Source organism: Eleutherodactylus coqui, chromosome 1 (genome assembly GCF_035609145.1).
Source record: "Eleutherodactylus coqui strain aEleCoq1 chromosome 1, aEleCoq1.hap1, whole genome shotgun sequence".
Taxonomy (NCBI): Eukaryota; Metazoa; Chordata; class Amphibia; order Anura; family Eleutherodactylidae; genus Eleutherodactylus; species Eleutherodactylus coqui.
Window position 1 is genome coordinate 288467337 of NC_089837.1, and position 144179 is coordinate 288611515.

General features: G+C 44.5%; 2 protein-coding genes across 2 annotated transcripts; one reads left to right on the forward strand and one right to left on the reverse strand.

Annotated features, from left to right (window-relative positions):
• The first annotated feature begins 11096 nt into the window (after positions 1–11096).
• On the forward strand, positions 11097–61843 carry LOC136572038 (lysophospholipid acyltransferase 2-like). Its single transcript, XM_066572658.1, has 13 exons — positions 11097–11245; positions 22132–22277; positions 31754–31831; positions 34501–34590; positions 34669–34724; positions 37421–37475; positions 41694–41823; positions 44377–44551; positions 48615–48718; positions 49745–49809; positions 54958–55090; positions 56063–56214; positions 59420–61843. The coding sequence occupies exons 1-13, from the start codon at positions 11180–11182 to the stop codon at positions 59559–59561; spliced, it is 1392 nt and encodes a 463-aa protein (XP_066428755.1). The 5' UTR covers positions 11097–11179; the 3' UTR covers positions 59562–61843.
• Positions 61844–107681: 45838 nt separating this feature from the next.
• ID3 (inhibitor of DNA binding 3) lies at positions 107682–109248 on the reverse strand. Its single transcript, XM_066572678.1, has 3 exons — positions 108800–109248; positions 108590–108663; positions 107682–108256 (listed from the first exon to the last, which is right to left on the reverse strand). The coding sequence occupies exons 1-2, from the start codon at positions 109094–109096 to the stop codon at positions 108607–108609; spliced, it is 354 nt and encodes a 117-aa protein (XP_066428775.1). The 5' UTR covers positions 109097–109248; the 3' UTR covers positions 107682–108256; positions 108590–108606.
• Between the last annotated feature and the right edge of the window lie 34931 nt (positions 109249–144179).

Below are 144179 nucleotides of genomic sequence, written 5' to 3' on the forward strand. Positions count from 1 at the left end.
CTCACCACTGTATTGATTACCGACTGGGGTGCCGCAGCTCCCTGCTGGTAATCACGCTGGCAGCGCTGATCTCAGCACACACTCTGACGTCAGTGTGAAGCCGGGATCCTCCTCCCCTGAGTCCTCTGCTCCTCAGTTCTGCAGGAGAGGACAAGGGAGGAAAGGTTCCAGGGTCACACACTGACGTCAGCGTGCAATGGGGATCAGCACGAGCAGAGGAGAAGCGGCTCTGACTGCAAGGAGGAGATAAGTATATGGGTTGGGGGGAACTATTAGTACTATGGGGTTAACATTACTGTGGGGGGTTAATAATATTACTGAGGGGGGTTAATATTATTACTGTTGGGTTAATATTACTGAGGTGCTTATTTCTACTGAGGGAGTTAATATTTCTGTGGGGTTTATATTACTAAAGGGGTTGTTACTACTGAGGCGGTTAATATTACTGAGTGGTTAATATTACTGAGGGGGTTAATATTACTAAGGGGGTTAATATTTCTGTGTGGTTATTACTACCGTACTGAGGGGGATAATATTATTACTGTGGGGTTAATATTACTGTAGGGGTCGTTATTATTACTGGGGCCACTGTGGTGAGTCGCTAATACTACTGGGGCTACTGTGGGGGTCACTATTACTACTGGGACCACTGTGGAGATTGCTATTACTACTGGGGCCACTGTGGGAGTCGCTAATACTACTGGAGCCACTGTTAGGGTTGCTAATCCCACTGGGGCCACTGTGGAGGTCGCTAATACTACTGAGGCCACTGCAGGGATCACTATTTCTACTGGGGTCACTGTGGGGGTCGCTATTACTACTGGGGCCACTGTGGGGGTCGCTCTTTCTACTGGGGCCACTGTTGGCGTTGCTATTACTACTGAGGCCACTGTGGGGGTTGCTATTACTACTGGGGCCACTGTAGGGGACACTATTACTACTGGGACCACTGTGGAGTGTCACTATTACTACTGAGGCGACTGTGGGGGAAAGTATTACTACTGGGGCCGCTGTCGGAGTCACTAGTACTACTGAGGCCACTGTGGGGGTCCCTGTTACTACTGGGGCCACTGTGGGAGATGCTATTACTAATTGGGCCACAATGGGGTATCCTGTTACTACTGGAGCCACTATGGGAGTCAATATTATTACTGGGGCCACTATGAGAGTCACTATTTTTACTAGGGCCACTATGAGAGTCACTATTTTTACTGTGGACACTATAGGGGACACTATTACTACTGCGACAACTATAGGGGTCACTATTAGGGCTTGTTCACATGGGCGTAATCGTATTTCAGTGGCACAAATATGCTGTGTAGTTGCGCAATAGAAAATTGCTTATGCTTACATACTTGGGCCCACTGAAATGGTGAGCAAATATGCAGTGAATATAGTTTTACTGCGCATTCACTGTCTATTTGCGCGCCCCATTCACTCCAATGGCCTACGGAGGTGCGTAGTACGTAACAAAATAGGTCATGCTGTGTGAATGATCTCATTGAAATCATTGGCTTCTATTCACTGCATATTATGTACGCAAATACGCTTGTGTGAACAGGCCCTTACTATACTGTCTTACAATTACAATCGGCCTGTTGGAGGTAACCATAAGCACGCCTACCCACTTGCGATTTTTTTTCCTTTGCGTTTTGCATTTTTTCTGAAGAGCAATTAGGATAGAATGTTCTTGTCCATTTGCGTTTTTTTTTTGGTCCGTTGCAATTTTTAACATAGGAACTGTCAGTTGCATATGTGTCCTTATTTTTCTCCTAATGCACCCATGAATGTCAATGGAAATTAACGGAAAAGGCGCGAAAAAGCCGCGAAAATTCAGCGAAAACGCGCCAAAAACGCGCGGAAAATGCTGCGTTTTTCACGCACGAAAATCGCAAACACCAGTGGGTAGGCACCCTAAGGCTGATGTGGCCCTTGCTGAAAATGAGTTTGACACCCCTGCTATAGGCCATTAATATATTTACTAAATGTCTCCCCAAGAGTAGCTGATGCCAGGCTGCTCCTCCACATCCTTACTGCAGCCAAATGTCTCATTGCACAATTTAGTAATCTAGTAGATTTGATACCTTTTATAATCGTTTCTCTTACTGAGAACAACCACATTTTTTCTCCTGGCTAAGGCTACATGCACATGAACATGAACTCCATTCTTTTGAACAGAGTGATACACATGAGCAATATTTTCCCTCACAGCAATGAGGTAAAAAATCACCTGTGATGTAAAATATCGCTGCATGTCCTATTTTTTTGCTTTGCCCCGTGTCTCTCGACCTCATATCGCGATTGCACATGTGAATGTAGCCTAACACGGTACCAAAGTTTATTCTTTTCATAAAAGCTGATTTTTGAAATCTCCTCCACATGGTTTGTGTTGTAAATGCTATGGAATTTCTGCAGCGATTCCTGCAGTGGAAATTCCGTAGCATTTCTACCATGTGTGAAGAAATAATGCTTTCTGCCACCATATTCTGTAACTTTTTTATTTTTCCATTGATGGGGCTGTGTGAGGGCTTGATTTTTACATATTACTTCTAGATAATTTTTATTCAAGTTTTTTTAGGAGATGGTGTACCAAAGAAACGCAATTGTGGTACTATTTTTTTCTTACAACGTTCACCGTGTGGAATATATAATAGTATATTTTAAAATGCCACTCCATTGAAATATTTTTTTCATTTGATCTGTAGCCATCCCCACAGTAAATATAAATTAGCTAGTATTACCTTGGTTAGTTATTAGAGATGAGCGAACGTACTCGTCCGAGCTTGATACTCGTTCGAGTATTAGCGTGTTCGAGATGCTCGTTACTCGTGACGAGTACCACGCGATGTTCGAGTTACTTTCACTTTCATCTCTGAGACATTAACGCACTTTTCTGGCCAATAGAAAGACAGGGAAGGCATTACAACTTCCCCCTGCGACGTTCAAGCCCTATACCACCCCCCTGCAGTGAGTGGCTGGCGAGATCAGGTGTCACCCGAGTATAAAAATCGGCCCCTCCCGCGGCTCGGCACAGATTTATCCTGACATAGAGGAGGGAAAGTGCTGTTGGTGCCGGAGCTGCTATAGGGAGAGCGTTAGGAGTATTTTAGGCTTCAAGAACCCCAACGGTCCTTCTTAGGGCCACATCTAACCGTGTGCTGTACTGTGGAGGCTGCTTTTTGCAGTGTTGCACTTTTTTTTTTTTTGTATATCGGCCGTGCAGAGCATTGCGCCCTGCAGTAATTATAAATACTCCAGGGCCAGTAGTGGTGGTGAGGCAGGGACAGAAGACATATATTTAATGAATATAGGCAGTGGGCCTTTCTAAAAACATTTGGAAAAAAAAATCTATTTAGGCTGCCTGTGACTGTCCTCAGTGTACTGGGTCTGTGCTGGGTGTAGTTGTCCTCCTAATTCATACGCAGCCAGCTAAGTGTTACAGCAGGCTTGCGCAAAATTATTTCCTGGCTCTGTGTTGGCTGTTACATCACCGCTGTATTCCTGTCCACAGTGCAACAGTCTGCAGTTATTTTACATACTCCAGGGCCAGTAGCGGTGAGGCAGGAACAGAAGACATATATTTATTGAATATAGGCAGTGGGCCTTTCCAAAAACATTTGGGAAAAAAAATCTATTTGGGCTGCCTGTGACTGTCCTCAGTGTACTGGGTCTGTGCTGGGTGTAGTTGTCCTCCTAATTCATACACAGCCAGCTAAGTGTTACAGCAGGCTTGCGCAAAATTATTTCCTGGCTCTGCTGTGCGTTCGGTAAGCGAAGTGAGCCTCCAACCACAGGTCAATAAGCGGCACATTTAATTACAGCGTTCTGTTTCTGCACTACTGGTAATACACCATGCTGAGGGGTAGGGGTAGGCCTATAGGACGTGGACGCGGGCGAGGACGCGGAGGCCCAAGTCAGGGTGTGGGCACAGGCCGAGCCAGTGCGGTGGCCAGGGGTAGAGGCAGGGCCAGACCGAATAATCCACCAACTGTTTCCCAAAGCGCCCCCTCGCGCCATGCCACCCTGCAGAGGTCAAGGTGCTCTACGGTGTGGCAGTTTTTCACAGAGACGCCTGACGACCGACGAACAGTGGTGTGCAACCTTTGTCGCGCCAAGATCAGCTGGGGAGCCACCACCACCAGCATGCGCAGGCATATGATGGCCAAGCACCCCACAAGGTGGGACGAAGGCCGTTCACCGCCTCCGGTTTGCACCACTGCCTCTCCCCCTGTGCCCCAACCTGCCACTGAGATCCAACCCCCTCTGAGGACACAGGCACTACCATCTCCTGGCCTGCACCCACACCCTCACCTCCGCTGTCCTCGGCCCCATCCAGCAATGTCTCTCAGCGCAGCGTCCAGACGCCGCTAGCGCCACTGTTTGAGCGCAAGTACGCCGCCACGCACCCGCACGCTCAAGCGTTAAACGTGCACATTGCCAAATTGATCAGCCTGGAGATGCTGCCATATAGGCTTGTGGAAACGGAGGCTTTCAAAAGCATGATGGCGGCGGCGGCCCCGCGCTACTCGGTTCCCAGTTGCCACTACTTTTCCCGATGTGCCGTCCCAGCCCTGCACGACCACGTCTCCCGCAACATTGTACGCGCCCTCACCAACGCGGTTACTGCCAAGGTCCACTTAACAACGGACACGTGGACAAGCACAGGCGGGCAGGGCCACTATATCTCCCTGACGGCACATTGGGTGAATTTAGTGGAGGCTGGGACAGAGTCAGAGCCTGGGACCGCTCACGTCCTACCCACCCCCAGAATTGCGGGCCCCAGCTCGGTGGTGGTATCTGCGGCGGTGTATGCTTCCTCCACTAAACCACCCTCCTCCTCCTCCAACGCAACCTCTGTCTCGCAATCAAGATGTGTCAGCAGCAGCAGCACGTCGCCAGCAGTCGGTGTCGCGCGGCGTGGCAGCACAGCGGTGGGCAAGCGTCAGCAGGCCGTGCTGAAACTACTCAGCTTAGGAGATAAGAGGCACACGGCCCACGAACTGCTGCAGGGTCTGACAGAGCAGACCGACCGCTGGCTTGCGCCGCTGAGCCTCCAACCTGGCATGGTCGTGTGTGACAACGGCCGTAACCTGGTGGCGGCTCTGCAGCTCGGCAGCCTCACGCACGTGCCATGCCTGGCCCATGTCTTTAATTTGGTGGTTCAGCGCTTTCTGAAAAGCTACCCACACTTGTCATACCTGCTCGGAAAGGTTGGCAGACATCTGCCAGGTCCTTGGAAACTTTGAGGAGTCTACCCAGATGGTGAGCGGGGATGCTGCAATCATTAGCGTCACCATTCCTCTGCTATGCCTCTTGAGAAGTTCCCTGCAAAGCATAAAGGCAGACACTTTGCGCTCGGAAACGGAGGCGTGGGAAGACAGTATGTCGCTGGATAGTCAGAGCACCCTCATGTCTATATCTCAGCGCGTTGAGGAGGAGGAGGAGGAGGGGGAGGAGCATGAGGAGGAGGGGGAAGAGACAGCTTGGCCCACTGCTGAGGGTACCCATGCTGCTTGCCTGTCATCCTTTCAGCGTGTATGGCCGGAGGAGGAGGAGGATCCTGAAAGTCATCTTCCTAGTGAGGACAGCCATGTATTGCGTACAGGTACCCTGGCACACATGGCTGACTTCATGTTAGGATGCCTTTCTCGTGACCCTCGCGTTACACGCATTCTGGCCACTACGGATTACTGGGTGTACACACTGCTCGACCCACGCTATAAGGAGAACCTTTCCACTCTCATTCCCGAAGAGGAAAGGGGTTAGAGAATGATGCTATACCACAGGGCGCTGGTGGACAAACTGATGGTAAACTTCCCATTCGACAGCGCTAGTGGCAGAAGGCGCAGTTCCGAGGGCCAGGTAGCAGGGGAGGCGCAGAGATCAGGCAGCATGTACAGCGCAGGCAGGGGAACATTCTCCAAGGCCTTTGCCAGCTTTATGGCTCCCCAGCAAGACTGTGTCACCGCTCCCCAGTCAAGGCTGAGTTGGCGGGAGCACTGTAAAAGGATGGTGAGGGAGTACGTAGCCGATCGCACGACCGTTCTCGGTGACGCCTCTGCCCCCTACAACTACTGGGTGTCGAAGCTGGACACGTGGCCTGAACTCGCGCTGTATGCCCTGGAGGTGCTTGCTTGTCCTGCGGCTAGCGTCTTGTCAGAGAGGGTGTTTAGTGCGGCTGGGGGAATCATCACGGATAAGTGCACCCGCCTGTCAACCGACAGTGCCGACAGGCTTACACTCATCAAGATGAACAAAGCCTGGATTTCCCCAGACTTCTCTTCTTCACCAGCGGACAGCAGCAATACCTAAGCAATACGTAGGCTGCACCCGCAGATGGAAGCATCGTTCTCTATCACCATCAAAAACGTGGACCTTTTAGCTTCATCAATCTGTGTATAATATTCCTCCTCCTCCTGCTCCTCCTCCTGAAACCTGACGTAATCAAGCCGAACGGGCAATTTTTCTTAGGCCCACAAGGCTCAGTCATATAATTTTTGTAAACAATTTTTATACGTTTCAATGCTCATTAAAGCGTTGAAACTTGCACCTGAACCAATTTTTATTTTAACTGGGCTGCCTGCAGGCCTAGTTACCAATTAAGCCACATTAACCAATTCACCAATTTTTTGGGGCCCTCGCCTACAGTGTAATCCAATTAATTTTTTGCCCACCTGCATTACAGCTGACGTTACATCAGCTGTGCTGGTCACTGCAATGGGATATATTTATGTACCGCCGGTGGGTTCCAGGGAGCCACCCATGCTGTCGGTCCACACGGAGTTGTAACTACATGTGTCCACTTCTAAAGAAACCCAGTCTGACTGGGGCAGGCAGTGTGGGCCGAAGTCCACCTGCATTTAACATGACATTACCTCAGCTGTGATGGGCAATGCTATGGGATATATTTATGTGCCGCCGGTGGCTTCCTGGCACCCACCCATGCTGTCGGTCCACAGGGACTTCACAATAGGGAGTTGTACCTGCCTGTGTCTATGAATTAAAAAGCTCGGTCAGGTTGGGGCATGCAGTGTGAGCCGAAGTCCACCTGTATTTAATCTGACGTTAGCTCTGCTGTCCAGGGCACTGCAATGGGATACATTTATGTACAGCCGGTGGGTTCCAGGGAGCCACCCATGCTGTGGGTGCACACGGAATTCCCATTGCGGAGTTGTACCTGCCTGTGACTATTTATAAAAAAAACGCGGTCTGACTGGGGCATGCAGACACCTTGACAGAATGAATAGTGTGTGGCACATAGGTTCCCCATTGCTATGCCCACGTGTGCAGCTCCTGATGGCGGTGGCACAGGATTATATTTCTCATTGCTTCTGTACAGCATTGTGGGCTATCGCCCCGCCCCTTTTAAAGAGGGTCGCTGCCTAGCCGTGCCAACCCTCTGCAGTGTGTGCCTGCGGTTCCTCCTCATGGCAGACGCACTTATAAATAGACATGAGGGTGGCGTGGCATGAGTGCAGCTGAAGGCTGCGCAGGGACACTTTGGTGTGTTCTGTGGACACTGGGTCGTGCGGGGGGGGGGGGGGGGGTTGGGCAGCATGTAACCCAGGAGAAGTGGCAGCGGAGTGTCATGCAGGCAGTGATTGTGCTTTGTTGGAGGTAGTGTGGTGCTTAGCTAAGGTATGCATTGCTAATGAGGGCTTTTCAGAAGTAAAAGTTGTTGGGAGGGGGGGGGGGGCACTCTTACCGCTATTGTGGCTTAATAGTGGGACCTGGGAACTTGAGATGCAGCCCAACATGTAGCCCCTCGCCTGCCCTATCCGTTGCTGTGTCGTTCCCATCACTTTCTTGAATTGCCCAGATTTTCACAAATGGAAACCTTAGCGAGCATCGGCGATATACAAAAATGCTCGGGTCGCCCATTGACTTCAATGGGGTTCGTTACTCGAAACGAACCCTCGAGCATCGTGATAATTTCGTCCCGAGTAACGAGCACCCGAGCATTTTGGTGCTCGCTCATCTCTATTAGTTATTCCTTTCTATCTGAAACTATTGGCCTCCGTTTCCTCAGATGGTCATGTGATCTCAATTCTGACCAGCTCAGATTTAAGGTCCTTTTACACAGTACAAGCTGTCAAGCAAACAATGCCCAACAGCTCGTCCCAGTGATGCTCGCTCCTGTGCGGTTACATAAGTGCGAGTATCGTTAGCATCTCTCACAGTACTGCCAGAATGGGGATGGAGCGTTCTCCCCCCGCCGCCCCCTTTCACAGTAAGCAGACAGTCGTTCAGAAGTTACTTACTGCTGTTTACACTGAACTAAACATTGTACAGTTCTCTGCATGCAGAAACTGAACAGCTTAGCGATTCTCGTTCAGTCATTGAGTCACTGCAAGAGTTTACACGGGACGATTATTGTTTAAATTCCCACGGGCGCAGGAATCTGAACGATAATTGCCCCATATAAAAAAGCCATTACTTAGGTTTATGTGTTCAGTTTCTCAGTCTATGTAATGCTATTACATGGACTGTACCACAGGAACTACTCATTGGGTCATACAGAGATTTCTATGACAGTTACTGGTTATGATCACACAGCTCCTGCCACATAGTTATAACAGAGGAGATCACAGCTCATTCTCTTGACTGTATACTTATGGTTTCTAGCTTATTTAGAAGAAAATGATAAATAAACTGTCCACCCAGCAGGCAGAAATGGTATATCCTCTGGCTAAGGGTGCATTCAGACGACCGTATATCGGCTGGGTTTTCACGCCCAGCCGATATACGGCGTCTCTCTCTGCAGGGGGAGGAGGCTGGAAGAGTCGGGAGCAGTGCTCTGAGCTCCCGCCCCCTCTCCACCCCCCTGCACTATTATAAATGAGGAGAGGTGGGACGGGGGCCGAGCTAATTCCCGGAATTTAGCCCCGCCCCCGCCCCACCTCCTCTCATTGCAAATAGTGCAGAGGGGCAAAGAGGGGGAGGGAGCTCAGATCACTGCTCCCGCCTCTTCCAGCCTCCATTCCCTGCAGAGAGAGACGCCGTATATCGGCCGGCGGCCGATATACGGTCGTCTGAATGCACCCTAATGCTGTGCTGATGGCTCATGAGATTAATGTAAAAGTGAAAGCAAAAATCTTACCATCAACATGGCACGTGATAAGCATCAGACAGGCAACTGTACTGCATGGAAGTGACTGCAATATAGAGAAAAGACCTCCAGAGTGTGACAGGACATCAGGTGAGGAGACAAGGATGAAAAAAATGCTTTTTTGACGGAGTGGTCCTTTAAGGCTTCAGATTTTTATGGACGTGGCAATACCAATTATGCTTATTTTTTTATCTGAAAAATGGGGAAAAGGTGTTTCTTTTACTACAGTATTTTATTTTTTTATATATTTAAAAAAAATATATATATATAAAATCTAACAAATTTTTACTCCCCGTAAAGGCCTTGAACTTGAGAGCACTTGACAATACGCTTAAATACTTCTGTATACCAGTATATTATGCATTCCAGTTGTAGTCTATTAGGCCTCTGCAGGAATTTATAGATTGCACTACCTCGCAGTTTTGAGACCTTGCACTAGGCTCCGGGTTGCCATGTGAACCTATCGGCAGTCCATGATCGTGGCATGAGGGCTGCCGATGAAGTATCAGAGAGGCCCCCTATCAGGCTACCTGCTTGGTTGTACGCAGCATCCAAGGAGTTAAGCAGCTATCTCCACTAGCTCCATTTCTGTCGGGTGGTTATTTAGGGGTTAAAAATGGCCAACCTCTTCGAGTGATATTCTGACTTCTTTGCAATTGGCCTTAAGGGGGTTATCTATTGAATGGGTGAAAACTGAAATATCAGTGGGGGTCTGACCACTGGGACCCCCACCAATCCCAAGAACAGGGGACCCGTGTCCCCCCTTATCTCTCACTGCAGGATTGCTTTTTCCTATTTTTGTATGGCTGAAGCGAATAGGCAACTGGTGGCACATATGTGGTTGTGGCTCCATTTATTTCAACGGGGTATCTGAGCATAGCACTTGGCTTTCTTCGTCAGTTCCAAGGAACTAAATGAAGCGCGCAGCTCCATTCAATTTAATGGGGCTGATGAAAATAGCCGAGCATAGCGCTTGGCTATCAGTCTGCGCCCTTGAAATGAATTCAGCCACGGCCGCGCATATGTGACCCGTAGCCTATTTGCTTCAGGGTTAACGAAAATAGGCATAAGCGATCCTCCACTGAGAGATGGGGGTTGACAATAGCAGAATCCTGCTGGCAGGAAGCTCAGGGAGGGCATATTCTACATCGCTGTTGCGCAATATTCCGTCCCGTGTGATAGAGCCCTGAGGGCTTCAATGGCGGGGATGAGAATTATGGTGGCAAAACTGTCATGTGAACTTTATTCTTTGACTCAGCACAACTACGGCGATACCAAACATGTTTTTTTTCGTTATACTACTTTTAAATAATAAAATATCTTTGAAAAAATACTTTGTCGCCAACTTCGGACCACCCTGAATTTTTAGTATTTGGTAGAGATGAGCGAGCATACTCGCTATGGGCAATTGCTCGTGCGAGCATTGCCCTTAGCGAGTACCTGCCCGCTCGAGAGAAAAGGTTCGGGTGCCGGCGCGGGGGAGCGGTGAGTAGCGGCAGTCAGCGGGGGGGGGGGGGGGGGGAGTGGGGGGTAGAGAGAGATCTCCCCTCCGTTCCTCCCCGCTCTCCCCCGCAGCTCCCTGCCCGCTGCTGGCACCCGAACCTTTTGTCTCGAGCGGGCAGGTACTCGCTAAGGGCAATGCTCGCTCATCACTAGTATTTGGTCATTGGGGTTGTTTTCTGTAGGGCGACCTGCGGTTTCTATTAGCACCATTTTTGGGGTAGTCATTTGGTCTGTCAGGCTATGCTGGCACTCCGTAATTGTCCAACATGATTGGCGCAGCAGCGAGCGCGCCCTTATCCTTGCGGTTACATACGGAAATATAACCCAATTTGTGCTAATTTTGTTAACAATGGCAATAGTTCTCCCACAGAAGTTACACCTCGGCCCTGGGTTTACTCCGGGTGTCCTCCCTGCATGAGGCAGGTTCTCCCCCTGTCAGTGTGCTTTTCGGGTGTGGTATGTGGGCGGGTGTGGTAGTAGGTAAAGTGTCAGTGAAGTCAGTGCAGAACGGGTGTGAAGATCATCACTCAGGAAGAGGCTGAGTAGTACAACTGGAGAGGCGACAACATGAAGGAAGCTGGGGCGCCCGTCCATGTCGTGAGGCAAATGCTCCGAGACCTCCCCACAGAACAGGTGTGTGCGCGCTGTCCTCGTCCCGGGCTGCTGGGACGGTGCGGTGACATGTCCGATTGTGACACATGTATGTTGCAGCGGGCTACAGAACAAGTTCTCGGCGGCTTCCATGACACTGCTGCTGATGAATGAATGACTGAGCGGCCGCGGTCACTACGACCCCCGAGTTCTGGGAGTGAGAGGCCGCGGGCGCCTATCTGCAACTACTGGACAGTGACGAGATGCCGCCTCGTACGCAGACTGAACTAGAGAAGCGCGGGAGGCGGCGGCTGCAGACGGGAATGTCCTCTGTGACGTCACCCTGCATTGTAGTGTCGCCCCGCGGGCACCTCTGCCAGACCACTGCGCTGCCTATGTGGCTGACGAGCAAACTTTTCTTCTCTTCCTCCTACAGGCGTGCCCCTTGTTTAGCATGGTGGTGATGCCCTGCGTCTGCATACACCAGATAAGACTCTGTATTGAATTGGAGTGACTGTAATAAAAAGTGACAGATGCTTTCCGTAGACGGCACTTCCTTGTGTGGGAGACTCCCGTAAACTTACAAGGCTGCCTTCTTCCTTCCTGTCACTGCCGAAGGTCCCTAGTGCCCCCTTTACACGGCATGATTCTCGTCTGAACGAGCGAGTGACGTCACCGCACTCTTGCAGAATGTTCAGACAGGCAGATCATCGTTGAGAATCGCTAACTTCTCGTTCAGGGCTGCACACTCCTGTGTTTAGACGTAACAAGTGAGCGAGCCGCCGATGAATTGTATAGAGGCTGAAACTGAGCAACAAACGAGATGTGTACGATGGCCTCGTGTTTAGACGTAACGATTATCACGCACCTTCGTTCTAGCAAATTTTGAGTGACAATCGTTAGATTTAAATGGGCCTTAAAGCTTATTTACATGAGTGTATATCGGACGGCTGTGAAGACGCCAGCCGATATACACGTGTACATAGGCCCTTAAGATGTCCTTTGTGACTGTGTAATGTGCTTTTCTTTACCAAATTTATATAGTTGGAGGGGGGGGGGGGGGCGTTGCAACTTTTTCACACTTTTTTGAAAAAATATTTTTTTTGTTTATTGCTGCAGTCAAAGGCCACTAACACTTTTTTTTGTCATTGGTGATGTAAAAAGTGGGGGTTTTTTTGCAGGATGAGTTGTACTTTTTAATAATACCATTTGTTGATCCATGAGACGTTCTTGAACATTTTGTATTCTGTTTTTTGTAATACGAGATTTTTTTTGTATTTTTTTCATGGCTTGCACTGTGTGGGTTAAATAACTTACTAATTTCTTTCTCTGGGTCATTATGGATGCAACAGTACCACATATATTACTTTTTTTTTGTACATAGTAAATGAGGAAAGGTGGGGTTTTGACTTTTTTATTTTAGTATTTTTTTTATACTTTTTAAACTTTTTATTTTTGTCCCTCTAGGGGACTTAATTATCACCTTATTTTATGAGTTAGTGTATTAGAAAGCATATGAAGCCCAGCCAGAGGCTGAGCCTCACAGGCCACTGTAGCTGGCAGACACAGAGGCTATATTGAAGCCTCTGGGTGCTAAAGCAACCCATTGGGACACTGCAATCACATTGTAGGGGTTTGATAGGTGACAGAGGAAGCCCCCTCCCTATGTCAGTGTGACCACAGGGTGTAAAGGGGTGTAAACACCAGCAATCTGAGTTTTCTTCAGGCCCCAGTGTTAGAGTAAGTGTCCAGGTGTCATCTGACAGTCAAGCACCCGCTGTACCTGACACAGGAGACCCGCTCTGGGCTTCTAATGCAACACCGTGAAAAGATGGCGCTGCCGAATAACACCCCTCAATGGTCGTCATCAAAAGACGTATGGTTGGTGCTGTTATCAGCACTGTCTGTGTACTAATTTATATAGCTGGTGAACTGCATTCACAGCAGGACCGCTGCTTATCAGCATGACAGGTTAGAAGCACTAAGGTTACACATACATAATAAACTTAATTTTAGCTGTAAAGTGATGCCCCTCCCTTTCTAGATGCCTTAGGCATGTGCCCTCAAGTGCCTTGTTATAATTACTGCCCTGTTCATGGGTGATGTGAATACTGGCATTGTCGGCTTCTGCCCCAATAAGGCCGGTCTCACACGGACAGGTCAGATTCCACATGCGGGTTTGACAGCTTCTATAGACTTCAGTGGATTCCACAGAAAAATAGCACATACTGCAATTTAACATTCGCTTGCGGAAATCTGCTCATCTGAGCAGATATGCGAATGGGTACTGGTGTATCTTGACGTCACCGGAAGTTTGGGTGGCAACAAGATGCAGCCAGTTTGACAGGGCGTTCAGGCTCCCAGGAGTGGATTGGCTGCCTTGGCAGCCCCTTCACGCCCCCAGGAGCTGATTGCCAGGAATGGACGGCAAGCGACTGCATAGCGCACACAGTAGCTATGGGGCCAGGCAGACACCCGGATACCGAGCGCACAGTGGGGCGTCCACAGCGCGACAGGGGAAGTGTTCTCTCACTGCACCTTCGGACTGTGGAGCACCAGAGCTGCAGAGTTAGCGGCAGCGGACGGAGCTGTCATCAACCCCAGCACAGCAGCGGGGGAAGGATTCTGTATCTGCAGCGTCGGAGTGTGGAGCACCAGCACTGCAGAGTCAGTGGGAGGGATGGGGGGGCAGTAATGGATCACGGCGCTCAGTATCTACAATGTCGGAGTCTGCAGCACGGAGGGAGGGAGCTAAATGCACTAGGGTCGGCAGATAGGTGAGGACAGTCAGAGCCGGAGCCTGGATGCAAACAACACCTGCGACATGTGGGCAAGCGCCCAAGCTTGTGGGGAAGCGGGGAAGACAATGTATGGAGCCGCCACGCAAAGCACACGTCAGCCGCCAATCGGAAGCTAGGGGTGTGACAGAGGCGTTTCTCCATGCAACCCCTGTCACACCCCTAGCTTCCGGTGGCGTCAAGATACACCAGTACCATGTGAATGTTCTATTCTTTCAATGTGTGCAGAATACAGCGGATCGTCTGCGTGGGTGACGATCACGGATTTTGCAATAGAAATCCGGTCGTGTGCAGCCGGCCTGGCACTCAGTCGTCATGAAGAGAAAAGTGTCTCATAATATCTCATAACAGCAGTTTCCTGTTATATTAGGGCGCCCACCCACTGGCGTTTGCGATTTTCGTGCGTGAAAAATGCAGCGTTTTCCACTCGTTTTTCGTGGCTTTTTCGCACCTTTTCCGTTAATTTCCGTTGACATTCATGGGTGCATTAAGAGAAAAATAAGGACACATATGCAACTGACAGTTCCTATGTTAAAAATTGCAACGGACCGGAAAAAAAAACGCCAGTGGACAGGAAAAAATTCAATACTAATTGCTCTTGAGAAAAAACGCAAAGGAAAAAAAATCGCCAGTGGGTGGGCGCCCTTACACTTACCAAGAGATGGTTATCTGTGACTGGCGCCAAATAAAGTGGCACCACTGTTGCACAAAATAACTTTTTTAATTGTGATATATAAAACTACAGTTTTTTACCGGGTGTTTTTCCCAAGTCAGTGGAGGAAGAGCACCATGTCTGTAGCATTCAAATATGTACGCTCTGCTCAGGAAAAAGCTGGCGCTTTTGTTGGATTTCTTTTTCAGCAATCCAGATTGTAGATCAAAAGGAAAATATGAAACACACTTATTATTTTGTAATAGCATTTTTATGTCCTCAGTTTTCGTTTTGGTTTATGTTGTCAGTATGGCATTTTTTATAGGTGTTTTTTCTATAGAAATAAAACAACAAAAAAAGCTATGTGTGACCAAAAAAATACTACAAAAGGTTTGTAAAAAGTGCCAAAAAAGACAGTCTAAGGCAGTGTTTCTCAACTCCAGTCCTCAGGACCCCCCAACAGGTCATGTTTTCAGGATCTCCTATAGTAAGAACACCTGTGGCAATGTCTGAGGCGCTGACAATAATTACATCACCTGTGCAATACTGAGGAAATCCTGAAAACCTGACCTGTTGGGGGGTCCTGAGGACTGGAGTTGAGAAACACTGGAAGGGCTTATTTAGATGACCGTATATCGGCTCGGTTTTCACGCCGAGCCGATATACGGTGTCCTTGTCTGCAGGGGGGGGGGGGATGGAAGAGCCAGGAGCAGGAACTGTGCTCCCGCCCCTCTCCGCCCCTTGCCACTATTTGCAATACGAGGGGGTGAGACAGGGGCGCAGCTAAGTCCCGACGCTTAGCTCCACCCCGTCCCTCCCATTGCAAATAGTGGCGAAGGGCGGGGAAGGGTCGGGAGCTCAGTTCCTGCTCCTGGCTCTTCCATCCCCCCCTGCAGACAAGGACACCGTATATCAGCTCGATGTGAAAACCGAGCCGATATACGGTCCTCTAAATAAGCCCTAAAGGAAACTCTAGGATATCAGTTTATCCTATTAAAGGGAACCTTTTATGTTCTATAAGTACTATAAACAAGGGGCCACTGAGTCTGTGGGCTTATTCAGCCAGGAGTATATTGTCCGGGTTTTCACACCCGGACAATATATGCTGTCCCTCTCTGCAAGGGAAGGAGTTGTTTTGCGGAAAACTCAGCATGCAGTTACAGCAAACAATTAGAGGTGTGGTGTGATTAGGTGACTGGTCGTAGCACCTGAGGCCCTAGAAGTGGTTTCACCCTAAGGGCGCGGTCACACGAGCGTAGGCGTATTTACGTTCGCACGTCCGCAGCGTATAATCGCCGGAAAGAACGTTTTTCGGCGATCATGACCAGAGCTAGAAAGCGTATTATCGTTTGTTCCTACTTTGCAAACTATCTTTTCGGCCATCGAATATGCGTTGGCACGTATTTCGGTCGCGTATGTTCCGTTTTTTCAGGTTGCCGTTTTTACACGCCGTAAAATCGCCCGTGCGAACGAATACATTCGAAACCAACGCCTCAGATGGTCACGTATATACGATTGGGCGCAAAAACGCGCCGTTTATGCGCTCGTGTGAACGCACCCTTAGTCCATAAAAAGGTTCACAGAGGCTACTTGTGTGTAGTGGACCAGTTTGTCCGCTTATGTAGAGCTTGTTGACCACTAGACATGACTCTGACGCAATCAATGAAATTTCACCAAGTTAACAGAGTTTGAGAGGAGCGCATTATTGGAATGCGAGAAGCTAGATGGTCATATCAACGAATTACCTGGCACCTGGGCCGTTCTGACCAGATTGTTAGGTGGTGTTGGGGCCAGTGGATGTGTGAGAGCATGCACAAAGCTATCCTGGCCTTTGCTGTGGAGTAAAAAGGATGTGAAAAGAACTGGTATGGGGGCGCAACACTCTAAGCTACTAGAAGATGTAGATCAAAGTGTACTCCATAAATATTCCACTACCCTCACTGGGTCTTGCTCCACCCTCCTTTTTCATTTCTTTTACTCACATTTGCTGTGGAGTGACACACTTTCCCCACTGCTGGTGGCCCAACAGGTACTAGAGGCCCCCTTCAAGAGTTCAGTTTACTGCAATAAATGATCTTTTTGCTCTTATATTGTAGTCACTTACTTGTAGCAACTTTACAATCACACATAGAAAGTTTCAATTCTGACAACTCCTTCTAGGGGCTTGATTTTTTAACAATGAGTACAATAAGACATCAGCCTTACACGTTCTTATATATTAGTGAGTTATTACATGTATTCAAGTTATCAGAATCGCTCCAATTGCAATCTGATAATAATCCTGCAAGGCTTTGGTGATTTAATTTCTACTACTGTCCCACAAATCCATTAAAAAACTTAAAGGTGAATTCCCATCTAAGATTTCAATGGCATATCCACAGGAGTCTGATATGTGTGGGTCCCACCTCCAGGATCTGCACCATCTCTAGATTTGGCGTACCACCTGGCTAAATGTTGTCTCCAGGTGTGGTCGGAATCTACAGAAGCAGTCGCAGTGGGCTGTCTTAGGCTGTTTCTGTAACGCCTATAGAAATGAATAGGAGTCATGGAAGCAGCATAGCAGTGCTAGCGACTGAATCACCATGCTTGTTCTTTCATTGCCAGAGAAAAAGGAATGCAAGAAGAATGAAACAGCCAATACAGACATCACCCTTCATCAGATATGAACCTACAATTCCAGCCCTGCGAGGCATCAGTGTTAATGACTGAGCTACTGTGATTAGGAGGCTGGGACAGTGACAGCAGCAGCAGAGAGGACAAGTTTTGGGCAGAAACTGGGACGCGAGATTCCTATTCACCTTCCAGGATCTGTAGGGGAGCCATGTCATTAGCCAATCAGGTACAGGGGCATCACGCCCCTGTCACTCTTGTCTCCACCAGGGCTTCCTGGTGGCATTAAGATACAAGAATACTGATTGATACAGTGTATTCCACGTGCAAAACCTGCGTACGCTGTAACAATGCGTGCATGTGAGAGAGCCCTTACTTGAAAGTGCAGACCGAATTAAAGTGACGCATCAGATTTCTAAAATTTGGCTTGGTGATTAAGGTGCAGACAAGCTTGGTCACCAAGCAGATAAACCAGATCTGCCTTCGGAGCCTCATTCATCCCTATTGTGTCCACTTACAGATACTGTATCTAAGAGTTGTTGTAAAGCTTGTAACCATTGGATACATTGTTTACTGATACGCCCTTACTGTCTGGCAGGTCACACTTGCTGTAATTCATGTGCCGAATGCTCCAAAAATGACTTTATCAGAAACACCAAAGAATCAGCCAGAATTTCTCTCGGTCTGGTTTGCATCTGACACCACGTCCACTGTTTTATTTACATACTGTATGTGCCTGTATGCCTATACTGCACACGTGCCTGATATACTTCAGGGTATACACCTTTTTCAGTCCTATTGAAAAGCACAGCAGTGGATTACTGGATTCAGGGCTTAAACAGACCAGCGTGTTACACAATACTTTCGCTCCTGCACGATTTTGTTGCGCAGGAAACTAGTGTATTTGTGTATAGAGCGTATTTGCGCATGAAACTGTCCGATGTCTTTTTTTTTAATACCATTTAAGCTTCACGCTATTACGCGTGGAGAAAAAAAAAGCAAAGCGATAAGGCTGGACCTATCTTATCTCGTACGTATAACAACTACGTGTGAGAAAGATGAGGCAAGGCCTATTTTTTTCTCACGTGTAATCAATGGTGAAATCAATGGTGTCATTTCAGCGCGTTTTGGTAATGTGTGATTTTTCACGCCTGTAAAACATTGCGTAATGATGGCCACTGTTAAAGCCCATAGGGCCCGCAAAACATGACAAAACGAAGCCATCGATTTCAATGGGTTTGTTTCCACTAGTGTGATTCTCGCACAATATTACTACGTGAGAGAAAAATAGGCCTTACCTTATCTTTCTTGCATGTAGTTGATATATGTGCAAATAAAGATAGGTCCGACCCTATTATTGTGCTATTTTATTTCTGCATGCAATAGCACGTAGTTTAAATGGTTAAAAAAAAGACTTTAGACTGGTTCAAATGCAAATTGACTCCATAGCAGCGTGCGTATTTACGCATGCGCCGTCTGAAGAAGCCCTTAGGCTGGCATCGCACGTACCATTTTTGTGGCAGATTTTCATGCAGTTTATTCAGCCAAAGGCAGAAAAGGTATGTAAATATGAGGGAAGGACTAAGAGTTCTCCTTTCTGTTGAATTCAGTTTTGAGTTTGGTTGAACAAACATTATAAAGAAGTCCGCTCTTTGTGGCAGTTGTTTAGAAAAATGCCAAAGTTCAAGCAGTTTTCAAAGTGCTAACGACCAATTGTCTGGGAGTGTGTGAGTGCTTCACATGCTCCTCCCCCTAATCACATGATGGTGACGTCATCGCAGGTCCTAAAGCATATATAGAACACAGAGCCTGACAGAAGCCGTATGCTCACAGGACCTGTGATGTCACCATCATGTGATTTGTCACATGGTCTCTGACTCTGCCCCTGATCACATGACAGTGACATCATCGCAGGTCCTTCACGTTATTAAAAACCTGCAGACTCCGACAGCTGCCGTGTGCTGACAGGAAACCCCCACGGCCTCAGTCTAACACTAGTCTAGCCTTTATCTAATTGTGACAAGCCACAATGTCACCTCAGCCACCAGCTGAAGTTTGTAAATCTCGTGCAGCAGATATGTAAAAGCTCATAAATCACTGTTTGCAATGTTTTGGAAAATTGCAAATAATGCCAATAGCTTACTATTTGCATGGACATATTTTGATCAACTCCAATCCCTTCCACTATATATTTCACAGTGGTAGAGAACCCCTGTCAGATTGCACAAGATGTACCCCTCAGTTTCTGGAGGTGTATGTCTGACACAGCTTCCATGCTGCACGTCTGCTGGGACTGTCCCCTCTTAGGCCCCCTATGGCGGGATGTATAACGACTATACTGAGCTATATGTGTACCCTCACTTCATCTCCTGCTGGAGCTAGAGCTCCTGTCTATCCCTCCTGGTCCAATATCTCAGCTCAGACAGAGCCTGCTCCAACACTTTATTATGGTAATGAGACAGATTATTCCTAGATATTAGAGACAGAGTGTCGCAATCCTGAGAATAGTGTGGTTGGAGGCCACGGACTCCTTGAGAGGAGGAGCTCAAATACAGCGATCTCAAAACTGAATACTCAAAATTTCACGCTATGTGGGCTGTATGGGTGGAGTTCCAGGATTCCCCCTCTATCACATCTTGGCTGAGGAGTGGAACTGTCTCATGAGAAATAAACCAAGTGGCTTTATACGGAAATTTGGAGAAATCCTTATAAATGAGTAAGGTCTATGATCCCATGGTACTTTCCCCCCTAAAACTTCCCTTTTTTCTCTTTCCTTACTCTTTTCTTTTTCTGTTCTCACTTTCTTTAGCTCTTTTATCTAATCTTATACATTTTAGGTATGATTTTGGATTGAATAAGTATCTGAAAGGGGTTGGGTGGAGCCCGCCAGGGAGTCTTCAGTGGCTGGGGGACCTGACCGGACAGGTGGTCAGTGGACACAGCATAGGAAAGCGGTGAAATGTTTATTGTTTAATCTGACATATACATATACAGGAAAGGGAGACATTTGCCGCAACCGACGGAAGACAACAAATCTAGTAATGTTATATATGACTGCAAAATGTTCTTCTGTTTTGCATGCAGCTTAATTCAATATGATATATTTCAATTCAGTCTGTAATTTCTCTGTGACAATAAATAAATAAAATCCTTTTGAACATAAAATGCATATGCTAATGTAGAGAGAGCGGGATGATCTGTTGTAATGTCATAATTTGCTGCACAGCACATGGGTCACTAAGGTCACTCCCATACTGGCGCTTTTTACCAGATTATCATGGCATTTCAAACGCTGAGCTAATCACGGTACAATGCTGTTATTGATTTCAATGGGGCCTCTCAACCTGCGGTGGAACGCTCTATTTTCGTCCGTTTCCGCATTTTTTTCACAATGATAGGGTGTGTTAAAAAGCACTGTCAAACTTGGTAACTTGCATTCGAAAACGCCAACCAAAATCGTGGTAAACTGTTTGATACTCCAGAATCTTCAGTTCATGGAGAATGCAATTATTTAGAACAGTCAGGAGAGATTATTTTCACCATCTCCATTCCAGTGCTGTTTGAAAAAAAAACATTTTCAGTGCATCATCCTGTACAAAACAAGCCCTCTAACTGCTGTGGCAATAGAAAAATAAAATAATTATAATTTTTAGAATATTACTAAAATGTAAAAAAAAAAGGACATGGCCTTTAAAGGGTTAAAGCAGCCCTCTGGGCCTGGACACTCAATAATGGCTACACCACTGCTTCGACTACCCGATGCACACTGTGCATAGTATGCTACGGTAGTCTAAGGCCTCATGTCCACAGGGAAAGTAAGAATTAAAATCCGCAGCGTTTTTCCCGCACGCGGATCCGCGCCCCATAGGAATGCATTGACCACCCGCAGGTAGATAAATACCCGCGGATGGTAATTAAAAATTTTCTGGAGCATGAAAAAAAATGGCCATGCTCCATTTTAGTGCGGATCATGCATGTGGGAGCTCAGAGCACATAGCTCAACTGATCTCCCGCATCAAAAAGAAAAGACAATTACAGTGCATCCGCACTGCATCCGCAGCCCAAATCCGCGTTACAAATCCGCAGCGGATCTGATTTTCCCTGTGGACATGAGGCCTAAGACTGTGTTCCCCAACTCCAGTCCTCAGGGACCCCCAGCAGGTCGTTTTTTCAGGATTTCCTTAGTATTGCACAGGTGATGTGATTATTGTTGGTGCCTCAGACATTACCACAGGTGTATTCATCATAGGATATCCTGAAAACATGACCTGTTGGTGGTCCCTGAGGACTGGAGTTAGGGACCCCTGCTCTAAGACATTACATGCTGCTCTGACAGGCCAGCACTGCTCATGTGGGCAGCACTGATTAACCAAAGCAGGTGTAGTGCCTTAGGGCTTAAACAGACAAACGTGATACGCAATAGTAAGAATGAAATCAATGGGTTCTATTTGCATTATGCGCATGGGAAAATTGCGGTGTATCATGCTCATCCGTATAAGAGTAATGATGCATACTAATGCATAGTGTGCATTGGTAGTCAGAGAAGCGGTGCAGCCATCGTTGTTTGTCCAGGATCGGGGGCTCACTTTAAGTAACATAATAACATGGTATGCTAGGCTGAAAAAACACAAATGTCCATCCAGTTCAGCCTGTTTCCACCCCCACTCCTTGTTGATCCAGAGGTAGGCATAAAAAACAATGATGCAGAAGCCAATTTACCCCATTTTGGGGGGGAAAATTCTTTCCTGACTCCATAATAGCAGTCAAAATAATCCCTAGATCCACACCTGTTCATCTCTGTTGTACTTAGCAATTCAGCTATATTCTAGATATTTACATGCAATTACAATGTGTTTTTCTTTTTTTAGCGCCTTTTCCTCACTGGGCAACTCTCGGCTCTTATTTTGGCTTTCTTGTTCCGATACTGCCTGCCTCCTTCTCATTGTAGACCAAATGTCAGACACGGCGTTGCCACCTTGTTGGGAATCGGTCTTTCAGTCTACTGCTTTGGTTGGTGAGTTATGAGTATTACACTCCTAAAATGTAAACCCAATGATCCATAGCAGTAAAATGTTATCCAGACATCAAATAACAAATATGCATAAGGTAATGTTAGCACTTATGCCACTCTCACACATGCGCTTTTACCACGATTACTGCGGCATTTTGAACGCCGTAGTAATTGCGGTAGAACGTTCCCATTGATTTCAATTGGGCCTCGCAGACCTGCGCTCAAAGGATTTTTGAATAGTGTCTGCTGTATTTTGCCACGTTTTCACGCTTTTTAATCGCACCCCACAATAATGGAGTGTGTTAAAAACTGCTGTCTTACATAGTAACCTGCTTCCAAAATGGCGGTAAAAACGCAGCAAAATGCCACACTCAATATCAGTGTTTTGCCAACGTTGTGTGTAAGAAGGCCCTTATCATAACCATGTGTAATAGCACATGGCGTGATTATCATTCAGAATCATTCACATTCCTGTGCTCTGGCAGGAGTCTGAATGATAGTCATGCCATGTAAACACATGCAGTGACTGAGCGAGAATGACTCAGCTTCTGCATGCAGAAAACTTAACAACATGGTGTTTGGTGTAAACAGCAGTGGATCACTTCTGAAGGACTGTCTGCTTACAGTGTATGGGGAGAGAGCGCTACCCGACACGCTCCACCTTCCTGCCAGCAGAGCTGTGAGCAATGCTAGCGATACTAGCTCCTGTGTAATAGCACAGGAGCGAGCATTACCGGGGTGAGTTCTCAGGCATCGTTTGCCCGACAGCTCACCCCATGCAAAAGCACCATAAGCCATCTCTACTTATTTGTTAGATGCTCACATAAATTTCCTAGTTATACTACTGCAGAGAGTTGAAATTTCACCTTCTTATTTGATGTCCTGTGCTGCCTTGACGCTATTTCTCCATCAGGTTGAGTTGAAGCCTACAGAAACTTGAACTCCCAACAACATATACTGCACATAATTTCTTAGAGTACCTGCACTTTCACCTTCCGAACACTTCTACTCCGGCGGCACTTATCTACAGCTGCTGAAAGGAGCCATAACCGGCAAACAGAGCAGAAGTGCTCCAAAGGTGAAAGTGCAGGTACTCTTTAACCATGTACTATATACCAGAGATATAACATTTTTGTTTAACAAGACTTTACTTGAGATAGCATCCTCTTCCTCACTTCATATACAGCGTCTGCAAAATATACTGCTAAATATTGATAGCACAAATAGCCTAAAGAACCACAAATGGACTAAAAAAAAGACTGTCATCTAGCCATTCAGGGTTGGTATAATTAGAAATAGGGCACTAATGCCATATTACAGTTTAAGGATGTTATTGAGAGGGGTCACCCACTTAGGAGTAACCTCCCCCACAAGCCACAGTGAAGAGATGCTAACAACAGCCATTTGCACATTTTATAAAAGCATGTGACAGGCTAAGGCCTTAGTCAGACGGGCGTTTTTTCGCGCGATTTGCGCATCGCATGTCGCATGCGCAAATCGCGTGACCGGCGGCGAAAAATCACGGGAAAAATCTGCACCTAGTCGCGTTAATCGTCGCAGCAAAACGCCCGTCTGACCGGAGAAAAATCGCATGAAACTTAGACTGACCGGCGAAAAAAATGATTTTGGTGCGCACATAAAACGCCGAACGCAGATAGGCGCGATCTGCGAATCGTCGTGTCCTATAATTTACCGCATATTCGCATAAAAAGCGGACATGTGACCGATACCATAGCGAACCATTAGTTCTATATATGCGCGAATCGCATGCGCAAATCGCGCGAAAAAACGCCCGTCTGACTAAGGCCTTAAATGAGCTGCCAGATATGCCTCTGCTTGGCAAAATCTGTTTGCTGGGGATCTTCTTTGTGCCCATGTGGTGGTTTTAATGCCCTACTATTTTTGCTCTGTTTTTTATGACCTGGAGCTATTTTTTATATCTTTTTTCCATTTTTTCCGTTTTTTAGTTTTATTGGGGGTAAAAAGCTAAAGCTATTTTTTTAATATATAGTTTAGTTTTAAAATTTGCATATTTACTAAAATAAGGTACAGGAATGGGTTCCTCATTTTGTTTCGGATGTTTTGATATATAGCATATGGCTATGGTTTTGGTTGGCGTCAGTGGTGGATCATTTCTAGAGATGAGCGAGCACCAAAATGCTCGGGTGCTCGTTACTCGAGACGAACTTTTCGCGATGCTCGAGGGTTCGTTTCGAATAACGAACCCCATTGAAGTCAATGGGCGACCCGAGCATTTTTGTATATCGCCGATGCTCGCTAAGGTTTTCATTTGTGAAAATCGGGGCAATTCAAGAAAGTGATGGGAACGACACAGCAACGGATAGGGCAGGCGAGGGGCTACATGTTGGGCTGCATCTCAAGTTCACAGGTCCCACTATTAAGCCACAATAGCGGCAAGAGTGGGCCCCCCCCCCCCCCCCAACAACTTTTACTTCTGAAAAGCCCTCATTAGCAATGCATACCTTAGGTAAGCACCACACTACCTCCAACAAAGCACAATCACTGCCTGCATGACACTCCGCTGCCACTTCTCCTGGGTTACATGCTGCCCAACCCCCCCTGCACGACCCAGTGTCCACAGCGCACACCAAATTGTCCCTGCGCAGCCTTCAGCTGCCCTCATGCCACGCCACCCTCATGTCTATTTATAAGTGCGTCTGCCAGAGGAACCGCAGGCACACACTGCAGAGGGTTGGCACGGCTAGGCAGCGACCCTCTTTAAAAGGGGCGGGGCGATAGCCCACAATGCTGTACAGAAGCAATGAGAAATATAATCCTGTGCCACCGCCATCAGGAGCTGCACACGTGGGCATAGCAATGGGGAACCCATGTGCCACACACTATTCATTCTGTCAAGGTGTCTGCATGCCCCAGTCAGACCGCGGTTTTTTATAAATAGTCACAGGCAGGTACAACTCTGCAATGGGAATTCCGTGTGCACCCACAGCATGGGTGGCTCCCTGGAACCCACCCGCTGTACATAAATGTATCCCATTGCAGTGCCCTGGACAGCAGAGCTAACGTCAGATGAAATGCAGGTGGGCTTCGGCCCACACTGCATGCCCCAGTCAGACTGGGGTTCTTTAGAAGTGGACACATGTAGTTACAACTCCCTGTGGACCCACAGCATGGGTGGGTGCCAGGAAGCCACCGGCGGTACATAAATATATCCCATTGCATTGCCCATCACAGCTGAGGTAATAATGTCATGTTTAATGCAGGTGGGCTTCGGCCCACACTGCATGCCCCAGTCAGACTGGGGTTCTTTAGAAGTGGACACATGTAGTTACAACTCCCTGTGGACCCACAGCATGGGTGGGTGCCAGGAAGCCACCGGCGGTACATAAATATATCCCATTGCATTGCCCATCACAGCTGAGGTAATAATGTCATGTTTAATGCAGGTGGGCTTCGGCCCACACTTCATGCCCCAGTCAGACTGGGGTTCTTTAGAAGTGGACACATGTAGTTACAACTCCCTGTGGACCCACAGCATGGGTGGCTCCCTGGAACCCACCGGCGGTACATAAAAATATCCCATTGCAGTGCCCAACACAGCTGATGTAACGTCAGCTGTAATGCAGGTGGGCAAAAAATTAATTGGATTACACTGTAGGCGAGGGCCCACAAAAATTGGTGTACCAACAGTACTAATGTACCTATGAAAAATTGCCCATGCCCAACCGAGAGGGCAGGTGAAACCCATTAATGGCTTTGGTTAATGTGGCTTAATTGGTAACTAGGCCTGGAGGCAGCCCAGTTAAAATAAAAATTGGTTGAGGTGAAAGTTTCAACGCTTTAATGAGCATTGAAACGTATAAAAATTGTTTAGAAAAATTATATGACTGAGCCTTGTGGGCCTAAGAAAAATTGCACGTTCGGCGTGATTATGTGAGGTTTCAGGAGGAGGAGCAGGAGGAGGAGGATGAATATTATACACAGATTGATGAAGCAAAAAGGTCCCCGTTTTTGATGGTGATAGAGAACGATGCTTCCATCCGCGGGTGCAGCCTACGTATTGCTTAGGTATCGCTGCTGTCCACTGGTGGAGAAGAGAAGTCTGGGGAAATCCAGGCTTTGTTCATCTTGATGAGTGTAAGCCTGTCGGCACTGTCGGTTGACAGGTGGGTACGCTTATCCGTGATGATTCCCCCAGCCACACTAAACACACTCTCTGACAAGACGCTAGCCGCAGGACAAGCAAGCACCTCCAGGGCATACAGCGCGAGTTCAGGCCACGTGTCCAGCTTCAACACCCAGTAGTTGTAGGGGGCAGAGGCGTCACCGAGGACGGTCGTGCAATCGGCTACGTACTCCCTCACCATCCTTTTACAGTGCTCCCGCCAACTCAGCCTTGACTGGGGACCGGTGACACAGTCTTGCTGGTGAGCCATAAAGCTGTCAAAGGCCTTAGAGAGTGTTCCCCTGCCTGCGCTGTACATGCTGCCTGATCTCTGCGCCTCCCCTGCTACCTGGGCCGCGGAAATGCGCCTTCAGCCACTAGCGCTGTCGGATGGGAAGTTTACCATCAGTTTGTCCACCAGCGCCCTGTGGTATAGCATCATTCTCTAACCCCTTTCCTCTTCGGGAATGAGAGTGGAAAGGCTCTCCTTATACCGTGGATCGAGCAGTGTGTACACCCAGTAATCCGTAGTGGCCAGAATGCGTGTAACGCGAGGGTCACGAGAAAGGCATCCTAACATGAAGTCAGCCATGTGTGCCAGGGTACCTGTACGCAACACATGGCTGTCCTTACTAGGAAGATCACTTTCAGGCTCCTCCTCCTCCTCCTCCTCTGGCCATACACGCTGAAAGGATGACAGGCAAGCTGCATCTGTACCCTCAGCAGTGGGCCAAGCTGTCTCTTCCCCCTCCTCCTCATGCTCCTCCCCCTCCTCCTCCTCCTCCTCCTCCTCCTCTGGCCATACACGCTGAAAGGATGACAGGCAAGCAGCATCTGTCCCCTCAGCAGTGGGCCAAGCTGTCTCTTCCCCCTCCTCCTCATGCTCCTCCCCCTCCTCCTCAACGCGCTGAGATATAGACATGAGGTTGCTCTGACTATCCAGCGACATACTGTCTTCCCCCGCCTCCGTTTCTGATTCCAAAGCGTCTGCCTTTATGCTTTGCAGGGAACTTCTCAAGAGGCATAGCAGAGGAATGGTGACGCTAATGATTACAGCATCCCCGCTCACCATCTGGGTAGACTCCTCAAAGTTTCCAAGGACCTGGCAGATGGCTGCCAACCAGGCCCACTCTTCTGTAAATAATTGAGGAGGCTGACTCCCACTGCGCCGCGCAAGTTGGAGTTGGTATTCCACTATAGCTCTACGCTGCTCATAGAGTCTGGCCAACATGTGGAGCGTAGAGTTCCACTGTGTGGGCACGTCGCACAGCAGTCGGTGCACTGGCAGATTAAACCGATGTTGCAGTGTCCGCAGGGTGGCAGCGTGCGTTTGGGATTTGCGGAAATGTGCGCAGAGCTGGCGCACCTTTCCGAGCAGGTATGACAAGTGGGGGTAGCTTTTCAGAAAGCGCTGAACCACCAAATTAAAGACATGGGCCAGGCATGGCACGTGCGTGAGGCTGCCGAGCTGCAGAGCCGCCACCAGGTTACGGCCGTTGTCACACACGACCATGCCCGGTTGGAGGCTCAGCGGCACAAGCCAGCGGTCGGTCTGCTCTGTCAGACCCTGCAGCAGTTCGTGGGCCGTGTGGCTCTTCTCTCCTAAGCTGAGTAGTTTCAGCACGGCCTGCTGACGCTTGCCCACCGCTGTGCTGCCACGCCGCGTGACACCGACTGCTGGCGACGTGCTGCTGCTGCTGACACATCTTGATTGCGAGACAGAGGTTGCGTAGGAGGAGGTGGAGGGTGGTTTAGTGGAGGAAGCATACACCCCCGCAGATACCACCACCGAGCTGGGGCACGCAATTCGGGGGGTGGGTAGGACGTGAGCGGTCCCAGGCTCTGACTCTGTCCCAGCCTCCACTAAATTCACCCAATGTGCCTTCAGGGAGATATAGTGGCCCTGCCCGCCTGTGCTTGTCCACGTGTCTGTTGTTAAGTGGACCTTGGCAGTAACCGCGTTGGTGAGGGCGCGTACAATGTTGCGGGAGACGTGGTCGTGCAGGCCTGGGACGGCACATCGGGAAAAGTAGTGGCGACTGGGAACCGAGTAGCGCGGGGCCGCCGCCATCATGCTTTTGAAAGCCTCCAAACTGTGGCGCTAGCGACGTCTGGACGCTACGCTGAGAGACATTGCTGGATGGGGCCGAGGACAGCGGAGGTGAGGGTGTGGGTGCAGGCCAGGAGACGGTACTGCCTGTGTCCTCAGAGGGGGGTTGGATCTCAGTGGCAGGTTGGGGCACAGGGGGAGAGGCAGTGGTGCAAACCGGAGGCGGTGAACGGGCATCGTCCCACCTTGTGGGGTGCTTGGCCTTCATATGCCTGCGCGTGCTGGTGGTGGTGCCTCCCCAGCTGATCTTGGCGCGACAAAGGTTGCACACCACTGTTCATCGGTCGTCAGGCGTCTCTGTGAAAAACTGCCACACCGTAGAGCACCTTGACCTCTGCAGGGTGGCATGGCGCGAGGGGGCGCTTTGGGAACCAGTTGGTGGATTATTCGGTCTCGCCCTGCCTCTACCCCTGGCCACCGCACTGGCTCGGCCTGTGCCCACACTCTGACTTGGGCCTCCGCGTCCTCGCCCGCGTCCACGTCCTATAGGCCTACCCCTACCCCTCAGCATGGTGTATTAGCAGTAGTGCAGAAACAGAACGCTGTAATTAAATGTGCCGCTTATTGGCCTGTGGTTGGAGGCTGACTTCGTTTACGGAACCCCAGGAAATAATTTGGCGCACGCCTGCTATAACACTTAGCTGGCTGCGTATTTATTTGGAGAACTAATACCCCCAGCAGACACGGACCCAGAACACTGAGCACAGTGACAGGCAGGCCAAATAAATTTTTTTCCAATATTTTTTTGAAAAGGACCACACTGCGTATATTCAATGAATAATATATGTCTTCTGGCCCTGCCTACACAATTCTGTCCCTGGAGTGTGTCACGGAACTGCAGTGTTGCACTGTTATTAACTGCAACAGAGCGGTGATTTCAGAGCCAGGAAATAATTTGGCGCACGCCTGCTGTAACACTTAGCTGGCTGCGTATTTATTTGGAGAACTACTACCCCCAGCAGACACGGACACAGAACACTGAGCACAGTGACAGGCAGGCCAAATAAATTTTTTTCCAATATTTTTTTGAAAAGGACCACTGTGTATATTCAATCAATAATATATGTCTTCTGGCCCTGCCTACACACTTCTGTCCCTGGAGTATTACTGCAGGGCGCAATGCTCTGTACGGCCGATATACCAAAAAAAAAATTAGCAACACTGCTAAAAGCAGCCTCCACACTACTGCACACGGTTAGATGTGGCCCTAAGAAGGACCGTTGGGGTTCTTGAAGCCTACACTAACTCCTAACACTCTCCCTATACCAGCTTCGGCACCAACAGCACTGTCCCTCAGCTATGTCACAACGCATCTGAGGCGAGCCGCGGGAGGGGCCGATTTTTATACTCGGGTGACACCTGATCTCGCCAGCCACTCACTGCAGGGGGGTGGTATAGGGCTTGAACGTCGCAGGGGGAAGTTGTAATGCCTTCCCTGTCTTTCAATTGGCCAGAAAAGCGCGCTAACGTCTCAGAGATGAAAGTGAAAGTAACCCGAACATCGCGTGGTACTCGTTACGAGTAACGAGCATCTCGAACACGCTAATACTCGAACGAGTATCAAGCTCGGACGAGTACGTTCGCTCATCTCTAATCATTTCCTTTTTCATGTATATATTTTTATTTGGTTCTGTAATTTTTTAAACTTATTTTTGTAACTTTTTTTTTTTTTTTACATCTGTGTCTCATGATGTCAGATAAGACCTCTGGGGGTCATTCACATTGTATTCTTTTTTTTATTTCACACTTTGTCACTGTAGCTGGGTAGAGATGAGCGAACGTACTCGGATAAGCACTACTCGTCCGAGTAATGTGCTTTATCCGAGTATCTCTCCGCTCGTCCTGAAAGATTCGGGGCGCTCCGCTGCTGACAGGTGAGTCGCAGCGGGGAGCGGGGCAGAGCGGGCGGGAGAGAAGGAGAGAAAGATCTCCCCTCCGTTCCTCCCCGCTCTCCCCTGCAGCTCACCGCTCCGCAGCGCGTCCCGAATCTTTCAGGACGAGCAGAGAGGTACTCGGATAAAGCACATTACTCGGACGAGTAGTGCTTATCCGAGTACGTTCGCTCATCTCTATAGCTGGGGCATCCATAGGAGTCCCAGTTACAGGGGAAAACATCCCCTGTAGTGGCAGTAGTCACTAACAAAGCTGGTGGTCACCTGATCCCTGGGTCGAATAGTGGAAGTAACACTTCCACTTTCTCTCTGCACTACAAAGACCCCATTGAGTACGATGTAGCCTATAAAGGAGAAGGTAGAAGCAGTTAAAAACAGCTTCTGTCTTCCCCTCCAGGTCCTCGGTTATCACTAACAGCCGGGGACCTGACTTGTTACATTGCAGGGGCAGGAGCTTAAATCCCGTGCAATATTTTTGATATTGGACAGCAATATAGCCTCAAACCAAGCACCATAAATTTACTGTCTTTGGTCTTTAAGAGGTTAAAGTGGTTATCTGTGATGTGACAAACCTTAAATTATTAAAAGGAAATTTTTCTGCCATAATATAAAAGATATACAGTGTATTCCTGATATAGGAAGTAGTCTACAAGTCATATTAATTCCTGGTGCCAGAGGAGCAGCGTCTACCCTCACCTACTGTCTCCTTCCCTCTGGGGTCCTTTAATCATGTTTATTGTACTTGTTCTTTGTCTTATGTAATGTACATAAATCCTGTTCATATATAGAGTTAGGCTGCCTGTCCACAGACGCATTTGCATTGCGTTCCCCACGGTGATAATGGAGTGTACGTTTTCCATAGCAACGCTATGGAAAGCGCCGCCCCCTGTATACGAGCGGAGAATCATGCTGCGAATTGCCGCGATTCTCTGCAGTGAGCCTATCTGTCAGATAGGCTCAACGCGGAGATCCGTCTGCCGGGACCTGCTCCCAGGCGGTGGATACCTGCAACGCCCGTGGACAGGAGGCCTTAGTAGTAAATAATCCTAAACTATAATAAAGATGTTTACTCCAACTAAGCACTATGCTCAACAGGAATGTATGCATGGGGATTCAGTGTGTTTGTAAACACACATTCATGACTGACAAGATGGACTGTGATTGCCTTTTATAGATTATAGTGCAGTGTAACAACTGGACTACTTCGCTGGACTATTTACTCTTTATATTCAATATTATCGTTTTGCTAACTTGTTTAATGTTGTTCTTGCTTAAAAGTGATCAAGCCCATAATAGAAGTGCTAAACCTGATTTTCATCTCTGTACTCTGCAGGCTCACAGTATTTCTAGTAGGAGAGGTTATCCTGTGTTATCTCATGCTTCTTATGATTGATCCTAAAAGAATTCAAATGTAAGTATAAATATGGCTTATATAGAGGAGTTGGTCGATATTTACCTTCTTAAAGGGGTTGTCCAACATAAGAAAAAAATACATTTCCCCATGCTGGAAAATAATAAACAAGTATATAGTAAACTCTCCCACGTCCCCACATCTTCTGCACTGACAACTCTGAGTCTCGCCTGAGACATTTACAGGCAGCTGCACTTTGTGTACGGGATATGACAGAGTACTGTGGCCAATAACAGAGCTCAGTACTCAAACGCTGAGGTCTGGAATTGGCTGCAGCAGCCTGTCATGTCCTGTGCACAAGTTGACTACAGCCTGTAAACTGCTGAGGACAGTACTGCATCACAGGAGATGTGATAAGCCAGGAGCGGTGACTATACATTGTTTATTATTTTCCAGTATGAGGAACCTGATTTTTTTTTTCTTAATTATGTTGGTCAACCCCTTTAAATATCAGTGATGATGATTATTATTCACTAAATTACTATTAAAATTCTTATCATTTTGTTATACCTTTACATATGTGTATACAGGCCAGTGCTGGATATACATGTGCTGACTAAACAATCGCTGTTCACACACAACGACGTGCGAACGAGCAAACCATTATTTTTATGACTGCATAAAATAAAGAACAATTAAGAAGTGAACGAATTCTCGTTTGTCGTTTAATTGTTGGCCGTGTTTGTGCTGAATGGTCATCGCTCAAATTCGCATGATCCAACGATGTAAAAGGCTCATAAGACTCACTAGACTCATCATATTATAAGCTAGTTTTTTACATTCTCCATTTTGAGTCATAAAACCATATTTTTACTTTTCTCTTTTTTCCCTAGCTGTATCTATGCATCAGTTAAAAAATGTTTTTGGTTGTTTTGGGTGAACAGAGTTGAACATAAATGTGAATTCATTCCTCCACACTAATCTCTATCTTGAGGCTGACGTCACACACAGTGTTTTGCATCGTTTTTGCTGTACTTTTTCTTTGCGGCTAACAGTAAGGGTGCTTTTACGCGGGACGACTTGTCAGGTGCAGATGCCCGACAGGACATCCCAGTGATAATCGTACCTGTGCTTTCACACAGGAATGATTATCGCTAGTGAATGGAGGCGGAGCGGGCTGGGGATCATTCACAGTTAGCAAGCAGGTGTTCATAAGTGATCAACTGCCTGTTTACATGGGCCGATTCATCGTTCGATTTTTTGCATACAGCAACTGAACGACAAACGAGAAGCGAAAGATGTCTCTTCGTCATACAGTTGGTGCTTGCATTTATACTGAACAATAATTGTTCACATTCTCTCTGGATCCCGGGATTTCCAACAATTATCAGCCCGTGTAAAAGCACCTGTAGGCTGGTGTCACACGGAGATGAGCCCATTTACGCCGCATATTTGTGCAATGGGTGTTGCATATTTGTGAACATTTGAGTGTTTTACTGTAGTTTTTGTGTGTGCAAAATAGAGCATATTTTATTGCGTTAACAAAATGCGCCAGTAAAATACACTAATGTGAACTAATCCATTGATGCGTATGAAAACGCTGCCTATACACAATGTATTGCATATGGATAGCGCTTCACGCGCAGCCCATACAAGTGTATAGAGCTCACACTGCGTACGTACACAGAGAAATACAGAATACTGAATATCAAAACGCAGTCTCTACACACATGTGCATGGATCAATGAAAGTCCATTGATTTTTATTGACTCCATTTACCATGAATCACGCATCCGTGTAACGCGCGTGTGATATGCGGTGAAAACACGGCCATAGACATAAGCCCTTAGTAAAAGAAATTCTGCCTTTTGTTTTGTTTAGTGGAATAAAACAACCTTGATCTTAGAAAATCACATGACATCAGTGAGGAAGATTAAGCTTAATTACAAGTTTGATACAGTGGCACATACGAAACTCCTACTCAAGTGAAATTATATTTACTTCAGGAGAAAGCTTTAGGCTGGGTTCACACGGGGCGGATTTTCGTCGGAAATCTCGCGGTTTGGCCGCAGCAAAAACCGCGAGATTTCCGCCGGGCTTTGAAGCGGTCCGGCCGCATGCTTTTCCGTTGCGGCCAGCTCTCCCATAGAGGAGAGCGCGGCCGTAACATAAATAAACAAAAATACGAATGTAAACAGACATGCTGCTTCTTTTGAAACCGCGGCTGCGGCGGCCGCAGCCGCGGTTTCAACCGGATTTACCGCAGCGGATTAGCCGTCCTGTGTGGACGAGGTTTCGGGGGAAACCTCGTCCACATGGCTGGCTAATCCCGAGATTAGCGGCCACGGGCGGTTTTGCCGCGGGCGGATCTGCTGCGGCAGAACCGCGGCAAATCCGCCCTGTGTGACCCCTGCCTTAGGGCTCCCACACACTTGCGATAGCTTTTTTTGTTAACGCGATTGTCAATGGGACTTTCCAATGCACCAAAAACGCAGTTGCGTTTTTTTACAATAGAAAGTCCCATTGACAATCGCATTAACAAAAAACGCAATCGCAAGTGTGTGGGAGCCCTTACTATGATAGTAACCATATAACTATTTATTAGCTGTTGCTTCAAAACAATAGGAAGCTGTCTTCTGACTAGATACTGTGCTGTGGGTCCTGGGTACAGGGCTCTGACCGGTGTGTCAATGTGATGTAACAATGTTCCATTTTGCTTTTCTCTCCAGATACACATTGCTGATAACTATGGTTTATCTCACATTCTTTCATATTCGAAGATATGCGAACCCCTTAGTAGATGAGCTGGATTTTACAGTGTAAGCCTTGATCCACTAGGAATTAGTTACCAGCATGTTATATTTGTGAAGAGACTTATTTATATTTCTGTCTTTCAGGGCTCTAATGACACTTACACAAAAAATGAGCCGGTTTGCATTTGAATATCATGATGGTAAGTGAATTCAAAAGATATTGGAATAGTGATGAAATGCTGTTTAGGAATGTATTGTATATGTAGCTCCTATAGCCCACATAAGCTGTATTCATGAACTACAGTATGTAGAATCTGCTGGTTGACCACTGATTGGTAATTCATAGATTGCAATTACAGGCAGATCCAAATTCCCTTAAAGTTGGATGTGATGTCAGCATTTTGCAAGGTCACATTTCCTTGTATACCCAACTATTAGTTCTAAAGGTGGTCCTTCTGTAAAGAAAGATTTAAGGGGGCACCAGACTAACACCACCAAGTGGTAAGAGGGCAGGACGTCTGTGGCAGACACTATGGGGGACAATGGTGGTAAATACTGAAGCAGGTATCCTAATGACAGACTATGAATAGATTGTGTTATGAGAGCATCTATGGCTGGATAAGAGGCATCTAAAGGCTGGTACCATAAAGAGCATCTGAGGCTCGTACTATAGGGGCCATCTTTGGATGGCACTCTTTGAGGGGAAGGGGCATCGTAGACTGGTTAATAGGAGACGTCAGGGGCTTACTCCTAGGAACCCCGGAGTCAATAAGAAAGACAATGGAGAAAACAATAACATGCTGGTTTTCCTTCTGCATCAGATTAGCTTTGGGTGTGTTTTACCTCGTTTATATTATCAAATGCTGGAGGTTATGCAAGGAGTAGGAGCAATTTTGCTATCAAGAGGCTTTTTACATTTGCATTTCCCTAATATGTTAACCTATGTAGTTCCAGAAACAAGTAGGATAACAGTAGACATCAAAGTACAATACATATTTCAATTTTTCTTCAGCATCTTATGACGACCACATACTTTAGACAGCTATCTCCTCACACTCCGCAGTAAATGTGAATGCTTGGATCAGCTGAGTTTTCTCATAAGTAGGGGATGGAAAGAAACAATCAGTTTACATACATCTGACTTGGGTGCAAGCGCCAGGGATTGATCTATCTAACAAAAGCCTGCACACACCTTCCACCCAGGCTGCCAACTGAGCATAGATCACATCCCAACACAGTTCATGCACCCAGAGCTTCTTGTTGCCACAACCCAAGGAGAAGGCCAAAGGAATGGCATGCACACACCCACACTTCTCCCAAGGAATTAGACTTATTGACTTAGCAAACTTATCAAAGCATTTAGACTTAAATGCAATGCTTACAAAAAAGAGAAACAAAAAGTAAAATGATGTATAATAAATCCAAAGCAGTTGTGAAAATAAAATGGAAAAAAAACACAGGAACCTAGATTTACAGCAAATTCTCAATGTTTCTGTGTCCTGAGGATTGATAGAAAATGGCAAATACTTCAGATGCAGGCTGTCCTCATCAAATGTGACACTGTCCCATTGTTCAACATACCGTTTTATACTTTCCATCCTGGACCCCTAGTAAGTACCTGCCCCTTAGTCCATTAAGTTAAGATTGGACAGTGAGGTAATAAGGGAGAAATGCAATGAATATTACTCAGTACATTTTTCTGTACTTCACCCCCAGCTGGTGGGGGGGATGCTGGATTTGGACCAGTAAATGTCCATCTGCTTTCCCTTTTGAAGCTTGATACGTTTGCATCTAGCTTCCTATGGATTCAGACAGCTTTAGGAGACAAATATGTGTGAAGTGTGAAGAGCTTACCAGATAGGACCACGTGAACCTTGTGATGATCAAATCTATACACTTATATACAGTCATTATATAATAGGACATACTTAGTCTTTGTTTCTCACAACAAAAGGGGACAGTCTAGCTGCTCCCATATACATCAGGTAGTCAGTGGACTAGGGGCTTATTTACATGAGGATTTCTTCCATTCAAGAACCCCGCAGGGAAATGGAACACATTGATTTTAATGGTTAATTTTAATAAATACTGAGTTTAATTCACATGAGCATTTTTTTTACAAGAATAGATAGTCCATGTTAAAAAAAATTGCAGTATGTCCTATGGTGGTTGAGAATCATCCATTCAGGTATGTTAAAAAAATGAATTACATTCTCATGGCATGCGACATGCAGAAAAAACAGATGACACTAGCAGTTGAAAAAAAGCAAAATGCATTAAAATCTCACACAAAAAAAAATCTGTCCATTTTTTATGCATCACAATCATATTCTCCCTAGTAAATTAAATCTCACTGAAATTGTCAGAACTCACAAAAAAACTATTTAAGTGCATGGCCAGTTTTATTTCCAGTGGCTTCTTTAGGGACTGAACTAACCATGTCAGTTTCTGTCTTCATCAGGGTTCTGCCAGTTTTATCACAGTAAGGGCTTCGACAGAAGAGTGTGTTACACAATACACTCACTCCTGCGCAATTTTTTGCACAGTGAACGAGTATATTTGCGCACGTGCATGCTTATATACTGAGCACTGCTTGGTAACACAGATGAGGGAATCACCCTGCCCTAATTTAAATGGATAATTAGCTTAATGTGGTGTAAGTGATTGGGGATAAGCGTTTAGCACATACTCACGCCGGCAGATGTGGTGCACGAACACACACAAAAAGAAGTGAGAATGAACCCATTGAAATCAATGGGTTCTATTCTTGGCACAAAAACAAACACACTCGTATGTTTAAGTCCTAATGTCCAGCTTGTACTTCATAGTGAAAAGATGGACTGCGTAATGCGAGTGGTCTACTTACTAGTGTGTTATGTCTTACTTCTCTCTTTAGGTACTGTCCGCAATGTTCAGTCTCTGACTCCCACACAGAGACGCCTAGCTATCAGGTAAGTGTATAAACATTGAGTTTTTCAAGTTACCTAAGTAATCTCGTAGCACATCTTTCCACACTATACGGTTTCAAAGACATGCATACTGATATGTAACAATGCTACCGCACGCAATGTAGCAGAGTTATAGGTCTGTCCACTGCTGTACTGCACACATTATGAGCTTGTAGGACTTGTATGCCTGGTATTTGTTGGGGTAAGCTGGTGTGTTTAGGAAACAAATAGATATTATTATAGGGGTTGTTTGAGTTTTTATTTTATTATTTAGCAAACATATGTGCCAGATGCAGTAAGATAAGAAACACGCTCAGCTCTCTCCCCCCCTACTATGTCCAGCTCCGGCACTCTGGGTCTCCCCATGACATTGTGCTTACAGGTGGCAGCCGCCTGTTTATGGGACGTCACAGGCTGCCATGAGCTCTGTCATTGGCTGCAGCAGCCTGTGATGTCCCGTACACAGGCTGTAAATAAACACTGTGCATGGAGGTCTGAGCAGCAGTGTGGGAGATGCAGGGAGAAGTGAGTATATGCCTGTTTGTTATGTGGGCACAAGACGTTTTTGCAAGAAAAAAGGACTGACAGCCCCTTTAAAAGTATAGAAGTCTTATCAGTCTTACAGTGCTTGCGATTTTCAGATGCCTGTAATTTGACTCAATTTTCAGATCCAACCCAATCCCTTCACCAGTATGTTCCTGTTTACTGCCAAGCTGCCTAACTCGTTTTTCAGGGTTGTCAGGATAGCAGGAAGAACGGGGCATAGTGTGAGGGCCTGGCATCTTGCTGTGGCCACAGCGAGCACACAATAGCTTGTTTCTTCACATCCTCTCTGCAGCTTCATAAACTTGCGTGATGTGAATGTGTACAAATAGTGAGGGGAAACATGGTCCAAATCAATTACTTTGTTTCTTTACAGAGCATGAAGTGATTGTTTCTTTAGTTGCCTTGCTATTTTTGTTGACATTTTAGTTTTTTATCTAAAGTGTAGTTTAAAGTATCCAAAGTTGGAAATGTTTGTTGTATTTTAAAGCCAAATTAGCACTTCAATTCTAGTGAAAAGCGAAGGAGAACTTCACTTTATAAAATGTGCTTTTTGCATGCCTGCTAAGAATGTATCCTATGCAGACCCAATGGATCACTTTAGCCATGAGGCTATAAGCTGCGTTAAAGGGGTTGTCTATTTTTTAACTCAAACTGTAAATATGCCAAAATAACAAAAGCAGCAGTACTCCTCAACCCCAGTGATCCAGCACTGCAGCTCCACAGTCCTCTTTGCTTAGGAACAGCTACTACCTGACCGCTGCAGTGAGTCAGAGGCCACTGCTGTCATGTACCGTTCTCATAGCACAACTGCTCAGATACTGGGAGCCGTGATGCCAGGAGAACGGTACCTGACCAATGCGGCATTCTTTTGGCACAAATGTTTGAACGATAATCGTTCCGTCTAAAAGGGCAACCAAACAGTCGCTTTAATGAAGAAACATTTTGAAGAGGTTCTCTGCCTAAATTAATTTTCAGACATATCGGATTAATAGCACAGTCTAAGATGACAATGAGAATGGCATGGTGTGACTTCTGCCAAGTTGCTCTTAGCACAACAACATTCTAGCTCCAGGGCACTATGGCTGTCACTCTTATTATGGAGTCCCTGACGTTTTCAGTGTTATGGGGGCAATGTGTCTGCTGCTGTTATTGTGTAACTGTGACTCACTATTAAAGAAGCACTGTGATTGCAATACTTTTATGAAGGCACTATCAGTGTCACTGCTGTGGAGACACTGTGGAACTGTTATGGGGGTGCTATGTCAGCTTTTACTGCAATTCTTTTATAGTAGTGCATTCTAAGAATGTGCTCCAAAAAAGACTTTTCCTCTCTGGCTTAAGAGCTTCCTTATTCTCAGAGTGTTACGGCACTGAGAAAGCACAAAGAACCCAGCCCTGGCTTTTCTATCATTATTGTAAGCAGATTTTTGTAAAAATGTATGCTTTTTAAGCCTATACATACGGCAATGCTAAAGTTTGGTGAATGTTGTGTTGCTGTAGAATTGTGAACAACCATGTCAATAATAATCTTACAATTGTTATTATAGAATTTGTATCAGGTTAGAAAAAAAGTGTCAGCTTTTTTTCTAGAAACACCACTATTCTAGTTCCTGGGCTGTGTCTGCCGTTTTACGGTAGTTAAGCCCCATTTAATGATATGTTTATCCTTTTATAAGACATGACCATTTATGTCCAACATTAGGCCAATCTCACTTCTCACATGAAATTTGGGAAATGTTCTCTCCTGTAAGCTTTTTTTTAAAGGGGGACGAGTTCTTGGCATAAGAGAAACGGAAACTATTCCTTAAAACAAACCTTTCAGGGCATTATACCGTCAATACTGTCCCATCTGTGCATAGGATAATGAGGAGGAAATGCTGAGTTATGCGAGATATGCGTTTATGTGATTTCGAGGAGGATTTTGTAAGTAAAAAGCAGACTAAATTCTGAGAGGACTCCTAGGAGAGACAGTGAGAATGTTGAATGCCCCAGCCACACAGTAATTGACAACCTTCTCTATATACACACTAAGACAATGAAAGCTTCAATCACTGTTTGGGGGTGGGGTTTACATGCCTAAGGGCCCATTTAGACACAACGATTATTGCTCAAAATTCGCTCAAAAGCCATCTTTTGAGTGATAATCGTTGCATGTAAATGTGCCTATCTTTCAGTTTTCTACTGAATGACAGAGTTCAGTTCGGCCTGAAATTTGTCATTCAGCTGAACAGCTGATAAGATGGACTGCACTCTGTGCTCTGCCTGGGGACTGCTGATAACAGCTGATTAGATTGTCTCAGCTGTTCTCAGCTGTCAGCCCCGCTGGCAGAATAAAAGGAATTTATTCAAAGAACAGTGGGTGTTTCTTTGAATAAATTCAGCTCCCCCTGGTTAACAGGCTGCTAATTGGTACTAAAGGCATTAGTACCAATTAGTAGATTATGCAAAATGATCGCTCAAAAGCCATCTTTTGAGCCATCATCTTTGTGTCTAAACGCACCTTTACTGTCTCGCCTAGGAGTCCTCTCAGGATTTACTCTACTTTTTACTCTGAAATCCTGCTCCAGATTACATTAACCTATATATTGTGGAACTCAGCATGTTTCCCTCTATCGTATCCAGTTTTGAGTTAGACTAACATAGTATTTTTAGACTTGTGTGTATCTAGTTCAGTCTATTACCCCCTAATGTAGATCTGTAGGAACACAAAAAAAAAACCAAAATGAGGTAGAAGCCAATTTTCCTCATTTTAGGGGAAAAGATTCCATCTTGATTCCAAGTCTGGCAGTCAGAATAATCCCTGGATCACTGACCATTCTAATATAATTACTGACTATAACATGTAATATTGTTGTACTCGAGAAAGGAATACAAGCCCCTCTTGTACTCTTTTAGCGAGTTGTCATCACCGAGACTAGAGTTCCATAGTCTCACTGCTCTTACAGTAAAGATCCCCCTTCTATGTTGGTGCAGAAACCTTCTTTGCTATGCACCAATCCAGTGGCACACACCCCATTAGAGTCATTACATATAAGAAACAATAGTCTGTCTGTCACATGACTTAATTCCCTTAGAACCTTGGAGTGTATGGTCCATTGGGACCCAGTGATTTGTCTATTTTAATCTGTTTAAGGCAGCTCTGTACTTCTTCCTGGGTTAGACTGATGACATTTAATTTTTCTGAGTGAATACACTGGCAAACAAACTATTTAATAGATTTCTGCTTTCTACTCATCCCCCTCTACAATTTTTCCTACATAAATCACCTGACCTGGTTCTCTTTAAGTAAATGCTAGTGAATATTTTCCCTCATCCTCATGCTGAAAATATTCCATTTTGTGATCACTGGAGAGCAGATCTCTCTAACATGATGTGAAAGGGTCTTAGAATCTAAATTTTATTTTTTTTAGTCATTTACGAATTTTTAACCTAGAGTTTACATCTACACGCCAAATTCGCCAGCATAGTGAATACCAACAGTGAAATCTTTTCCATTTGAAATTGTGCCACCACCTATCTACTTTCTTTATATTGGAAGCAAACCCGCACAGCAGTATTACTTTTCTATCTACTTTATTACATTAAATTACATCATATACAATAATATTTTATCATTCTTACAATCTTTCTTTTAGTGATACATTTAATTACTGACATGTATATTTTTCCATTTAGGTCTCCCCCCGGAATACTCGCATATCTAAGTTACACAGTTGGATTTCTTGGACTTCTTGCTGGTCCTCTATGTTCCTTTAATGATTACAAAATATTTATAAATGGAGAAGAGAAGAAAGGAAACCCAAATGTAAGTAATGTCATGTTGAATTACACAACTCGGTTTCATTATATCTAGCTAATTTTCACATGCTATGACCAGATCAAATTCCATCATGATATCAAGTCAATTCTTTCCTGCAATAGTCTTCAATTGTAAATAAAAGTGATCATACATTTTTAAAACGTTGCTTGTTAGATAGGACATTGACTTTATGTAAACATGATTGTCCAGTTGTGTGAATATGCTACCCATATGAGGAAGAACAAGCTGTCTACACATCTGTATAGAGAGCATGCACTCTAATAAAATCCTGTTATTACAGCAGCATCAGCACTAAGGGTCCTTTTATACGGGCCAATTCTCGGCTCGATGTAACAAGTGCTGGAAGACAAAGCATGTTCAGTTACAGTTCTTTAACACAGGCTGAGGATCGCTGGTATGGGGATAATGATCATTAATATGATTGTTCATCCCCATAGAGCTGGCTGTACGTGACCTTGTTGACAAGGGTAAATGTACAGCCGACCAGCAAGCATTTTTAGGCAGTATGAGGGTAGTCTCACACAGTTTTTTCTTTTAAAAAATGCCAGTTTTTGTGGCAGTTTTTTAATGCATTTTTTTGCACCAAAGCCAGAAGTGCATTCAAAATTAATGTAAAATATTAAAAAAAGCCTTATCTCAGGATCGAGTGAAACTGAATCTTTCGGCGTAAACCATTCCAGTAACTGAATGACAAACAATAATTTGTTTGCTTATTGTTTCTCGTTCAGTTTATGCAGGAATAAAACATATACGACGATCGACCTGTATAAACAGGCAATTGTTCATCTATGAATGCCTGCCTGTTTACTGTGAATGGAGGTGGGCAGCAGGAAGCTTCGCCTCCAGTCACTGAACGATTATCCCTAGTGCCTCACAATTGCATTGTCTAAAAGGATCCTAAGGGACTAGAGATGAGTGAGTATACTCGCTAAGGCTAACTACTCGAGCCAGTAGTGCCTTAGGCCGGCTTCACACGAGCGTGACGGGCTCCGCTGCGGAATATTCCGCAGTGAAGCCCGTCACGGCGCCCCCCAGAGACCCCATACTTACCAGCGGAAGATAGCGTGAAGATGCTTCTCCGCCCACCGCCGTCGCGTCATGTGACACGCCCACCGCGTCATATGACGCGGCGGCGGTAGGCGGGGGAGCGTTTTCACGCTATCTTCCGCTGTGTTACAGCGGGAGATAGCGTGAACGGACGGCTTCCATTGACTGCAATGGAAGCCGTCAGCGCGTACACCCGCGGCAAATAGAGCATGCTGCGGGTGAGGATGGGAGATTTCACGGTGCGAAATTCCGCGGTGGAATTCCGCATCGTGAGCATTGTGCTATTAAGTTCAATAGAACCTAATAGCAGGGGGCAACGCAGCGGATTTTTGCCGCGAATTTACGCGGCGTAAATCCGTTCGTGGGAAGGAGGCCTTAGCCGAGTATCCTCCCGCTTGTCTCTAAAGATTCAGGGGCCGGCGGGGAGAGCGGGGAGCGTCAGGGGAGAGCGGGGAGGAACGGAGGGGAGATCTCTCTCTTCCTCTCTCCCCCCTGCTCCACCCTGCTCACCGCCGCAACTCACCTGTCACCCGCGCCGGCAGCCGAATCTTTATAGACGAACGGGAGGATACTCGGCTAAGGCACTACTCGTAGTTAGCCTTAGTGAGTATACTCGCTCATCTCTATAAGGGACCTCTTACACAGAGTGATTTGGTCCGGTAGACAAGTATCTATGTTTTACACAGGCCAATTGAGATTTTATGTGAGACGAATGATTGTTTGTAATTGTTCATTCCCCCTAGTGAATTCTCGCTGTTGGCAGCAAATCATCCTATTCACACGGGAAGATGTACAGCTGATAATAGTAATGTTTTACGGTTGCAAAAAACATGCGATCAGCCGAACAGCGAGCATTTGTTTGTTCGTTGGCTGATGGTGCACTGTTTTTGTGGGCTGACAGTTGAGCAAATAAGTATTGCTATGAAGATTTATGCAGAATTGTCAGCCCATGTAAAAGGGCTCTTAGGGCGTACAATAGTGCATTATCAGGGAAGTGGGAGGGGACTGACAAGTGTAATATGAGCTGGAGGGCTTGTAAAGAAAGTTACTGGGTTTCAGCTCCAGTGTATCTGTAAGAGGGCAGACAATGATAGCAACTTCCTTTAGCGGATTAGGAAGAAGAGGTGGTCTGCAGCACAAGTAGCTAAGCTTCAAAGGGAAAGGCTGCACAATGGAATTTGTGCAATATCTGCATACTGTATTTCAGCTCTGTATGGAAATGTAGGCTTTTATTATCTGATCATTTATTTATAAATTCCTATTGAAGGAGAATGTGATCTATACACTGAGGCTGCCGTTATACAACAGCTCACACATTGCTTCTGGTATACAAGCAGATCAGTGTCATTCTTTGGCCATTATAGGATTTGATTTTTTTTTTCTTTTACTGTGATGACTTTATGTATTTAATAAAGCAGGGAAAACAATGTTTTAAACACTTTGTAGATCATGTGATTAAAACCAAATCTGTTCTGTTTGTTTTGACCTTAGGTGGCAGTATTCAAGAAGTTGTGGCTTTGCTGTTTCCTATTAGCTGCTCATATTATGCTGTTAGACCAATTCTCTATATCCAATGACCCAAATAAATCTTTTTTCTATATTTTTTGGGAGCTCTACTTGACTGCAGCTTCCAAGAGACCAAAGTATTATTTTGCTTGGACCCTAGGTAAGCCTTTACACTTTTCAACCTTATTACTTCATTTTCTCCCTATACTTGTAAACATTGGACCAGTTTCCCACAGATGTGTTATGGCAACATTTTAGTGTCAGCATTACAGCCACAACACCTGGAACATTGTGATTTGTACTTAAAAAGGCCCTATTACCTACACCTGGGGATTTTTGTTTTAAAACTCCTGCACACTGGCGAGAGCGATTTCGGGCCGTGATTCAGGGCCGTGATTCAGGGCCGATATCGCTCTCACAAACCTTCTAAAACCCCTGGATGCGAGGAGTTTTCATGTGAAAACAGCCTTGCATCACTGTGGGGAATCTCAGTGCTCCCAATGGGGCCGGCGGCAGCAGCACTGGCCCTATTGAAAGCAATGGCAGATGATCACGATTCTTTGCCACTGTTGTGACAGCAACAGCAGGGGATTCCTTCATCCCCACGGGGAGTCCCTTCATCACTGAACACTGCCGCCGCTGCCCCATTGAAAGCACTGGTCGATATTGCCATGCTGTGATTTGTTTCCAGCTTTGCATCGCAAGGTGGCGCCATGCAGAGAAACATCGCAAGTGTGAATGAACCCATTCAAAGGAATGGGTTTCATATTTGTGCGTCTCAACGCACAAATCCCGCACGATTTTATCGCTAGTGTGAAGGAGCCCTCACTCCCCCCACCACACACACATATCTGTCAGTAATTGGGGCCCATTGTTTAATTAAAAGCTACAGACCATCTCACATCTTTGCTGACTTTCCCAATAAAGTTTGTCAGGTCAAGCATATTTGGTTTGTGGCTTCTGGCATGTCCCAGGGCTCCATATAGTTTTAGGCCTCCTTCCCACGAGCGTGACGGGCTCCGCAGCGTAATATTACGCTGTGAAGCCCGTCACGGCGCCCCCCAGAGCCCCTATACTTACCTGCGGGAGATAGCGTGAAATCGCTTCCCCGCCCACCGCCGCCCGTCACCGGCCGTGTCACGTGACGCGGCCGGCCGTGTCACGTGACGCGGCCGTGCGCGTCATATGGCGTCATATGACGCGCGGCGGTGGGCGGGAAAGCGTTTTTTCACGCTATCTCCCGCTGGTGACAGCGGGAGATAGCGTGAATGGACGGCTTCCATTGACTGCAATGGAAGCCGTCAGTGCGTACAGCCCGTCCTCACCCGCAGAAAATAGAGCATGCTGCGGGTGAGAACGGGAGAAATCGCGGTGCGTAATTCCGCGGTGGAATTACGCATCGTGAGCATTGTGCTATTAGGTTCAATAGAACCTAATAGCTGCGGGCAACGCAGCGGATTTTCGCCGCGAATTACGCGGCGGAAATCCGTTCGTGGGAAGGAGGCCTTAGAATGTGAGAACTGGAAAGATATTGCGAAATCTTGTTTTCTGACTGTTCTGTTTGCTGCAGAAACCTATCATTAAGCACTTATTAATGATTGCATGGCTAAAACTTTTTACTGCTTTAGTAAAGATATAATCAGTAGGAGATCATTAAGCATTAACTAATGCTTATTTACTGTTTTAATAAAGATGTAATTAAAAGATAATGCAGTTTTAGTCAGAACATGGTATCTTATCATAACTTGCAAAATCTTCTGTCCTGAGACTGTTTGGGGCTACAGAGCATGCGGGAACAACAAACTGTAAGTGCATGACTGACTGCCTGACTTTGAAGAGTCGGTGACATTGCCAGGACACATACAAGCATTTTTTGTGGCTCTGTGACAAGCGGGATTCATCACACTCAGTTTGCCATCCTTTCCTCATAAGGCCTTATTCACACGAGCATTTGAAGCATTGGATTCCAATGCATTCATTCACATGGGTAATTATTAGCTGCATAAAAACATGCAGCCAGTGAAGATAGGACATCGGTGACGAAAAACGCCGGCTGATGTTTTGACGCGGACAGAAAAGATAGGTCTTGCCCTATCTTTTGGCCACGATCAACTGGCAGCTCCCATAGGCTTCTATGGGAGGTACCAGAAAAGGGAGGGGGAGGGAGTTTAACAGTGGCAAGCGCTTCTAAACTATGTCGGCTGGCTCTATTTAACTGATAAAAGTCACGCTGAGCATTTATGCCAGTTGAAGGAACTCCGGGCTGCAGTGTATATATGCCACACCTGGACAAGAATGCCTTCCACAGCATAGCTTTCTTTAAAATCTGGCTTCAACAGCATTTATTTCTAATTTTCAGCACAATGGTGTTTCCACTGTTTTACAAACTTTACAACATAGAACATCAAAATAAAAACACCTGACCATCTGGCCTCTAACTAAACCTAACACAACAACCTAACTGCCAGGCCTAATGCCATAGAACATCAGCAGATGCTTCGTTGCATACCTTCATCAACTGTCTGGCTCCAATAGGCCCTCATCAAAATCCTGATTCCTCACAGGGCTGGGAGCAAGTTCTGAGAGTGGCACACTTCCTTTTTATCGACCCTCTCAGGTAGCTCCCAATTATCCAGCAGAGCGCTCTTTCCTTGCCAAACAGACTTCTACAATTTCGCCCTCTATTGGTCACTCTGACAACTGCTCTCCTACAGGGTCCCAGTCGGTGAAATATTTTATGCGGTAGAGTAGTGAGTTTTAAAATAAAAATGATAGCTTGGTTCGGGTGATAAGGTCTCTTTAACCAAACTTAGATAATCATAGGACTCTATGACACTAATATCTTAAATGTTGCCTTATTTAGATGATAGACAGAAAAAGTGGAATCCTTATAAAGTAATCATTAAAGGACTAAAATATGTAATAAATATTAAAAATAATTATGATGCTACACCACCAAGACTATCTAGTACATTGCCATTGCATTACCCAGTGCCTGAAAGTATACAGGCAGGATACTAATCCATTTTACTAGGAGAGATCTAATTGACTCCTGCTTCTACATTTGCCAAAGTAAAGCCTCTCTCACACTATGTTCATGTATTGCATCAGTATAATACTTCTGGATAGCAAAACAAAGAAAAAAATTTTCCAAACATAACATGTGAGATACCAAAAGGTTTCTATGGGCCAAACATATGCCAAACGTGTGTAAAAGGGTCAGAGTGTTAGGCCCTTGACCCTTATAATAGGACTCCACTCAAAGATGCAACAGTGAAAAAACAAAAATTTTAATTACCCTTACTCCAACTGGCTTCATGGTTACTGGCGCAATGGGCACAGAGCTGTGGAAAAAAATTTCAACATTGCGTCATTTGTTCTAGAGGAAAATGTCTGCCCCATGTAACATCATATGATGCACACAGAGTTCATAGTACAGAGTCACAGGGGACTCTGAGTAGCCAAACCCACATCCTAGGGTTTTTTGGAATGTTTCCTTTGGATTTTTGTGACATTAAACTTCTTTTTATGCATGACAATATCAGATGTCACAGAGATCAAACCTTGTGCCAAAGTTGCTTGCACAAATAAGTTTTTCTTAATAGTTCTGTTTTTAAGTATTTAGAGTATGGTAGCAATAAGGAATTGCTGCTCGGCCACTGATATTCTTGACCACCCCATAGTACTTATACTGGAATTCCATTGCATAAGTGTCATATACAGTGATTGCATTCTTTAGCTCAGTCTTGTATTGCTGGCTTGAACTATAATGATCTCTTTATTTTTAAAGTGCCAGTTATTCCAATTATATTACATATAAGCTGCAAACACTACTACATATATATCAACAGTAAACATCCACTAAATGACTAACAAATTGATACAGAGCACCTTACCTACAAGGGCTTCTGCCTTCTTCTCTGGGTCCTAGACTGTCACTGACACCTGAGGACCCAACCTGCTGTGAGATTGCAGGAGCTTTAATGCAGGGCTGTATTTTTACTACCTTATGTCGCTGGACTAAAGCCTAGGACCAAGCACCATATATTTATGGTGCTTGGCCCTTTTCAGGTTAAGAGCAACATCAAAGGCATTTTGTCTGAATGAAATATGTAAGTCTTTTAGATCCACCAGTATCATGGTAATTAGGTAAATGACTACTCAGAGAAGAACACTGTCAAGTATAATACACATAACATGATTATTTATGTCTAATTCTTCAGCTGATACTATAAATAATGCTGCTGGCTTTGGATACAATGGAATCTCAGATGATGGGGAGGAGAGGTGGGACCTACTATCCAACCTAAACATATTAAGGATTGAGGTAAGTGCTCCTGGGTGCTTGATACAAGGGAAGTTGTAAACAACACATTAGGAAATATCTCTACAATAACAGAAATCCACATAACTCTATAAACCGTGAAAGAATCTCTGATTGCCCCATTACATGCATTAGTAGGCCTTGCTACCTTTCCTGGCACAGTCATATATTCTTTGCCTAAATCTGATATAAATGAATACAATCTAAACTGATGCTATAGAAACAATGTAAAATAAATGAATACATGATATTTAGCTTTTCAATATTTGAATATCTGGAAAGAACAATAACTGGCTGATTGGTGGTTAAGGGGCTGTTCACATCACGTTTTTAATGTTTATTTAGCATAAACTTTATTCATACATGAAAAAGGTATACAAATGTATGCATATGTTAAGCATATTTATGTTTTTTTGTTTTTATTTTAACACATTAGTTAAACGTATAGCTAGCTATTTGTGTCTATTTTACATACATTGTAAAATCTTGTAAATGTTTGTAGCTAAACGTTTTTTTCCTTAAGCATTTGAGAACATAATAGTACATATTAAACATACAGAAAAATAAAGCTTTACATTTTCAATGTATTTTTTTAGCTGTAATGTAAAAATAAATGTATATGTCGAGCAGTTTTGTTTTGTGGGACCTTGGTATGCTACACTTTTCTATCTCACAAAAAAATATATATACATAAGGGCGTTCAAATGTAGTCAAAAGTCTGCACTTTTGAACAACATTTGATAAATTATAGTCTATAACTTTGTCAAGCATTGTTTTTAAATATTTTTTAAAAATAAGAACACAAGGTAACTATATGATGTATATTGCTTCTAACTAGCATCTGTTTTAGTCAAATATTGCATGCCAGTATTGAGCACCATATATGAAATTATAGTTTCCTTTTTGTGTCTAAACAATGTACTGTATGTTATTTCCTATTAGCAACACTGTGTCCACATTTCCTGTATTTACGTGAATCATGACATGTGTCATTTCCTTCTGTTCTTGTTTCAACACTATTTCTTTCAGACAGCTACCAGCTTCAAGATGTTTATTGATAACTGGAATATACAGACAGCAGTGTGGTTGAAAGAGTTAAGTACCAATTTTTTAAGGCTTTAAGGCTAATTCCCACGAACAGATTTCTGCCGCGTTCCCTGCGGCGTAAATCCTCGGCGGAATAACACAGCTCTTAGGTTCTATTGAACCTAATGGTTCAGTCATCACATGCAGTATTCTGCTGCGGATTTACGCCACAGGAAAAAAAATCGCGGCATGTTCTATTTTCAGCGTTTTTCCGCGGCGGGAAGTCTCCATTAATATAGTATTAATGGAGACAGTGGGAAACCGCACATTTTTCCATGATCACCAGCGGGGACTTTTTTGTTTACCCTGCAGGATTCCCACAAAGTAAAACCACGGGCATATCCCGCTCCATCTGTGGGCAGGAGGCCTAAGCGTCAATGTATTTTGATGCATGGTTCAGTGTTTATGAATCAATAGTCTGTTTGCTTATTCTACTGCTGATTTTGCATTTAATACATTTTTATTATTAAATATGAGCTAAAAAGTAACAGTGAAACTAGTAGTAATATTATCAGGCCTGTCCACAAATCCCCTGGCACAACACCACTTTTAACCAGTATGTCATATGGGTACTGGTGTATGTTGATGCCACTGGAAGCTAGGAGTTTGACAGGGCTTGCATGTAGCAACGCCCCTGTCACACCCCTAGCTCCCGATAGGGTGAAGAATGGAAGGTCCTAGCAGCGTGTGTATTGCTTTAGTGCCTGCTCTGGAGGTCAGTTTTCCTAATAGGCTTACTTATGTAAGCCTAATAGGAAAAAAACCCTAACCCCCCCCCCGGACCAAGCACTAAAGCAATAGGCACACAGCCGTGCTCCCTGCGCTCCCTCAGTGGTCCGTAGCGGCAGTATGTTGCAGCTGCTGTTGCGGCTGTCTGCTCCATTCGGCTCTGCTAATGTTACAGTCACTCACTGTTAAGCAGCGCTTTCACTGTGCCTGAGCTGCCTCTGCCGCTGTTCACACTGTTTGGACTGTCCTCCTGGCGTTGGGGATTGAACTGAACGCCACTCCCAGCCTCGCCGCACTGCTCCGCCAGCGCTCCATACCTCGGCACTGTCCTCACGCGGCTCTGCCGCTGCCAGCCTCACAGTGGCAGTGCCCGCTGTGCTCCGATGCCGCGACTCCCTGCATCGTCGCTGTCCTCTACGCTGTCGGAACGGCACTTGGGGCATTAAGCACGCCCCCAGCCCATCAGAAACTGAAAAACTTTTTTGACAGCTGTATTATGTCGCCACCCCTTACTTCCAGTAGCGACATAATACACCAGTACCTGTCATATCTAATCACCAATGTACAGTAGTATGAGAAGATTGTGCCTTTATACCAAGAGTAGAAAACTGTGCTCAAGAGATTGTAATAAAGAGAGATCTGTTGTAGTAGTAAATATTATTTGTGGTATATGCAGCAGTAACTACACATCCAGGAGTATCTGTTCTCAAAATAGTCATCAGTCGTACCCCTTGAGGATATGTTTACACATGGCAGAGTTAGTTCCAGTTTTCCGCAGTTGAAAAATGCACAACAAAATCCACACCATTAAGTGCAAATTTTGTCTCAAATGTGCAGTAGACTCCACCCTTTCAATTAAAAGTGTGAAATTTGTTGCAACTCCATGTCAAAAACCACTCTGTGTGGATTTTGATGCAAATTTTTCCGCTGTGGTAAATGCTCACCAAATCTGCCACGTGTAAACATACCCATCTATAGAGGCTATTATATTATAAAGAGTTGTCCTGCTTCCTTATATGGGGATAGAGTTCTGACACGTCAGCTAACTACTATTTTACAGACTTCTTGAATGTCTGTAGTGCAAGTGTTATGATCATGTGGGCAACTAACCACGGGCCCCACACGATCGTGACCAAAGAATACACACGGGGTTTCAGAAGACTGGCCCTGAACTACAGGGAGGATGACATGGCCCTATCTAAACGGGGACATCGCCCCAATAAAGGGCGGCCCAGCGCTCTTCGGATCTGGGCCCTAGCTGCTCCTAGGAACTACACCACCAGAACAGGACACATAAACATGCCACATGACAGGGACAAATGGACAGAACAAGAAGACATAGAGCGAGAAAACACAGAATACAACAGCCAAAAAGCAAACCCTAATAGCAGAGTACAGTTAAATATAAATGCCAGGTATTAGTTGACATTTTGATCAAAATATGGAAGCTAGCAGGCCACTTCACGGCTCCTGGCTATACCGCTAGTTCCTACACTAACCAGGAGTCCAGCAACACCAGACACAGTTCACACCGGAAGCTGCAACAGCACAGACAACAGGACACGAGTCACACAGCAAGCTGTACTGGACAGACAACAGGACACAAGTCACACAGCAAGCTGAAGTAACATGACTGCTCACCCTGAACACCAGACAAACACTGACATAAGCTGGGTTTATATGTGCTGCAGACTAAAGGAGATTGGCTGCTGGAGAATACCGCATCCAGCCAGCTCAATTAACCCAAACCTGTGAAGGTATGATCCTGGAACCCTGTAGTACAACAGATCCCAGCAGCACACCCTGACAGCATGATCTTCTAATGGGGCAGATTTATCAATGTATTTGAACCTGTTTTCTGGCATAAATACATTGAAACTTCTGGTATTCTAACACATATAGTAAACGTGAAGAGTGCGTTTTACTGAAGTCCTATTCAGAGTTTTCTGTGGCATAACTGCTTATGCAGTATAAATATAAAAAACAACAGCGCCCCGAAAAAAGACTCAGAAGAAACTTACCAAAAGATTGTGCTGCTACACCAAGGAGCCAGGAATTCATAGTTATACAGGGTTATTGAAAAAGGAGTAGATTTGGGTATTTAATTATAAACAAACTACGAAAGACAGGTTCACAATACGCACACAATTCAGAAGAAGAAAGTTCAAAGTTTTTAATGACCTACCAATAAGTTCCATTTTCTGCCACATCACAGTGTTTCTTGTAGTTTAAGGCTTATAGGAAAATGGTCATGCCTTAGGAGAAATAGGTTTGTGTGCTTAAGTTTGCTAAGTGTGAATCCATTGTTCAAGTGTTACGTGAATTCCGGCATTGATTCCAATAACAGCCAACTTTGCACAAGCACATTTATAAGTGGATTTGTTGAACTTGGTTACATATGCAAACAGAAAAGCACTGGTTGCCCACGTACGTCTCCTGAAAATGTGGGGTGTACTATTGGCTGTTTTGAAAAGAGCGCAAGGAAATCTACAACCAGAACAAGCAAACAACTGCCAGCAAATGAGGCTGTACAAGTTACAGTTACTACAGGTATTGCATCCAGACGACCATACCAAAAGCTTTCAATTTTGTGCTGCAACTCTGCAGGATATGGAAGAGGACAATTTTCAGGTGTGAATTATTTTTTTGGATGACTTGATTTTCATGCAAGTTGGTACTACACCTCACTTTCACTTAAAGTTCCAGCGTTCTCTAGATGCCACCATTCCAGGGTTTGGATTGATAGAGGTTGACAACATGATCTTATTCTTCGACAGTGGTCTCCCAGGTCACCCGACCTCACAGTATGTTATTTGTATCTGTGAAGGTACATAAAGGATAGAGTTTTTGTCCCACTTATGCCTACTCTTCAAGATCTCAGACAGCAAATTGTTGAAGCTCTGAATTCAATAACTAGGGGCCAGGTGATTTGTGCATTGCAAGAAATGAACTACCTGTTTGATGTTTGTTGAGCGACACATGGTGTCCATGTTAAAGCGTATCACCTGAGGGACCATAAAACTGTAAACAAGACACCCAGCACCGTGATGTGGCAGAAAATGTAACTTAATGGTATTTCAAAAAAACTTTGATCCTTCCTCTTTTTAGTAATGTGCGGATTGTGTTTGTTTGTAATTAAATCCCCAAATCAGCTTCCTTTTTTGAATAACCCAGTATAACAAAGGTAACATTTTCTCCATCCGCCAAACTGGACACCCACACAAGGAGAGCATTAGGCTTATCCATATCACCAAACCAGGTTCTAGTATTAATCAGAGGAAAGCAAGAAAAAGGGCCAGCGCTCCAAGAAATATTAGCCAAACAACCAGTTAACTAAGTAGTTAACTTACTCAGTTGGGAATCCATGGAGATGAGAACCCCCTTAATTCTGATCAGCGAAATGAACCTCTACTATCTGTGACAGCCAAATGAGCTTAGTACTGGTGGGGTTCCAATAGGATCATCTATGGGTACAGCAATGAACATTGCCACTTCTAAGACCATCCATAGAAACAGCATTAGGACGGTGCAGTGCATTTCAGGATTAATAATTTCCCTCTCTCAATGACATAATCCAGGCAACAAACATCAATGACACTTAAATATACTTACAAGAAGTAATAACTTGTGCTAGCAGTTCCATCATTGGCGTCTGCACCAAAAAATAGGATGACAGCCATGTTCGTGTCTGGAGACCTATGGGTGAGCGCCTCAATCCTGCTTTTGCTGTGGAGTGGGTGGAGTGACATGCGGCCCCCACTGCTGATTTGATGGTCTGGGGGGCCATTGCATATGACAGTTGGTCACCCCTAGTAATGGTACGAGGGACAATGACAGCTCAGCAATAATTTCAGGACATCCTGCAAGCATATATATCACCTCTCATGGCAGGGCTTCCAAGACGCATTTTCCAGTGCACACACAAGGGTGTCACAGGAATGCCTCCAGAACATTGTCACACTTCCGTGACCAGACCTATTGGCAATAGAACATTTGTGAGACCATCTGGGATGCCAATTTCAACAGCCTAGGAGATTGCACAATCTAAAAGCTCAGTTACAGCAAATGTGGACCGATATACCGCAGAATACCATATGGAACTTGCATGCCTCCATACCCGTCTGTATCACATCCTGCATCCAAGCTAGAGGTGGCCCAACAGGGCACTAGAGCCTCTTTCAAGGGTTCAGGTCTCCACAATAAATTATCCTTTTGCTCTGATATTGTAATCACTTACTTATATCAACATTACAATCACACACAGAAAGTTTCACTCAATTCCGACAACTTCTAGGTGCTTTTTTGACAATGAGTGTATTTAAATACTTTCACTTATTTACTTTCCTGTGCTCACAATTAGATAGATAGATATGAGATAGATATGCAATATTATACTGATTATTATACTTTTTTCTTCTTTTTTGCAGGGTTTGTTATGACAGAAGCCCATTTAATCCACTGCTTTCCACCTTCCTGTTGTCAGCAGCCTGGCATGGTGTACATCCAGGATATTACTTCACCTTTCTGACTGCTGTGCCAGTTACACTTGCTGCTCGCAGAGTGAGTTTGGGACCAGTATGACTCCATGAATCCATAATCATTTTTATTGTATAAAAGCGTATTTTCCTATTATTTCAATCACTTATTGAGAATGCTCTCCCCACCCTTGCAATCTACTGGACTGTAGATCTTAGTTTTGCAGCTCCTTGTAGGCGGCAGTTGTAATCACTACAGGGTTAAGAATCAGGATTTTTGAGCAAACAAGAAGGCTTTCTTGGCTGTGTTCAGTAGCGGATGATGACCTCAGACGGCCAAGTTTACATGATTTCTTTTTTAATCGAATCTGCATCAAAAATCCATAGCGAAAGTAATTGGCAGTAAATCTGAAAGCAAACTGCAGACATTTTATGTTGAGGTTTTACATTGGAAATGTGAAGGCAGCATGGAAAAGTGGTCTGAAATTGAGTTTTACAACTGCATTGTTTGTACACAGAATAATAAAGCTCCTTTTAGAGGAGCCGATTCTCGTTTGAATGAGCGAGTGACGTCACCGCTAACTCGTTGGCACTCGTGCAGCCTGCTTAGATGGGCAAGGGCATCATCGGCTCCTTCAAACGAGAATCGTTCAGTCCCTGTAGAAGCGAATGAGAGGGACTGAACGATTGCTGCTTAAACCGAAGTGTAAGCGAACGAGCCAGCGATGGGTTTTATGCCTGCATAAAGTGAACAACGAACGAAAAGTGAACAATTCTCATTCGTCGTTTAGTCATTGGCTCATGTTTAGATTATCTTTCACTTTTGCTCGTTTTAATGATTTTTGGAATGATAATTGTTACGCCTGAAAGCACCTTCAGTAAAGTATCTGTACCAGTACTGCTTACATCAACAGACTGATTATACTGATAGACTAGTACAATATATTGTATGTTAAATCTTATAGCCAGAAGCTAAAAGTACTGTTTTCCTAAATGTATAGGCCCTACATGAAGGACGACACCTGAGCATGTTCCCTTTTTCTTTTCATTTAACCAGATAAGGCAAACACTTCGTCCATGGTTCCAGCATACTTCATGGAGTAGAGTAACTTACAGTTTGATCACCTGGATTTGTACACAAATGGCAATGAGCTACACCGTGGCACCCTTTATCTTGCTAGGACTTGGACCATCGCTACAGTTATACAGGTAAAACAGTGTTTGTGCAAATTGTACTCCTCTTTTCTTTCAATGGTAGTTCTTTGGAAAAGAGGGCTGCAGTTACCTTGGCTCTTTACAACTGCTTATTTGCAGAGGAAAAATGTTAATTCTATAAACTCCCTCAAATACCGAGTAGACATTTTAACATCTACATCTACATTCTACATCTACATCTACATTCTATGTAGATCGCGGCATGGGATGGGTTCACAGAGGGAGCGGTTGTAACCATACCGACCCGCAGAAAAAATGTATTGTGTCACTTATGCTGCATGATTAACGCTGTAAAACAAAAGAAATCTACGGCAGCATTGATGCGTTTTCTCTCCCTGTTATCATAAAAAAAATAAGAAACGTCACTCCCCGGCTGCCAGCTTCGTTCTGAAGATGGCTGATGGCTGATACAAGGCTATTAAGAGTCCACATTCAATTTGCTATGTGGAAACTATCAGCCCCTTTTCCTATGTTCAGGTTCAACATCTCATGTTTAGGGGACTAAGTATTAGCCCGATGGACTTAGATTTTTTCGTCCATCAAAACTCCTTTAGACCCCTTCTAATTAAAACAAAGCACCATCGACGCGTTTCTGCAGCTAACATTAGTATAGCTGCGTCATCAGCCATCTTCAGTGATATTGAATGGCCAATGAATGAATGTAAGACATATATATATCTAGCCGCAAAATATAGCGCCACCAGTCGCAATTACAAGCGCTATACATTGATATATATGGTCCTTATAGAAATGTCCTACTAATCAGTAGAGCTGACTGTAAGAAATTTGATCCCAGTGTGATTGGTTAATATAACCTTACAATCCCTGGTATTTGATCAAATCACTGATGTTGTGAACACGTATTATAACGGCAACTGATCAAGTATTGCCGATTAAGATCCTTATCCAGCACAGTAATGCACCCTGTGTTGGATTTTGGATTTCTAGATTAATCTACAGTCAGCAATAACATGAGGACAGAAAAATAAATATCACGAGGCAAGAATAATATATCGGTGCTATTCTAGAAATAAGAGGCACACAATTCAATAGTTTGATCACGCACATTTTTTAATATTTTGAGTTGAATAAAAGTTATATTTAGATAACCAGTGGTTCCCTTCGGTGAGACAGTTTTAAAATTAAGTTTAGGGAATTTGTCACGGTGACAAAAGCCAAAAAATACTCTTCCTAACTTGCTATTAACTGCCTGTTGTCAAGCGATGCTGTCTCTGTTACTGGAGACAATACAAAGGCACAACAGAAAGTGTAGAAGAGGGATAGGTGGGTGGGAGTAGAGAAGCAGATTCTCACACTGACCTGCTGTTAGAGCCAAAGGTGAGTGATTTACTGCTATTTATTCACATCTACACTGCTCAGTATTGCTGTACACTGTCCTACATGATGATATGTGTGTGTGTTACAGGCAGTGAACAGAATCTGCAGTTCACTGTGCACAGTATGTGGAAAACAGCATAGCATGCTCCACCCACCAGTTCTGAGATAACTGAGAATCAAAAATACAGCCTGCAGAGGGGGGGGGGGGGATTGGGAAAATGCAGGATATAAGTCATATCATTGCCAGAGATAGTGTTATTTCTCATGTACACACATAATAGCTTATTCTGAAAAGTTAGGCACTAACTACCTTAGCAAATTTTAAACATTTCTAGAAAAATGCCAAAAATGCACCAATCCTTAAAAATTCCTATTTTTTTCTATTGAACTGTGTGATTGGCAGTTCATTACATCTCATTTACTACAGGGTAAGAACTGTCTGGTGCATTAATTTACTGCTATGGAAAAGTTGTGGCAGAGCTACTTATGTTCATGTACCTTTAAATTCTTAATTTTTAGTATGCTATACCCTTGTCATATTTGTGGCATGTTTTTCCTCACTCACGCTAATACAATTAGGAAAAAGGCATCTACAAAAAAGTCATAGGGGAGAGTTATGAAACCGTCTAAATAACCCCATATCTGTGGTGCCTACAGCAACAAATCCCAGTTTTCATCTCTTTTATTGCTCTTGAAAAATGAAGGTGCAGTCTAAATGGTTGCCGTAGGCACCAAAGCCACTTTTCGTAAATCTGCCCCATTGTGTTTTTCCAGAGAGAATAGTTATACAAATATTTTTTTTTCTTTAGGAATCCCATAGGAAAAGAATTTGGGGGGATTTCATCACCAGTAAAAGTCTCATTTACATTAATGTATTGTCAAGTTGCTAATATTAAAAAATTGTTGGCAGATCCCAACAATGTAGGCAGATCTTGTTGACAATCTGTGTACAATTGTGGTCTAAAAGTACCTGTGTACGGGACAACTGATGAGCACATAAGCGCCCACTGCTGTACCAGGGACTATCTCTCCTGTGCTTTTACACAGGAGCAATAGTCATTTTGTGAATAGAGGCAGAGCGGGCCTGAGATCTCCTCCGGATGCCCACCTCCATTCATAGTAAACAGGTAGCCACCCAGAGATTGACGACTCTTGTTTATACATGCTGACAGTGACCAAGTGACTCCAACAAACGAGTGATTTGTCGCTCAGTTCCCTGTCGGTGGCTGCTATTTCCAGCGATTATTTGGGTGATAATCGCCCCTTGTAAAGGTAACTTAACTTTTCCCCAATGTCTAATACAGAAAACAGACTTCATGCACATTGTAGTGTAATATACCTTATTCCTCGTTCTCCAAGAAATATGGTTCTGGAAGACCAGGCACATCCAGCTCTGCATATCTTTAATCTGTAACAGGGCCCCCTCTATTTACAATACTGGTAATAAGATGTGGCAGAGGAACTATAGTCAACTGTTTGTCCCTGCACTCCATATAGCTATGCGCCTGGCTTATTCATTCTAAGGCAATAAGCATGAATGGACAGCCTCTAGATACAAGCAGATAGGACACCTGGGCTCTGATCAGATAGAAAGTAGGTTGCATTTTTACTGATGGCAGTGCCTAGAAGGCATTTGGGAGTGGAGGCTCCTAGCTGGTTGATGCCCATGGACATTTACCTGTTTGTCTTCCCTATAATCCAGCTCTGACAAAAATGTGAACTCTGTTGCTGGAAAAGAATGCTTTCTTTCTTCTGGCATTTTCTCCCTGTGTGAACGTGGTCTAAAATACTGTCTTATAATATGGCATATATAGTATAAACGGAATGCTTTGCTGATGTTTCTTATCCTCTTTTTCTGCAGGTCCTTGGGTTTCTGCTTACACATTCTCCCTCTACTGCTTCTTCTCATTCTCCCTCATAGACAAAGGCTTGAGACTAAGGGAGGAAGTTCTAAAGAGCTACCCTGTGACAGTAACTACAACCATCTTAAGAAGGAAACGTAAAGAAGATATCAATTTTTAACAAAGGCAGAAACATCATGTAAACTTTGTTTTAGTAAATGTATGTCATCAGCTGCCTTGAAAGAAGTGCCCTGTTGTGCATTCAACTAATTATACCGTACAGCATTGATTCCAGATCACATTGACTACTAAACATTTCATTTGGATTACACAGAATTCAGCTGCCTCCACATCCTTCCAGCCAGTGCCTGTGCCATGTATTTCTAATTATACTCAGGAAGAGAAGAAGCTCATCAATAGTGCCATTAGCAATGTTGTGCAGTTTATCATGAAACTTGTATTTTTTATAAACAGACTGGCAGCACTTTCTAAAAAGGTTATATTAACTGTTATACCCTGTAAGTTTAAGACTTTTGCCTACCAGACAGCATTTCCAATTTTCAGAAGCTTTTACAGAGCCATAATACAGTGCCAGAAGACTGTTATGGGGCATATTGTACCCATGTATGTCTCCTATTTCATACAGAGATATGTTGGATTCTGTACCACCTTGGTGTGCCTTCGCATAGGCTTTGTGTCCATAGCTCTACTGTGTACATGAGACCAAAGGTTGGACTCTTTTCATGCCAAAAAGCAATGAATTTATTGAAAGTGAGCTTTTTTGCAGCATGGGCAGATATTAGTATGTACAGTTCTAGTCTTGACTTAATTTGTCTTTAAATATCTATCAAGGAATACTAATGAGTATGTGGTTGGAAGAGTGGAAAAGACTGGGCATTGATAAATACCCTTGAGCCGCAGAGAAAAGTCATAAATGCCCAGAAAGTAAGGATAGTTATACAGTTTATAGGTGTCCATGTGCCTACTATTACTATTCATCCCAACACCTCCATATACATTCATTCTTGACTTATCCGCATGTGCATGGGTTCCGATGGGAAGAGGATAGTATTCCATTGTCAGAAACTCCTGGTGGTGACTTATCTCTATGGCAAAAGGATCGGGCATTGAAATCCAACAAGCCTGAGTCTGGAGGCCCATATGCTCATTAGATGGTTGGTCCGTCCCGTAATTGCAGTTATCTGACATTGGTCTAATGTGTGTGGGGGCTTTACAATTTTACAGTTGACATTGGACCTGATGCCATAGATTATAAATTCTGAGAATTACCATTTTCCCAGTAGCCACATAAGAGCTCACATCTATGGTGATCTAATATGAGTTCAGTTGAACTGTAGGGAGTCTTGAGCTTCTTGGCACAGTATGAATGTTAAAAATGAACAAATGATACAAATATTGTGGCTCTACATAAAAGCTAAATGGTTAATCACCATTGTCAAAAGGTTTCTTTCTTTTTAATAAAATAATGAATCTTTAATACGGAAAAGAGCTAGGCCTCATGCACCTGACTATATTACAGATCTATGATGTATGCATCGGTAACATGGCAGTCATAGGCAACTATGAGCACACCGTGTCATACAGACTACATGAGAAAAAAAAACCTTTGGCATGTTTCGTCACATATAGTAGTATTTACCAAGGTATTCTCTCATAACAGCTTTGTCTAGAGGAGCATACGGTGCTTTAGAGGAACTATATTGCAGTACATGGAGTACATAGGTCTCTTTAATGGAGAGCCTCAAGGGTTCACTTTACTGCTCTACATGATCCATGCACATCGCTTTGGGGCCTTAAAGTAACAAATCAAATAACTTCAAGTTCTCCTTTCTCTTTAAGCCAGCTGTTGACTATGTCTACCTGATTTCTAGATTTTTTTTTTCACTGTTGGCAACTAGTCAACATTCCCAAAAGGGTCTGATATCATAGGAATACAAGGATTTTTTGAATCAGATTCGCTTTCTTTAAGGCAGCTTCGCATAAGCGTAATTCAATGCGTGGCACCCACATGCGACAGTCGCACGGCACACAGCACATACACGTAATACACACCAAGATAGAACATGCTGCCATCTTCATTGCACAAGTATTTTGCGTAATATGTATCAGCGGCAACATGCGAGCCTATGGCAGATTTGTATAGTGTCTTACGCGCACATAATATGCTGTGACCATACATATGTGTGCAGGAGCCCTTACTTTTACTATTAGATTTTATTTTGATTATCATTGTGCTGCTGTATTTTATAATTTTATATATTTGTAACATAGAATATAAATATGTGTTGAGAAAAAAATGAAGTGACGGTTCATATTATAACAACCTAGTTTACAAATCTCTAGCTTGTACCACAGTATTTGCTATTCGTTTTATACTGCAAAACTAGCAAATGTTTTTAAAATAAATTTGTATTTTATTTAAATGCTGTTGGGTTGTCATTCCCTGGTATGACTAGGGAGTCCCTTTGCTGCTGTACAGGTTCACACTGCGAAAGTGACTGCATCTTGCCAGTAATCTTCATTTGCCTGCGGCATCACTAGTATGCAGTATAAGTGTAAAAAAGCAAACCAAAAAAAGACCCAAACGCCAGTGTTCAGGAGAGAAGCCAAATACACTTACCCAGTGTTAGTACTCCCTAAAAAAAGACTGTGCTGTAAAACTAAGAAGTCAAAAATGCACGATTATATAACCAGATAACGTGTTTTCTATTCATCAGACTGGACACCCATAGTCAGGATTCAAACCTGCAGCCACTCATGCTCCAGGCAGTGCTTCTACTGATTGAGTTATTCAGTAAGATGGACAGTGCTCCTGATACCTAGTCCCATGTACCTTGTTTCTTGTCTCCTGTTCCATTTTCCTGACTCTGTGTTTCCCTGTCTAAGTCCCAATCGTATCTTGTACCTTCCTCAATTGGCTTCCTGTGTAAACCTGGCCCTTTTCCCCCTTCCTTGCGTATTTATTGTGCTCTGAACCTTCAGCCCTTAAACCAGCTCCTACCTCTACTGCTCCAAGAAGACTTCTCTGTGTAGCGATCACTGGTTTCTTCCCGACTACGTCCCTTCTTAATCCTCTGTGCTGCTTGACATCTCTGTGTATCAACCACTGGCTTGCTCCTGGCCATATCTCTGCTTAATCCTCTGTGGTGCTGTGACATCTCTGTGTACTGACCCCTGACTTGCTCCTTACCATGTCTCTGCTTAATCCTCTGCATTGCTGTGACATTCCGTGTATCAACCCTGGCTTGCTCAACTCTGCTGTCTGCCCTTATTGGCTGTGCTCAGGACTCCAACCTAGTGCCAAAAACGCGGCAAAATAAACACGCCCAAAATGGAGTCCGCAGAAGCCACCTTTAGGAAACAGGTTGCTGAACTAAAGGAATTCTATGGCCTGTTGTGCAGCAAGGTTCCATGGTGCAGCGACGGAATTCTGCTGTGTATGCAGCGACGGATCATTGTCCTTGCCAGAGGCTGTAATTTTCTTTCTGCGGCACAGTGGTTTGAGTGGTTGTAAACTTGATTCATAGCTGTAATAAAGGTGTCGAGGTTGTTGAAGAGGCCCATGCCAGTGCTTCATCTGTCATAAGATTAACAGGTCTTTCCTCCTGTTGCTGGTAAACGGAGTTGGTTTCATTTGAAAGTAGATGTGGCATTGGTTCAGGAAACCTCACTACTGGTGGCGGTCTCTACCAAATTGGAATGGTAGTGGCATGGAGATATCAGCATATATAAACAAGCATTAATAGCATTGTTGCTGTGCATCATGCATTTTATTAAAAATATATATTAAAAAAAAATCTATGGAGTAAAAACATTACTTAAAAATATAATAAAGTGCTACCAGAAGACAGATTAAAACCAATAGCTTAAAGGGTATTTCTATCTCAGAAATCCTATTTCAATGTGTTCAAAATCGCTAAACAGTGCACCCATCCATAAGAGGTTTATTTTCAAAATGCTCTGTTCACAGATATTGCAGACATTGATTCCTCTATCCTCTGGTTGTTTACTACTCATTTCCAGGGCAACAGACCACCTCTTCTACGGACAGTAACAGCAGACTCCTCTAAATCTAATTGACGGGATCACAGGAGCGCATGTGCAGTAGCTACCGTTTTACTCTGTTTTTTCTTCTTATGGACGAGTGCATTTTTTTGCGATTTTGAACACATTGAAATAGGATTCCTGAGATGGAAAAACCTCTTTTAAAAGGAAGGTTAAATGTAAGGAAATAAAAAAGGAACTAAATGGTGTCTAACATCCTTTTCTTCTGAAGTCCCAGACAACACAGAACAGATGATATGATACTTAGTCAGGGATTCCTACTCCACAAGTGCATTATTTTACATTTGGAAACATTGAACTGCAATTCAGATTATTTTGACAATGTAGCTAGTAAAGCTAAATCACGTTCTATGTTACAAAAACCAGCAGGTATATCAACCATATTGGACACTTTTGTCTCATTGGTGATGGCGCACCACCAAGAGAGTAAGACCACACAGCTGCCAAGGGGCCCGCTGGGCAGGGTAGCCTGGGGCTGAGTGGCTCTGTCCTCTGTCACACCCAATGAACTACCAGCCACTGCTGCCAAACGTCCAACAACCAGTTCAAGAATCTTTTTTTATAACAGACGTACTTTTGAGCCTGAAACTGGCTGCACGCTTCCAATTCCGACCTCGCTTGCTCTCAGAGTACATTATGCAGGAAACAGAAGTGGAGTTGGATTATGCTCTGAGCATGTTGCCTGTGTCAAGCTCAGTAACTGAGTTATGAGAAAGATTCTTGTTGCAGTGACTGGAGGTTCATCGGGTAGGTAGGAGGCACTATTACTATGTGAGGCTGCAAAGAGAGGCAGTATTACTAAGTGCGGCCACAGAGGGGGCTTTTTTACTAAGTGCTGCTACAGAGTGGGCACAATTAGTTTGTTAGGCCACAGGTGGGGTATAATTACTTTGTGGAGCCACAAAGGGGCATTAGTAAGAGGGGGGGGGGCAAAGCTGAGAAATGCATTGGGGATAATAGCAAGAGAGTGCAGAGACTAGGCTAGAAGAAGCCTTAAGTCAGTCTGGGCCCAGATAAAGAAGAAGATGAAAAGTGAATTAGTGCAATCAGAGAAGATGTCACCTGTTATCACTGGGGGTAACTGTACTGTAATCACTGTGTACAACTGGGATCTGACCATTATATAGTGACTACATTATTTAGAGGTATTCTAGAGTTGAGATTCTGTGTCTGAGCCCACCATTATAAAGGTTGTTGAATTAAATATATACACTGAGTGTATATAATATTTTTTGAGGGAGGAGTCAGTACCAAGTTTTGCTATTGGGTCCTATGAATTCTATGTACACCTCAGTGGTTATTGACAGATAAACCTTACTAACCAAACCTTCTCCTGCATTGCTTACAAGCATAATAAAAAGAATAGGACCCAGGATAGACCCTTGTGGTCACCACTTGTAACCAGTCTCTAATCAGAATACACAACATTACCAATATTCTGATATCTATCCTTTAACCACCGGTAAATCTACCAGACTATCAAAGAAGTGTAATTTCTAATATTTATCTATGCAGAACTGTATAAAAGGCTTTACTGAAATCCAGATAAGAAATATCCATGGCACCACCTTCATCCACCACTTTTGTAACAAAGTCAAAATGTGCCACACTATTTTTTGCTGTACATTGTGAAAATTAAAAATACTTCAATATACCGAACACGAATGGACCTTAAAACCTACCAAAGAAACCGGCACAACTCAATGAGATTAGTTTGACATGATCTGCTCTCAGAAAAGCTGTGCTGCTTAAGAAACAAGTTTCTACTTTTACATGGACAATTATTAAATTATTCACATTATTTTACTATCAGGCACATTGAAGTCATCCATTCTTACAATGTGTCCCTTCATTGCCATTTGAGTGATTTCATCAACTAATAGTTTATCACAATCCTCAGTTTGCCCTGTAGGGCAATACAAGTATATCACACTATTTCTAATCACAGCTCCCTCCTTAGTTTGCATGCAAACCCAGAAAGTTTCTAGCTCTCTCTTTGTGGGTATTTTGAATTATGGTTGACTGTAGATTATCCTTGATATGAAAGGCTACTACACTGTTTATTTCTACTCTGTCTTTGCTGTAAAATGTGTATCCAAGTAGGACAGTTTTCCAGTCATTACAATCCTTGAAAACTGTGGTGTACCGCCAATGGCAGCAGACCACACAGTTGCTATTGGGCCTATGGAGAAGGAGGGTCCAGGGCCAAATGGCTCCACCCTCATCCTACCTGATTACCGGCCTGTGTGCAAAGCAGTGGTGCAGCAAGAGGGGTTGCAGTGTTCACAATTACAAACAAGCTCCCTCACCACACTTGTTGACTCACTGGACTACCTCTCTCAAAACTCTGTCCATCAGTTGCAGTACAATCTTCATTACTCACTCTACTGCTTGACCCTGCATAGCTCTATGCACAGCTCCACCTTTATCTACTGCTCTCTAGCACATGTACTTTAGCCTAAGAGCAGGAGACGGAGGAGGAGTTAGGCTTTGCTGCACATGGAGCTGCGCAGTGTCAGGTAATAGTGTGAGTTGTGCAGATTGTTCTGCTGCTGCACATCTTTTTGGCTGTAGATTGCATAGGGCAACAGGAAGCTATTACTTTGTAGGGCCACAGAGGAAGCATGATTACTTTGTGGGTCCACAAAGGAGGCACTATTATTTTGTGGGCCATGGAGGAAGCACTGTTTTAGGACATATATTTATACTTTTGGGCTACATAAGGTGCATTAATTTGTAAAGCCACAATAGGGGCCCTTTTACTTTTTGAGGCCACTGGGGGTGGGAGGCACTACTATTATGAGTACAATAGGGGCACATTTACTTTTTGGGGCGGGGGGCACTATTATGAGAACTGAGAGGTTCAGTATAGAAGTGGAGAATGAGCAAATATGTAGTATTGAGTTGTGAAAAATTTTTTTGACAGTCTGGGCGCAGATTAAAAAGAAAAACGAAAGGATAACTGCAAGCAAAGAAGATGTCAACTATGATCATTGAAGGTTACTGTTCTGTTATCACTTCTCTTTGTGTAAAAATGGTATCAGACTACATTAATTGATGAATAGAGGTATACTTAGTGGTGTACCACTAACATGGGCAGACCCTGCGACTGCAACAGGCAGGGCCAGATTAACAATGGTGCCAATGAGGCACTGTTTACAGGCCCTGCCATCCTGTATGTCCAGAGGGGGCCTGCGACTGTCTGTTTTTCAGGTTCTCACCAGTTTTGCAGATCCGCTGAACAGCAGTTAGGCCCAATGGTGGTTTCAAAAACAGTGGTATACTCACCACCTGCACAGCACCCCCAAGCCGCTCCAGACTGCTCTTCTGATCTTCCTGTCTTTCGGGGTAAGTGGGGTCACATGATATGTGCTGTGACAAGTTGACTGGGGCCGGCCTATCCTGAGGCCAGGGAAAGGTTAGGATTAGTGCTCGACACATGTCACAGCATGTACAACATACTCACACTGACCCTGGAAGAAAGGAAGATCAGAGTGGCTTGTGGGCGCTGTGCTGGAGGTGAGTATACAGCTATTTTATGTATTTAAAAACCAGCAGAAAAGGGAGCATAGCAGAATTGGCATCTTTATCTAGTAAGGGTGCAGAATTGGCAACATTATTATTTGGGGGTGCAGAAGTGGCATCCTTATCTATTATGGGGTCAGAAAGAATGGCATTATTAATTACAGTGGCAGAAGAGGGCAGTATTTATAAGTGGGGCAGAAAAAAAATGTCATTTTTACCTATGGAAGCAGAAAAGTCAGCATTATTAATTATGGGGCAGAAGAGGCAACGTTATTACTGATAGGGGCAGAAAAGGGGACACTTTTACTGCGTGGAGGGCACTAAAAGCAGCACTTACTACATGAGACCTAATTACTATCTGGGGCACTATGGATTTCGTAGAGCTGTGAAAAACATAGGGAGGGTGATGGAAAAGCAAGGAGACAAATTTTTCTGTGTGTCAAATTTTACAGAGATAAGTTGTGGCCGGGAGCAGATACTGTGACAGTCTTGACGCAGATAGAGAAAAAAGGGGAGAGAGAATGACACCAACCATAGATGACACCACTGTGATCACTGGAAGTAACTGAACTGTATCAATGTCACTATGCAGAGCTGGTAACCCAATATAATTTAGAGATATAGTACTACTATGAATGGGGTTACTAGTTGGCACTATTACTGTAAGGGCATACAAACGGAATGGCTTAGCATAAAAGGGGAACAGTCTATAATTGCCACAAGGTTAGTACATTAGCAGCAGTTACAATGGAAGGCCCATCATAATTGACTGTACCATACTGTGGGCAGTCTTAATCTGGCCCTGGCCAGAGATCCCATGGGACAGGGGGACCAAGGCAATATGGCCACACATCCTGCTCCACTGCTGTCTCATCGGGCTGTCTCTGAAAGTCTGCCCCGCAGTAGCATCAGACTCTTTGTTACTTACATAGAGAAGACACCACCTGTGATCGCTGGAGGTAACTGTTCATCCGTTGTGCTGCAAATTATCTCTTTCTGAATATATGCGAAGCAGTAAAGAGACATTACACCATTTCTGTGTTAGAGATAAATGTATGTTAATCTAAAAACAAGAAGCATGTGGCTGCCTATTCTTGTAGCCCCCCTTAACTCAGTAGTGACAAAGCCTGTTTGAGCCTTAGTGACAGAGCCATTTTTTTGAAATTTGACATGTGTCACTTTAGCATAGAATAACTCCATAAAGGTTTTGCATATCCAATTCTGACATTTTTTTCGCCACATATTGTACTTCATTTAGATGGTAAAAATAGACTGATAGAATTTGTGTATATTTATTAAAAGTGCTAAAATTAGGAACATTTAGAAAAAAATTTAATTTTTTTTTACATTTTCAACTCTAATATCTCAAGTATGTGCAAACATACTGTACATTTTTTTTAACCATTTAGGAGACACCCAAATTTAACATGGTTATCAACATTTTGAGGAACACTTTGTTTTCCTACACCAAGCTAAGATTACAAAGGCTCATAGGTGTCAGAATGATAGATATCCCACAAATGACCCCATTTTAAAAACTACACCCCTTAAGGGTGCCTGCACACGAACGGAATTTCTAGCGCGTTATTTTATGCACATTGTCCGCCCCAGACCGCAGCCAATATACTCCTATGAGGATCCACAGTTGTCCCCAGACGGACGGATTTGTATCGCGTTTTTTCACGCGCTTGAAAAAATCTGCGACCTGTCCTAATTTGGGTCGAATTCTGCGTGTGAAGCCTCCAATACAAGTGAATTGGTGCGTTTTTTCACGCAGTACATCCGCAGTGCAGCTGCGGATGGAGTCACTGGTTGCTATGACTACAGGAAGTAGGCGTGGTAGGAGGCATCCCAACACACAGCAGAGCTTCACAGGCAAATTTCAGCAGCAGCACTGCCCTTCCAGTCACCTCATCCACCAGACAGCAGCCAGCAGCCACCAGCCAGCAGCCACCAGCCTGCAGCCACCAGCCACCAGGCGTAACGAATAATGATCGACATGGGCAAACTTGTCGCAATGATGCAGGACTTCCCTAGCATATGGTATAGTAACTCCCCAGAGTACTTAAACAAGAATCGAAAGGAACAATCCTGGCTTCAACTCTCTGCTCAGGTTTATGGGGATGCCTGGACGAACGCAATAGAAGCGGAAAAGAAGAACTTGCGTGAGTATTATTCGCTATTGCGTCAAATGTCCTTTTTTTTTCATTTTAACCCCTTAGTGGCCAAGCAGTTTTACTTTTGTTTTTATTGTGCTTTTTTCCATCCCCACTTTTAACCCCTTAGTGACGGAGCTTTTTTGCTTTTTTCCTTTTTTTTCCCCTACTCCCTAAAAAATCGTAGTTCCTTTATTTCTCCATCGACGTCGCTGTATGAAGGCTTGTTTTTTTGCAGGACGAGTTGTATTTTGCAATGGCACTATTTATTGTACCATATAATTTACTGAAAAACCTTTAAAAAATTGTAATCGGAGAGAAAAAAAAAGACTTTCCACCATCTTTCGGTCGTCCTGTTTCTGCAGCACGCATAGTGCAACAAAAAGGACCTGATATTTTTATTCTACAGGTCAGTACGATTACTACGTTACCAAACTTATATAGTATTTTTTTTGGTGTAGTACTTGAATTTTTTTTTATTAAGATATTTAATTTTTTAAAATTATTTTCTGCGTGCAATAACTTTTTTATTTCTTTGGTGACATAGTTGTGTGAAGGCTCATTTTGTGCGGTATGTCCTGACGTTTCTGTTGGTACCATTTTCGCACACAGTTGACTTTTTGATCGCCTTTTATTACATTGTTTCTCGGAAATAGGGTGACCGAAAAAGTGCATTTCGTTTCTTTATTTTTTTTTACCACATTCACCGTGCAGGGTAAATCATACATTACTTTGATAGATCAGACTTTTACGGATGCAGCGATACCAAAACGGTCACACTGCAGGACGGACGACTCTCCGCAACGCTGGCAGAAAAGAGCACATGACCGGCTCCATTGCCGGACTTGTGTTCTTTCCTCCAGCTCTGTGGAAAGACGTCCATCCTGCATTGCGGCCGTCTTGTGCAGGAAGACGGGTGCATCAGCCGCCAGGATGCGCCCAAGTTACTAAGCCCTCCCTGTTTGTTTTTTGCGGGAACAGTTGTATTTTCCACTGGTGCCACTGAAACGGCATTTATTGGGTTAATAGCCTTGTTCAGTAGACACCCGCAATGTGTAGAGGGAGATAGGTAGTATTTCTTGCCAATGCAGGATGTAAGAATGCAAAATCTGTAGTAATGAATTCCTCTTGTGAATTTTTTTGCAGTGACTGAAATAAAGTCACGCTGGAGAAGCGCCCGAAAAAAGTTACATGGATCAACCATGCCCACAAAGACATCTGCTCACCGGGTGAAAGCATGTTGCCAGAATAATTTAACGGTGCTCGCACAAGCAAGAGGGACAAAACGGAGTCTGGGTGTTGGTTTTTAAGCTGTTTTCCAAGGAATGGGCAGTTCTCTAGGGGTTGGGTTTACAATAAGGGGCGGCTGCTGGTTTTTCTGTGCGTTTTTTTCCGCAACACATCCGCGTATATCCGCGCGTGATTTTTCACGCATCCGCACCTATCTGCAAGCACATTTAGGTACCATACGCGCGTGAAAATCCGCTAGCAGAATCCGGAACGCTCGTGTGCAGGCGGCCTAATATATTCACTGAGGGGTGTCAGGAGTATTTTGACCCCACAGTTTTCTTTTCAGGAGTTAATGCAAGTTAGAGGCGGGAAAAAAAATGGCATATTTTTGCAAATATGTAATTTTAAAGACAGTTTTTTTTCTATAGTGCACATAAAAATGATGATTTACACCACCAAATGGATCCCCCCGTTTTTCCTGTATTCAGAAACATACCCGCTTTGGCCCTAATTTTATGTCCGTATGCACAACGGGCCCAAACCGAAAGGAGCAGCTGGTGGCTTTCAGAACAGACATTTTGCTTGAAGGTGTTTTAGGCCCCATTGCACACTTGTAGAGCCCTGGCAATTTTACATTACCCTGGCAATCCGTGGCTTCTGCATATGCGTCCGCCATTTTGGCAACAGGCACATGCACAGAAGCTGATGTTAGGTCCGCAGATAAATCACGGTTATGATTTATGAGGGAAGATGACACAAACTATTTTTTCTTTTTTCTACACTTTTTTTTACCTTCTTTTTACTTTACATGATCGCTGTTTTCCATTGGATAACAGTGATCGTGTGACCGGGAACTGCATACAGTGGTGCCTGGTGACATCAACCTGCTCACGGCCTTCTATGTGCGCGTGACGTAATGACGCCTGGCGAGCATGCGCAGACGCCGGCGTCAAGTCCTGGAATACCAGAACACTATGGGACATCGCGGAGGATGGGGGTGAGCTGTAACTAACTTTTTTTTAACTTTCTATTTACTTTAATGTACCTTATGTAATTTATTTGAGTACCTGCCCGCTCGTCTCTAAAGATTCGGCTGCCGGCACGGGTGACAGGTGAGTTGCGGCGATGAGCAGGGGGAGCGGGGGGGGGGGGGGGGGAGGAGAGAGGGAGAGAGAGATCTCCCCTCCGTTCCCCCCCACCGCTCCCCGCCCCCTGCCGGCACCCAAATCTTTAGAGACGAGCAGGCAGGTACTCGAATAAGGCGCTACTCACTCGAGTAGTTTGCCTTATCGAGTATGCTCGCTCATCTCTAGTTGTTAATTCAGGGATTATTCTGATCGCCAGATTGGAGTCAGGAAGGAATTTTTTCCCTTAAATGGGGAAAATTGACTTCTACCTCATTGGGGTTTTTGCCTTCCTCTAGATCAGCATTGGGGGATAATAGGCTAAACTGGATAGACATATGTCTTTTTTCAGCCTTACATACTATGCATAGGCGTACCGGCAGGGGGTGCGACCCAGAGGCCCCCCTCCAGCATATACAGCTCTACTTTCACTTTGCACTGTCGGCGGCCGCTTGCTAAGTTAGTGCGGTCCGGCCGACAGCACGAGCCAGAGAGGAGAGTAGGAGAAGGGTTGGGGGAGGACTTGGAGAGAAGACAGGGGAAGAGGAGGGGGCATGGGGGAAAGAGCAGAGAGGACATGGAAGCAGACTCACCGGCACACAGGCACAGCACAGCAAGCCATCGAGTGGAGCAGGGATGATGTCATCTCCCTGCTGCTTCCCTGCCACTGACACTGTGTACAGCTGCTCTCCTCAGCAGAGAAATAGTCCAGAACCAGGGTATGTATCTATCTATCTGCTTGTCTTCCTGTCTGCATGTCTTTCTATGTGTCTGTCTATCTATCTTGCCTGGTCTCATATCTATCTATCTATCTATCTATCTATCTATCTATCTATCTATCTCATATCTATCTCATATCTATCTATCTATGTGCTATCTCATATCTATCTATCTATCTATCTATCTATCTATGTGCTATCTCATATCTATCTATCTATCTATCTGCTATCTCATATCTATCTATCTGCTATCTCATATATATCTATCTGCTATTTCATATCTATCTATCCATCCATCTCATATCTATCTATATCATATCTATCTCTGAATCTCTCTCATATCTATGTATCTATCTCTCTCTCTTAGGCCTCATGCCCACTTGCACACATGGATTTCACTGCTGAATCCCGCAGTGAAATCCATACATGCCCGCGGACATGGAGAGGGAAAATACATTACCCTCACCTCTCCAGACGCTCTGGTGCTCCCCTCTGTGCAGGCCGGATCTTCTTTCTTCCGGTCCGCGGACATGCTGTGGGCACCAATATTTTATAAAATCTCCTGTTCTCCCGTGTATCCGTGGCACAGCACAAAAACAGCTGCAGCTGTGCTGCGGATACGAACAGCTTCCATAGGCTTCAATGGAAGCCGCGGGAGCTGTCCGTGTGGCAGATCTGCAGGAAAATGGAGCATGGTGTGATTTCTTCCTGTGTGTGTAACACGTACTCTGGGAAGGAATCCCATCTGCATGCTTTTAGCTGCCCTCCCGATGCCAATGCATCCCTATGGGCAGCAAGATACACAAATCTCCCGTGCGGGTCCACGTGCGGATTTTATAAATAAAATCCGTATGTGGACATCGGCCCTCAGGCTTAGATACGGGGCGAGGGGGAAAAAGGGCCTGGGGGGGCCCGAGCTAACCTTTTGCACCCGGGCCCCTGAGCCTTTAGGTGCGCCCCTCATACTATGTTACTATAAATAAATGCTCACTCGTCAGCAGTATATCTCCCCTTGTAAATGGGGAGATGTCCTGCCAATTATTGCTTTCTGCATGGGGATGAACAATCATAATAACCATCGTTCATCCTCATACCACTATCCACATATAAACAACAAGCTTAACATGCACCAACCAACAGGCTCATTGTTGGTAGCACTCATTACCACGGCAATATTATCTGCCCATGTAAAACCATACTTACATATCTAAAACCTACAGTTTTACACCACTGTTTTAACCACATATTTAACTCTGAGTTAAGAAGTGCTTTGTTTACATCAGTAAAGACCAACAAAACTCTAAAAATGTGACAGAGCAAAAACACATTGGCGCATGTGCTGATATGCTCGCTGCAGTGGAGCGTATTAGCACATGAACTGGGGTTTTTTTGTTTTTCATTATTCAAACTCTGCGCTAGTGCGCACAAGTTTGAAAAGGAAAGCAGGAAGATAGGTCCTTCCCTGTCTTTCTTGTACATACTAGTAATTATTAGGAAATTATAGCACCAGTGTTACTGGTGGCGCAATGCGCCACACAGCTGTGCTACATGGTACATGCATTATGATCCCCACACATTACACACACAGCTCTACTACATGCATGCTGACCCCACACATTAGACACAAAGCTCTACTACATGCCACACACAGCTGTAGTACATATATCTTGATTCCCACACATTACACACACAGCTCTGCTACATTGTACATTCATTATGATACCCACACAACATACACATAGCTCTACTACATTTATATTGATTTCCACACATCACACACAGCACATGACACACACAGCTCTGCTTTTCCACACATCACCAGACTCCTGGATACAGTGATCACCCCTGGTCATGTGATTTCTAACTCCACCCACACAGGTGATCACATGACGGTGACATCATCACAGGTCCTGGTAGTAGCTGCTGTCGGTTTAACCAGTATACAGTACTTTCTACCACACTGCACAACGGCTCCTCCCACAGCAGTGACATCACCACAGGTCCTTCAGCCTATCAGATCTCTGTGGTGTCGGTAGGTCGGTGTCTTCTGTGAGGACCGTCCAGTTGTGTCTGAGATAATACTCGGCTTAGTTGTATTCTCATTTTGTTATTTTTTTTGTCCCCTTTTCAAGAGCCCTAACTGTATTGTTCTTCTGTTGTTCAGGCTCTGTGTTTAACCTTTCCAATCCACTATCTGACGTCTTCAGACATTCTGATTGAAGGCAGTACAGCTCCGATGTCAATATATACTGGCCGGTCTGTTGTCAGGGGTTCTCTCCAGCATATCCCATACTGCAGTACTGGCTCTAGCCAGCAGATGGTGCCATTGTATAATGGCAGAAAGAGAAAACCCCCTAGGAAACCCTGAATCCAAAATTGGATTACAAAAGGTTGATATATGTTGTAGGACAACTTGTGGCAACAGCCGAAATGTTGGCATCAAGCCCTTGGTAAGCTTCAATAAAGATGGAATTCTTTTAACTCTATGTATTGAGGTATTTGGGTACTCTGCTTTGCGGCTCCAACACATCATTTCTTGCTGGACTTTATAGGGGTCACGGATCCAGACTCTTTTTGGGAGCTCGCAACACACACCGAAAGGAGCCTCCCTTATGTAATAAGGTATGCACAAGTGCTGTTGTGTTTGCGTTATTTGGTTCTGTTGTAAGACCTTTGATGACATCACCAGGGGGTGGAGCGATTATGTCATCAGGAGGCATGAGAAGCACTCACATACTAACTGACAAGTGGTCATTAGTAGTTTGATTATTAACATACCAAAAATAATAGGTCAGCTCACAAAGCTTACATAAAAAAATCTTTCTATATTTTATCCATTACAATTAAAAAGATGTTACAGTACAAAAGAGATGAGTCTCCAATGTGCAGCAGACAGGTGGAAGGAAGGCATATAACATATCATGTTCATAGAATTAAGCATATGCTCAAAAAATGCATGTGTGCAAAATCATATATCAACAAACATTTAATCGTATAAAATGACACATCCAGCATACAAAGCATTGAATCTATGCATATGAGCAGCAATACATAATGTATAAAGCCCACCTTACCACCTGCTCCCCCTTTCGACCCAAGCTTTCTCAGGGGGTACGATTATTAACATAGTATGTAGTATTAATGTAGTATTAGCTACGTGCGAGAAAGATAGGGCAAGTACTATCTTTTCTTGCGCATTGAATTACGAGAATCCCAATGGTGGAAACTAAACCATTGAAATCAATGGTTTCATCCCATTATGCAGCCATGATGTCCACAGTCATATAACGGGACTAAAATACACTAATCTGTTTAAGCCCTGAACTCGTATGCACTAAATGGCAGCTTTTGCCACAATGTTAATTATGTGACCAAAAACTGTAATGTAGCACTGCCACATCACTCTGCCACTGAACTCAATGACGTTGTAGTGTGAGACACAGGCTGCTGTGATGCTGTGGTCATAAAAATTTAATCTGGCCGGATCGTGGTTGCGGCAACCTGCGACTTGCACTGCGCCTCTATTGAGTTCAATGACAGTGAAATATTGCAATGCAAGCCTTAATGGACTTTGACATAAAGCAAAACAGAGTGTAAAAAAAATCCTACACTCCAAGTAACTAGGTGGAAGAATGCAATAATATAGCCAATAAAACTTCTTAACTTGCTTGGGTGAGGAGACTTCTTTGGCCGCAGGAAGAAGCTTTGAAGTGGCCCAGAGTTAGGGTACCTCTAGGTTGGTGTTTGACTACCCCAGGTGGATTGTCTTTGCGCCTTGGTGTGTGTAGTTGTGTTAGTCTACGTCTTGTGTTCATGTTGATGTCCCTATTCTTGGTGGTGTTGGCGTGTTTTTCTCCCTAACCTGCTGTGTGTAGCATGATTGGTCTTTAGAGAGGTTGGGGGCAGAGTAGTGTGTAGTGTGTAGAGAGAGTAGAGATGTAGTCGGTGAAGGAGGTCATGTGAGCAGGATGCTGAGGCTCTGACCCTCCTGCCAGGCAGAGTCCCAGGCCTATCCCATCTTCCATGGGATGTATCCCCCGGCGAATAGAGCTTAGAGGTGAGATCCTGTAGAAGGAGTTGGCGGTTATGGTCACACACTCCCCTGCTTAACTACATGATTAAGGGACAGGACTGACTCCGCTAATGCAGGTCGGAGGACAAGTCTGGCATAAGCAACTACTTCACAAAATGCTGTTAGAAAAGCGAGTTATGGGACGTAGTAAGTGATGAAAGAGAGGTATGGGTTTCCCCTTCGTGTTAAGTGTTCTCCCAAGAGTTCTTCTATCAGATAACTGAGACTGATGATGTTTGTACTTTGGGGAAGAGTAACAATTGTAAGTGTGTCAGAGGTTGTGCAGAAGAAAATATGCCAAGTGTGTTGTAACTAAGACTGCAGTATTTTTTTCTTGGAAAATCAGAATTAGAAAATTGTGAGTAAAAGGAAACCGTGTGCCTCCTGTTTAAAACTACTTCTCGATTGTGGTCTCTTTTATTCGGCTCGGGTGATCTGTCACTCAGAAGAGGCACTGGCGTCACATGGACATATAAGTACTGAAAGTTCATAGCACAGTTGCTAACTTTATCCCCTTCATGCAGCCGGGCCAGGCCGCATTTTGGATGCACCAGGTGGAGACAGTAGAGCTGCAGCTTGCTAATGCAGACTGGAAGTTTAGCTGGGGTGCGTGAACGTGAGTGCTAATGCCTATAATCAGCAGCTGTCTTTGGACAGTGAGTGAGGACAGACAAAATGGAAATATTCAATGTGGCAAAGAAGAATGTGTGAGAATAAAAGAAACAATATAGTGTTAGTGAAATGAATATTACTCAATTTTCCCTTGTCTGCCTTATAGTATGCTCCTTACATTTTGTATGATATAGTCTGTGTCAATGTTTTGTATTTTTCCTTTAATCAAATCGGTTCAAATGTATTGTAGAATAAAAAGGGACCTCAATGATTAGAATATTCCAAGTCTCTAGATTGAATGTCTCGGGTCATTGCGCCCTGCTCTCCAGTTACTCTCTAAACAGTTTATTGTTTATACTTACTGTACTTTTGTATTCTAATAAATTAATCACATATGATTCTTTTGCTGTTGCTTGTCTTTGCCTTTAATTTTAGATGTTAAATTCCTTATTTTGCATGCTTATGTTTCTTTGACAAATGGTAATAAATAAATTATAATAGATTTGAATTATTGTAATTGGAGCATGTGCCCCAATAAAAACTGCTGCCTGTCAATCAATAAACAGATAACTTTGATCACGCTAAGTGTTGTGGTGAGTATTAGTCTCCCGAGATGGGCTTATCCTCTAACTAAGAATTGAACTCCAAGAGCATATCATAGCGAATATTATTGATTGCATTAACAATAGTAAATTAAATTATGTGCGAACATTTTTAAATAAATACATCAGTATTATGGGACAAGATACCTATCTTCCCAACGAAAACTAAATCATGAAGTTCCTCAACTAATATATGACTTTCTCTTTAATTCTCCTAAACTTAAGAATATGAGGACTAGCTATGCCCACCTTAATGGAGAGGCGGTATTCTCAAAGAGAGTGCATCTACTTAACTGGGAAAAGGATTTGGGTATAACCTTCTCAATTGAACAGTGGTCCAAGGCCACAAAGTGATCCTTACGGGCATCCTCATGTACCAGTCTTAAAGAAATTTTCCTAAAATTACTCTTGAGATGGTATTATCACCCCTCTAAACTTACAGATCTATTCCCCGGTACTTTGAATTTATGCTGGTGCAACTGTGGACAAACAGGGTTCCTTCTACATATTTTTGGGGGATTTCCCTAAGATTAAAACTTGGTGGACATCTATCTTTAAACGAATATCTGAGCTAAAAAACACCCATGTTGGAAAAGATACAGCCTTGGCCTTATTAACTATAGGCATTGACAACTACCCACCGAAGAAAAGGAGATTGCTTTGCCATATCTCCCAGTCAGTGGCTCTCGTGGCTGCAAGAAATTGGACAACTACCGCCTCTCCATCTATGGAATCCCTGATAGACTTGGTTTCCAAACATTGTGTATATGAAAGCTTATTCTACTTATTCCACTGGACAGGTTAGGTCCTCTACATTTCATATTTGGTGAGACTCTTGGACCCATAAATTCCCAGGATGTAACCTTCTTCAATGACGTCAGAGACTTCTCCGATGGGTTTTGATAGGACCTTAGCTGACCTTAGGGCACAGAAAACAACATACCATGCCATGAACCTAGCCATTATTGTCTTTCCTTCTCCATCTGAATAGTACAGTAGCATTCAAACTTCCCTTCCCCTTTTAATTTTATTTTTATTTTCTTGTTCTGTTCACCACATAGTATAAAAGGCTAGGTAGCACTATATACACTGACCAGATGACCACTCCTCATATGCTATCTAGTGTCACAGAATCATAGGTTTCAGGATCACAGAGAGTGGTCAGGCTGGAATCATGCCCAAATGCTGTTGTAAATGTAATGAGAACTCTACATGTTTATTGCTAGGATAGCATGTAAGTCATTAGATCTTTATGATCTTTTTTGATTCATGCTCAGGTGTTAATATAATGAGCCGCCTATTAATATAATGAACCGCCTATCTCATCAGGAAGGCTAAGCTAATTTGGAGTGATGTCTTTCCTAAACTCCCTAGCGAGACAGCCTGTACGGTTAGTTAGTATTATGCAGAGATATCATCCATAGCACACTTGAAGAGGCCTTGAGCAGCCAAAACGATATAAAACCCCCACAAATTACACCATTTTGAAAACTAGACCCCTTAACAAATTCATCTAGGGGTGTACTGCATATTTGGACCCCACAGTATTGTAATAAATCTAAGCAAAGTAGAAGGGAAAAATTACAATGGATAACAGTGATCATGTGACCGCGAACCACATACAGTGATCCCCGGTGACATCTCCCTGCACTCGGCTATCTTTGACAGCCGGGTGCAAGGGAATTTTAAATTTGCCAGGCTCTCCAGGGACATCACAGTGGACAGGGGTGAATATTTTCACCTCCCCTCAGGGATCCAATCCATGAGGGGGGTGAAACGTTAACTTTTTTTTACTCTTAACCATTGGAGAACGGCGATCATGGGCCTGGGGACCGGTCACCACCGTCCTTGGTGAGATCTCTTGCTTCCCAGCTACCTTCAGTAGCCAGGATCAGGAGATTTCAAATTTGTCGTGGCTCCTGGCCTTCTGCGCATGCGGCTGACATAATGCCGCCTGGCGCGCATGCGCAGAAGACTGGCATCAGTTCCTGGAGGACCAGATCGCTGCGGGACATCATGGAGGATGGGGGTGAGAACTCTCAGCTGCCCCCATGTATCCAATCCATGAGGGGAGTTGAATCTTTAACTTTTTAAAACCTTTTATACTTTAATGCAATCAGCACTAATCACATTGCCGAGGAAGGAATGCTACCCGCGGCCCTCCAATGACAGCTGCATGTTGTCAACTACTTCCAGGAACCGACCGCAAAGAGCTGTCATGTCCGCAGCCCACGTGGCTTTAATCCCCAGAGGAAGAATGTTTTTATGTCCTCAGGGATTAAATTGCCAGTCGCTAATTTAGATCCAGGATCTGTACTTCCAAATGTGCGATGAGCACGCATCTCGCACTACAGCATGCACCTTAGATCGACTGATCAAGTACCGCATACATTGCACAAGTAGCACAGCGGACGGCATTGTCAAGCATGGTGTACATTCTAGTAACGATTTACAAATTTACTTGCAGAAGTAACGAAAATCAACTAGATCACACTCCTCACGTGCCTCTGCCCGTTCGCAACCACTCATGTGCCTACCTACGTCCTTCGTTTCTTAATTTCTTTTTTTTATATTGCTCACACGCTCTCACTGCCTGCTCACACTCAGTCACAACTGATTTACCTCACTCTCTTACACACCGTTACTTACACCCCCTCCCTTACTCTCTTACACCTACTTACTTACACACTCACCCTTCTCAGCAGCAGTCTTCTTTACAGTATTCTTCACAGCTCTTCTTCAGTCTGGTCGGGCAGCCGATGACGTCACCCCGAGTCGCAGGCTCAGTGTTGGGACTTCTCTCATCAGCAATCGCACTCTCTGGCCTCCTTCTCCCCACCGCACCGGACTGATCCTGCAGCAGCTCTCCGCAAAGGCTCTTCTGGTCGCCTTTTAGTATTAATCTTTTTACTGGTTATAAAGTTGCAAAACGATTTAGAGTTAGATTTATTCTCTCTGGCAATGCATCTCTCTGTCTCCACTTTTTGCAGCCTTTATTTGCTTTTTACAAAATATACATTTTTTCTTATAGGATTTTCAGGCTTCTTCGCTGCCTTCATGTTTCAGTAGTTTAAGCGCTTTATTTTTATTGTTTTTTGTTTTTTTGTCATTTTACATATTTATTGAGCCACATTGGTTTTCTTCTCCTATTCCTAACTATTTTATTCCTGTATGACATGAACCACTCACAGTGAGTATTTAAGATGATTTTAAAAACTTTCCAATATTGTCTGTACTTTTATTTTTGACTAACTTGTTTTTCGAACTGTGCCTTCCTAAAATTTAGTATTTTCATAGCTCCCCGATAAAACTTCTTTTTAAAAGACAAGTAGAAATTTATTATATTGTGGTCACCATTTCCCAGGTGCCCCCCAACCTGCACCCCTGTTATTCTGTCAGGTCTGCTGATTAATATTAAGTCCAAAATGATTAAAAGACCTCTCCTCTTACGCCACTTGTCATGGTTTGGACAGATAAATACCCTTAAAATGGATGTACTACCCAGGTTTTTATACATCTTTCAGGCGGTTCCTATTATACGTCAAGTATCGTACTTTGACAGATTACGATCAACCCTCATCAAATTTGTATTGGGATGGAAGAGACCACTACTGGGAATCAGACTTTTGTCATTTCCTAAGACTAACGGTGGCGTAGGTTTGCAAATTTCAGACTCTACCATACAGCTGCAGTCTTAAAGGAGATGTCCCGAGGCAGCAAGTGGGGTTATACACTTCTGTATGGCCATAATAATGCACTTTGTAATATACATTGTGCATTAATTATGAGCCATACAGAAGTTATAAAAAGTTTTTTACTTACCTGCTCCGTTGCTAGCGTCCTGGTCTCCATGGTGCCGACTAATTTTTGGCCTCCGATGGCCAAATTAGCCGCGCTTGCGCAGTCCGGGTCTTCTGCTGTTCTCTATGGGGCTCCGTGCAGCTCCGTGTAGCTCCGCCCCGTCACGTGCCGATTCCAGCCAATCAGGAGGCTGGAATCGGCAGTGGACCGCACAGAAGAGCTGCGGTCCACGAAGATAGAGGATCCCGGCGGCCATCTTCAGCGGTAAGTATTGAAGTCACCGGACCGCCGGGATTCAGGTAAGCGCTGTGCGGGTGGTTTTTTTAACCCCTGCATCGGGGTTGTCTCGCGCCGAACGGGGGGGGGGTTTAAAAAAAAAAAAACCCGTTTCGGCGCGGGACATCTCCTTTAACACAACTTTTAGATGGCACTACCATGTTACTAATAAGCAATGAGTACTCCTGGAACAAGTAGATTGTCCAATTCCCATAAGATTCCTCCCATGGATAAGGCCCAGCGATAGGGCCACTGCCATCTCCTCAAACTATTTTCTTAAAGGGATTATTAGACTTTTGGACTCAAAATTACGTAACTGAATCCTATCTAGAGAGTCCCCTAATACGTCTTTTTAGTAACCCAGCGTTCCCACCAGGTAATACCCGAGATCATTTCCTGAGATGGGAAATGGCCGCGCGGTTCGGTCCTTTCAGGAACTCAGAAATAGATTTGCTAACCTCAATCTTTCCTGGTGAGAGTATTATCAACCGGTGGTCAGAGGACATGTCATGCTGCACTGCTAACCCTGTAATGGCATCCCCTCATCTGCCAAATTTGCTAATTTGTTGGGGTGTGCCAGTTCAGGACTAGCATCCCTAGCACTCTTCCCTCCACCCCTCCTTCTGTCATCCAGCTAGCCACCTGATCATCCAGCACTCATAATTTGCAGTGTAAATTGACCAGATTTTGCTGTGGACTACCCATGGATCCAAAGCTAAATCTACAGGTAGGAATGCATAAAAAAGGGACCCAACTATTTGCTATTTTTTATACTCACCTGCTCCACCATTTCTGTTGTGTCTCCCGGTGAAGATCACTCACGGTCTCAGCCAATCAATGCAGCGCTCAATGGACAAATCACAGCCATCACGTTGTAGAGACGGGATTTGTGAATTGGCTGAGCTGCAGCATTGATTGGCCAATTCATAAATCCCATCCGAACAGCGCAACAGCTGTAATTGGTTATTTGACCACTGCTCAGCCAACCAATGCAGCGCTGGATGAATCAATAACAGCCATCATATTGGTTCATTGAGCGCTGCATTGTTCGGCTGCACAGCGCTCGAGAACTACTCAGAGCCCTTATTTCCTGGGAGGTGGGATTTATGAATGCCATAACCAGGAATTGATTTTCTGTGGACAAACGAGGACTGCAGGACATGCTGGAGCTCTACTGAGCAGCAGGAGGATTCGGACCGAGCCTGCTAGGTAAGTAAAATAAGACCTCCCCTGAAAATAAGACCTAGTGCCACTTTTGTGGGAAAACGTAATATAAGGCAGGGTCTTATTTTTGGGGAAACACGGTAATATAGCCAAGTGTTGATCACATGTGCTACTGTAGTGGCCCAAAGTACATATATCTGGCCCCTCCATAACTGTCATACATGTCATGTTATTCATGTGGATGCACTGTGCAAATTGTCTTGTCTTTAATTATGTGTATTGCATAGCTGCAGTTTGGAAGAGGTTAATGTCTATAAATGTCTGGGATATGTCTGGAAATTGCAACCAATTGCCATGTCACGTGGGCATGCAAGATATATATAGGAGTGCAGTGTGTGCAAGAAGGAGTTCCATTTTCTTCAACAGTAGTGTGTGGACGAAGAGTGCCGGCCACATGGGGGTACCTTTAACCCTCATGTGGTGAAGGATGGAAGAAAAGGGAGCTGTACCCAGATGTTCGAACTTCAGGACAAGTATCCTACGCGAGAGTAAGAGAAGGAGCCCGCCGTGCAGTGTCCAAGTATCCACCTGCAAGTGAGTGTCAGTGGAGTGTTGTGTCCTCCTGTGTGCGTATCCAGGAGTGGAGTCATACAGATAACTAAGACTGTAGGCTTGGTGTCATCCTGTGTCCCGGAGCGTGTGTGTCCAGGAGCGGAGTCATACAGATAACCTAGACTGTAGGCCTAGTGCCATCCTGTGTTCTCCTCCCTGACCTCATTAAACTGTTCTTCGTGCACTGGTGTGTGAAGTTGTAAGTTGGAGAAGCAAAGTTCCAGTCACTGCTCGATCCCAGTGATCGAGGTTCTTAATTCAACTGTGTGTGGACTCTTTTATTTGCCCCCGTTGGATATCCAATGGAGGGAAGGAACAGTGGCGTCACCCGTGATAACTCTTCAGGTCCACCACACTACTTATTCAGGTAACCGTTGTCACAGCATTGCCTTGAAGAGGCCTAGCGGTGCCTTGGCCGAGGTTGCATGCGTCCCTCGGGGGAGGAGTCTGGTAGAGCCACTGTGACAAGTGCCATATCTACCCCCGCCATCTCCTCAGCATGTGCCTCGTGCCTCAGTCGTTGCACTGTTGCTTAGCTCAAATCCTCCCATTCTGTATGTGCTTTTTCATGTTTCTTGCCCAGATGTAGAACCTTGCATTTCTCCTTGTTAAATACCAGTTCAGTTTTGTGTTTCAGGGAAGTGTAAAGAATGAGCTGTCATCATCACATACAAGGTAAAAGGACAGATCTACCTGTGGAAGATCTGTGTATTTTTGTAGCTATGGCTACAACATCTCAAATGTGAAAATAATTAAAAAGAAGTATTACATAGGTTACAGTATATCACAATCACAAGTTAAGCCCCATTTAGACGGGACGGCTGTCGGCTGACTACTGATCGGCCACTGCGTTAAGTAAATGGAGAGGGGTGAGGGAGAGTGAGCAGAGAAATCTCCTCCAGCCGCTCCGCTGTGAAGCAACGATACCCGCTCCTGTGCAAAAGCATGTGAGCTAGTACATGTGGGGAGGAGTGTCGGACATCGTTTGCCCCGACAGTCGTCCCATCTAAATGGGGCTTTAGGATAGGGGATAACTTGCTGATCAATGGGGGTTCCCTCCTGCAGTGACGTCACTGTAAATGGAGTGCTGGTTGAGCATGTGCAGTCAGTGCTCCATTCATTTAATTGGGGCTTACGGAAATAGCCAAGCGGGTGCCACTAGGGTCAGAGGCGTAACTTGAAGCTCCTGGACCCCAATGCAAAACCTGGAACAGGGTCCCCAACTATAATGATTTATTCATAGTACTGGGCTCCTTATATAGAGAAGAGAGGACTTATGGGCCCCCCAAGGCTCCTGGGCCCGGATGCAACTGCATCCTCTGCATGCCCTATAGGTACGCCAGTGACTAGGGTATCTCCACAGCCCCAATGAAAGTGAATAGAGCGCTAGTGGGCTTGCACGACCATTCAGTCCCCTTTTCACTGTAGGAGGCGCAGTAAAACCACAGTGAGCAGGATGGGGGACACGGGACTCCTGTTCTCGAGATTGGTTGGGGTCTCAGCAATCAGCAAGTTATTCTCTATCCTGTGGATAGGGGATAACTTGTAATCATGGTACAACCCCTTTAACTTTAAGGCTGGATTCACACAAAGGTATTTGCGCACCGTATTACGCAAGAATAATTTGCCCGTGCAATATACAGTAAATAGAACCCGTTGATATCAATGGGTTTGTTCTCATAAGCGTATTTTGTGCATGTATTTGTTTGCGAAAAAAATACCCAACATGCTCTATTTTCCTGCACATTTACAGAAGGAAAGAGGACATATTGAACTAATTAAAGTTGCCCATTTCAGTGAATGAAAGCATGGTTGTATACTTTTTTTTGCACGTGCAAATGCACACAATTTGCGCATGTAAAAAGTACAGTTAGACTCGGACATGTGTGTTCAAATACGCACGGGAAATTGGCGCATGAATCGCCTGTGTGACATGGGTCTGACTGCTGTTCTAATTTCTGGTTTGCTTTTGCACTGTTCGTTTTAATGTTATTCAGATCTTTTCTATGTAATGACCGTGAGGATCCACTAGGAGGCAGCCTAGGACAGACAGCTTTACATGAGCAGCAGTCACACATTTTCACCCTGTAATTAATTGGCTGTTTTTGGTGCTGTTAAAGGTTTCGATTTCCACAGCAACTTTATAAACTAAATAGTAGGTTAACAAATAAGCACATTGCAGTGTATTTACTGTTTGTAACAGTTGTATGTAAGCATCTCAGTAAGCATATTATATAATTAAAGGGGTTGTCCCGCGGCAGCAAGTGGGTCTATACACTTCTGTATGGCCATATTAATGCACTTTGTAATGTACATTGTGCATTAATTATGAGCCATACAGAAGTTATAAGAAGTTTTTCACTTACCTGCTCCGTTGCTAGCGTCCTCGTTCCCATGGAGCCGACTAATTTTCGCCGTCTAATGGCCAAATTAGCCGCGCTTGCGCAGTCCGGGTCTTCTTCTCTTCTCAATGGGGCTCGGTGTAGCTCCGTGTAGCTCCGCCCCGTCACGTGCCGATTCCAGCCAATCAGGAGGCTGGAATCGGCAATGGACCGCACAGAAGAGCTGCGGTCCACGGAGGTAGAAGATCCCGGCGGCCATCTTCACCGGGTAAGTAAGAAGTCACCGGAGCGCGGGGATTAAGGTAAGCGCTGTCCGGTGTTCTTTTTTAACCCCTGCATCGGGGTTGTCTCGCGCCGAACGGGGGGGGGGGGGTTGAAAAAAAAAAACCCCGTTTCGGCGCGGGACAACCCCTTTAATGTCCAGTATTAGAATAATGCTTTAGTAGGGGTTTTATGTAAATACAGCATAACCAATGAACAGTTCTGCACATTTTGAAAAAGCTGTTTCATCACAATTTTCAAGATCTCTGCTTTCTTACAGGGAATGGGGACATACTGCTATACCCCACAGAAGCACAAAGGCCATACTGACCCAATCCTTCTTCTAGCTGGGGGTTTACTGTAAATGTGTCTGGTCTACCCGTCTAATAATTTGCTACAATGGCTCAGTGTAAGGGCCTTTTACCCTTATTCTCACTGGATCGCAAGAATCTGAACGATAATCATTCAGTCCAAATGCCGGCAGCGACTCACGGACAACTGATCATTTATTTGTCATTCAGTTTCTGCAGGCATAAAAATCAAATAATAATCAGCCTGTGTAAGCAGATAGTCATTCATCTATGAAGGACGTCCTGTTAACTATGAATGAAGGCAGGCGGCCAGAAGCGATCTCTGGCGCACTCCCCCTCCATTGGCTGAGCAATTACCGCTGTCACAACTGATGGGCACTGAAGCATCCAACAGTCGTCCTGTGTAAAAGGACCCAAAAGGCTCGTTCATATGGGCGTTTGCGTAAAACGCTGCATGTTGCAATTTCGTATCCCTTCAATTTTCAATTGCCTTCAAATTGCACTGCGCATTACCCCGTACTCACACACCGTCATGCACAGTTCACCTGTTTTTTTGTTTATATTTCCTGCGTCGTCGCTTAATGGCGACACATATAACCGTCGCCCATACACAATGCAATTGCATATGGGCACGAGTATGTACGTGACAATAGAGAATACTGAGTTCTTTTTTGTGCTCACATATTACGCAATTCTGACATCCTAATGTGAGTGTAACTGCGTAAGGAAATGTAACTGATCGCCTGCGAGTTACTGTGTATCACATGGGCATACAAAGCCTATGTAATATGCAGTAAACATATAGTCGTTGGAGCCTGGCCTAAGGACTTATTCACACGACCATATATACGCAGCTATTGTAGCTGCATGCAAAAATCACGACCATCTAAAGCATTGGATACCAATGTATTTATTCAGATGAGCGATTTTTGGCCGGGTAAAAAAATCACGATGGAGAAAATAGTACATCAGCAGCCAAAAATGGCGACCAGTTTTATACGCAGCCTGATAAGATAGGTCTTGTCCTATCTTTTGCCAAGATACACTGGAAGCTCTCATAGACTTCTATGGGAGCTGAAAAAAGGGAGGGGGAGAGAGTTTACCTGCGTCTAATGCTGGAAAACGAAGGCAGCTGGCTCTATTTATGTATTAGCAGTCATACTGAGGATTTCTGCCAACAGAGGGAATTCAACGAAGCAACACATTTTTTTGCCATCACGTGGCAACCGCCCGTGTGAATGGCCGACAATACGATAACTAAAATTGGCACTTGATCACGGCTATTCTTCTTTCATGCGATTTTTCACCACATACATCAGAACGTAAAACGCATACAGTCATGTGAAAGATGCCTTAAGTCGAGGGACAGGTAGACAGAATGCCTAAGAGGCCATTTACAATACATAGAGGTCCAGCAGCACTCAAACACAGCTTTCCCAAATGGGCGAGGTAGATATATGCACAGCCACCAGTCAGTGGGATCATGGACCTCCAATCCTGGGTCAGTCCATAACAGTAAGGCAGAGGCGGCAGCATCAAAGGTGTAGAATAAAGTTTAAAATCCTTTTATTGCTTCCATATAGTAAAAGGCAACGTTTCAACTACATGTCTTTTAGACACAACGTTTATCACTCAAAATTCGTTAAACAGTCAAAAGTGAGCGATGGTTTTGCTTCTAAAGACGGACGTTTTAACCTAATGAAAATCGTTGGAAAATGGACGTAGCAGCAGGGCATGTGTACGTTGTGTAGCGTTTGCATTAAACAATAATTGAGCGATAATTTGTTTGAAAGGCATCTGCATTTAGTGAAGGGAAAAAATGAGCTTCTTTGTATCGGCTTGTGAAAAAGGTGGCTGCGCTTATCTTGTTGTTAAAAAAGCCTAGCTGTTTAGTAGGGACAAAAGGAAACTAGATGTTTGTAATATAATTATGTTAAAGGGGTGGTCTCGCGAAACCAAGTGGGGTTATACACTTCCGTATGGCCATATTAATGCACTTTGTAATGTACATTGTGCATTAAATATGAGCCATACAGAAGTTATTCCACTTACCTGCTCCGTTGCTAGCGTCCTCGTCTCCATGGTTCCGTCTACATTCGCTGGCAGCTTGCTTTTTTAGACGCGCTTGCGCAGTCCGGTCTTCTCCATTCAGCACGAGCCGCTTCAGTGTGCTCCCCGCTACAGCTCTTCTGCGCATGCGCAGACGAGCTGTCACTGCTCGGGAGCGCGCTGAAGCGGCCATTCTGCACCATCCTCTGTTAGAGGAAGGTGCAGAAACTGGAGCTGCCCAGCGGAGAAGACCAGCCCAGCCCAGCAGCCCCGAGAAGCCTCCCAGGTAAGTGATGGGTCGGGGGGGGCTGCCGCTGCGCCGGGGGGGGGCTGCCGCTGCGCCGGGCTGCGCCGGGGGGGGCTGCCGCTGCGCCGGGGGGGGCTGCCGCTGCGCCGGGCTGCGCCGGGGGGGCTGTCGCTAGGCCGGGGGGGCTAGCGCTAGGCCGGGGGGGCTGTCGCTGCGATGGGGGGGGCTGTCGCTAGGCCGGGGGGGCTGTCGCTAGGCCGGGGGAGCTGTCGCTAGGCCGGGGGGGCTGTCGCTAGGCCGGGGGAGCTGTCGCTAGGCCGGGGGGGGCTGTCGCTAGGCCGGGGGGGGGCTGTCGCTAGGCCGGGGGGGGCTGTCGCTAGGCCGGGGGGGGCTGTCGCTAGGCCGGGGGGGGGCTGTCGCTAGGCCGGGGGGGGCTGTCGCTAGGCCGGGGGGGGCTGTCGCTAGGCCGGGGGAGCTGTCGCTAGGCCGGGGGGGGCTGTCGCTAGGCCGGGGGAGCTAGCGCTAGGCCGGGGGGGCTGTCGCTGCGATGGGGGGGGCTGTCGCTAGGCCGGGGGGGCTGTCGCTGCGCCGGGGGAACTAGCGCTGGGGAGCCGGGGGCTAGCGCCGGTTACCTGCTGTCTGGTCGGCGGCTGCGGGGCGTCTGGTCGGCGGCTGCGATGCGTCCGGTTGCCATGGAGACACAGCTGGCGGCGTCTCGGGAGCGCGCACGTCGGGCTGCAGCGAGCGACTGGGAAAGAGCCGGCGGCCATCTTGAGGAAACTTTTATAACTTGCTGAAACGCTGGAACGGTAAGTACGAACCAGCTAGAAATGTAATTTACAGGGGGGCTTAGTAATGTGTACTTAATGGGGGGGACTGGGCAAAAAAAAAAATTAACTGCTTCCTCGAGACATCTCCTTTAAGGAATTGAGAAAGAGTTAGATGAAAAAAACGAGGTGCTACAAACAATAGTATTTTTGTCATTGGAATGTAAATAATCTCTTGTCATCTGTATCAACAATACATGTAGTTTTTTGTATTGCCCTATTAGCGACCTAAAATCTAGTAGAAAAATCTGCGCGAGCCTAAATAAAAATAATCTGTGAATCCGAGACCGTAGCATGTGCGTTTAAAAAGGCGAATTAATTTTTAAATGGTCTTGGTTGCTGCTTGCAGGGTATGTCACAAGGGCACGGCCAATGGTTGAGGACTAGGTGGGCATGTTAAAATCAAAGCTTTTGCCTCCCGACAGCCAAACGCTCTGCCGGCTGAATGTATGCTTCGCCAAACGATTAAACACTCCCATCAAATCGCTGAACGGCTGAACCAATGTCATTTAAACCAAACAAAAAGCGAAATAGTGAATGATGGATTTTAAGCTTACTGAAAGACAACGATGAACGAATAGGTAACGAAAAATGCACAATGGGCGCGTGTTTACACATAAGGATTGTCGCTCAAAAGACAGCTTTGAGCAAATCTTGAGCGATATCGTTGTGTCTAAATGGACCTTTGGGATTCACATACCAGGCCATGGATAAATAAATGCTCATTGTGGTATCAGTTTGAATTAGTTTTATGGGGAACTCTACTTATACAGGCTACTTTCCTCAATCTATTAAAAATTGGATCCTTATTCTTTTTTTGTCACTAGATAACAGATTACAGAATAATAATGCATGCAATGCAAATTTTCCAATCTTTTTCATCTGCTACCTACTTTAACAGTAAAAAAATAGAAAGAGGAAGACCTTATTTAGTGAGGGAGGAACTTAGGTTCTATTAATGATACAAATGTATGCAAATTTGTGTCAACCATCCAAACCATTTGAATATGTAAATGACACTCTCAAAAGTGTAAACCTGGCCTCATTCAACTGTAGTGCTAGGTATGGAATCCATTGATTACTCCAAAGGCCTTAACACCTTTTATAGTTTTAGTTGCATGCCTGTGGACCATTAGGTGCACCTGTGCCTTTTATTGTTCAGACTCCAGTGGGTTCTACTGAGCTGACTACTCGCACACATTTTATCTCATGGTCCATCCTACACTACACTAAGTTTTTCCAGTTATTTTTTACATTAACCCTTTCCAATCCAATTTGTATCCTGGTTTTCCTAGGGGGCTTACTCTTTTTCTGCTGTTATACAATGGCGCTATATGCTGGCTAAAGCCAGTACTGCATGAGATGACACGTTGGATAGGCTCCGACAGCAGAGAGGCTGGCAATATACAGTAAGAGAACCCCGACGTACGTCTTCCAACACCGGAGCTGTACAGCCTTAAATCATAATGTCTTCAGAGGTCAGACAGTGGATTGGAAAGGGTTAACACAGTTCAAGTTCAGCAAATAACATGAATTTGTTAAGGGTAGTTTCATATCTGGCTGGAGGTTCCATCACAGATCCGGCTGAAAATGGCAAAAGAAAAAGCATTGAAGCTGGGCAGCTGCGTGGAAAGCGGGCAGACCCCATTATAGTCAATGAGTTCCATCCAGCGCTATTTGGTTCCGTCCAGAGACTAAACAGTTCGGCTGCAGAGATTCTCCTTTCCTGTTCCCCAAACAGAGCAGGAAAGCGAAATCCCCAGTGCAGCTGTGAAAGCACCCTTGAAGGTTCAAAAGTAAAATACAAATATTATAAAATTTTAACCTGAAACACAACAATAGTCTGAATTTATGAATTTAACCAAAAGGCTTTTTTCAAAGAACATATCAAGGATAGCTGCTCAGCAGCACAGAAAGCAAATTATGGTTTGAAATTGAATTCCAACTTGTAGATGACTTTAAAACCCTCTGATTCTATATAACCAGTGTTTGAGAAGACTGCATTACAAGCCTCTAGGGCAGGATTTGGACAATTTTGCACTTCAGGACAGAGCACATTCCTATCATAATGGCAAGAAAACAACAATTATTCAAAAAAGACAATTATAACCCTTAGAAGTGTCCCACAGAAAAAGCCAATGTGACAATTACTACAGTTTCCTATACTATCAAAAGGCACTTAGAAACTGGAGGAAACTGACAGGAAAAGGTCTATCAGACTAAAGATCACTACAAAATCAGATGACATGTTCTGAGAGTCAGTTTGTGTGATCAGTGCCTCAAATCTTCAAGCACAGCTTAATGCAGGAAAAAAATAGTTTCCCTATCAACTGTGAAGAGACTTCTATCTGCAGGGTTACAGGTAGATTATCAGAAAGAAAACCACTTGCCTGGGCCAAGAAGCACCACCAAAGGACTACTGAAGGCTGGAAGTAGGTCTTATGGACGGATGAATGACAATATGACATTTTTGGTACCTATGCCGTTGAGTAGGTGAAATGATGGTTCCTGAATGTGTGACACCAACTGTTAAACATGGATGAGGAAGCGTGATAGTCGGAGGCTCTTTTCCTAGATCCAGAGTTTACAACTTGCAGAGGGTGACTGTCACACTGGACGAAATGGGCTACTACAGTATTTTGATACGCCATGCAATACCCTCTGGTGTATGCCTAGTTGGTCAGGGATTCATATTACAGCAAGACAATGATCCAAAGCATACTTCTAAGTTATGTCTGAACTACTTAAGAAGACAAGAAGAAGCCGGTAGGCATCATCAAATGGAATGGCCTGCACAGTCTACAGACTTAAACTGTTGTTGTTTGGGTTCAGTTTCTGCATGCAGAGAAATTGTACAACATATCGTTCCGTGTAAACAGGCAGTCGTTCACTTATGAACAACTGACTGCTTACTGTGATTGGAGGCTGCGGATCGTTCCAGCTCACCCCGCCTTCATTCATTATTGCTGGGATGACATTCGGACATCTGTTGCCTGACAGATTGTCCCATGTAAAAGCCCCTTAAGGGCGCCTACCCACTTGCGTTGCCGATTTTCACGCGTGAAAAACGCTGCGTTTTCACGTGTTTTTTGCGTGTTTTTCGCGGCATTTTTTGCGCGTTTTTTGCAGCCCTCCATTGACAATCATGGGTGCATTAAGAGAAAAATAAGGAGACATATGCAACTGACAGTTCCTATGTGAAAAAACCCCACGAAACGGAAAAAAAAACCCAGATGGACAAGAACACATTCTATACTAATTGCTCTTGAGAAAAAACGCTAAACATCACAGGAAAAAAAATCGCAAGTGGGTAGGCGCCCTAAGGGTGCATTCAAACAGGTGTGCTGTGCAATGTGTTGGAGACTTCACAACTGTATGTTATATTCTCATGCAAAACTCGCATAAAAATAGAACACACCGTGATCTCTCCATGTAACCCATGTGAATACCCACATTACAAACAATGCGTTGTATTTTTGTGTAAGCTTTATACGTCTCGCAACACACAAAAGTCACATTAATTTCGCGCTCGTGTGAATGCACCCTGAGGGCTCTATCACACGGGGAGCTATGCACGCAAAAAATCACGTGCTTAAAAAACACACGGCTATTAGAACCAATGGTTTTCTATGGGAACGCTCCGTTCGCTTCCATTCAGTCAGATTTCTGTTTTTTATGGATGGAAAAAATACCATTGTAGACTGCGCTATTTTTCCATCCAAAAAAAAGGGAAAAATAACAGATTGGAAGCAAATGGAAGCCTTTCTGTTTGCTTTTCGTTTTTTGCTTGTTTGTTTTTTAAACCCCATCGAAATCAATAGGGGAAAAAACATGCGTTGTTTTTCAGTTTTATTTGTTTCCTACCTTCAAAAAAAGAGCAAAGAGATGGAAATGCTCAACTGAGCCCTAATGCAGGTGTGAAAGCAGCCTTAATAATGTAAATTATTAACTCTTTTGTTAGTAAATTGCTTCTGTAGTAGGGGTAGGACAACATACACTGTGCTTAAATGTATTCCCCAGCAATGAGTGCAGCTGCACTGTGGAGGCAAGCATGTATTGGCAGAAGTCCCTGTCCTTATGTCATATTCAGGCTTATGGATATTGTAAAGGGGTCTCCCAATGTTATTTCTACCTAAAGTGGTTATCAATTTAGAGGCCTTATAGTTTGTTTTTGTGTAGACCGCAGCATCCTACCCCAGAAACAACAGCTAGGTACTAGGGAGTTTTATTACATGAGACTGCTGCAATAGTCAACTCCTGTAAGGTTTCTCAATAATTCTCAATAACTTTGTGTGGATGTATATTCATGTAATTTACCCAAAGATATGACATATGTACATACAGAGCAAAAAAAATACTCTCCAGCAATTTGTCCACATGGCAGTTATGTGCTGATAGGTATGACATTGCAGTCCAGTTAGCTGCTCCATTAACAATCTCATCAATTTTATGATCAGCCATAAGGGCTCCCACACACTTGCGATTGCGTTTTTTGTTAACGCGATTGTCAATGGGACTTTCTAATGTTAAAAACGCAACGCAACGCACCAAAAACGCAGTTGCGTGCATTGTTTTTTCTACAATAGAAAGTCCCATTGACAATCGCATTAACAAAAAACGCAATCGCAAGTGTGTGGGAATCCTAACTGTTATCTCTATGAAATGAAAACTGATCAGTTCCAATCAATATAGCACATTTCCACAACACATTTACTATTTATGCTTCAAAATGTTTTCAGTGCAAAACAGTACTGCACTCAGTGAATGACCCTCCAAACACCTAAAAACGGGAAAATAAGAAAGACTGCTACATGGTAACCAGCACGCCCCTCAGCTGTTAAGCTGAGACGCAGGGGCGTAAATATAGGGGGTGCAGGGAATGCGGTTGCTCCTAGGCCCAGGACCCTAAGGCTGGGTTCCCACAGGGCGGAATTGCCGTGGAATTTCTATGCAGACTTTCCGCACGGAAATTCTGCCAGCCTAAGCAGCACAGTAGACAAGATTTGCAAAAATCTCATCCACACGCTGTGGAAGTCCATTACGGCCAAGCCGCGATGAAACTGAAATGCCGCGTGGAATTCAAAGCTGTGTCATGTCAATCTATCGCTGTTCCCGCTAGGGGGCTCTCTCCTCCCTATGGGGGGAGATGGCTGCTGCCAAATACAGGCGGTGAAGCCGCTTCAAAACCTGCGCCGGACAGCGCGGGTTATCAAGCTGCCTTTCTGCCACGGAAATTGGAATTTCCGTGCGGTCCTGCTGCTGTCATTTCACAAGATTTCTGCCCTGTTTGACCACAGCCTTAGGGACCCATAAGGCCTATCTTCTCCATATAGGGAGCTGAGTTCTATGAATAAAGCATTATAGTTGGGGGCCCGGTTACGGATTTTGCATTAGGGCCCTGAATCTTCAAGTTACGCCTCTGGCTGAGAGTGAACATGCTACAAAATCCACACATCTTTTGTGTATGGGAGCAAATCATGTGGTGCCTCAGACGCACTTTATAACATAAATTTATTTATTTTACACATTTAGGCCTAATGTCCACGGCCGGATTTCCACCGCGTAAAACTAGTGAACCTAATAGTTCCATGTGCGTGCTGCAGAATTCCGCAGCATGAAATTACCCGCAGCATGTCCTATTTGCTGCGGGTATACGTGTGGACGGCTTCCATTGTAGTTAATGGAAGCCGCCCGTCACGCTATACTTCTGCTGTAGCACAGCGGAAGTGTAGCGTGAATATGCGCCCCACCCACCACCGAGCGCATCATATGATGCTGCCGGCGGGTCATGTGACACCGTCGGCACGTCATATGACACTGCCGGCGCGTCATGCGGGACTTTGCGCAGCGGATCCGGAGGTAAGTATGGGGTCTTTGGGGGGGTGCCGTGACGGACTCTGCTGCGGTATTCCACTTGTGGAGCCCGTCACGGACGAGTGCATAAGGCCTTATATCGCACAAATTCTGCTGCGCTGTACATCATTTTGATGTCCCCATGGAGGCTCACAGTCTAAGTTCTCTATTAGTTTGTTTTTGGGGTTCTTTTGGAATGTGGGGGTAAATGGAAGTATCCAGAGGAAAGATACGCAAACACAGGGAGAACATACAAACTCCATGCAGATGTTTTCCTTCGTGGGATTTGAAAGAATGAACTCAGCACTGCATAGCAACAGTGCTAACCACTGAGCCACCATGCTGCCCCATAAACCTTTGAAAAGGAATATTGTGCAGTTTATAAGGCATCTAATAGATGTGCTAAGTTCAAGGGAACTTTCAGTTAGTAGATTGTCTTTACTACAATTAATCACTTCTATCATTGTGCTTGCAAATAATGGCGTGTACATATATTACTATACATAATGGCTATGATTTCTACATATACAACCTTCTCATATGCCCAAATGGGGCATGACGGCAATAAAACAGAAAGTATTGTTTCCTATAAAGACAATAACATGCCCTTTTAAAGACATTTTATATTACTGCTGTTACAATGGAAATAATTGGAAACAATTAACATAATTAGACCACAAGAGCGGTACAATATTTCCATGTATGCAAACATAGCACATATGTAGAGCAGCTTCGTTAGGGGGCAGCACAAGAACGGAAGCATGTTCATTTTATTCCTGTATTTTGACCTCGCTAACCATCCATTTACAACAATAAAGTAATATAGTGGGGGCAGAGGTTAACAAGAAAATGAGCATTGTATGCCCCAGTTCTTAAAGAATGAACCTTCTGAAAACCTTCTGTACTACTACTGAACCCATGTGTGCCTCGAATCTGCTTTTATAGAGTTATGTGGATTCATTGGCAAAGCTTCTCATAAAACTCCTTCTCCCTCCCATATGATTACATTTACAATGTGTTTTGTGTTTTACGTGTGTCACATCATCCATGCACCTAGGTTGATAAATTACATGCACCTATGAAAACATACATGTCATTTGGAATAACCAATTTCATATTGGCCTCCTTAGTCAGTTCAGATGTCGGCAGTTTGTAGTAGCACAATGGAACTATATCAGCCTAGGTTCACATTTCCATTTTTTTTTAGTTTGCAACAGATTAAAAACTGATGCATTTTCTGCATATCCTTTACAGCCTGTTATTAAAAAAGTCTTTACAAAAAGTCTACAGTGTAGATGCATTAAATCATTCTTTGGACCTTAGAGGTAGTGTATTATCAGAAACTGTGAGGATTACAATATTTAGCCACATAGGTAGATGGTAATAATAATTTATGTGTACTTAAATATTACATTATCCCACTACTACCTAACCACTGACAGAACACATATGTATCTGTAAATTTCATTTGAACTAATTAGGCTAAATAGCCTTGTTAATTGGGGAGCGTCTGCGTTCCGCACCTATGTGACAAGGCTCTGCAAGCACAAATAGTACAGTAATATGCACAACAATTCTAAGGATAGATCATCAGAGTTAGAATACCGCTTTAAAGACCATGTTCAGACTATCAGATGTGATTTGCATCTGAGAAACGTAGGTGCAACTTCCATTGGACATGACATGGCCTGTCCGCAATCCACAGACCCTGTACATTACACGTGCTATTGTTTGAGAAAACGGACAAAAATAGGACATGCAGCGTTTTCTTTCACACAGACCATCAGACAATGTGAAAGAATGGCCATGTAACTAGCCTAATGGGATATAATAATAATAATAATAATAAAAGCACAGCACGCAGATCTATTATACGGCTGTATGAATGGGCTATAAGGGTGCCTTCACACACAGCGTTTTAGTGAAAAAAAAGAAGTGCTTTTTTGTATAGCATCGTTGCCATTTTTTAAGCAAAAAACTGGCCAGATATTTGATATAAGGGCTCATGTCCTTGACCGCGTTTTCACTGCATATCACGTGTGCGTTGCACAGACGAGTGATTCGCGGTGAATGGAGTCAATGTAAGTCAGTGGTCTTTCATTGTTTCCTGCACAGTAGCGTGTGGACATTGCATGTGGATACGCAAGAGGAATCGCAGTCTGTTCTATTTCTCTGTGTAGATATGTAGCGTGAGCCCTATACATTTGTATAGGTAGTGTACGATACGCTGTCCATAGGCAATACGCATCCCCGCTTTAAGGGTTACAACCCATTAAAGTGAATTTCTCACCTTATACAGCCGTAATAATCATGGCTGTATAACGGGACAACATGAAACCACTGATCTCAATAGGTGGTTTCGCTTTCACTGCGGGGATTTCTTGGCTGTAATTCGTACGGCAGAGAAAATATAAGACCTGCCCTATCTTCCCTGCACATAGTGAATACATCTTCTAGGGAAGATCAGGTGGCCGCTACCTTCCTGCCTCTTTTCTCAAACTCCGGGCACGGAGTTTGAACTGCCAGCGAGGGAGAAGAAATCTTTCCTGTACAGGCGCAGCTATGCTCTGTAACATCAAATGTAGTTGCGCCCACAGCAGTGTGTTTTCAGCCTGAAACAGACCGGGAATTCAAAAAAAAGTCACACTGCACATGTCCATGCGTGTCATAAGCGGGCATGCGCAGTGCCATACGGGATCTCTGTCGGCAGAGAATATGGCTGCAAAATGTGTAAGCCGCTGTTGGGAGACCCGCAGCGTTTTACGCATATGGCTGTGGGCATGAGCCCTAAGTCAGTCAAGCATTATGAAACACACTAGAAACACAGTTTTTTTTTTTTTTACTTTTTTTTGTTGTGTTTGTGTGTTATACGTACAGATAGTCCCCAACTTGCGAACGTTCGAGTTACGAACTTCGCAAGATGCGAACTATCTGTCCTGCACAGTATGATGTAATGCTATGGCATTACATCATACTGCGCAGGGACCGGACAGGCTGTGCAGGGACCAGAAAGGCTTCTTTCTTACAGCCAGCACCCGGCAGCAGTAGTTCCGACGAGCCGTGCTGCTCGTCAGAACTGCTAACACTTTAAATACCGCTGTCCGCTGTAAGAACAGCGGACAGGCAGCATCCATTGTTGTATGGAGCGGGATCCTCCCGCAATCCTGCTCCATACAAACATTTGTTCGGACATACGAACAAAAGTACTTGCGGACAGGTTCCTGGAACGGAACCTGTTCGCAAGTAGGGGACCATCTGTATATATTTTGCCATTTCTTTTAAAAATGCAGTATACTGTAGTTATGACATTTTTTCAGGCATTTCAGGCTTTTTGCACAGCCTTCTATACCGCACAAAACGATACCTAAAATAAAACATTAAAAATGTGTGCACAAGTAAACACCTGGAAAAAACACTGCTCGTAAAAAAATACAAAAAACAAAATTTCCATACATAAAAGTGTGATGGAACTCTAAGGATACTTTGACATTTCCCCAAACTTGCAGCTGAAATTGCCACCTGTGAAAAAATCGACACTAAAACGTTTCTAAGCAGAATTGAAAATGGCTTAACGGCTTATTTAAACGATCGTATGTGCAATTGATGAGATACGTTTGTGCATGTGTCCGCGTATAGTACTGTACTTTTTGCGCGCGTAGAGCAAGCTCACCCGTGCTCGCGGCACACCCCTTCCATGGATTAAAAGGCTATTAGCCTAATGAGTTCCAGATGTGTTCTTTTTTCCCGGTTTTGCACGGTGTTTAACACATCCCCTTGAGTATTTGCGCACCTCCCATAGACTTCTATGGGGGCCTTTGCTGCGCAAAATGTAGAAAGATTGAGCCGCTTCTACATTTTTCTGTGTGAGAAAAATACACACGCAAAACAGGCTCACGAGAGTGAACCCCCTGAGATCAATGACTTCTATTCGCTGTATTTTACGTGTGCAAATATGGTCATGTGAAGAAGTCGTAATACTGATAGCAATTCTGTATCAAAATTCGCATGTAGGACGGCTTCACACAGGCGTAAGCGCAATTGTGCGTCCCTTAGTGCAAAATGTTTGAACTAGGAACAAGGCTTTTTGCACACATATCGTCGCATTCAGCAGCACTTTGCGTGCGGCAAACAAACGCAAATTTGTGTGCGCAAATACAGTCATGTGAGTCCAGCTTTAGGGTACCTACACAGAAATGCTATGGGATTTAACCCTTGGATTTCAAGGCGTAAATTTTGCAACATAAATAGGCATTTAGAAATATCCTTCACGTGGCTTGTACTGTAAATGCTGAGGAGTTTCCAAGTAAGAAAGCCTATGGGTACCCACAGACATAGGCCGGGCTCACGCAACCATATGTTGACTGCGTATTACGCAGGCGTAACTCACAGGCAATCATTACATTGACTTACGCAGTTCTGATCACATTAGCATAGCGGAATTGCATAACATGCGAGCGAAAGAAGAATGCAGCATGTTCTATTTTTCCATATTTATATGCAAGATAGGGCCCATTTTTCTCTATAAGCGTGTATATACTCGCACCCATACGCAATTGCATTGGAGACGGCGCAGGAAATATAAACTCATGTATAGCTCATGACAGCGTACGTGAATATGCGGTCATGCACAGTACAATTTTGTAGCCATACACGGCAGTAAGCAGGGTCATGGCTGGCTCCACAGCTGTAAATCATTGTGGGACCCTGGGTAAGGGCTTCCAAAGACGAATGTGTGTACAAATACACTCAACGCAATGGAGCGTATTTGCGCATGATCAAGGGTTGTCACACATTGATTTTTTAAAGCTGCAGTAGACTTCTATGGTACCTTTCTGCATTTCTGCATCCTATCTTTGCTCCTGCTGATGTTCTATTTTTGCCATTAAGCGGCTAAAAATCGTTCATCTGAATGAATACATTGGAATTACATTCATCAGATCGTCGTGGTTTTGGGACGTAGTTTAAGAGCTATGTATATACATTGGTGTGAATAAGGCCCTAGGCATTTATATGTCATCCGAAAATCGCAACCATCTGAAGCATTGGTTTCCAATGTATTCGTTAAGATAGCCGATTTTTAGCCACGTAAAAACGTTGCGCCAGAAAAAATAGGACATATGTGAGTAAATTTATATGCTGCCGGAAAAAATAGGTCTTGCCTTATCTTTCGACCGATCTACGCTGGCAGCTCTCATAGACGCCTATGGGAGCTGCAAAAATAAAGGGAAGGGGAGGGAGTTTAGCAGCGTCCAATGCCTCTATTCAGGCGTAACAAGTCATTCCGAGGATTTATGCCAACCGAGGGCTTTCTGAGCTATAGCGCAGTTTTTTACTAATACGTCACACCCGACTGTGTGAATAGACAAGAAAACGCTAATTAAGCTTGGGACGTGATCGCAGCTTTTCTTCATTCACGCGACTTTTGGCTGTAATGTGGCCAGCATGAAAAAACGCTCCTGTTAGGGAGGCCTAAAAGTGAAAAAAAACGGCAATATGCAATATACAACATTTGTAGGGGTTTTCATAGTTTAATAATTGATCTACAGCAAACATCTGGACACAGCATTTTTGCCAGAAAAAAAACACCACTGCTTCAAGACACCAAAAGACAGCTTTTTTGCAGAAAAAAAAACAAAAAGGACTGTGAAAAAATTCTTGATATTTTATAATTGGGCAATCATTGGAGTGAAATTTCCAACAAAGGGCTACATAGGAACAATCAAACTAGATCGCTGATCATCTGCTCCCCACGTTTTCATGTATCCCCATAATTATAACCCCTAAAGAGCTGCCGGGCTGTATAGGAAACATCTGCATGGAATGGAATGGGCATGGTATTACACCTATGTACAGAGGATGTGTGTGATACATTGTACATGTAGAGAGGATGCCAGGCACATGTGTTCACCAGGGACTGGAATAACACACATTTCAGCAGTCATGGCCCTGGATAGGAGAAGTACGGAGCAGGGGGGCTGTGTTTAGGAAGTGAGGGAGTGGACGAGCCACTGAATAGATGCAAATGGAGACAGATGAGGGGGAGAGGGAGGGAGGCAGCAGTCAGACAGGCTGGCGCCAGGAGACACCTGCGGGTCCTGAAACAATGACAATGCCAGGTGAAGAATTCCTAACACATCCCCCAACTCCTGCACTAATCACAGCTGATTCCAGCTGCACTGCCCCCATCACACACAGCCGGGGAATCCTATTATCCTGCGACTGCTATGTGCCTGCTAATAGGATCACAGCAGCCTCATCACAATGTAGCATCTGCACCCTACTGGCCCCTACTAAATACTGGAGGCATTCACATGTACTACCAGGGCAAAGAATAGGGAAGTGGGTTTAGAGATAGATAGATAGATAGATAGATAGATAGATAGATAGATAGATAGATAGATAGATAGATAGATAGATAGATAGATAGATAGATAGATAGATAGATAGATAATGATATAGATAGATAGATAGATAGATAGATAGATAGATAGATAGATAGATAGATAGATAGATAGATAGATAGATAGATAGATATGAGATAGACATATGAGATAGATAGATTAATAGATAGAAGAGATAGATTAATGGATAGAAGAGATAGATAAATAGATAGATAGATAGATAGATAGATAGATAGATAGATATGAGATAAATAGATAAAAGAGATAAGATAGATAAATAGATAGATATGAGATAGATGTATGAGAAAGCTACATAGACAGCCACATAGAAATGAGAGACATATGAGATAGATAGATAGATAGATAGATAGATTAATAGGGAGAAGAGATAGATAGATAGATAGATAGATAGATAGATAGATAGATAGATAGATAGATAGATAGATAGATAGATAGATAGGCAATAGATAGATATGAGATAGACATATAAGAGATAGATAGATATGAGAGACATAAGATAGATAGATATTAGATAGATATGAGATAGATAGATAGATATACACTGATATGAGATAAATAGATAGATATGACAGACATATGAGATCGATAGATAGATAGATATGAGATAGACATTAGATAGATAGATAGATAATAGATAGATAGACATATGAGATAGATAGATAGATAGATAGATAGATAGATAGATAGATAGATAGATAGATAGGAGATAGATATGAGATAAATAGATAGAAGAGATAAGATAGATAAATAGATAGATATAATGAGATAGACGTATGAGAAAGCTACATAGATAGATACATAGAAATGAGATAGACATATGAGATAGATAGATTAATAGATAGACGAGATAGAGATAGATAGATAGATAGATAGATAGATAGATAGATAGATAGGCAATAGATAGATATGAGATAGACAGATATGAGATAGATCGATATGAGATAGATAGATATGAGATAGATAGATAGATAGGCAATAGATAGATATGAGATAGACAGATATGAGATAGATAGATAGATAGATAGATAGATATGAGAGACATAAGATAGATAGATATGAGATAGACGTATGAGAAAGCTACATAGACAGATACATAGAAATGAGAGACATATGAGATAGATAGATAGATAGATAGATAATGAGATAGATAGATTAATAGATAGAAGAGATAGATAGATAGAAGAGATAGATAGATATGAGAGACATAAGATAGATAGGCAATAGATAGATATGAGATAGACATATATGAGATAGATAGAAAGATAGATAGATATTAGATAGATATACACTGATATGAGATAAATAGATAGATATGACAGACATATGAGATAGATAGATATGAGATAGACATTAGATAGATAGATGATAGATAGATAGACATATGAGATAGACAGACAGACAAATAGATAGATAGACATATGAGATAGACATTAGATAGATAGATAGATAGATAGATAGATAGATAGATATACACTGAAATGAGATAAATAGATTGATATGACAGACATATGAGATAGATAGATAGATAGATAGATAGATAGATATGAAATAGACATTAGATAGATGATAGATAGATAGACATATGAGATAGATAGATAGATAGATAGATAGACATATGAGATAGATAGATATGAGATAGACATTAGATAGATAGATAGACATATGAGATAGATAGATAGATAGATAGATGAGATAGATAGATAGATAGGAGATAGATATATGAGATAGATAGATAGATAGATAGATAGATAGGAGATAGATAGAAGAGATAAGATAGATAAATAGATAGATATGAGATAAATATGAAATAGCTACATAGATAGATAGATATATAGAAATGAGATAGACATATGAGATAGATAGATTAATAGAAGAGATAGAGATAGATAGATAGGCAATAGATAGATATGAGATAGACAGATATGAGATAGAACGATATGAGATAGATAGATAGATAGATAGATAGATAGATAGATAGATAGATAGATAGGCAATAGATAGATATGAGATAGATAGATAGATAGATATGAGAGACATAAGATAGATAGATATTAGATAGATATGAGATAGACGTATGAGAAAGCTACATAGACAGATACATAGAAATGAGAGACATATGAGATAGATAGATAGATAGATAGATAGATAGATAGATAGATAGATAGATAGATAGATATGAGAGACATAAGATAGATAGGCAATAGATAGATATGAGATAGACATATATGAGATAGATAGATAGATATGAGAGACATAAGATAGATAGATATTAGATAGATATGAGATAGATAGATAGATATACACTGATATGAGATAAATAGATAGATATGACAGATATATGAGATAGACAGATATGAGATAGACATTAGATAGATAGATAGATAGATAGATAGATAGATAGATAGATAGATGATAGTCAGATAGACATATGAGATAGACAGACAGATAGATAGATAGATAGATAGATAGATAGATAGATAGATAGATAGATAGATAGATAGATATATGAGATAGACATTAGATAGATAGATAGATAGATAGATGAGATAGACATTAGATAGATAGATAGATAGATAGATGAGATAGATAGATAGATATTAAATAGACATCTGATATAGATAGAGATATGAGATAGATAGATAGATATGATCTAGACATATGAGATAGATATGAGATAGATGATAGATATTAGGTTCTTATACATACTGTATTGTCACACTGATGTGATACAAGCATCCATTAACTTTTCTGTTTATTTACCAAAAATCCTTAAACCAAAAACTTACAAAACCCATAAAAACATGTGGGATATATAAAAATAAATTGAATAATCCTAAGAAATGCCTGGAATGCTATGGGAGTTCAGAATACAACAGAGCAGCAGATTACTATTCTGCTGTATCACTTGTTATATACTGTACATATAAAACTGCCTGTCCATGGGCGAGTTTGAATTGCGTTCTCCGCAGCGATAATTCAGCCGCGGGGAACGCAGTGAAAGCTCTCCCCCCTGTCCACGAGTGGAGAATCATTGCGATTCTCCTCTCTCAGGTGGCAATTCGCAGCATGCTGCGAATTTACCACAATTTTCTGTGGTCAGCCTATCAGTTAGATAGGCTGACAGCAGAGATCCGCCTGCCGGCTTCTGCTCCCGGGCGGCGGTATCCTGCGGCGGATCTCCAACGTGGGATACCGCAACGCCCGTGGACAGGCAGCGGGTAGTACTGCACATAAGGGGTGAGAGCCGCTGCATCTTATAGAGCGAATGTGCTGAAATTCGGCGCAATCGCTATTTTTTCACGCGATCACGAGTTTAATGCGCGACCGCAATTTAGTTAGCGCAATCACACGTTAAACTCGCGATCACACAAACAAATATGCGCTTAGTTAGCAGTTTTCTCTGCTCCCCACTGCCGCCCATATGTACCACTGATTGGTGGGGAGCGCCGGTGGGAACTGCTGCTGCTCCCCGCCTCCACCAAACGTCTTTTTCTCTCCATCAAACGGCGCTCCAGTTTATCAGACTCTGCTGCTTCTTCTGCTCTGTCGCCCGGCACTAACCCTACGCTGTCCCTGGTTGAGTTCAAAATATTTTTTCCCTATTTTCCCGCTCTAATAATGGGGTGCGTCCTATAGTCCAGTGCGTCTTATAGAATGAAAAATACAGTATTTTTATGACTTTATTCACCGCATATCATGCATGGTACATTGCGCACGTACTGTAATTAAATTAGGCTCATGTGTGCCCGGCCTTATACCGCTATTACACTCAACGCTTTTTTAAATCGATAAGCGCGGCACCCCGAGCGCCGTGCTAACCGTGGTACAACACTCCCTTTGATTTTAATGGTCAACAAAGGCAGCGCTCCTGGGGTGAAGTGTTATATATGTATTCAGAATAAAATAGGGGTGGCTTACTGGGCATGATCAGGCCACCCAGGATAGGGCAGCCTGTCATGCCTGAAGTCCCCGTAGGCAATTGAATAGACTGTAGGTATTTAGATCAACCTGCCCTGGTCACATGGACATCCAGAAAAGGAGAGCACCAATGGGACCCCGAATGAGGATTTTGGATGTAGAAAATGTCCATTCACACGGCTGCATCGCGTGAAAAGGATTCTGCAGCGGCGATCAGCAGAATTGCTGTATATAGCTTAAATAGCTAAATAGAACCAGCTGTCTTCAAGAAGCGCCAGACCCATGTAAACTTCCTCCCTATTTTTTTCAGCACCCATAGGAATCTATGAGAGCACCCTGCGATTTTCATCAAAAGATAGGTCATGGCCTGTCTTTTGCCGCTGCGAGGAAAAATCGCGGCTAAAAAAAAAAATCGGCAGGAATTTGGCGATTTTCAGTCAGGATTTTTTTCTCGCAGCTAAACATTGCCCATGTAAATGAATGCATTGGAATCCAATGTTTTACATGGTCGCCATTTTCCAGCGGTGGTTTCTCATAGCTAATAGCTGCAAGAAAACACTCATCTGAATGAGGCCTTAGAGGATAGATATATTGTAGATAGATCATAGCGCCATAGTCCTTTACAATAGTAGATAATTGATAGATAAACATAATTTGATAGAAAGATGATCTAGATAGATGACAGCCATTGAACACGGCTCCAATATATTCCTTAGGCCTCATTCACACAGGGACCTAGGCATGCAAAAAAACTTGCAGCCATTAGAATCAATGGTTTCTTATGGGAACGGTCAGATGAAGGAATTTTAGACACGCAAAGAAACATCTGAACATTCCCACAGGAAACCATTGGTTCTAATAGCCGCAAGTAGGTTCCCATGTGAATAAGGCCTTATATACGTTGTGGATAGACAGATATTAAAATCATAGATGGACAATTAGAAATGATATCCACTGATCAAAGTGCTTACATATTCCTTTAAAAGATAGAGGATAACTAGACGATAGAATATATGATAGTTGGATAATTATGATAAATTCATTGACCATAGCACCAACATTGCTTCTTACATTAGATGATAGAAACAACTTGCATTCCATTTTAGGGACACACATAACCCACCATCTTATCTGTTGCAGGGCAAAACGCAGAATAAGGCCGCATGCACATGATTGGGGACCCCCACATACCTGTCTGCTGACTTATCTGTGCTGCGGATCTGCTGACTGGTACATATGCACAAAACAGATTGTGCTTCGCAGTCACTAGGCGATGACGCGGATTCTGCGACCCATCCGCGGCTTCACGGATCAGACGGCTTCCATTAACTTCAATGGAAGCCATCCACGTAGAAGCCACACTGAAATAGAAAATGCTGCAATTTTCCCTCCACGAGTGGGAAAAAAAATTATTTTTTTTTATTTAATTTCCGCCCGTGGACATGGAAAAGCGATTTAAAAGCATGTTTATGGGCAGTATTTGATGCAAAATCCGGAGGCGGACGTCCGCTCCAGATTCTGCAATGAAAATAAGCCCGTGTGCATTGGGCCCAAGGTGTCCATTTGGGTCACATGTGCATTGGGCCCAAATGTTACCAATATAAAAAAAAAAGTAAACTGATGGCAGCTTTTAACCATCTAGCATGCACAGGTTAATGCACAACCTTGCTCTGCAGTATGGTGCTCACAGATTAGGATGATGAATTGGGGTGGGGGGGGGGGGGGGGTATGTGTGTGTAGTAAGCAAGATGCCTTGTATATGGCTGGCAACTTCTTGAATGTGCTTAACCCTACATTAACAGTGTATCCAAGGCTGTTCTGTATTATGTGCCTGCCCACACATACATGTGTGAACAGGCACATAACACTAAATAATGACCCATATATTAATTATAAAACATGCATTGACTTGAATTGCTCTATGTAAAAACAAAGCTGGAAAATTACAGTTAATACACGTTTAACTGGGCAGCCTTCCTACGGTGAAGTTTGTGCAATATATGACCTAACCGCATAGCACATATGTATGGACACCTCAGCCTAGTACATTCACTTCAGACACAACAAAGAAAATGAATAAAAATAAGATTTTATTATTTACAAACAAGAAATAACTTTTATAAAAAGTTTTCTAATATCTGAAACTGCGCAGTTCCAACACATAATTCTCTACTTTAGAGAGAGGGATATTCTGGGGTCAATACCACAGATTAGGGTTGCTTCTATGTCCTTACAAAATAGACAAAGGCATAAAAAGTATACATTGTACAAAAAATATACAGCTCTTAAGGCAACGGGTACAAATCAATAGTCTTCAGAAATGGAGATTCAAGTTGGTAATGTCCATACATGGGGATAATGGAAGAATAATGGCTTTTGTGTCCACACTCAGTAGGAATGTAAAAACAGAAGGTTCTAGGCGAGTAAAAGTAATACTTTCGACATTTGGTCTATGGGTGCTGCATCATTCAGCTGTGGAATAAACCAGTAGATAAAGGAATCAAAAATGTTTGGTCATATAAGTCTTTTTGTAGAATAAAGTGTGAAGTTCTTCTTGATTGCTGACCTCAAAGAGTTAAATTATCCCATCTTCAAACTGTTGCTTCATGGAAAGAAGTTTTTTTTTCTTCTCATGAATTTCCCCACACCTGCAAAAGAGAAATATGCATGTATATGAATACGAGTCACTGCAAGGGAGGGGTGCAGACAGTGTGGCGCCTGAGAGGAAGCCAGCACCTCCCCTAGCCTGATAACATCTCCAGCTACTCACTGACAGGCACAGCTTCCTACTCACTGCACACTCCTGCCATTCACAAGGGAGTATGCTCAATGCAAGTTATATATATATATATATATATAATTATATATATATATAGATATATATCTCACATTACCACTTATGATCCTTCATTTTAATCTCTATAAACTGACTAGTTCAACCCCCCTCAATGTAAAGACATCATAAGGACACGGATTCTTACCATAGCAGCAGGCATGGTCAGTGGCAAATACTGCTGGCATCTCCCTTCTTAGTCATTTCTGAGAAGTCTGATTTCTGCAAAAGACAAGCGTTATCATTAGACTCGTACAGATGCAGTCATTGCACTGTGCAGCAGGCGATACAATCTACTACAACACCTAGGAACAAGTTGTCATCAGCAGTGCAGGTAACAAGTAGTAAGAGAACCCACCTGTAGGGAGAGGATGGACTTGTGCTCCTGCTCTTCGCCCAGCACGATCTGCAGGTCAAAGATGTAGTCAATGACGTGTTGTAGGATCTCCACTTGGCTGAGTTTGCTCCCTTGGGGGATCCCAGGAACCAGCTCACGGAGCTTGGAGTAGCAGTCGTTCATGTCATATAGTAGACCCATGGGCTCCTCTGATCCTTTGTGGCTGCTAGTCCTGGCGATGCTCAGGCTCTGCTCAGACAAGCAGCACACAGCCTGGTAGCAGCTGGGCATAGATCTCACGGGGCTGATGGCTTTCATGGTTGCAGGAGTAGTATGTAGTAGCTTCTCCAGGGAGGATTCTCTATCTTCTTGATGTGTATCGAGTGAAACTCAGATGCTTCAGAGACCTCCAAAGTAGATCACTTCTCTAGAGACTGCGCGAATGTAGCCGTCCCAGTGCTGAGCGTGTGTGTTTGTCGGACACATGTCCTCCCCTCCCTATATATAGGCGTAGTCCCCCTCCCTGCCCCATGCAAATCAGCCCCCCCTCCTCCACCCCACTGCTCCATAATATTGAGATAACAGCTGGCTGAACACTTTCAAACAGCTTATCCTGATTCCTGGGGACTGGAGACTGTGTCATTAATGTCACAGGGAGAGGCCGGGGGCTGCCGGGGGATTCACACTCACTGCTATTGGATTTGCAGTATTACAGAATAGGTTAAATAAACGAGAGCACAATACCAGGAATATAATGACTGTACAGTCTATAACTGTGTCAGATCTCATATCCATATATGTAGCTATCATGTATGTATTTATCACATATCTGTCTATAGATCTATCATGTATCTCATATCTATCCATCTAATGAAGAGATGATAGATAGATAGATAGATAGATAGATAGATAGATAGATAGATAGATAGATAGATAGAAGGATTGTATGGATACATTGTATGGGCGGATGGATAGATCAACAGATGGATGATTCTTAGTTGCACTCTAGACTATTATGGGGTGGCTGTGCGGCACTACAGCAGGTATACAGAAGGGCTCCGCATTGTAAACAGATGGGTGACTATTTCTGCGATCTACTTGTCCTTTAATCCTGTCTTCAGTGTAAACTGCATTTTCCTCCCCTCCTCCTCTTCCCTTTGTGACCTCCAGACTTTCTGGCGTCAGGAATATTATCCTGTGACCAGGGAGGGAAGAGGCTGGGAACTGAATGAGCAAAACAGACGGGGGGGTAGGGGGGTAACGTGACTATTTATTCCTGTTCTGGAATGTCAGCCTATAATGGTCTCTTTACATTAGAGCCGGTGGGATCCACATGTGGGACCCCTGCGGATTGCTCTTTCATTGTACACAGTGCAGACTATAGAGCGGGGGACGTCTGTATATACAGGTATGTAGCGCTTTAGTTGGGCAGAGACACTGCCGCCATGTATCCAGCACACAGACAATGTATGTACACACTACGTATGCCGCACCGCCGCCTCTGTGTACACAGGTTTGTATGTGAGCACTGCTCCCCCTCTTCCCCCCTCGCAGACAGCCTGGCGCCAGTGCGTGACGTCACCCCCACTCCCCCTCCCGCCGTGGACGCGTCTCCATGGGCAACCGCAGACCGTCCAGCTAGAGGCGAGAAGTGGGCGGGGCTCCTGTCAAACAGCTGCCGCTTAAAGCGACAGAGCCGCTAGAGCCGTTCCCAGGCCGTGTACACACCTCTGTAGACATAGCTGCTCATACACTGGGCGGTTATAGGGAGAGCAAAGTGTTAGAGAGTCAATACAGCTGTGTGCTACCTCTCTGCCTGTCCTTATACACAGCCGGACACACCCTGTTAACCCCTTCACGGTCAAGGAGCGAATAGAACGATAATCATTAAAAAAAACACTGGATCACAAATAAAGATGTCCGCACCGCCTGCCTGACTACCTGATGCACACTGTGGACTAGCATATATTAGTAGTCCTCTGGTCAGTGCTCCGTTAATTAGGCTAATTAGCTTTTTATTCCACAGAAGGGGCGCATATGAACCGGTCCTGGTCATCACAAAGTACAGTAATATGCGCAGACACACGTACAAATTACCTGTTCAAACCTCATACCTGCACAAATACGCTGCAGCAAACGTTTTTGCGCATAGGCTTGTGTGAAGCCGCCCTGAGGGCTTATTTACACGAACGCTTTATCGCGACCATCTAAAGCATTGGATTCTAATGCATTCGTTCAGATGGGCGATTTTCCGGCACATAAAATCAAATGTCTGGAAAAGATAGCATATTTGCTGACGATTCTGGGCGGCCATTTTTACACGCAGCCGGAAAAGATAGGTCTTGTCCTTTATTTTGGTCACGATCAGCAAAGGGAGTGAGTTTAGCATCGCTAATTTTTTTTTTCCCCGGTCGACGGAATTCCCGTCTGTGGCGTATATGTGCCGCCCCCGGCCATCTGAATGGGCGAGATTTAGCCGTGACTTGATCGCTGCTTTCTCTCGTTCATGCGATTTTCAGCCATGTTGCGGGCGGACAAAAATCGCAACGCCCATGTGATAGAGGCCTTGCTATGAGTAGGACGGGACCTAACCCTGAAATACATGGTGACCAAATAATTTGAAGGGCACATTACCTGGGAAAATGGCGGGCTGCCCTCCGCTTCCACAGAGAGAACAGTTGATTGAAAAGGAGTTTAGTTACTCGGCCCACGGAGACGAGTGGATCCTGTGTGAGCTTATAAAAGTGGGGTATCTAGATAGACGCTCCCTTTCACAATCCATGGGGGAAAGGGGAATCAGCCCAGTGGTAACTATCCATACCTCATACCTGTACACAAGGGCAGGGGCGTAACTAAAGGCTCAGGGGCCCTGATGCAAAAGGTGAGCTGCCCCCCCCCCCCCCCCTCTATCTGTATCTGTACCCCCGTACCCATACCTAAACCATGCTGCACATAGGCATAACTTGAAGCTTCTGGGCCCCAATGCAAAACCTGTAACAGGGCCCCCCACTTTGATGCTTTATTCATAGTACTGGGCTCCCTATATGGAGAAGAGAGGCCTTATGGGCCCCCTAAGACTCCTGGGCCCGGGTGCAACTGCATCGCCTGCATCCTCTATAGTTACGCCCCTGCATGAGGGGTACTAACGTATCTGCTTACTAGTATATGTCCGTAAGTTCTGTACCATTCTGACAGCTCCTGAAGCCGCGTCCCCTTTTTACCCACATCTCCTGGTGCAGCAGCATGCAGCCCCATCCTGAAGATGGCCGCTGATCGAGGGCCATATGGTGTGATTTCTGCACATCCAGAAGCTGCACAAGTGTTAGGGCGAGCACCCACTGGCGTTTTTTTACCTGCGTTTTGCGTTTTGCGTTTTTCCTGCACAGGCATAGAGATAACATGTGTTCCTGTCCACTGGCGTTTTTTTTGCGTTGCGTTTGCGTTTTTAACATAGGAACTGTCAGTTGCATATGTGTCCCTATTTTTCTCCTAATGCACCCATGAATGTCAATGGAAATTAACGCAAAACGCCGCGAAAAACGCGCGGAAAAACCGCGAGAAACGCGGCGAAAACGCTGCGTTTTTTCCCGCGGAGAACGCAAACGCCAGTGGGTGCTCGCCCTTATACCTAGCATTCATAGATGAAGGACGGCCTGTTTAGACAGAAAGATGTAGCGACAGACCGACAATGATTTTCAGGTCTGCATGAAAGATCTGTCTTTCAGGCCTCGTTCATACGAGTGTGGTTTTAGCGCATTAAAGGCGCATGAAAAGATTGCGTCTCATAGAACCAATGGTGGCAGTCTGCAGTGTCAACCTCTCTGAGATATCCTGCTCTTTCTGGTGATGGAGGTTTGAATACCCCACCTCCAAAGTGAGCGTTGTGATTGGGTCGAGCGCCAAACAATCAGTGTAGGCACTCGATGAACCAATCACAGCTATTCAGTGATGTCATTCACTGAATGGCTGTGAATGATCGAGCGCCGGCTCTGATTGGCTGGCACTTGATCCAATTACAGCGCTTGCTTTGCTGGAGGCGGGGTATTCAAACCTCCATCACCAGAAAGAGCAGGATATCTCAGATGCCGCGGGCCAGGTGAGTACTCATGTTTTTTTTTCATGTACTTTAGGGCTTATTTTCAGGGGAGGGCTTATATTTCAAGCCTCCCTCAAAAACCTAGGTAGGGCTTACTTTCGGGGGAAACCAGTAGAACAGGATGACTATCCTTATTATTGTCTGATGATGTCACTTGCTACTTTAACTTATTGTATTGAAGCTCCAGCCAATACATTATTTCCTACAAGTGTTTACTATGCTGAAGGCCTAAAGTGGCTGCTGTAATGCAAATTACTATGCTCTGTAATGGCCGACCTTAACAGTATCGTCTTGTTTATCTCTGAAATGGTCAGGAGCAGGACCACCAGTAATAAAATCTGTGGCATAGATAGTGCACATTGTAAACGTGAAATTCTGTTTTCCAGGGTACAGGTATCAGTGTTAGGGCGCGGTCACACGAGCATAGGCGTATTTACGTCCGCAGCGCATAATCGCCGGAAAGAACGTTTTTCGGCGATCATGACCAGAGCTACAAAGCGTATTATCGTTTGTTCCTACTTTTCAACCGATCTTTTCAGCCATCGAATATACGTTGGCACGTATTTCGGTCGCGTAAGTTCTGTTTTTTTGCGGCTTGCCGTTTTTACGCGCCGTAAAATCGCCTGTGTGAACGAATACATTGGAAACCAACGCCTCAGATGGTCATGTATATACGATTGGGCGCAAAAACGCGCCGTATACGCGCTCGTGTGAACGCACCCTAAGGCTTCTTTCACACGAGCGCATAAATGGCGACGGTGTTTTTACGTTTTCATGCCCGCTCTGTATAAGCACCTGAAAGGGCGTTTTTCCGCGATCACGGCCAGCGTTTTCTCGTCCATTCACACGACCGTGAGTGTCGTTTTTAGTGAAAAAAATACGCCGCACCCCAGAAATCCCTCGCTCTGCCAAAATCCTCAGGATGCCTTCCAATGCCTACGTAGAGGCACTTGTAAGCTTTTCGCAGCGTTGGACGCTGCAAAAATGCCTCCCCCTCCCTTCTCTTTCCCTGCTCCCATAGAAGTCTATAGGACCCGCCAGCGTATATTGGCCAAAAGATAGTTCCAGAATTATCTTTCGGCTGAGCGTATATGCGCCGGACGCGTATATGTTCTATTTTTCACACTGCCAGCGTATTTACACGCCGTATATTCATCCATGTGAACGGCTGCATTGAAAATCAATGCCTCTCATGGGCGCGTATATACACCCGGGCGTAAAAATGCGCCGTTTATGCGCTTGTGTGAAAGAAGCCTAACTAGGAGGCTTCTTGCCACTCATTGTTTATGCATGAACAGCTCCTTCATACCATCATATGGTTAATGATAGCCTGCAGTGAAGACTGTGGGAGGCTTTTGCTATGTTGGTTGCCCAAAAAGCCTTTACTCATTGGATGCATTTGGCTCAAAGGTCAATAGCTTGAAGGCACTCCACTGTATAATTCTATATTGTTCTCAGTACCCAGGCCTGCTATAGGCTTCCTTCACATCCTTTCTTCTGGCATTTTTGCTCCTAAAAAGACATGTAAAAGAAGGCAGCGATTATTTTTTCATTCGTTGTTTAGGTGGCATTTGTTTCAACTGCCTTTAGGTGCGGATTGCAGAAATATTCCACTTGTGTGAAAGGATCCTTACTGTTCTACAATTCTAGACATGATAGTTAAAAACATTTTGTTCTAGGACATACTTGCAAATGTAAAGCTCTTCTTTGAAGAAGTATTAGCCTATCTGACTCATATGCTCTCACACTGTCGTCATCTGTCATGTTCTTCCACTTTACAATAATGAATGAATAATGAATACTTGCACAGCTTCCTTCAGGACAACAGTGAGGGTCTTGGCAAATGGAATCCCACCAAACTTAACTAAATGCCATCATCTGACTTAACAAAATATCTTATTTGCTCCTCTGTCAAACTGTTAAAAATTCTGCATTTGAGAACATTTTAAATCCACTAAAGCTCTCATCTGTGCTTGCTGGCTGCCTGAATTATTGCCTAGTTGTGCTGTAGTATTTCCCATCCCTTTTATCACTGGAGCACTAGACACAGATGACATATTGATATGTAGAAAAGCTGGGTGGCTTCTGAGACTTGGGCCTGCTTCATACAAGCATTGTGGTAAACCTATGTAATGCAGATTCACAGTATGGCCATAAGGCCTCATGTCTATGGCCGTATCAGTAAAACGCTGCGTGAAAAACACTGCCGCAAAACATGACGAAACAAAACCATTGATTTCAACGGCTTTTTTTTGACTATCGGGATTTTCACATGTTAATACTATGCGCAAAAAAGATAGGACTTTCTCTATCTTTCTCACACGTAGTTTTTCTACATGCAAAAAAAGATAGGGCAAGACTGATCATACTGCTTTTTTTTTTTTTTACCAGCGCGCAACAGCGTGAAATTTGGATGGTAAAAAACAAATGTACCTGGCCCATGTGCTAATACGCTCCATAGTGACAAGCCTATTTGTGCATGCGCCAGTGTGTTTTAGCCCTAGTAGTAGGTCACTTTGGAATTAGCCCTAGTAGTAGGTCACTTTGGAATTTAGATGCTGGGTCCCAATAGGCAGAGACTGGTGTAAGGATCCTTTTCTTCTGTACGGCACTGCAGAATGTGTATGCGTTATATAATGAGTAAAATACATTATGGTATGTCATTAATGGTGGGATGCCTTCTAGGTAGGAAATTAAAAGACACTGAAACACGGATGCATTCACATTCATTCACATTCTAAAGACTCCCCATAGTTTTGGATGGGTAATTTTCATAAAACTAATGACATTGTTGCATGCTATGTTTTCAAAATACATGCATATTTTATACGTCCATGTAAATAGACTAATATATTATCATTAGCTCCATATTAGGGCTTCTTCACATGACCGTGTTTGCGTGGGTATTTGTGCATGCCAAATCTGTGCACACAAAACACAGAGAATGGGACCCACTGAGTTTTGAGCAGAAAAGGCCTCAAAGAGGTGCGCAAATACGCAAGGGCAAGCGTGAAACTGTACAAAACGGGGTGGAAAAGTACACATCTGGACCTTATTAGGAAAGAGTGTGTTGCGTGCGCACGTCTGAACTGGCTCGACATGCGCAAAAAGTACAGTAATATGAACATTTTTGCGCATACACTTGTGTGAAGAAGTCCTTACTGCCAGAAAAAGAAATGTATTGAATGGATGAAAAATCAATGGTTCCCATTGATCTCTATGGAGAAATCAGCAGCAGATATTTCGGTTTCCACAACATTATAGACATGCTGGAGATTGCAAGACCGTAGCGCTTTTCAAATGGAATGTTTTTCTGCAGCAGAAAAAATCTGCAATGTGTGAAAGAGATTTGTCAAATCTTATTCACTTGCATTGTACTGAAAACACTACATTTCAGGATTGATTGCTCTATCGGAAATTCTGCGCCGTTTACTGCGCATGTGAAGGCAGCCTTCAGCAGTTTTCCCACTATGACATTTATCTGTATTCACTGGATAGGGGATGTCGGATCACTGGGGTCCAACTGCTGGTACCCACAGTAATCCTGAGATATGTGTGTAACCAACACTCCATTCACTTCTATGGGACGGAGGAAGATTGCTGAGAGCATTGATCTCCCTCCATCCCACAGAAGTGAATGAAGAGGTAGCCGTTCATGTGCACCACTGCTCCATTCTCAAGGAAACTATGGAGTGCACAAATCTTGGGATTGCTGGGAGTCCCACTGGTTGGAGCCACAGTGATCTAGCCTTTATCCTTTGTCCAGTGGATAGGGAATAAATGTCTTAGTGGGAACAGGCTCAGACTGGCCTACAGAGGAACAGGTAAATCTCCCGGTGGGCCCCGAGCCCCCACACAAGTGATGCGCTGTGAGGTACATTTGCTGGACTACATACATATAGCAGTATCTTAGGCAGTCTACACATAAGCTGGCTGAGATAACAGCTAAGGGCCAATATCCTCTCTCCCTGGGCCATGCCTTCCCGACAGCACTGCAGGGGCCCCTTTTACAAATCATCTTGCAGTCGCCTGCTGCAGCCTTCGGCGTGGCACTATGTAAACATGTATGCTATGCTCACATAGTTGAGAGGGCCCCTAGTCCGAGGCAAGAGCCAGGGAGCGGGTTACTGAGAGGGCCCCCAGGACAGAAACAGTTTGAGACAATGGCCAGCCAGGAATATGTTGTAAATGGTGTTGGGGGCATGGAATATTTGCATATAGCACTACAATGGGCCTCAAAATAAATGTATCTGGTCGGCTCTAGCACCCCGGTCTGACACGGAATGGAAAGACCACTTTCAGATAGCAGCCGTCTTGTCACTATTTCCAAGCCAAAACCAAGAGTGGATCCAAAACACAAGACAAGATGCAAGTGTTTCCATTATTCTTTTCTCCATGTAGGTATCACTGCTGGTTTTGCCTTAAAGGGGTTTTCCAGTGAAATACTATTGATGACGTATCATCAGGATAGGTCATCAATAGTTGATCGCCCAGGGTCCGCCCCTCGGGATCCCGACAGATCAGCTGAGCGGGTGCATGCTGTCAGCGCCGCAAATACACAAAGGTCGGTGCACGGCTCCCATTAAAATCAATGAGACTCCAACCTGCAGTTACAAGCGCCTGCCACTACAGCGAGGTCAGCACGTAAGCTTCCGTTCCGACCTCTGTGTATTTGCGGAGCTGACAGCATGTACTCACCCAACTCAATGGTTGGGCTCCCAAGCGACAGACCCCGGACGATCAACTATTGATGACCTATCCTGATGATACGTCATCAATAGTATTTCCCATAAAACTTTAATATTGACCAGAATACTGCACTGTGAAGACAGCCCCACACCAGATGAGTGAGATTACCCCAGAAAGTCTATTACACTTTTCATAAGGAGATCTAAATAAAGAAAAAAACAGATTCTCCTATGTTTGGAGTGCAGGACGTGGCCGTCCTTTGCATCTAGACACCCCAAATCCTAGAATAGTCAGAACCCTATATAATTACATGTATCCGCAGATGGCACCGCTTCTCTCTTGCCAAACCAGTGCTCTGCTAGAAGTGTATATACATAATATTATATATCAAATCCTATATAGCTCCAAGTATAAATGCAGGCGGCTTCCTAGCAGAACACTGGTTCTCCATGATATCCTGTGTGTAGCCGCCCCCATCATGTGCGCCCATATGGGTATAGGAGGTCCCGCTTGTGACAACAGCTGTAGTAGGATTCAAGCCTAATGATGCACAATTAGTGTCTGTGTAATGGCATTCTGCATGCAGGCAGCACAAATGGTTAAAGCTGGCAGGGTTTCTCCCTCGCAGGCTCTCCCCTCCCTGCTGAGCCCAGGTGCTGGGAGGGACAGTGAACAATGCTGAGGCCGGCGTCAGTCTGTCTGCTGGCCCGCTCCCCCTCCCTGCTGCCCGGCTGCAGCTGCACTCAGGCCCCGCCCCCGCCTGCTCCGGACCCCACAAAGAGATCTTTATATGGGGCAGTGAGGGGTTATGGAGTAGGAGGGAGGATGTGAGACCGTGTACGTATAGCTCAGGGCATAGTCATGTATGCAGCGTGCTGGGGGCTAGTCATGGCTATGAGGTAAAGTGTGCGGCTTGGCGGACCCCCCAGTAATAAACGTGACCTCGTTCCATATTCGGACCCCCCAATAACTAACGGTGGTCCCAGCACATGGCTGCAGCAGAGAAGCTACTGGAACATCTACATACGAGACATTCCCTTCAGTGTTTTACCACAGAGGTGGTTCTCCACCCGCAGCGATGGCCGTCACACGCAGCATTACCGGCATGTTATGTGGGAATATTCGGAACAGTTAGCCACCACCGTTTAGGCTCCATTCACACCGCAGTTTGCCCTTCAGTTATAATTCCGTCTCGCTGTTTCGTCTTCTGAGAAACGGAATTAAAACTAAAATAAACGTCCCGCTGTTTTCTTCCCATCAATTTCAATGAGTTTTCAGAATAACGGAAAGCGAACATAAAGGCTTCCATTGGCTTCCATTCTGTTTGGCTTCCCTTTTTTAAAAAAAAAACCTGAACATTAAGGGCAAAAACAGACGACCGTAAGCGCAACTACGGAGCATAGGTGCACATCAACAGTTTGTTTTTTCTTCTCAAGCTTTTCCGCACTAGTTTTTAAAAAAAGCAGAACGAGAGGTCCTGCCCTCGCTATAAGCTACCTGCGGGACGGACAGGGCAAGTCCTATCTCTTCTCGCACGTGGTATTAATGGGCGAGAATACCGCTAATGGAAACAAAGCCAATGAAATGAATGGTGTCGTTTCGTCCCATTATGTGGCCGTGGTAACGGGACTAAACCACATCTATGTGTTTATGCCCTAAGGCCTCATGTCCACGGGGAAAAATTATTTAGCAAATCCACGCGTGAAAAAAAACCGCAAATCCGCATTCCATAGGAAAGCATTGACCATCTGCGGTTAATTAAAGAGCCGCGGATGGTATTTTAAGTGATTTGTGGATTTCACGCGCAGAAAAAAAAACGCGACATGCTCCAATTTAGTGCGGATCACGCATGTGGTAGGTCATAGAGCTCATATCTCAATTGATCTCCCGCATGATTTTAAAAAAAGACAATTATAGTGCATCCACAGCAGAAATCCGCATGAACCTGATCTTCCCCATGGACATGAGGTCTAAGCAGAGGCGTAATTTGAAGCTTCTGGGCCCTGATGCAAAACCTGTAACAGGGCCCCCAAACTATAATGCTTTATTCATAGTACTGGGCTCCCTATATGGAGAACTGAGGCCTTATGAGCTCCCTAAGGCCTCCTTCCCACGAACGGATTTACGTCGCGTAAATCCGCAGCAAAAATCCGCTGCGTTGCCCCCTGCTATTAGGTTCTATTGAACCTAATAGCACAATGCTCACGATGCGTAATTCCACCGCGGAATTACGCACCGTGAAATCTCCCGTCCTCACCCGCAGCATGTTCTATTTGCTGCGGGTGTACGCGCTGACGGCTTCCATTGCAGTCAATGGAAGCCGTCCGTTCACGCTATCTCCCGCTGCAACCAGCGGAAGATAGCGTGAAAAAACGCTTCCCCGCCTACCGCCGCGCGTCATATGACGCGGCCGGCGCGTCATATGACGCGGCCGGCGCGTCACGTGACACGGCCGGCCGCGTCATGTGACGCGGTGGGCGTGTCACATGACGCGACGGCGGTGGGCGGGGAAGCATCTTCACGCTATCTTCCGCTGGTAAGTATGGGGTCTCTGGGGGGCGCCGTGACGGGCTTCACTGCGGAATATTACGCGGCGGAGCCCGTCACGCTCGTGGGAAGGAGGCCTAAGGCTCCTGGGCCCGGGTGCAAACGCATCTCCTGCATAGACTATAGTTATGGGCTATTTCAGACGACCGTATATCGGCTCGGTTTTCACGCCGAGTCGATATACGGTGTCCTTGTCTGCAGGGGGAGGAGGATGGAAGAGCCAGGAGCAGGAACTGAGCTCCCGCCATCTCTCCACTATTTGCAATAGGAGGGGGTGAGATAGGGGTGGAGCTAAGTATCCCCGCTTAGCTCCGCCCCTCCCATTGCAAATAGTGGCAAGGGGCAGGGAAGGGGCAAGAGCTCAGTTCCTGCTCCTGGCTCTTCCATCCTTCCCCCCCCCCCCCCCTGCAGACAAGGACACCCTATATTGGCTCGACGTGAAAACTGAGCCGATATACGGTCGTCTAAATAAGCTCCAAGGCTTATTTCACATGGGTGAAGGCGATAATGGGCTGTGAATTACGCAGAAAATCGTCCATAAAATGCGACCATGTGAAGCACTGGGTTTCAATGGGTTTATTCAGACGACCAATTTTTTTGCTGTGTAAAATAATCACACAAGAAAAACGAGGACTTCCGCAACTGTTTCCGGTCATCTTTTTTATACGTCGCGTGAAAAGATAGGTTTTGCCCTATCTTTCAGGGTGCATTCACATGAACGTATATCGGCTTGGTTTTCACGCCGAGCTCATATACGTCGTCCTCATCTGCAGGGGGGGGGGATGGAAGAGCCAGAAGCAGGAACTGAGCTCCCGCCCCCTCTCTGCCTCCTCTCCACCCCTCTGCACTATTTGCAATGAAGGAGGTGGGGTGGGGCTAAGTTCCGAGAAGTAGCCCCGCCCCCACCCCACCTCTCACCATTGCAAATAGTGCAGAGAGGGGGTAGAGAGGGGGCGGGAGCTCATTTCCTGCTCCTGGCTCTTCCATCCTCCCCCCCCCCCCCTGTGTGAATGGCTTGAAATATGTGAATAAAGATCGGGTCTCGTTCAGGTAAAATCTTCATTTATGCGATTACACGGTGCGTATGGGTGAATGTAAAAACAAAGTGGAACAGAAGCAAATTACCTGTTTGCTGTGAATGGAGGCCAGAAGCGATCTCAGGTGCGCTCCACCTTCATTCATTAAACGGTTATCAATCTCCCTGTTCTTTTTTCTGCGTGCATTTCACTTGCGCAGAAAAAACAAAACCTGCTCTACGTTTGTGTGCATTTGCGCAGCAAAGGTCCCGATAGGAGTCTTTGGGGGGTGCACAAATATGTACGCGCAGGAACACCAGCACCTAATTTGGCTTAATCAGGGCAGGGGTGATTCCTGCATTATGTCAACAAGTGGTGCCTGCGCACAGTATTGTCGCAGGCACGTGTGCAAAAAAAGACTCCTTCACTGCACAAATATCTAGCGCAGGATAGAGCATTTTTGCGCCTTCACGCTATTGCAGGAGCAGTTACATAGCATTTTATCGCTATCCATGTGACTTGTTTCTCTTTTTTTTTTCTTATCCCCCCCCCCCCCCCCCCCGCTTTGTCTCTTAGTGGCATTGCGTATTAAACACCGCACATTTGCAATGTAATTGTGTATGTGCGGCGTCTATTGCGCGTCCATAGAGAACAATGGGCTTTATCACATGTAATATGTGGTAAAACAGAAGATGGTGCGTTCTTTCTTACGCACGTATTATACGCAATAAAAACCGCTAGTGTGAGTGGGTCAGTGGATGAGCCCTTTACAATCACATTATTAAGTCAATGATGAGCCTACACTCATCAAATTAAAGTCACTCCAACACAGAAACGTGGCCGCCATCTTGTTCTCTCAGGCGCTGAAAGAGAACTGCTGGCAGCACGCATCAATACTCATCATCAGCACTTGATGCAAATGTGGTTGGCACATCCAGATGTCTTCAAGAGGATGGAGATGTGCACCTGGGCACCACAACGAGCCCCACTGAACACATTCGGGCTGCTTACTAACCAAATAGCGAGGCCAGTTATTCACTGAATGACTCCCTAATGAATGATTATAATGGAAGATTCTGGATTTCACTGGAGTTTCCCTTATATATTGGAGTAAACATATATTATAGGCATCTCTACTTGATAACAGCATCCAGCATTAAAACTGTACGGCTTGTCAATCAAGTCTATTGGTTTTTGGTTCTGTACTTAGTACATTGTAGCTCCTGGGGCCCACAGCAGTGTACATACCTCTAGGCTGGCAGCGTGCACATGTGTATATATGTACTCAGCACGTCCGTCCCTTCAGGATATCCAGATCTTCCTACTGGAGCAGTCATGTGTCTGACACATTTATTATGAAGGCCATTGGTGTTGGTGAGACATCTGTTTCTCCTTGGGCCCCAAGGTGGCCAAAGACATAAATATATGGCTAAAATCGTAAGTCTGTTCCAATATTTGAGTGTTTGGCATTGATTCACTGACAGACAGGTTTTTAGCCATGGGAAAAGTATTCCTATTGATGTATATTAATTAATATAACTTTTGCTTTGCATTAAATGGCACATTCTTGGCCAGTTGTTGTGAAACACAATTGTGGCAATTTGTGAGTAGGATTGATAATAATGGGCTTTACTTATATAGCACTAGTATATTGTGCAGTACTTTACAAATCAGAGGGTACATAAACAAAATCAAATATTAATATACAGTAGTAAACTAAAAAACATATTGAACAATAGAAGTGAGGAAATATGGGTGAGACAAAAAGTAACAGTGCTTGCTCTGTTCAATGGTCCAGCCATCTTTTATATGAATAGGGTAGTATACATAAAGCTGTATGACCCGCTCACCAGCCAGTATCTGTTTGTACAGGAATGAAGCACATTAGGGTGCATGGACTGTGGGGGGTACTACTGATGAGGGGATCAGAGAATATAGAAGAGGATTAAGGGGAGAAAAGTTAGTGTTGGAAATGTGATAGACCTCCCTGGAGAGTTGTGTATTTGGGTACACTTAAAACTGTGGCTATTGGGGATAAGCCTGATCATCTAAGGTAGTGTATTCCAGAGAACTGGTGCAGCACGAGAAAAGTCCTGGGGCTGAGATTATAGCAGAACAGCAGCATGCATCAAGTGATGGATAGAAATGAGGGACTTATTATAGGGCAGTGCAGCACTGTGACACAGGGCGGAGACATCGGTGTTGTGGTTGGACAGAGCAATGAGCCAGGCTGCTGCATTTAGGATAGATTGGAGAGAGGAGAGTTTAGCAAGTGAAAGTCAGAGTAGGAGATGAAAACGGATCAGGGTAAAACTATGGACCATTACACATGTAACGACTTGTCGGGCGCAGATGCCCGCCAAGTTGTCTCAGCTATAATCGTTCCTGTGGTTTTACGCAGGAAGAGCATCACTCAGTGAATGGAGACAGAATGGGCCAGGGATTGTCTCCATTCACAGTAAGCATGCATTTGGATAGGCCTATCCAAACAACTGCAGAAACTGAATGACGAACAAGAAGAAAATTAATTCTCATTTGTTGTTCAGTTGCGGCACGCATTTACACTGAATGATAATCGTTCAGATTCCTGCTGGATGCACGAATCTGATCGATTTATCGTCCCGTGTAAAAGGGCCTTAAAGGGGTTTTCCAGGAAGAATACTACTGATTACCTATACTCAGGAAAGGGCAGCAATAGTTGTTCGTCCGGGGTCCGTCACTTGGGACCCCGACCGATCAGCTGAGCAGGCACATGCTGTCAGTGCCACAAATACACAGAGGTTGGAGCAGAAGCCTACGCTCCGATGTTTGAGTAGTGGCCGGCACTTGTAATTGCAGGCACAGCTCTCACTGAAATCAATGGAAGCCGTACCTGCAGTAACAAGCGCCGGCCACTACTAGACTGGTGCGGAAGCTTCCATTCCGACCTCTGTGTATATGGAGCGGAAGCCTCTGCTCTGACCTCCCGTGTAGTGGCTGGTGCTTGTAACTGCAGGCATGGCTCCTATTGATTTAAATGAGAGCCGTGCCTGCAGTTACAAGCGCCGGCCACTACACAGAGGTCGGGGCCAAGGCTTCCGCTCCGATGTCTGAGTTATTGCAGCATTCACAGCATGCGCCTGCTCAGCTGATCAGTCAGGGTCCCTAGCGGCGGACCCCAAGCCGATCAACTATTGATGACCTATCCTGATATTTTTCACTGGTATTTCACTGGAAAAGCCCTTTAAGAGTTTCAAAATGAAACTTTACTGAATAAATTACTATACCCTAAAAGTGCATTCAGCAAAGTCCAACCAATGGGGACATCACAGTGAAAAGATGTACCCAATACCTGTCTTTGGCAGGCAAGTGGCTACAAATGCCTGTCAGTCTTCATTTAAGTCTATAGGAGATACAGAAACGGCTAAACATTTTTTAAATCTTCCATAGATTTTCCATATACTTTAATGGAGTGCAGGTGCAGCCACCTCTCTGACAGAACAGGGACATGGCACCCCCATTCAGTGTATATGCCATAAAGGTCATCAGTCGGAAAACCCCTTTAAACAGTGTAGTGACACAGATACATATATAGGTATCGTAAGTCATCCTGAACAATCTGCTGTACAAAATAATTCATCATCTGTACAGTGATGCTGTACTGTACAGATAGCGAGCACATGGGTCAGATTCCCAGGCTGCTGTCGGTGACAGCTGTTTCCTGCAGCCTGATGTCACCTTGAGGGACACAGAGCAGAAGTTCTTCCTGCAGAAACTTTGTGGGTTAAGTGATCTTTCTCACGCCCCAAGACTGGCAGCTGGACACCATCTGCGGATAGTCATGGGGCAAAAGAGGTAATCCATAATAGTCATTATATATCATATCATTTTCTTTATTACTCTCACTACAAACTTACCTGGCATACCATTTATTCTTTCATGATTGAGACCTCATAGTACATAACCATAAATATGGGAATACTACTGATCATAATGTGCAGCACTGTAGACTGGGCGTAATCTTTCACACTGGTCCCTTCATCCACATTCTAATTTCCAGATTCTAACTCAATGACATATTTAGAAGCACTGACTTTTACATGTTTAGGGTACATGTGCATGGACGTTTAAATAGTTGCGCCTGATATTCCCGGGCGCAACTTGGATCGGACATCACACGGACATCCCATCCGTTTGCTGTCCAATGTGCGGGACACCGTACATTGACATGTACTATTTCCGTCCAAGAATCTTACAAGAATAGGACATAATTAGAGATGAGCGAACGTGTTTGTTTAGAGCAATTACTCGATCGAGCATCGCTTTTTTTCGAGTAACTGCCTAATCGGGCGAAAAGATTCTGGGGGTGAGCGGTGGGTTGCGTGGGGGGGAAAGAGAGAGAGAGCTCCCCCCGGTTTCCCCCTGCTACCCCGCCGCCCCCCCAATCTTTTCGTTCGAGTAGGCAGTTACTCGAAAAAAGCGATGCTCGATCGAGTAATTGTCCTAAACGAGCACATTCACTCATCTCTAGACATAATGCAATTATTTTACTCAGACTATTCATGTGAGTACAAAAAGGTCCATGTGATTACATCCATTCAAATGAATGGGTGGTATTTCCATCCTATTTTCGGACCGATCTTTCGGTCCGATAATCGGATGCAGAAAACGCCCGGGTACGTGTACCGATACAGTGTTGGAGGAATACAAATAATCTGGAAATATAACACACAAGGCCTTTTTGCACAAGCCAATTTTCTGCACATTATAACAAGTGCTGAAAAGAAAAACGTTTTGTACCGTGTTAGCCAGTAGAGCATGTGATTGTTCTCTGCAAGAGAAACAAAGTAATCTTGTAGATATGATACCTTTTAATGGATAACAAAAATGCATGATGTTACAGCAAACTTTCAAACCTACATGGGGTTCTTCATCAGGCATAATAGGATAAATCATATATATATATATATATATATATATATATGTCTCCATGATGTCCTGCGGCGATCTGCACCTGTTGTTGACTTCTGTGGAGACCCAGGCAAATTCAAAATCTACCTGCACCCAGCAGTCAAAGATAGCTGAGTGCAGGGAGATGTCACCGCTGTATACGGTTTCCGGTCACATGATCACCATTATCTATTGGATAACGGTGATCATGTTAAGTTCAAAAGTGTAAAAAATAAATATTAAAAAGTTCAAGTTTCATCTCCCCTTACGGATCGTATCCGTGAGGGGAGATGAAATTACATACACAAGGTCCCAGGATTTGTCCGCTGATGGGATCTTTATTCGCAGACCTTTCCCAGCTTTGGCACATTCGCCCATATGCATAATGGCAGACGCATGCGCAAAAGTCAAGGATTGCCCGGGAAATTTAAAATCTCCCTGCTCCTCTTACTGGAAGCGTCTGCATTTGAACCGCGTCGCAATACTCCCCCATGGACCTTCCCCGACTTCTGCGCATGCGCCCCTCGGCAAAATGACGGACACGTGCAGGAGTCGGAAGCCCAGGAAATTTTAAATCTCTTTGCTCCCGACTACCAAAGGTAGACAAGAGCCTGGAGCAGTGACCGGTGGCCTTGTCCCCGGTCACGTGATTAAAAGGTAGTGATCTACCTTAGGCCGGTCTCACATGACCGGATAGAAATTGCAGAATCTGCATGTGTTTGATCTACGGTAATACACTGAACAATCAAATGCACTGGATTACACAATTCCGCAAACATTAGCGGGTTGGAATTACGTAATCCACTCGCAGAAAGCAGAATGCAACATGTTCTTTTTTACTGTGGATATCCGCAACATAGAGCCCATTGTGCTCTATGGTCGTGGATATACACGCAGCCCATACGCAACTACATAGTTAAATTTGTACATCTCCTCAATGGTAAAAAAAAAAAACGAAAGTTTCTCAAATGTGCGTCCAGAATACAGTAAACAAATGGAAATATATATCTTATCAAAATTTTATCTTATCAACATTACAGAATGTTGCACATATTTGAGATGTTGCAATTGAAAATGTAAAAAAAAAATAACAATTTAAAAAAAAAATGTTCCCAATTTTAATAAATATACACCAATTCTCTCGGACTATTTTTGCCACCTAAATGAAGTAGAATATTTGTCGAAAAAACAATGTCAGAATCACTTGGATATGCAGAACCTTTACGGAGCTATTCTATGTTAAAGTGACACGTCAGATTTCCAAAATTTGGCCTGGTCATTAAGGCGCAAAAAGGCTTGGTCGGTAAGGGGTTAAGTAATTACTCCTCTGCTGATCCTGCTCTGTTATTGTTTTATGTGCAAACTAATCACACCATGTCTGTGTATAACGGCGATCACGGGCCCGGGGACCAGTCACTGTGGTCCCTGGTGACATCTTCTTCCTATCGGCTACCTTCAGGAGCCAGGAGATTTCAAATTTGCCAGGGCTCCCGGCCTTGTGCGCATGCGGCTGATGTAATGACGTCTGAAGACCGACGTCAGGTCCTGGAGGACTAGATAGCCGCGGGACGTCGCGGAGGACGGGGTGAGTATGCTCAGCTGCCCTCATGTATCTGTTCCATGAGGGCAGCTGAACTTTTTAAAAAGTTTTTTACATTTTAATGCGATCTGCGCTATCCATTTAATAGCCCGATCGCATGACCGAGGGGGCTTCCCGCAGCCCCCATGACAGCTCTAGGTTGTTGGCAACCTCCGGGAACGTACATTATGGAGCTGTCATGTCCTCAGCCCATGGGGCTTTAATCCCCAGAGGAAGCATGTTTTTATGTCCCTGGGGATTAAAGCCCACTAAAGCAGGACATAAAAACACTATGCGATGGTCACTAAAGGATTAATTTGTCTACTGATAGGGATGTGAAGGTTTTATGGTCTCTAACTTGATAGCAAAACTGGAGAATGACTTTCTGGCCTTCCACTCTATTAAACCATTGGTGTATGTACACTATATTGATGACAGCCTAATCATCTGGAGCAACTCCAAATAAGAACTAATAAAATTCCATAAGAGATTCAATGCCTTTCACCCCACCATATACCTGACATTGAGTTACTTATATACAAAAATCAACTTTTTGGACACCACCACAAACATTATAAACAACTTAAAACAGACCTCCCTGTTCCAAAGACCTATTGATCAGCCCACATACATCGGAAGAGATACTGTCCATCCCAAACACATTTAGGCAGGGTTCACACGGGACGGATTTGCTGCGGAATTTCACGAATAGTAAGCGGGTTTTTTTGCATTTACACTAAATGATTTGCACTCAAATTAGTTCGTTTGCACTTGGGCCGCGTGACACATTCCGAAATAGACACTTCAACCTCAATCTGCATGTCCGCTTTTGATTGGGGCCAAATATTGAGCACCTAAAGCATGGGATTTCACCAGTGCTTGTTCTAACATCAGCAGCTAGAGGAGATGGCCAAGCGAAGGAGGGTCGGTGAACCAATTCGGGAAGATGCAATTCAGGACCATGTAACTGGCAGCTTGCCTCTGTAACTCAAGGGTCACGGAGGCGTTTGCCAATACTTAAGGGCTCTTTCTCACGAATGTAGGCGATTTTCAGTTGGCTGTGTCACGGCCAAAATCTTTTGAGCGATTTTTGAACGATAATCGTTGTGTTCTTTTTACAGATCACCTTGCGCTCGGAGCGGAGGATGCAGAAGACAAACAGGGTGTCCCTGCTTGTCTTCGGCATCCAGCTGTTCCCCGCTCCGAGCGCCCGGCTGTTATACAGCCTAGTGCTCCGAGCGGGATATGGAGAACACAGCTAGACCACTCTGTTCTTCATACCCCGCCTGTCATCAGCTGAAAGATCAGTGACGGCTTAATGAAAACTGCACGATGTCAGTGCAGTTAGTTACAACGATTATTGCTCAAAAGACGGCTTTGAGCGATTTTTGAGCGAAAATTGTTGTCTAAAAGGGCCTTTAGAGCACCCACTGAAATCTATGGGCCCAAATTTAAAATAAGGAATCCAGGAAAAGAAAATCATGACATTTTGCCTCATATACCGTATTTTAGGGTGATTTTTTTTCCCCCTAGAAATGCAGCTTTGTATAAGGGCTCTTACCCACTTGTGTTTTTTTAAACGCAATTGTCAATGGGACTTTCTAATGTTAAAAACACATCACACAAAAACCACAAAGCACCAACTTGCAATGCGTTTTTAACATTAGAAAGTCCCATTGACAATCGCGTTTAAAAAAAAACGCAGCGATATCGCAGCATTAAGAAAATGCGAGTGTGTGGGAGCCCTAGGACTTGATAAGCGACCCTTATGTGAAGTTGCAATGTTGAAAAGAAATCATGTGCATTAAAGAAAAGAAACTCTGTGTATAAACACTTGCAGCCATCATAATTACCGGATTTCACATCAGATGTATACACAGTAATAAGGCCACTCTCACACGTGCCGCTTTTTACCACGGGGCCTCACAGACATGCGCTCAAACACAGCGTTTCTAACGCCGTGATTTTCAAGCCCTGTCTTGCTTTATTTTTGCACATTTTAGCGCTTTTTATCGCAACTCATCACCCATCACAATGATAGGGCATGTTAAAAAGCGCTGTCAAACGCAGTGACGTGTGCAAAAATGCTGCTCAAAATCTCAGTAAAATAAGCAGCGATTTCTAGTGGCGTTTCCTGAATGCATGTGTGAGAGTGGCTTTAACATGTAGACCCAGCCCTATACCAGAAGGAGATCTGATTTATTACGATCCAGGACCAGCTAAATCCATGGACTGTATGGTGTTTTGTAGAGCAGATGAAAGTGTTGAGCAGACTATGCCTCTTCATTCACAGAGGGGCAGGAGGTTAACTATTGTAATCTTTGCCCTTGGTCGACTAATATCTTTGAATGCCTTGGACTATGCTCTTTTCTATCTCATCTTGGGAGGGACAGATTTATTTGTGCATACTACTGATACTTATCACATCTGTGTCAACATCATGCTGGGGATTGTACCCTGGATCCCTTCTGTCACCCGCCTGGAGATGGACAGCCTATTCTGATGGTTCCCCTTTCTATAAGTTAACCTACAAGTGGCAGAATTCATTTCCCATAGCTCCTATTCTGTGCGGGTTGCTCTGGAAGCAGCAGAACTCTTGAAGTATGGCTCATTCTGCTTATGTCAGGGTGTCAGGCCGCTTTACAGGAAGGGGCAGTGACTGGATTGTCTGTAAACGAGGTGATAATAGGACAATCTGCATAATAATGCCACCAGTTCACACTCCATTTGTACAAGGGCTCAGGGGGTCCACAGCTGCTGCAGTAGAGTGGCACTACATCACTCTCTTGTTATAACAACCCTTTCATATGGGGCCCTTATGGATGCTAAGCATTTCAGGTCACTTCTCTGACAACCCCTGTTCCCAGATCCACCTCCAAAGCCACCACGCCAGCTGTGTGCTCCTTTACAAGATTTCAATGAATCTAGAGTAAATGTAAGACATACGAAGAACTCTCTCACACTTAAAAAAGATCAGAGGAATTTCTATTTAATTGGTGGAACACATGCATGTATGGTAAAATAAAAAAAATAAACTCCATTTGGCTGCCTGCACACAGCAGTGCCAGATTCTGCATGCAGAATCCAGCCCTGGGAGCAGCGGCGTCCGTGTGTATCTGTTACTTTCATTTTCATCCTTACTGCGGATGGTCTGCACGGCAAGCCATTGGACATGCGTAGTACAGATTTTTTTCGGAGACTCCTGCTTTTCCTGTGTCATAGCCTAGCAATGACGCAGAATCCAAGACCTTTCCGCAATGTGATTGCAGAAGGGCCGCGGATCAGACGGCTTCCATGGATTTCAATGGAAGCCGTCAGTGAGAAATCCGCACAAAAATGGAGCATGCGGCGATTTTTCCTCCGCTTTTGGAAACCACAATTGGTTTCCGCAAGTGTGCAGGAAGAATCGATTTCCCATAGCATGCTATGGGCAAATCCACGGTGCGGACACCCACCATGGATTCTGCAGCAAATATCCACCCGTGGGCAGGAGCCCTTACACAGATCATCTCAGATGCTGAGGCTGATACCTACATAGTGACTAAAAACATGACTGAAAATGTCAGCTTGCAACTATAAATCGCTGTGTTTAAGGGTATACTCACACACAATAGATTTCCTTCATATGAATAGAGTTTCTAAAAAGCTATGAAAATGGATCACACTGCAGATGAAATCCATTCAGATGTAAAGGATTTTAAGTCAGAAATTTCTGCATCAAGTCACCCATGTGGGAACATACTATACGGTTCATATACTCATGGGACCTGTGTCAAGGTACTCATAGATCTTCAACAGCTGTTTCCCCCGGCTCCCCCATACACACAGACGTTCGGCAGACAGCTCTGTCGCCAGCGTATTTCCCAGGGAACAAAAGGATCAGCCGTGAAATTCAACATCCCTGATCCTTCTTTCTCCTGATATCATCTGTCGGGAGAAAGTTCACCGGCCTTCACTTTTATCAATAAACTTGGACAACTATACACTAATGTGTTTGGGGGCCCTTAGAGTACCCTTAGAGGGCCCTTGTACATTTTTGATGTACAAAATAGGCAATTCTAAGCATTTTTTGCAGTAGGTTTTATTAGTCTATTCTGTACATTTTTTCTTACAGAACCGCTCTTCAGCTGTGCAGCTAGGTAAAGACAGGGCTGAGAAAACCATCTTCACTCACTAAATAGCAGTAGAGGGCGCTTCATCCCGCTGTGTTTACACTAGCTGCAGACAGTTCCCATACAGTACCAGTTTATTACTGAATGTCTCCATTTTATTTCTTTTACTTTCAATGCTCCTGTGCCCCCAATGTGTTCTATAAATCACTGCCCTGCGCCTCCTGCTGTCTCTGGTAGAGCTCTACGTGAGGAGAGGCTGTTTTGTGATGCAGACGGCTTCTCCCCTTTACAGTATTCCTGGTTCCACACTGGACTTGGAGCACCGTCAGGGATTCAGTGCATCAGGTTGTGACATGCACTACTGCACACCTAATGCACTAACAGTGCATTAAAGAGAGAGCCCTCTCCCTGTCTGCTACATGCAGAGTGTCAGCTCTCTCTATACACATGGAGATGAGAGACCATGGTGATGAGCTATCACTCTGAATGTGGCAGGCAGGGAGAAGCCAGCACAGCCCAACCCCATTCACTTAAAGGGGCTGTCTCGCGCCGAAACGTTTTGTTTTTTTTTCAATAGGCCCCCCGTTCAGCGCAAGACAAACCCAAGGGATGGGTTAAAAAAAAAAATATATATATATTACTTACCCGAATCCCCGCTCTGCGACGACTTCTTTCTTCCTTCTCCAAGATGGCCGCCGGGATCTTCACCCACGATGCACCGTGGGTCTTCTCCCATGGTGCACCATGGGCTCTGTGCGGTCCATTGCCGATTCCAGCCTCCTGATTGGCTGGAATCGGCACACGTGACGGGGCCGAGCTACGATGACGACGCGGGACCAGTTCTCCGGCACGAGCGGCCCCATTCACCAGGCAGAAGACCGGACTGCGCAAGCGCGTCTAAAAACGCCAGAAGACAGCGAATTTAGATGGATCCATGGCGACGGGGACGCCAGTAACGGAGCAGGTAAGTGAATAACTTCTGTATGGCTCATAATTAATGCACGATGTATATTACAAAGTGCATTAATATGGCCATACAGAAGTGCATGACCCCACTTGCTGCCGCGAGACAACCCCTTTAAGTGCCTGACAGTTGTCCCAGCAATTACTGTTGCTCAGCCTTCACACAGGAGCAACAATCATTCAATGAATGCTGGTGGAGTGGCCAGAGATTGCTTCCGGCCATTTGATTAATTTCACAGTAAACAGGCAGTCATTCATAGATGAACGACTGCCTGTTTACACAGGCAGATCTTTGTTCCAGTTTTTATGCCTAAAAACTGAATGATTAACGATAAGCAAACAAACTATAATTTGTTGTTCCGACACTGAACGATCATTCAGATTTGCATAATCCAGCGATAATCTAAGGGCCCCTGTCCACGGGCGTAGTGATATCCCATGGCAGATCTCCGCTGCGTGAGCCACCACCAGGGAGCAGGAGAGAGCTGACTGCTCTCCGCACTGAGCTTAACTGACAGGCTCACCGCGGAGAATTGCGGCAATTCGCAGCATGCTGCAAATTAAATCCTGCGAGCGGAGAATCGCTATGATTCTCCGCTCGTGGACAGTGCCGCTGCGCTTTCTATAGGAAATGGAAAGCGTTCACTGCCTTTTCCGCGGCCGGATTATCGCCGCAGGCAACACAGTGAACATTTGCCCGTGGACAAGAGGCCTAAATGTAATCATTCTGTGCAAAAGGGCCTTTAGAACCAGGACTTGCTTAAAACCCACTGTGTATGTGTACAGGCTTTACACATCTTGCCACATAGATGCAAACCCATGGCTACTTATATGGTAAGTGATCTATGCATGAGGTTAAGTAAATATTGGAAAATTGATTCCATCAGCATACAAATTAGACCAAGACCATACAAATTATAAAATTTTTCAAACTAGAGTTTTAGAAGCAGTGCAAAACCAAAAAACATGGAGGGAGCTCGCATTTAGGTTCGCCGAGGGCCGTGAACGAGTAAACGGCTAACAACAACATATTACGGATGTATTATATATGAAAGTGCATTAGTATGTCACCTATATTTCGCATGTTTTTTCTTTGCTTTTATTTACTACTGGGCAAAAACAGATTTGTTTGTTTGCCCAATAGAAAATATTACAGGTGGAAAACAGATCCATTCATATTTTATCACATAGTTTACACACCCATGTAACTACACTTAAAATTTTGTATTGTGGTCTGCAAAACACTGATAAAAGATGAAGAAATGAAAAACATGCATCTGAAAGAGGCCATTAAGTCCTCCTGCCACAGCAGGCGTCAGCACTCCGGATAAGCAGCAAATAGCGCCCATAGCATGCTATGGGAATTCGATTCTTCCTCCACACTCGCGGAAACCAATTACAGTTTCCACAAGCGGAGGAAAAATTGCAGCATGCTCCATTTTTGCGTGGATGGCTTCTATTGAAGTCAATGAAAGCCGTCTGATCCACGGCCCGCCCACAATGAAAAAAATTGAAAATAAGAGTCTGTACTGCGCACATGTGACGGCGAGCCGCCTGGTCCATCCGCAGTACAGAAAAGAAGCCGACAGAGCATGCGGAATCCAGCTCTACAATATGCAGGAGGCCTAAATAAAGAAAGACAAACATTGATACAAAACAGCAGTAATATTTACTCATAAAGAAAAATGACTGCAATGTACTATTGTAAACTCGTTACTCCATATTGGCATTACTTGCAGTTTAGCATGTTTCTAGGATATTTAGCCACCCCGTAATCCTAAATTGGCCAGACAGCAAAAAGATATTTAAGGATTCCTTACATACAGGTAATGTACCCATGGAGTATCATAAGGGTAATATTATCCTTATTTACACAAGGTTGAAGGACAAATAAGTCTGTACATTTAACTTCTGCAATTAGAAAATTGCTTGTAAGTTTATTAAGAAAGTATGTTAAATAATAAGTTACCAGTAACTAGCATGGCTGTATGAAAGGGAAGTATTGCCAAACCAGTTTAATAGCTTTTTATGAAGTAGTAAGCACGAATCTGTACAAAGTGCTGACAGTAGATGTAATATACGGTACATGGATGTTTCTAAAATATCCGATACAGTCCCACATGTGGGTATTGCACAAGTTAAGGCCCATTGCTTTACACAGTACAATTTATGACTGGACACAAAATTGTCTAAATGACTGTATTAAAAGTATAGTCATAAACGGGCCATATCTAAACGAGACTGACGTTTTAAGTGGAGTACCCCAAGGGTCTGTATGATGACCATTACCTGTTTAGAAATTATGCAGAATCTGGACCTCATAGTACTTTCTCTGTGTTTGCAGTTTAAACAAAGCTCAATAGTTCTAGATACAGTACAAAATGTCATATTCCTGCAGGGTAGCAGAACAGCAGATCGTGTTCAGTGTTGATGAGTGTAAAGGTCCATTTACACTGAAAGATGATCGCTCAAACAACAGTTTGAGTGACAGGTCAACGATGAACGAATAGTGCAAAAACAGTGCACAATGGCCGCCCATTTAGATGCAACCGTTATCGCTCAAAAGATGGCTTTTGAGAAAATTTTGAGCGATAAACGCTGTGTCTAAATGGGCTTTACACTCCGCATCGCAGCTGAAAATCGCAGGAATAAAGAATAGCTACGATCAAGTCCCAAGCTTTAGCCGCGTTTTCTCGTCCATTCACACAGGTGGCTGCAGCATATCAGCCAAAATATATGCTGCAGCATGAAAATCCTGGTACTGGTGTATCTTGACGCAGGAAGTACTGGTGGAGTCAAGATTGATAGGGGGGTGACGCCCCTTCAACGTGATTGGTTGCAGAGTGGGATGGGTTCCAGGTCCTAGCAGCCCACTAACAAAGGAATTTTACCCCTGCTCCAAGCTCCTTCCATGCCAGGCGGCCTATTGGAAATACATACCGCGGCCCCCGCTGCATCCAGGCAACTCCAGCAGGACAGCGCCATGAAGCTCCTTACTCGCACCCCATTCACCACATGAGGCGAAGGCTCAGCAGGGACATGACAGAGGAGTGAAGCGTGTGGGACAGACACTGTAAGCCGGCAGGTGCAGCGTCCCGCTGTAGGATGGGAAGACTTGGGAGCGCAGGGGACAGTAAGTGACTGCTGGCGCAGGCAGACGCTGAGTCCTGGAACAGGACAGCAGAAGCGACTAGAACACAGTGTCAGCCGTTGGCACCACAGTATCGAAGAAGGACAACTGAAGGGAGCTCATAAAGCGCGGGGGGAGAGTTGCTCACTGCTAGAGGGATGATACAGAGCTCGGGGACAGTGAGTGACAGCACGTACGCACATACTGCACTGCAAACTTACACTGAGGCCGCGGACAAGAATCCTACGCCTGGGAAGAAATGCATCGTAGGACCTTCCAGGACCTTACATTCTTGCACCAATCAGGAGCTAGGGGTGTGAGAGGGGCATTCCTCCATGGAAGCCCTGTCAAACCCTTAGCTTCCGGTGGCGTCAAGATACACCAGTACCAGAAATCCCTCGGTTGGCATAAATCCTCGGATTGGCTTCAATTGCTTAAATTAAACTAAATGATAGCGTGCAGTGCTAGTCTGCTACATCAAAATCCAACATGATATTGTCTTGTATTAGGAAAGGCACGGCTTCTAAAGAGAAAATTTTTTTTTTACCCCTTTATGAAGCACTAGCTACATTTTGACTATTTAGTTTAGCTTTGGGCATCAGTCTATAAAAAAAGTTCAAAGAAGGACATCCAATTTAAAAGAGTTTTTCAGCACTTAAAAATTAAATGGCTGCAGAACCATGTAAAAAAAAGAAACAATGAATACTCACCTCCTTCAGTGGCTCTCTGTCCAGCGCTGAAGCCCCAGTCTACGCCACACCAAAACCCAAAGAAAAAGGCTATGATCATATTTTGTTCACTAAGTATATGACCACTCAGTCAATCACAAGCTTCGAAGAAACCTAACAACATAGCGGACTGGAACCAGCACATTATATATACATAAACATAGTGATACCAGGCCCCATTACACCTAAAATATAAATGGCAGCACTATATAAAAGAAAGGAAAAATTGTGCAAAAATTGCCAAATTTATAAAAACTAGCAATTTTTTGGCCACACTGATGGGAAGGTTGTTGTTATTTGTATAGTGCCAACTTATTCCGCAGCACTTTTAGGTAATTTGTTTATTACCTTCCCCCCCAGCAAGCTTTGTACTTATTTTACCGACCTCAGAAGGATGGAAGGCTGAGTCAGCCTTGAGCCGGCTACCTGAACAACGCAGGGATTGAACCCGCAACATTCAGGTCGTGAGCAAGAGCTTAGGGCTACATTCTGCTACCTTAACACTCTGCGCCACATGATCCTTTTTATTGGCTAAATATATAAAACATTTTTTATACTTTTCTTGGTATTCAATCACAGGCTTTTGCAGTCATTCTGCTATGAATGGCATGTAACCATAGCCAGCTTCTTCCATGTTCAGAGTGGCGAAGACCAGGGCTCCAGCGCTGGACGGGGAGACACTGAAGAAGGTGGGTATCGCTTTTTTCCTTATTTTACATGGTTCCACAGACATAGAATTTTTTTTTTAAGCCCCGAAACATGCTTTTATTATGAGGTATAAAAGAAGTCCATTTTAAAGATAGGTTTTGAAAACGAAATTTCTTTCCCATAGAGAAGTGAAGGTTAATGCCTTTATCTAAATATGTAAATGGTCTCTGCAAAAACCATGCAATAATTGTCACTCACCCAGCAGAGAACACGGGGTCACTGCTTACAGTCAAAGGAAGTGCAGATAGATTTAGGGTTCAATATCTTCCTTGTAAACCACGATATACACAATTTACGGTATTAATGTAGGATATAGATCTACGGATCTGTCCAATAGCAAACAGGGGTCAGGAAGGAATGCTTTCCACTTTATGGCAAATTGGTCAATGGCCTTCAAGGTAGGCTTTTACATTCCTCCGGAACAGCTAAGGTTTGTAAGCATAAAAAAGGTGGTCTTGTTTTTAAAATTAATTACCTTAATTGCACTGTACCAACCTAGGTACATTATGTACATCATTAGGCAAGTAGATTTAAAAGCTCGCTATAACATCATGTATTTTTGTTAGCCATTAAAAGGTATCATATCCACAAGATTACGTGGTTTCTCTTACTGAGAACAATCACATTTTTCTTTCCAGAAAAAAACACAGCAACCAGATGTTAGCTCTTGGTCAAAAGAGATTAAATGCGCTAAAAAATACAATTTTGTGGCATTTTTCCTCTATAATCCATTCCATAATCGGCATGTATACATGTGGATTTTGATGCAGAATTTTCTGTCTTCAGGTGCATATTGTGGACATTTTCAGCTCACGTGAAAGCATCCTAAAGCCACTCACGGAACGCTTTCTACAACTGGTCTCCACTGATTTCAATGGGGCTTCGCAGACTAGCGTTCTGCCACTGTCTGCTCTATTATAATGATGAGGTGCATTAAAAAACTGTAAAACACTTAACAGACGCTCCTGCAAGAACAGCCTTTTTTGGAAAACACACTTTCAGCTTTTGATGCAATTATTTGAGTCAAAGCCAAAAGTAGATCCAACAGTAATAATAATAATAATAATAATCTTTATTTGTATAGCGCCAACATATTCCGCAGCGCTTACATAGACAGGGGGATACAGAAAGACAAAAGTACAAACATTACAGAACCACGGTTATATTGTAATCAATTGATGGAAACAATAGGGGTGAGGGTCCTGCTCCAACGAGCTTACATACTACAAGTAATGGGGTGATACAGAAGGTAAAGGGGCTGGAGATGTGCACGGTTTGGCGAGGTGGAGAGTGAGGGGTGATATACACATAGACAATGGTCAGGCATTTAGCCGTGTGATGGCAGAAACAGTATGACTGCAGGAGCAGTTTATGATGGCTAGCAGGGATTGCAGTCAGTGGGTCAGGGAGCATGTTATCAGGCGGAGTACAGAGGGGTTTGTTTAGGGAATTCGGTATGCCTCCCTGAAGAGGTGCGTTTTTAGAGCACGCCTGAAGTTCTGCGAGTCCTGGATTGCTCGGGTAGCCTTTGGTAGTGCATTCCAGAGGACCGGTGCTGCTCTGGAGAAGTCTTGGAGGCGGGAATGAGAAGTTCGAATTATAGGGGCGCTCAGTCTGGTTTCGTTAGCAGAGCGGAGAGCCCGGGCTGGTTGATGGATTGAGATGAGGGAGGCGATATAGGGGGGCGCTGCACTGTGGAGGGCTTTGTGGATGAAGGTGGCGAGTTTAAATTGAATTCTGTATTTAACGGGCAGCCAGTGCAGTGACTGGCACAGGGCAGAGGCATCCGAGTAGCGGCTGGACAGGAAGATGAGCCTGGCTGCCGCATTCAGGATGGATTGGAGAGGGTAGAGTCTGGTGCAGGGGAGGCCGATCAGCAACGAGTTGCAATAATCGAGTCGGGAGTGGATGAGGGCAACAGTAAGCGTTTTTAGCGTGTCCACAGTGAGAAAAGAGCGGATTCTTGCGATGTTCTTGAGGTGCAGCTGACATGTTCGGGCCAGAGATTGGATGTAGGGGGTAAAAGAGAGATCAGAGTCAAATATGACCCCAAGGCAGCGGGCATGTTGTCTAGGAGTTATGGTGGCGCCACAGACTGAGATGGAGATGTCAGGAGGAGGTCGGTTAGTGGAGGGTGGAAATACCAGCAGGTCAGTTTTAGAGAGGTTTAGTTTTAGGTAGAGAGAGGACATGGTGTTAGAGACAGCGGACAGACAGTTAGTGATATTTTGGAGTAAAGGTGCAGAGATGTCACGGGAAGAGGTGTATAGCTGGGTGTCATCAGCATACAGGTGGTATTGGAGGCCAAATCTCCTGATGGTTTGTCCAATAGGGGCTGTGTAGATAGAGAAAAGAAGGGGGCCGAGGACAGAGCCCTGGGGGACCCCAATAGCAAGGGGAAGAGGAGGGGAGGTAGAGCCAGCAAAGGAGACACTGAAAGAGCGGTCAGATAGGTAGGAAGAGAACCAGGAGAGGGCAGTGTCATTTAGGCCAATGGAGCGTAGCAAACTGAGGAGGAGTTTGTGGTCAACAGTGTCAAATGCTGCGGAGAGGTCGAGGAGGATCAGTAGGGAGTAATCGCCCCTCGATTTGGCTGTCAGTAGGTCATTGGATACCCTTGTAAGGGCAGTTACTGTCGAGTGTTGAGGTCGAAAGCCAGACTGTAGGGGGTCTAGGAGAGAGTGCTCTGATAGGTAGCTTACAAGGCGGGAGTAAACCAGGCGTTCTAGTAGTTTGGAGATGAAGGGGAGGTTTGAGATGGGTCGGTAGTTGGCAGCATCAGTCGCGTCCAGAGTCGGCTTCTTTAGCAGTGGGGATATGATGGCGTGTTTGAAAGAAGAGGGAAAGATGCCAGAGGTTAGAGAGAGGTTGAATATAGTGATGAGATGGGAGATGACCACTGGGGAGAAGGAACGCAGGAGGTGTGAGGGGAGGGGGTCGCTAGCGCAGGTGGTGGGGCGAGTAGAGAAGAGCAATTTGGAGACTTCTTCCTCTGTCGCTGGTCTGAGTACAGACAGTGAGCAGAAGCTAGATGCAGTGCTGACAAGACTAGGGTCAGGGCTAGTCTGGGATTGGGAAGTTATTTCCTGACGGATGTCATCAATTTTCTTTTTGAAGTAAGCAGCCAGCTCTTCGGCACTAAGATCCGTCACCGGGGGCTGTGGTTTAGGGCTGAGAAGGGAGTGAAAAGTATCAAAGAGCCTTTTAGGGTTGTGGGATAGTGAGGAGACTAGAGAGGTGAAATAGACTTGTTTGGCGTGGTGGAGGGCAAGGTTGTACGTTCTAAGCATAAATTTGTAGTGGAGGAAGTCTGCGGACGTTTGCGATTTCCTCCACAGCCGTTCAGCACTTCTAGAGCACCGCCGGATGAAGCGCGCTTGAGGCGTGAGCCAGGGTTGCCGAGGTCTACATCGGATGGCTCGGGTCCTGAGGGGGGGCGCCGCTTCATCCAGGGCATGTTTGAGAGCGGTGTTGTAGTGAGCGGCAGCCAGGTTGGGGCAGGTGAGGAGAGAGATGGGGGACAGAGGGGACTTTAGGGATTCAGCAAAGTTCTGGGTGTGAATGGCCTTAAGGTTCCTGTAGGTACTGTAGGTAGGTGGGTCTGGAGAGATGTTAGGGAGCATGACAGAGAAAGAGATGAGGTTATGATCTGAGAGCGGGAGAGGGGAGTTAGTGAAGTTGGAAGCAGAGCAGAGCCGGAGGAAGACCAGATCAAGAGTATTGCCATCCCTGTGAGTGGGAGAGGCTGTGAGTTGAGAGAGACCAAGGGAGGAGGTGAGTGAAAGAAGCTGAGAGGCAGATGGGGAGTTGGGGTCATTAGTGGGGATGTTAAAATCACCTAAGATGAGGGTTGGAATTTCACAGGATAGGAAGTGGGGGAGCCAGGCAGCAAAGTGGTCCAAAAACAGGCGCGCAGCACCTGGGGGGCGGTAGATAACTGCTACTCGCATGGACAGCGGGCGGAAAAGCCATAGCATATGTACTTCAAAGGATGGAAAAGTGAGTGAGGGTACAGGGGGGATGACCTGGTAGGTGCATTTCGGGGAGAGAAGAGCACCTACTCCTCCACCACGCCTGTCATCTGGTCTCGGGGTATGGGAGAACTGCAGGCCATTGTAAGACAGTGCAGCATGGGAGGCCGTGTCAGACTGCTGTATCCACGTTTCTGTGAGAGCTAGCAGATTTAAAGATTTAGCAGTAAAAAAGTCGTGGATGGTGGGGAGTAAAAGAGTAAAAGAGAAGTAGAAGTCCTTCTTGCTTCTTTTAGGCCAATGTCATACAGGTGTAAGTGTATTTACATAAGCATTTGCACTGCATATTTGCGCACTGGGTACTGCGTATTAATGTTCACAAGTACATGTTGTACTGCAGTGCAGAGGTATTGTTCCACGTTCCATATTTGCATATTTCACAGAGCAGCAACACGGCCTTATAGGTCTCCTCACTCACCTTCTTGGTGCTCTCCTTATGGAGAGATGATACTTCCCGACCCACATCAAAGGCCTCTCCCTAGCCAAGCCAGACCTACTGCCCACTGATGAGGGGGAAAAAAACCAAAATAGCCATCTGTGTATGGATTCTGACTTGGTTTTCAATTCCTAGTCATTGTTCTATAGACCTGTATAAAGCGTCGGACATTGATTTGCACGAATGCTGCCATCCAATAGGTGGCGCTGTAGAGGTATTGTTCTGTCTTCCTTCTTTGCTTACTGTACTATTTGCATGCACAAAATAACACGAAAGCATGCATGCTCCCATTCAGTGGAATGGACAATTAGTATAATTAGTTCAATTTGTGCTATTTTCATAATACACAGTGAATAGCATGTATTTGCATGTGCAATTCCATCATGCAAAAAAATACACAGCATGTTCTATTTTCCAGTGCATTTGTGTAAGGAAAGAGAACATTTTGAAGTCATGAAACTAATTGGACTTTCAATGGCGAATAATTTGCGCATGCAAAAAGTACAGTAAAAACACAGTTGCACAAACAAATACACAACACCCGATGCACAAATACACATACGCTTGTGTGAATCGGTCCTTAGCCTTGCAGATTTTGGTGCAGAATGCAGTGTCAGTTTAAGGGCTTATTCCAACATGCGTATATCGGCCAGGGGTGTTTGCAATAGTAGGGTCAGGGGCGGAGCTAAGTTCTGCCCTGCCCCGCCCCCTCCCATTGCAAATAGTGGTGAGAGGCGGAGAGGGGGCGGGAGCTCAGTGCACTGCTCCCGGCCCACCCCACCTCCTCCCCCTGCAGAAAGGGACAGTGTATATCGTCCGGGCGTGAAAACCCAGCCGATATATGCACGTCGAAATAAGCCCTAAGCTGCATCTTGTGATGTCCTTTGGCGGAATAATTCTGCCCATGGGTTAGCACCCTAAGGGATGACTCATGCGAGCGTTTGTTAATTGCGTGTTATGAGCGCAGGCTTTCATACATAATATGTTGTACCAATATCGCATAAGCAGCCATGTTGCACGCATACACACCAATATAGTACATGGCATACTGGCTGCGTGCTATGTACATATATCTCACAGCCCGCACAACGAGATACGATTGTGTGAGCGTATGCATATTTGCGACACGGTTTTGAGAATTCGCATTACATATTTGCATGTGCAACTGCGATTTTTACTGGGGTGCAGTGTAGCTGGCTCAAAAATCAAACCCAAAGATTTGCACACGGTTTTGCTATTTTTTAAATGTATGTTATTCAAAGATCCTCTTGTCTATTGACCCTTCAGGAAGAGAATCAAACCTTTTCTGCAAATCTCGATTATGACAGATATATTCTGGCAGCTCTCTTACCCTGTAATGAAAATGTGATCTTCCTTGGAGCGAGCCTCAGAATTGGACAATTTGTCCTTTGGCAAGTGTATGTGCATCTATATTGTTATGTCTGATAACTGCGGATTGTTAACCCCTTATCTGGAGTTTCCTTTCGCCTACAGAAGTGACACACAAATGGATATTTTTAGCTTCCCAAGTACATTTTATCTGTCTTTGCACATTTTTAGCTTTTAGTTTGGAGGCGTATTCACAGTTATCTGTCGTCTTAAAGTTCTGATTCTTCCATCTGCGGTTAACGCCACATCCTGAGGTGCTGCGCACTGAGTGATGTACCAGCTGTTTTCCCCTCTGCAACGTCCATCTTCAGTTGCAGCATAGTTGAATTTGTCACTGAAGTATTTTTTTTTGTGTGCACTGTGATAAATCACTAAGTAAGGCCTCATGTACACGGGCGGATTAGATACCGCATGCGGGAGACTGCAGTGGGATCCCACCCTGCCCACTGCCGGGTCTTCTAGTTACCCATCCAGGTATTCATTTTCTTCACTGCAGATGTGTGCATTTTTTTTAAACTCCTGCTTTCCCACTGAATCAATGGATCGGACGGCTTCCATTGACTTCAATGGAAGCTGTCCGTGTGGGATCTGCACTGAAATGGAGCATGCCGCGATTTTAATTTTTTTATTTATTTATTTTTTCCGGACCAAGAGGTCCACAAATCAAATCTGCATGCTTTATTTCATTTGGGGATGCCCATGCTTCCCACGTGGATTCCACAAATCAAACGTGTACATTGGGCCTTAGGCTAGGTGCGCACATGACTGTAACTGTGAGGTGCGCCCAAGGAACTCAGGCACAACTCTCATCGGGCAGCGCTTGGAAACATGGCCGTGTGTTGTCTGATATACATGGACAATGCACAATCAAAGGCGTTGCATGTCCTTTTTCTCATCCATGAATCTGTCAGGAATTGTACAAACCATGAGCCTTTTCACATGGTTCGAGTAAAATAGCATCCAGGTGTATAGCCTCATAGGCTATAATGGAGCTGTGTGCTGCCCATTGAATTGAGGGGAAACTGATCAAATTTGCTGATGACACAAA

Coding starts and splice junctions, on each gene's coding strand:
- LOC136572038 (XM_066572658.1), top strand. CDS start 11,180: ATGAAGGAAGCTGGGGCGCCCGTCCATGTCGTGAGGCAAATGCTCCGA. Junction 41,824..44,376: donor AGAAGAAAGGAAACCCAAAT/GTAAGTAATGTC, acceptor TTTTGACCTTAG/GTGGCAGTATTCAAGAAGTT. Junction 55,091..56,062: donor TTACACTTGCTGCTCGCAGA/GTGAGTTTGGGA, acceptor TCATTTAACCAG/ATAAGGCAAACACTTCGTCC.
- ID3 (XM_066572678.1), bottom strand. CDS start 109,096: ATGAAAGCCATCAGCCCCGTGAGATCTATGCCCAGCTGCTACCAGGCT. Junction 108,664..108,799: donor AGTCCATCCTCTCCCTACAG/GTGGGTTCTCTT, acceptor TGTCTTTTGCAG/AAATCAGACTTCTCAGAAAT.